The following is a 144,179-nucleotide window of genomic DNA, read 5'->3' as shown; positions in this document are numbered from 1 at the left end:
AGAAGCAGCCCTACCATAAACCTAAGGACATCATAGCCTCAGACCCAACCGATACTCAGCCTGCCTTATGATTTTCCTGTTCTGGACGTCCAGATGACTGGTCTAGTCCTTTGCACATATCTTCCAGTGACCCTCAAGCCTGGAAACAAAATGAGCAAGCTTAGCTGTGCAGCCCTTCTCCATCTCTTCCAGCTCCGAGAGCTGCCCAAGTCCTTAATCAAACTCAGGTAAACTGGGTCATAGTCAGAACCTTGCTCCAGTATCCCAATAGAACTTCTGCTTGCCCTGTCCTTCTTACATCTTTTGAGATTAATGTTATGTTCATTATGACTTGCTGGCATTGTGAGAGTGGCTTCTTGATTTCGCAGAGACATACTTTTGGAGAATGCCCCATTTTATGGAGTAGATCCAGCATATTGTAGTTACCTTTCTGATATACATTTTCAGCTGTTGAGGCAACTGGAATGTCACAGTCAATACAAACAGTCTGTATACTTGAATGCCAAGCCTTTATTGGGTTAGAGGGAAAGTACTGCACATCGATGAGAAATAACAGACCTCAAACCAAAGTCCAACCCAAGCTGGAAGTAGTGCTTATGTTATAAATAGACTGGAGATAAGAACATGAAAATTCAAAGGCTTGAGATCACAGTTAATGAACTGAGCTCTTGGCCACATACTCTTCCATTATTTTTCTTTCTTTTTTTTCTTTTTCTTTTTTTTTTTTTGCTGTATGTGGGAGCATTCTAACCCATTTTTCAGATAGCCTCCATCTCAAAATGCTTTTCTTAAGTAAAGTAATATGACATCAAGTTAAAGACTACCAGCATGCAGACAGGTGACTCATTTAGGTAGGAGTTTAGATGCATATATAACCAGAATCTTCCTTATAGGAGTGCCACATCCAGAAGGCTCCAGTTATTACTTTAGAATCAAACAGAAAACATCTTCATCCATCTATCCATTTTCTAAACAACTTATCCTAGTGAAGACTGCAGAGGTAGCAAGCTGAGCAGGATTACCAGTATTCATTATCTACAACAAGAGTCTCCTGCAAATCCTGTGGGATTCTCAGGCATTGCCACATGAGTTGAGATGTGTAATCTCCTTGATATGCCCTTGTTCTTCCCTGGGGTAGCATGAATACTAAGTCACCTGAAAAACTCTTACTTTAATGGTCACTCTTTGTTCACCTTCTCCCCTGTGATCATGAGCTTTGGAACAAGTGACAAAATTAAGGTTCCTTCCCAAGGTAACTTGTATCATTATTCATGACAAATGAGGAAGCCAGCAAAATGGGTGAATCACAGAATAGTGCCACTGGTTCTCTAAACGAAGACAAGTCAGTTGAGATAGTTTGGGCACTTAATGAGAAAGCCCAGTGAGTCAGTATTCACTCTACCTGCATAGTCAGGCACAACGCCTGCAGCACTGCCACTACTGCATCTATTGACTGGTACCTGATTGAACCTTCACTCATTAATAAGACTTCAGCATACATAAACTTCTGCACCTGAGGTAGCTGCTTCCTCTGCCACCCCCAAGTATGGAGAGAGAAATGCAGTCTTTTTTGAGAGGGAGTGTGACCTCTAATTTGGATGTGTTGATGTCCATCTCAGCTGTTTCACACTTGGTGAACTGTTCCACTGAATGATGGAGATCACAGCCACTTGAAGCTAAGAGGAAGGCATCATCTTCAAACAAAAATATATCCTCACTTCAGACTCTCTGATCAATCAGTTAAGCAAAGGTCTGCCAACATGTGTCATATGGAAACATTGCAGCCAGTCATCTGCCAGGACAGTAGCCTGAAGAACCTGCCCACAGATTGAAAAGTAGATATCAGCTGTATCATATTCCATTTGTTCTTTATTACAGTACAGTCCTGAATATATTTTATTTTAATTGCAGTTGTACAACACATTTGTTATTCTTCCCTGCTTTATGTCCAAATAACAGTTGAAAATAGGCATTAGCCCAGAAACATTTAAAATAATGTAAACAGATTAAAATTCATCACTGACAAATTATTGTAAATGCATGAAGTGTATCATTTATCATAAATAGCTGCAGTTTTCGACACATTGAGCTCACCTACTTATCAAATGTGTAGTTGTTAGCAGGTTGCTTCCTTGACATGCTTTCAGTTAGTTTCTCCTTCTTTTCCTCACATATAAGTATCCCATCCTGAGGAAAGCCTCCAACTCAGGAACATCTACTTACTTTTCATCACTCATTATCATGCTGAAATGACTGTTCATTTTTCTGGACTTACACCCATGTTACATTTACTGCTATTTTTTGGCATGGTGTTTAGATTACTTTGGATTTGTCAGTCTCACATTTTACCACTCTCCAGAGATCTTGCCATTTAATACACCCTCTTACCTAAATTACTAGAAGAGTGTGATCTGTAAACTTGAGAGTGTTCAACGTTCAGTGTATTGTAAATGTTAAATCAAAGCCTTAAGTCAGGCCTCCAGTGAATTTGCCACCATAGAACTTTGTCTCATAAACAGATTTATCAACCCAGTTATCCAATTAATTCCTGTAAGTAGCAAAAGAGTGAAATAATCTAATATGTAATTGTAAGGAATTCTAGATTTTACCCACCCTTTGAATAAAAAAAAAACTGACCTTTATTACTGAAGATGCAGTTGGCAACTTTACTGTATTGCTCTTCTATTATTTATAGTGTGATTTGAAAATCCTACACTATAAACCAGTGTCATTATTCAGAAATTTATGCTGTGCAATTATTAATCTATATTCCATGGAGTATAATTTCAGGGCCTTTAATCTATCCTTATATTTAATCCCTCAAAGGCCATATATTTACCTTATAAATAAAATTGATGTGCTCTGAAGCCTTTTAAATTTGCATAAACTAGACTTTAGGAATATTCTAGCAACCCCACTATAATAAATATTTGGTCTAATAGGGGCAGTGTATAAGGGAATTGTCGCTTTACCATTCCTCCTACTAATTCTGCTCAAGGTGTCCTTCTAATACTGTAACATCCATGTAAAACACCAGTAACATTATTACTGAAATTTATTTTTCATTTGTTACACCCAGATCCTTAATAGATGATTCATTTGGAATAATCTCCTGATTGATTACATAATGTTAACCACGATTAGTTTCCCAACCTGTGTCGCACTTCATTTCTTAGAATTAAATACTACTCCATTGTAGAGTGACTACCCATTATACTATGATTATAGTCAAAGGAGTATTTGGAAAGGGAGTTGTCTACACCAAGATGTTCCACCACCACAGTATTATTCTTATATGAGTCAAAATTGTCTGTGTATTCTTCTTTAAATTGGTGCACATATTAAAAAATGCTTTGTAGTTGTCCCTCGTGTATTCAGCTAATCTTCTTTTCTTAACTTGTCTTCTGTTTTCTAACAATTTTTTTAAAGATCTGAGATGCTTTTTTAAGTTTTTGTTTCTGTTCATGTGATAAAAACTTCCTGGCCATTCACCAAAGGTGCATTTTCTTATTATAAATAATACCTCCAGAGGAAATGAGACCACCATGGTGGCGAAGGATACTTTTTGTAATTATTACTAGCTGTCCTAATTTCAAGTGGAATAGACCTGGTTACTCAAGAAGCCATAAAGTCATGAACAGTCTTCCATTTGTCATAGATATTTTCCTACTCATTGCCTCTTTTCCATTTTCATTTTATGATCTCACTTTCCATTAGATTATAGTTACTCCTACAGAACTTCCTCAGTTGCATGCTATGCTGTTGTGGGACTTGTTCTAAACTCAGATTAAGTTTTATATTCAAGACCACTGGCAACTGAGTCACATATACTGAGGACAGTTGAACATTCAGCAACTAAATCTGAGGATTTTGAAAATACTATATTCTGTGTATTCATTCCCTAAGTACAAAGTTGACAATTTGACTGTAACCAACAAGAGCATTTCTCCAACAAACTATCATAGATGCTCCCCAATACCTCCATAGTACTCAATTTACTACATGAAGTATTGATGCTTGCAGCAATAAATCAATCAATAAATAAATAGCTATTTTCAAGACAGCTGCAGATCTCACTTACAATGTTTTCATTATTGAGACTGTTGGTATTTTGGTGATTTGTAAAAGGCAGGAACCATCCATATAAGAATCTTTTTCCTAGCTGTATATTAACAGCAACTAGTTCACTGCCAAATTCAGAATGTACAGCAGTAGAAGTAACCTCTTCTTTAATGTATACTGAAGTATTCCCACCTATCTTGTTATGTCTATGTTTATGGTATCTCTTACAGCCATGGAGTTCAATAGGCAAATTTATGCTGTTATCCAGAGCCAGATATGTTTCATTTAGCACCCAGTGACAGTCTTCTAATTCCTGCCCACCTTCTTAGCTCTTCAAGTGAAAAGAAAAAAAAAAAAAAAGAGTTAATCTTGGCTGACTGTTGGAAGCTAATCGTCCATCTGCTTCCTTACAATGAAATCCACACCATCTCAACTCATAAAAAAAAAGAAAGAAAAAAAGGACTTCAGCTGGGCTGACTGTAGGAAGCCAGCTGATACACTGGCTCTCTGTGCCAGCATTTCAATACTGCTGCAGGAACTCTTGATTTCACCCTTTAGCACTTTATTGTCTCTTCTTTCCACCCTCCCTACACTACTCCTGTTATATCATGTGTCAGTAAGACAGATAACATCATGGCTATCACTTCTCCAGAGTTTCAAATCATAGATCTTATTTTTTATACTGCTGATGCAGAGTAGTTGGCAATTTACTTTCCTCATGGGACTGTATGATCTGCTTAAACTGATCTTGTTACTTCTAAAAATCCTTAACATACATTAGCTACATCCTGACTTTATAATCAGTATCTGCAACGACAGATAAGGTTTATGAGTGTTTATGTAGGCAGAAAAGAATGGGGTAGTAAGGTGGCAATAACATTCATGCCACAGAAAATGTAGCATGACAACTATCACCCATCCTGTTTGTGTTCATGGAATTGCACATGTGACATACATCTTACAACAGTCCAGCTAACTCACAGTGCTGAGACATGCACACAAAAGAGTACACATTATACAATGGCATAATTAAAACATATAGGTTCATAGGTTGGTACTAGGCTATTGGCCCTAGGGCCTATACAAGCCTAGTCATAACAATTCCCTGGATATTTCTTTCCACAATATTTACTTCCCTGGACCCCTGTTTCTTTCTGAAATATTACCACTGAGTAACAACAGCACACAATGGTAAGATGCTACATATTTGTCTATGGGGGAACATTCCAGTTTGGCAACTTGGTCTGCCTTTTTGCTCATACAGCCCCACCCCCCACAGGACCATAGGTAAAATACATAATCCCCTCCCAGCCACGGTGTACTGTTTATAACATACAATTGTTCAGTGAGGAATAGTGATAGGGCAAAGACTCTACCTTCTAATGACTTGCAACAAAATTCCTGATTTGACAACTGGGATATGGATAGGATGTTTATATGTTACATGTGCAAGGTTTTAGTAACAGGCCTCCTAACAGATTCATCTACTATGCTTCTATGGCAGATGTTATTTTTTCAAATTGTATACTTGGTCTTTAAAGATTCCAAGTCACATAATGCAGCTTACACATGTGAAGAGGGATTCTTCCTGAATCCTGTGGGGGTATGTATTTAAGCATATAATGTTTCATTTTACTGAAAACCTTTCTGTGATGTTGTAGCCACCAATAATGTCAGTTGGTGAATTGTTTTATACATGTATTACATGTTTACAAAGACCTGGAATTCATGAGATACAACTATGCTGAATGTGATAGTATTCATTATTGACTCCAGATGTTTGAAAAATTGCAGCATGTGAAAGTCACTAAATGGAGATTACTGACTCACACTGAGACAGCAGTGATGTGTCACTTACACCATATTCAAATACTCCATATTCATATAGCTTATTGATAAGAAAGGCTTACCAGTCCACCCCATAATAATGTCAGCTGCCTGATGGATGCTGTTCTAACTTACACGTCACTAGATAAATGCTATGTGAATTTCATTTGTGCATCCTTTGCAGTTGCTAATCTTGAATACAATATATGAATTATTTTCTGCATATCAGTACCTGTTAGCATCTCTTGTGTTAATATCATGATATGGCTGATATAATGCATTGCTAAATTATTTGCACATCACATGCAATAACACAGTGTTCCTGTACTCAAACCTAAAACAGTGAAAAAAAACTAGTAACAAATTATTTATATGGAATAATTCTTGCCTTATATTCTCCTTTTATATTTATAGTTCAAATATTTCCACAGTCAGAACATTGCTATGCACCCATATAAAAACATTTGGGAAAACCATGGTGGGAACAGTGAAGAAGCCATAAATAATTCTTACTCATCATTAGATCTCTAAGTATGGATTGCAGGCTGTTTGAGATCTTATAGAAGTACTTCATGCATAATCATTTTTCTTTCAACTTAGTTAAGAATAATGCTTTTGAATACAGACTTTCATTGCTACTGATTTGTGCATGACTCTTTTAGATGTAAGTTACGATTTCAAAATTTCTGAATAGCTTTGTCTTTCACTGTCAAGTTATTGTCTTATTATTTCTCTCCTGGCTTTTCCATTTCACTAACTATGCCTGCACAGCAATAGTATTTTTTAAATTTGAGAGTTGTTTATTATAAAGAACAAATTCTGTTATTAAACTTGTTCCATATTTGTAAAATCTGTCAGTTTACAAACAATGAATTCTAGATAATGTTATCCAACGTATAATGAGCATTTGTAGAGGACTGTCGTTTTTATATATTTAAAAATGCTTCCTACTCAAGCAATAATTGAATAAGGGTCTAATCATTTATGGTGAAGTTCCAGAGATACTCCCTGTGATTCAAAGACATTGTGCCCATGACTCTGACAAGGCCCCTATTTACCTGTTGTGCACAACACAGCTCTAAAGCCATTAATTAATAACAAAGGGTCAAAGCTCTATACAAACAGGAGCTCATAATTGAGGACTGTAGTCAGAAAATAATGGCAGACATTTGAATTTCAGACTTCATATCATTCTGAAAATTCATGCTAATGCAAGACCCTTTGTTCTACCAACTTTCCTAGTTTATAAGAACAATATTTAAAAAGTGTCCCTATTTTTGGCCCTTTGTCCCCCATTATTTGTGGCTTTGTCCAGATTTCATGCTTTAAGAGGTTGAGAGGTATGTTCCCCCTTCTTGTTTCACACTTTTCTATACTGTTCTATATTCCCATTTCCACACATTAATCTGGTCAAAAAATATATTTAAGTACTGTGGTGATCCTTTTAATAGTAATACCTTCCATACCTGGATTGCTATTTCTGTGTGCACCTGAATGAGCTGAGCCGCAGTGATGTGTGCACTCTTGCTTAAAAATAACTGACATACTTACTGCACCAGAAACCACAATTTTATGAAAAACAGGCTAAAAATATGAGGCAAAAATCTGGACATTCTGTGAAAATAAGGACAGTTGAGAAGTATCAGGGGAAGCACATACGGGACACCGGTAAGGAAAAATAGGACAGGGCAGAGAAAATATAGAGTAAATCTGGGGAGATATGGGTGCCCGTTTTATATATTCCCAAGAAATGTACCTCTCAACCTTTGACCTCAACAAAGTGTGACATAGCCATACAATATTATAATAATAGGCAAATATGGGATATCAGGGGCAATAGAGACATGCAAGGAGCAAGTATATGACAGCAGGATAGAGTGAAAACTGAAAAGCAATATGCAGTTTCACATGAGTTCAAATTTGAATTGAATTATGGGTTATCAGGGACAAGTTTGAATAGGTGAGAGGTGTGTCAAGAAGGATAGGTGGAGAAGGAATTTAGGAGCTGTAATAGAATGGAAAGAGGTTTAGGGCATTGAGCAGGGACAAATGAACTGAAGACAAGCAATACTGACAGGGAGGTGCTGACACACAGAGGAAAGGTAAGTACTGCGAACAATGGACAAACAGAAGGATGACAATGATGACAGGGGGGAATGGACAACAAATAAGGAACAAATACATGGAAAAGGGAGAACACCATGATGTGGTAGGGGTGGATTGCACAGTTGACCTCCCTGCTCTCCTGCATCCCAGTGGGAGCCTATACTAGACCCTGAGTACCCTCACTACTGGACTCTACTTGGATGGAGCAGTCAGTAGTGGGTAGGGACATGACCCAGTGAGCCACAGGAGGAAGCTTTCAAATTAGCTGATGAAGGGATCAAGACATCAGTTTAACCACATCCACCACTACTTTTGCCTGCTGCCTTTGGATGACATACTGGTCACCCTCACTGCCTCTGGCACTGGTGCGAACAACAGGTCCCACATCTATTGCAGGACTAGATGTCTCTTTTGCCATAGGCATCTGTGCTGGAGAGGTGACCTGGACAACTAGCCCTCTGGCGTGTGTGTGAAGATCATGCTGGTGCCTCACTGAGGAGCTGCATATCAGCAGCCACAAATCTATATTTTGCTGCCTATAATTGTAAATTAAATGTTGAAAAATCACATAAGAAACCAACTAAAAGTATGCAACAGACAGGATAGCAACAAAGAATATGGGGGGGGGGGGAGCAGACATACAATGAAAAACTGCATCCCTTAGGTGTTATCCTTTTCTTCCCTAATGGCTAGTGTAATACAAACAACAACCCCCTTCCTCCCTCTGCCAATATTAACCTGAAATAGCATCTGTGGTTCATAGGTTCATAGGTAAGTACTAGGCTATCGGCCCAAGGGCCTATGTAAGCCTAGCCAACAAGGCTCCCTGGCTTACGCCACCCAAGAAAGTTATTTTCCTGTGCCACTATCAAGCAGAGACACAGAAGTGATCCCCGGGGTGTATTTCCTATTTTCCATCCACTCATCAAAATTTTTCTTGGAGTGCTAATGAAGAACTTTGCTTGACATAGATGGATAGCCTGTTCCAGAGTATGGGAAGTCTCTGGGACAGGAATCTATCCCACTAGCATGTCCTGTTTATTGTGGTGACAAGGTTTAGGTCCCTAGAGCACGTAGCTCAGAGGGATTGGGATTTCTTTAGGTGTAGCATGTCCAACAGCTCTGGGTTTGACATAGCTTTATATGTTAGGCAGAGATTACCTCAGAGTAGATGATATGCTACGGAGTAAAGCTGGAGATTTTTGAGACGGTCAGTATAGGGCATTTGTTTGAGGCCAATAATCCCCTTTGTGAGGTACTTCTGTGGCCTTTCCAGCTGCTGCAGATGTCTTTGTGAGGTACATTCCAAAAGGGGCATTGTACTCTATAATGGGTCTAATGAGTGTCGAGTAGAGGGGAACAATGACCTCTTTTTTCCTGGATGAGAACCCTTTTATGATGAGGTGTGCCATGTAGTACGACTTCCTGACTACTGTGGTGATGTGACTATCAAAGGAGAGACTACCGTCCACCTGGGTCCCAAGGTCTCTTATCACACATTCGGTGTTAAGTAGATTGCTGCCTATATGGTAGTTCATGGGTACAGAGTTTTTACCAAAGGGGATGACACTGCACTTTTTGGCATTGAGCTTGAGGCCATGGCTCTGACACCAGGCATCTGTCTCAGCGAGACCCTTCTGTAGGATGTCCACATCATTTGGGGACTTGACTATGGCTCCTAGTTTGCAGTCATCTGGGAACTTCATTAGCCAGAGACCTTCTGTGCTAGCCTGTACTTCAGAGAAGTAGATACCAAACAGGAGAGGTCCCAGGACTGAACCTTGTGGTACTCCACTTGTCACTGGTTTGAGGTCAGATTTGGAGTCTGCAACTTTTACGGTGTGGGTTCTGTCAGTGAGCCATTTGGCAACCCATCTTGTGACGTAGGGATTTTTACCTAGTTTAGTGAGTTTAGCTATAATTCCAGAATAGGGGATGGTGTTGAAAGCCTTGGCGAGGTCAAGATAGGCTGTGTGAACCACCTTACCCTCATCTGCAGCTTTAGTAACTGCCTCAAAGAAGTTGATCAGGTTCAGGAGGCATGATCTGCCTTTCACAAATCCGAACTGGGTGGTATCCAGAGTTTGGAGGTTACCAATGTCTTTGTTTATGAGTTCCATGATGATACGTTCCATGGCCTTGCAGACCAGGGTCTGCAGTCCAGTGGTGGGAATAGAACACACATATACTGGCATCAGCAACATGAAAGGCAACACCTTAATGTTCCGAGATACTTGACAGCACAAATGCAGTCAAACAACCACCAATCTTCAAGCACCCATATAAACTGCTTAATGCAGTGGCCTATGAATGCTGCAGCTCTTAGGGTATACATGTTAATCCTTGCATTTGTACAACAGCAACTACAATTAAGCAGAACAGGTGATGTTCTTTTATATGTAATACTTGCTAGCTGGCAGGTATGTGCTGTGAAAGGGATCTCTATACCTCTGTGGCAGACATGCATATAAAGGTATACTGAATGGAAGGACAGAGGTCCCAGTCATCCAGCTGTAAGGTAGTGCACTGTGTGCAAATGGTAAAAGGCAAGGTTGTGCATCACAGTGATTACGATCAGTATCTATCATAACTGGATCTGCATAGCCAATCACAGACAGATATTGTGGTTACAGACAACAGCTATAACCATACTACATAGACAGTCTGCAACATGCTTACTTATTAAGAGGTGTGAGGATACTCAGACCAGTGCTGTACCAAATAGCTGTACTCATCTTGGCACCTAGAAAGGTATGTCAACCTCCTCTGTACAGCTGTGTATTCTCTGCTATGTGAGCTCTTTACACCACTCATGATAGTATAGATGTATATTTGAGAAGAAGTATATATAGTACATTTGTTGAGCTCTGGCGGTAACATTGGCTTCTCATCAGCAAAAGAGGTCATGGTGTCTGCACTATAGAACACTATAATTATGTTGGTGCTGGTTGCCAGTTTGAGGAATGCCAATAATGTCACAAACTGTCTGGAAGATACAGTGCTAGGCATCATCCTTATATTCTGGACCATTAAAGCCCTCCACCAGTAAATGCTCTTGATTGCTGCAATTTCAGAAATACAGGAAAATCTCACATTCCTGTGCTGCATTAGTAGGGGGCCCTGTAAGGTATAGTAGCCTCACTAGACATAGTTTAGGACTGTTCATAGCAGAGAAGCATGACTGGCATGTAGTGGCCATACCTGTGGTCCATTTCAAGACTTGGTGCTCAATGCAGAGCAACCCATTATCACGGCAGTGGCAGGGTATTTTATGGATGGTACCAATACAGAGTACTGTAACAATGGACATGTACTTTCCCTTTGCCATTATCTCTACCACACATGAACAATGCCCCCCACAGGTGTTCAAGCATGTGTACAAGGCTATGTCAGGCATTGCATGATGTGTTCATGGATGCAATGTATTGAAAGAGTGATTCAGAGACATTAATGACAGAAGAATGCCAAAAAATCTGAAAAGTAAGATGTATAAAATGGTGAGGAGGATGGTGCTTCTGTATGGCACAGAAACAAGGACAGTGACAACAGAGCAGTTGAGGAAGCGTAAGGCCCTGATTACATAGAAGGTCAAATAGAACAGATTGCTGTAGTTCAGTCATGTACAGGAAATTGGAAGGTGATTTTGTGAAGCTAATTTGGGAAAGGCAGGAAGAAGGCAAATGGAAAGGAAAGCATGCAGTGAAGAGATGAACGGATTGCATGAGAGAAGACCTGAAATAGTCAGACATGACGGTCAAAGAAGGTAGCAGAGTGGCACTGACTTGGTAGATGTGAGAATAGTTAATATGACATCCCAACACCATGTAGGAAAATTGAGAAAAGAGAGTTAATTATCATCTAGTGAAATAATTATTAGGCTAGTATAAAAAAGAACAACTTGGATATTTAAGGAAGACCATGAGAGGAAGAAGTGATGGGAGCTAGACAGGTTGATAAACTGTAAGTTTACCCTAATTTAATATTTCCAACTACTGGCATACTGCAGGGATGATTTGTTTCTCACTGGCTGTTTTAGGATTTATTTTATCTATTGTTATTTATTTTATTCATTTGTTTCTGTTTACTTGGGTAAAGCACCTAGCCTGGGTCGCATACATACTAAAAAAAGTGAAGTATGATTACAAGTATATGTAAATAATTATAACATAGATGAAAAAATAGACATATTTACAAAAAGGTTTTAAAAAAAGAAGGATCAGAAGTATACAATGCACTATACAGGTGTTTTAGGAGAGGTAAATGTGGTACAGCCAAAAGAACATTCATAGTATATACAAATATGGAGGGAAATTTCAGCAATGAAGACAGTAGAAAATGTAGAATACTATGAGCTACAATAGGAGAACTAATAACAGGAACAGTAGATATCTATATCTATTAATATATATCTATATCTAATTAATATATATATATATATATATATATGTATATATATATATATATGTGTGTGTGTGTGTGTATGTACACACACACACACACACACACACACACACACACACACAAATAAATAAATAAATATATATATATATATATATATATATATATATATATATATATATATATCACACAAAGGGAGATGGTGGGTGGAGGAGCAGTGAGTAAGAGTTTATGTTGGAGAGTTTAGTAGATTAAGCAGCCAAGGTTTTCTTGGATGAATGTAATAGTGCAACCATATTAGTTGGATGACATGGCCAGAATTCTGACTTGTGCACTTATAGTGCTCAGTAAGGTGTTTCTTGAACTGAGTTCTGAACTGTTTGCAGTCTCAGATTTCAGTAAGATTGGGCACAATGACTGACAGAATTTAGGGGCAAGAACAGAGAAGTTGTGGTTTATGAAATGAAGTTTAGTGGATGTAGTTTTGAAAGTAGGACCATTAGTAGTTTGGCTTCTTATGTTGTAGTATGGATTGGTAGTATGGGTTGGATTTAGTTAGTCTCATAGTTAGTGTCACATTCGGGGATGGTAGTGTGTCCTGGTGTAGGAGTTTGAAGCGAAGGAATCCAAGAAGGAGATCAGCTCTGCCTTGAATGGGTAGCCAATTTGCCTTTTCCAAGGTGTTGCAATGTTGTTAATGCTAGAGGGAGATGATGTTAAAATAGCAGATTTTATTAGAAAGAAATTGTATGGTGGCAGTGTTTTTGTAAGGCAATGGCAAATAAGGGCAGGTTGTATTCTAGTTTTTCAAGCAAGATGTCTTTACCTAGGGTTGCTAAGGCTGCTCTAGCAGATTGTGACAGGAAATAAGATATCTTTTTGGCCCAGAATAGGAGGTAGTTGACTTTGGATCTGACTTTCTAAATGTGGTGTTGGAAGATGAGGAACTGGTCAAGCCAAATGCCAAAGTTTCTAAATAATGTGGTGAATCCATAAGTATTTATTTTTGAAAATTAATAATTATAACAAAAACACATCATAGTGGTTTTTGAGTTAAAAATTCTCAACTCTTTCTGATTTTGCCTCATATTTTGCCCTGTCCCTGAAAACATTTGATTTTCTGGTATATCACAGGAGATTACTGGTGGACAGTAATGCTAGTCATTAGACTTTAATGCTTCTTATTCTTTTGAAAACGCATGTTGATGCAAAATATGTTGTTCTATTAACTTTCTAAGTGAATTAAAGTGATATTTAAAAATTGTGCCTTATTTTGGGCTTTTGCCCCACTTTATTTTTTGCTTTGTACCAGATTCTTGACAAGGAAGTTGAGAGTTAATACAATCATTTCCAGATTACAACAACGGTATCTGACAAATACACAGTGGTCGCCACTATTATTAATTCAAAATACACATCACCTGAAGTGGCAGCCACTTCCTATTTATAACACAACTTTACACAAAATATTAAACAGTCATTATTATACTGATTGATAATAAATCACACATTCTGGTTCAAAATGACAAGGGGATATTGAATTATTTCAGTATATAATATTTGATTGAATATCTGCAACAGAGATGCATAATGTAGCAGGCAAAATCATACTTTTCAATCTTTGAGCTCACAAATTTTGGACAAAGCCAAAAATAATAGGGGGAGTGCACATGCCCAAAATAGAGAAAATTGTTCTTATCTTCTTCTTCTCTTTCGGCTGTTCCCGTTAGGGGTTGCCACAGCGTATCATCTGTTTCCATTTTTTCTTGTCCTCTGCATCTGGGTCTGTCACACCAACCACCTGCATATCCTCTCTCACCACATCCATAAACCTTATCTTAGGCCTTCCTCTTTTCCTCTTACCTGGCAGCTCCATCCTTAGCATCCTTTTCCCAACATACCCAGCATCCCTCCTCAGCACATGTCCAAACCAATGCAACCTCGCCTCTATGACTTTGTCTCCAAATCGTCAAATCTGAGCTGACCCTCTAATATACTGATTACTAATCCTGTCGATCCTTGTCACACCCAGTGCAAATCTTAACATCTTTAACTCTGCCACTTCCAGCTCTGACTCCTGCCTTTTTGTCAATGCCACCGTCTCCAACCCATACAACATAGCTGGTCTCACTACCCTCTTGTAGACCTTCCCTTTCACTCTTACTGGTACCCGTCTGCCACAAATCACTCCTGACACTCTTCTTCACCCATTCCACCCTGCCTGTACTCTCTTCTTCACCTCTCTTCCACATTCACCATTACTCTGAACTGTTGCTCCCAAGTACTTAAACTCATCCACCTTCCTCAATTCTACTCCCTGCATCCTCACCATTCCTCTATCCTCCCTCTCATTCACACACATATATTCTGTCTTAGTCCTGCTGACTTTCATTCCTCTCCTCTCTAGAGCATATCTCCACCTCTCCAGGGTCTCCTAAACCTGGTCCGTACTCTCACTACAATTCACAATGTCATCTGCAAACATCATAGTCCTTGGGCCTCCTGTCTGATCTCGTCTGTCAACCTGTCCATCACCATTGCAAATAAGAAAGGGCTGAGAGCTGATCATTGACGTAATCCCACCTCCACCTTAAATGCATCTGTCACTCCCACTGCAGACCTCACCACTGTCCCACTATCCTCGTACATATTCTCTACCACACTTACATACTGCTCTGCCACTCCCAACTTCCTCATACAATACCACAACTCCTCTCTAGGCACCCTATCATATGCTTTCTCCAAGTTCACAAAAACACAATGCAACTCCTTCTGACCTTCTCTATATTTCTCCATCAACACTCTCAGAGCAAATATCATATCTGTAGTGCTCTTTCCTGGCATGAAACCATACTGCTCACTAATCATCACCTCCCTTCTTAAATAAGGAGAAAGTAACAGTCAGCTGCCTGTCAGGCACCAGGATCCGCCACATGATGCATGTACTCTGGTCCCTCAACAACACGTACAAATATGACTCTGTCATTGTACATGTGGGTGTGAATGACCTGAGATGTACCTCCCTGGACTACATGAAAAGAGACATGGAGGAGCTCTCGGATTATGTAGCCCAGGCGGGTATGGCCCTAGCCCTGAGAAGCATCTTACCATCACCCAGAATGATACCACAGTGCAAGCAAAAAATGACTGATTTCTACAATGGCTATGTTTCTGGTGTCATTCTAAGGGGATCCAGTATCTGTCTGCCTAGGATGCTTTGCCAGAGATGGCCTGCATCTGTCACCCCTGGGGTTCTGGATACTGACCAAGGCTCTTACCACCCCTATAGTGCCTTTTTTAGGTGGTGTTCCAAAGACCAAATTACCACTGTAACAGCTACAAATAAATGCAATTTGAGGGTCATGCTGCTCAATGCTAGATGTCTAAATCTCAAAATGCACTCACTCGAAGTACTCCTTAAAATGGAGAACATCGACATTTGTGCTGTAACAGAGACCTGGTTCAAGGCAGCAGAAAGCACCCCTGCACTACCAGGCTACAACTCATTCCACACCTTTCGGCCCCAGAACGTGGACCGAAGTGCCAAAGGTGGTGGTGTTTCCATGTTCATAACCATATTCATAAAGGATGCGCACACCTCCAGAATGGTAGCCCAACATAATGCATCTGAGATACTTCAGGTGCAGCTAACATTGGGTAAGACAGTGATTCAGGTCATAGCCTGCTATAGGTCCCCAACCATGTCCCAAGATTCACACTCCACATTCCTAAGCACCCTGGAGAATATTAGGGTCCAACCTAACACTCTCATACTGGGCGACTTCAACTACCCCTCCATTAACTGGGAAAACTACTCATGTACCAATACACTTGCCCAATGCTTGCTGGAATTCATTAATTCCAATGCCCTGGACCAACTCTTTCTTACCCCCACTAGAGATAACAACATCCTTCACCTCGTCATTACTAACACGGGCAACCATTGCTCTACACCAATAGTCAGCTCCTCCCTGGTTAGATCCGATCATAATCTAATCACCTTGGAAATCCACATTCCACTCCCCCCCCAAACAAAGGTAACCACCATGAAAAACTTCTCCAAAGCTAACTTTGGGCTCCTAAAAACAGAGGTGGCCAACTTCACGGCACCCATGCAAATGGAGAATAGTTGCATGACCGTCATATCATACACCAATGCACTGTACAAACACGCACACAAATGCATGGATCTCGCCATACCCAATAGAACTAAGATGCTCTCCTCAAGAAAAAGGAAGCCAATGTGGTGGTCCCCTGCCATAAACAAACACTACAAGAGAAGGAGGAAATTGATGCAGAATAAGGTAAAGTCCCAAGACTGGAAAAACTCCCTTATCAGCCTCAGCAAAAGGTTGAGATCCCTCATCAAATGCTCTAAAGCTAGCTATGAAAACAGAATTGCAGCAGATAGTAAAGACAACCACAAGGCCTTCTATAGTTATGTAAAGAATTTCCATGGCAATACCCAGAGTTGCTCTGAGCTACTGCACAATGGTATCTCCTATACCGAGCAAATAGATATTGCAAATATACTGGCAAACAGATTCAGTGCTAACTTTACCCCCCCCCCCCCAGACCAATCACAATACCAGTGGATTGCCAGGCACCCAGTATTACTGCTGCACAGGTTAAAATGGCACTGTCCAAGGCCAGGGCTTCTATGGGACCTGACAGTATCCCCTGGCTGTGTTCTACATGAACTACAGAGTGAACTGGCACCTCGCCTGTGTGCCTTGTTCAATCACAGCCTCACCTCAGGCTTTGTCCCTATCGAATGGTGTACTGCTACAGTCATCCCTCTCCACAAAGGAGGACCGACTACAATCCCTGGGAACTATCGCCCCATTAGCCTGATGAGTCTGATATGCAAAGCTATGGAATGCATCATCATGGAACTCATAAACAAGGATATAAGGAATCTCCAAACTCTGGATCCTACACAGTTTGTTTTTGTGAAGGGTTGATCATGCCTGCTCAACTTGATTGACTTCTTTGAGTCAGTCACCAGAGCTGCGGATGAAGGTAAGGTTTTTCATACAGCCTACCTTGATCTGGCCAAGGCCTTTGATACCATTCCCCACTCAGGAATCATAGAAAAACTTACTAAGCTAGGCATCAACCCCTATATCACAAGGTGGGTTAGAAACTGGCTCACAGATAGAACCCACAGTGTGAAAGTAGCTGACTCCAAGTCAGGCTGCCATCTAGTTATGAGTGGAGTCCCACAGGGTTCAGTCCTGGCTCCTCTCCTGTTTGGTATCTACTTGGCTGAAGTCCAGGCCAACACGAAGGGACTCTGGCTGACAAAGTTCACAGCTAATTGCAAGTTGGGAGCTATTATTAACTTCCCAAGTGATGCTGACATCCTACAGAAAGGCCTCAATGAGACCAATGACTGGTGTCAGAACAATGGCCTTAAGCTCAATGGCAAAAAATGTGTCTTCATCCCCTTTGGGAAAACCCGGTTCCCTTGAATTACCACATTGATGGTAGTCCACTGAACACAGAAGGCGTTATAAGAGATCTGGGAACACAGGTTGACAGCAACCTCTCTTTTGATCACCACATTGCCACTGTGGTCAGAAAGTCCTTCTATGTGGCACATCTCATTAGTAAGGGTTTTGCATCCAGGAAGAAAGAGGTCATTGTCTCCCTCTACTCTTTCCTCATTAGGCCAATCATCGAGTACAATGCCCCATTTGGCATGTACCTCACTAGACACCTGCAACAACTGGATAGGCCCCAAATGTATCTCACAAAGAGGATCCTAGGCCTTAAACATTTGTCCTATATGGACAGACTCAAAAAATTCAACTATTCTTTGTCTCATATCGCCTACTTAAAGGCAATCTCTGCTTGACTTACAAAGCCATGTCTGACCCAGCTGTTAGAAATGCTACATCTAAAGAAATCCCAATCCCTCCGCACCACACGCTCCAGAGACCTCAGCCTAATTTCCACAATCAACAGAACATGCTGGAGGGACAGGTTCATAACCCAGAGACTGCCCATGCTATGGAATAGACTTTCCATACATGTCAAGCAGAGCACCTCACTGGCCCTCTTCAAGAGAAATCTTGATGAGTGGATGGGAAATAGAAAATTCACTCCGGGGTTCATTCCAGTGGCTCTACACGACAGAGGCACTAGGAACTAAGGTTGGGTGGCACGATGCCAGATTAATCCTATGGGCTAGGCTTGTAAAGGCTCTAGGGCCATTAGCCTAGTACACACATATGAACCTAGCTTTTACTACTCTTTCCCATAACTTCAAGCTGTGACTGATCAGTTTTATCCCTCTGTAGTTACTACAGTAAGCTTAGAAATTGGCTAGAATAGCATGATTTGTGTTAGCATACATTTTTCTGAAGTCTGAAGCTCATATTTCTGTCATAATTTAGTAACTTCAATCCTAAATGATTTGCCAGAAAACCACAAATTTTATGAGGAACACACCAAAAACAAGAAAAAAATATCTAGGCATCTGTGCAATTCTGGAGAGTTGAGAGGTACAGACAAGATGCTATGACAAAGAGATAAAGCTTTCAAAATTAGTAACCGTGTCAGTAAACAATGGAACTGAGCCAGTGTTGAACAGATTCATCAGGGAAACAGAGTGATTTGAAGGAAGAAACAAGAGATATATTAAATATGAAACAATTGAGAAGATAAAACAGACAAATACGCCAAATCCTACTACCATCACTCCTACTTGCCCTTATTTCCCTGTCTTACACAACATCCATACAAACAAATATCCCCCTAGACAATACCACCTTCCACACAACACATACAATAAGAACCAACCACCCCGATATACATTTCAAAGTTTGTCCAGCTCTATTTAACAATAGAATCATCCTACACACTCCAAAGTCTTACCCATTACAAACCATCAATAAGAAAGCAGCCTATGTATCCCTCTCTAGCCTAACCTATGCCATCAAACACCTTTTCAAACTCACCAAAATACTCCTTATCGCTGGTGATATACACCCAAACCCAGGACCCTCTTTCTCTGATCTCCCCAAAAGATCTCCAACTGATCTACTAATAATTAATATTAACATGAGAAGTATTTCCAACAAACTCCAAGAACTGCATGCTTTTATTACACATTACTCTCCTGATATTCTAACTATTACTGAGTCGTGGCTGAAACCATATGTCTCTTGTGAAGAAATTTTACCACCAGGCTATAACATCATAAGGCTAGATAGAACAAATAGGAAAGGCGGTGAAGTAGCAATACTTGGCAAAAATTAAATAAACTTAAAACCATTCCATACCCCTCTACCTACATTTCCTTGTGCCAAAATCATAGCCTTTACCTACCATTAAACAAAGATAAAACAATAAACATTCTGTGCCGCTATATTCCTTCAGGAAATAACTCACCAGTCGTAGAGGAAATCCTTCACTGGCTTAATCTGAATTCCCCTCAAGAAACAATCTTATTAGGTGACCTTAATACTGCCTGGCTAGCCTGCAGCTCCAGTAACCCCACTAGCCACATAAACCTCTATGGTTTCACCCAGTTAATTCAGGACCCCACCAGAATTTATAAAACAAAAAGAAAAACAAACCATCATTGATTGGATACTAGTGAATAACCCGAAACACCATTACCAGACTGGTTGTCTACCAGGTACACTCAGTGACCATCTTCCCACTTTTCTCCTAAGGAAACGTACAGCTAGTCAAAATTCATTACTTATAGACAAATCAGAGATGATCATAACTGTACCACAGACAAGCTAAATAGTATTCTAAAGCAATGTAACTGGCAGCCTCTAAAAACCCTCCACCTCGATCAGGCAGTAGACTGTTTTAATAACATATTTATCTCAGTTTTAAACTCCATTGCACCAGAGAGAAAGATCAAAACTAAAACTAACTATGCTCCTTGGTTAACCAAGGACACAAGAACCCTATTAAAAGCCAGAGACAAGGCCTGGAAGAAATGGAAACAAGAAAACACCTGTCAAACTAAACAAAACTACAGCCAACTTAGGAACCTAGCCAAAAAAACATGCTAAACTAGACAAACAAAATTACTTCTTTGATCTCCAAAATAAACATCCAAATAACCCCCCAAAGTTCTGGCAGAGTATCAACTCCCTATTAAAACCAGGCAAAATCACTACCCCCACCCCTACCACTCCCAAATCTAACAATAACGATATAGAGTCCCAATTTAACTGTCATTTCATAAACTCAGTCCAAACTCTGTCCAACCAAATACTCAGCACTACCAACTCATCAGTCACAACTGCAGGAAATCCTCCCTGCAGTGCTACTAATCTTCCATCTTTCTCTCTCTCACCTGCCCCCACATCTAAAATCAAACAACTCCTCCTCACCCTAAAACCTACTACTCTTGCAGCAGACAGAATACTAGCAAAATTCCTAAAAATCACAGCTGACTCCCTATACTACCCAGTCTCAATCCTAATAAACAGGTCCATTCAGGAAGCCTATATACCTCTACTATGGAAAACATCATACATTATACCTCTGCATAAAGGTGGAAAATCCTATGACTTTTCCAACAACCAGCCTATAGCTATTCTCTCCCCCTTATCCAAGCTTTTGGAGAAATGCATACATTTCCAAGTCATGCAATACTTGAATACAAACAATCTCCTCACATTCACCCAACACAGATTCCAGTCTCACCATAGTACAACCTCTGCCCTTCTCTCCTTCATCAATCTAGTTAATGATCACAGAAACAACAGCTATGTATCTGCTATCTTTTTGGACCTGTCAAAGGCATTTGACATGGTCTCACATCCTAAACTATTGGATGCTCTCCACTCACTATCTTTTATGTCTCCTGCTATTTCTTGGTTCAAAAGTTACTTATCAGACAGAAAACAATCTGTACAATGGCTAGATCACCTATCCCCCCCTCTCCCAAACTCCATAGGGGAACCACAAGGCTCACTATTAGGCCCACTTCTCTTCTCTATTTTTACAAACAATTTATACACTGCCTCCAAATAAGCCTCAATAATACAGTATGCAGATGACTCTACACTCATCTGTGCAGTCCCATCTGTCAACACTTTGCAAGAGCAAGCCGAAGAATCATTCTCCGCCATTGAAACTTGGATCACTGACATCCAACTCATCATAAACCCCAACAAAACAAAACTTTTCTTTTATACCCCTATTAAACAAAGAATACTCCCACTAATTTCTCTATCCTATCTAAAAATGGAACTACCATTTCCCCATCCACCCACACAAAGCTCCTAGGAATAGAAATAGACAATAACCTAACCTTTGATCTACACATAGCTCAAACTATCCAGAAAGCTCATAAAAAAATGAGAACCCTTTACAGACACAAGGACTTCCTCACAGACAAAGCAAGACTCACTCTAGCTCAAACTCATCTCTTATCAACACTCACCTACGCTGTCCCAGTCCTGACACAAATTAAAAAAATCACATCTGGACAAGCTAGAGTCATGCTATAATAAAATAGCCAAATTTGCCAACAACTCCCCTTTCAGACACATCACAAGCACTAAAACAATTACAATGGATTGAATTCCCACACCTACTATCTTATCTACAACTCTCTTATGCCTTCAACATCATAAACTACCCAGACAGAACTCCAGCCCTAAAACAGCTACTAACCTCCTACTCTTCCAGTCGCCCTCTCCGCTCATCAAACAAACCTCTCCTCTGTATCACATCTGCAAACAACACTGCAGGCAAAGCCCATTTCTCCCACATCATAGCTATAAAATGGAACAACCTCCCCACTAACATATTTTCTGCTACAAAGACTACTAAAACCACATCTCAGGAAAAGCTGGATCTGTCCATGCATCACTTGAAAAATAGTATACCTTCTCTCCTCCTCCACAATACTCTATTATCTCCACTTGTTCTTACCTACTTCCAATTAAGCCACACTGGCTTACTATCTCTTTCAGTGTATACTCATTAAGGAAATGTAAACTGCACTTCACAATATATAAAATAGCAAATGTAGTCACTACTATTCTATTTTTTGTAAGACTTTGTCCACAGATATCGTAAATAATGTTATATCAGGTTAATTCCTGCGTGAATTACTGCAATTGATTCTTGCACATGTCTGCCTGTAAATATTATGTCTGTGTTTCCCACTTTTGTATTTTGTATATTTTCACATTTTATGTACACTTTCACATTGTATTAACTTGTCTCTTCTTGTTATTATGGAGCTTTTCTCCCCGGGCATCCACTGAAAATGGACCCAGTCCAGTTGGATCTTTCCCGGTTAACAAATGTAAAATAAAATAATAAATAAATAAATTCTATGAAGACTGATAGTGTCTGTCAAATATTAGAATTAGTAGGCAACAAGCATTTTAATTAATGTTACACAGGCGTTGACAGTTGATAATATTCTATAAAATGAAAAAAATACCATGGACAAGGTTTATAAACTAATCGAGCAGCATGTAAGGTGAAACTGCATGACAACAGATAGCATGCCGGGCAAGAATGACTCAGGCAGAATGAGGTAGAAACTAGTAATATTATGATAATAAGATCGATGATGTATGCAAATATGGGCAAAAAGCATGGAGGAGTGAGTCAAAAATGTATAAAGACTGTGACATGAGCCACAACTGTAAATCAGAGGGTGTGTTGTGACTTTAAGAAGCATTTCAAAGTGAGGGCATGTGCGTATAAATAGAGAGCACGTGCAGGCAGCAGTGCCATTTTGAGTGACCAGCCAGAGTGTTAACATGTATGAGTGCAGTAATCAGTCTGTTTATAAGTTTACTTAAGTTTACGTTACTAAACTCAGTCCTGATGTGTTTGTATGTAATAAAGCTGCTGGAACTGAACCCACAACTGTTTGTCTGTTTTATCTTGACCAGGCGAATGACATGGTGTTAGAAGTGGCATGTCTGAATGACATGGTGTTAGAAGTGGCATACCTGAATGACATGGTGTTGGAACCAGGATGTCTGAGCAACAAGAAGTCAGAAGTTGAGCCATGAGGTGCACAGTTAGAAACAGAGGTATATATTGGAATGACTCGTCCCAACCCGCTCAAATGATTGAAAAAGATCAGAAATGAATTTCAGGTAGTTAAAACTTGCATAAATGATTTATTTCATAAAGAAAATGATACAAAGCACTCACAAAGCACAAAACACATTATTGATTAAACAAAATGTTCAAAACCACCATATTTGCTGAAGTTATTCAAAATACTTATGAGAACATTCAGAATTACTTCTGATTTGCATAATGAGCATATTAAAAGTAAAACGAACACAAGAAAAGTATAACAAACATGGCAGAAGTTAAGCATAACGAGTACAATAAAAGGTCAAAATGAGCATGGAAAAGCTAAGCGACTACATTTTTTTAGTAAACGATCACATTTTTTGATATGAGCTACTATTTTGCATTGATTAAAGCTATTCAAAGTATAACAAGACTTGTTCGAAGTATCTCAGAATGTGTAAAGTGTTTGCAGTGTGTGCTTTATTACAGTACAATTATTTTGAAGAGTTTACTGTGTGCAAAGTAGTTATTTAACAAAATATAGTTATTTTAAGAGGTTTCTTGTGTTGTGTACAGTTAATTCACAAAGTGCAGTCATTTCAAAGTGTTTCTTACAATGATAAGAGTGTTTCACAAAATACAATGATTTCAAAGTGTTCTTGTGCCATGGAGACTTGTTTCACAAAGTGCAGTTATTTCAGTGAGTCAAAAATATTGTGGTATTGAGCATAATTACAAGTTTCTGGCATAAATTTTTGACATATATGTGTGTATGCTCGCACATAATTCCAAGGATCTTTATTGCTGTGTGTTGGCAAGGCAGAGGCATTTTGCAGACCCAGTTGACTTGTGGTTGATCAAATAATGTAGAGAATTGGATAGTATTTGAGCAGGAATACGACATTTTCATGCAAGCAGCTTTTTCTGATAAAGATGCATGTATGAGGGTATTTATTCTGCTTAATCTAGCAGGGCCAGAAGCCATTGAAAGAGACTGATCATTTGTGTATGCACTAAGTATATGCAGGAGAAGGGGAAAGCCATCGTATTGTTGTACAAGCTGAATCAAGGGAGGACCCTGAGTGCTTGAAACATAAATTTAGAGAAATGTGTAACCCCCAGACAAGTGTTATTTTGGAGAGGCACTTATTTTACACAAGAGATCAAAAGCCAGGAGAAACTTTTGCAGCTTACAATACTAACTTAAGAAACAAAGCCAAAATGTGCAGATCTGATGATTTGAAAGATAAGTTGATAAAGGACAGGCTTCTGTATGGGGTTAATAATGCTGCAGTGAGAAAGATTTTGCTTCGAGACAGTGATTTGACATTCAGCAAAGCCATAAAGATTTGACAAATACACGAGCTTACAGAAAGGCACACAAACATGATTGCAAGTGATGAGTATGGTTTCAGCAGCCTCTAGAGCAAACGTAGATAGCATGCAGCATGTGGCTAACAGAAACAGGCCTAAGCACATGGCAGCTGCAGCCCCTGTGGAATTTCCAGGGAAAGCCCATACCTTTCCAGCAAGTTCTAAGACTAGCTCAGTAAAATGGACATGCTCAGTACAGCACAAGGATGAGTCAGCAAAACCCAAGTCAAGTCTCATTGTTAACTGTCATAATTATGGTGCTAGTCATGAGTCCAAAAGAGAAAAGTGCTTAGCATTTGGTCAACAATGCCACAAGTGTAAAAAATGGAATCACTTTCAAAAGCTTTGTAAAGCAAGCAAGCCTCATTCATTTGTTAAGAAAGGTAACTCAAAAAAGCAAGTTGATCATATAGAAAGCTGGAACTGTACTTTCGATGTAGGTGGTGTATCAGTGGTTGGTGGAAAGGTTAATGCACTAGATTAGTTGGCAAAAAACAAAGTGTTTTGTACTGTTCTGCTTAATGGTAAACCCACAGAACTCAAAGTGGACACTGGTTCAAAGTGCAATGTTATGTCAGCAGAAACATTTGCTAGAGTAAGAGCTGGTGAATAACTTAATTTGGCCAATTGTGCGAAGCTTGTTGCTTATGGAGGTGAAGAGATTCAAACTGAAGGCTCAGTAGTGTTTCATGCTATTCAGCTGGAAACAGTTACAGCTTGCAATTGTATGTTGTCAAAAGACCTGTACAGTCATTATTAGGTCTCAGACACAGTTTAAAAATGAAATTTCTTTCTTTTACCAAAGGTGTCCATCATGTAAGCACACCTCCTAGTTCCAGTTTCACCGATGCTATTTTCACAAAGTAGGCTGATATTTTTGAAGACAAGCTAGGTAAACTTCCAGTTGTGTACTCCATGAAATTAGACCCAGAGGTCAGGCTAGTGGTCAGACTAGCAAGAAGAGTTCTGATAGCTATGCAGGACAGAGTCAAAGTCCAGTTAGATAAAATGGTGCAGCAAGGTGTGCGTTGTCCATTTACAGAACCAATTGAATGGGTGTCTTCCATGGTAGTTGCTCATAAGAAAAGCCCAGATGAAATCAGAATATGTATTGACCCAAGGGACTTAAAGCATTAAAGAGACCCCACCATCCTGTGTATGCAGTGCAGGAAGTTGCTACCCTCATGCCAAATGCTACTGACTGTTTTTTCTGCATTACATGCAAAGAGTTCATTTTGGCAATTAATGCTTTATCACAAATCTTCACTGCTGACTACATTCAGTATGCCATTTGGTAGATACAGATTTCTCATAATGCCTTTTGGAATAAATTCTGCCAGTGAAGTCTTTAAGGGTGCAATGGAGCAAATTTTTTCAGGCTATCTATGTGCTATAATAGTAGATGATTTACTAGTTGGAGGCAATGGTGAAGCAGAGCATGACAGAAACCTCAGGAAAGTTCTGGAAAGAACACGTGAAGTGAATCTAAAGCTCAGTCCTTTGAAATGTAAATTCAGGCTACCAGAAGTTACATATGTCAGTCATTTATTTACCAGTTCAGGCTTACAACTAGATCCTTCCAAACAAACAGCCATTCTTGAGATGTCAGCTCCAGACAATTTCTAAGTCTTACAGCGTTTTCTTGGTATGGTTAACTATTTGGGCAAGTTTATACCAGACTTCAGTGAATTATCAGCTCCATTAAGACAGCTGACATGCAAAAATGTTACCTGGTCATGGTTGGAACAACACGAGAGAACAGTTGATGACCTAAAAGGGAAAATTGCCAGTGCGCCTATGTTAAGATACTATGATGTCCACAAACCAGTAATTCTTTCCTATGATGCTTCAAAGTTTGGTTTTGGTACAGTTATTCTTCAAGAGGATAGACCAGTAGCCTGTGTGTCTAGAACTCTTACCCAAACTGAGATGCAGTATACTCAAACTGAGAAGGAACTTTTGGCAATTGTGTTTGTGTGTTCGAAGTTCCATGGTTATATTTATGGCCGAGCTATCCAGACTGAAGCTGATCATCAATCTCTAGTCACTATTTTAAAGAAGCCTATGCATACAGCTCCAGCAAGACTACAAAGAATGATCCTCTGATTACAAAAGTACAACTTCAAAATGGTCTATACAAAAGGCAAACTTCTTTATCTGGCAAATACCTTATCCAGATCACCCAGAAATACCACAGAAAAGCTTGATGCAGAGAATTTTGACTTTGATGTCATGGAAGTCAGCAATTTTCCTACCACAAGACTTGATGAGCTAAGAGATCATACAAAGACTGATCCAGTTTTGCAAAAGCTCAACCACTTCATCAATGTTGGATGGCCGTCAAAGCAATCTTGTGTACCAACAGAAGTGCAGCCTTATTTTCCTTACAGAGATGAGATGTTTATGGAACATGGTATAATTTTCAAAGGTCCTAAAGTTGTCATTCCTACTTCCTTACAACATGAGTGCATCCAGATTTTGCATTGTGGCCACTCAGGTTTCGAAGCTACCAAAAGAAGGGTGAGTTAGTATTTTGTCCTTCTCTGTTAAAAGATATTGATAAACTACTTCCTTCTTGTTCAGTATGCAATAGTACTAAACCGCATTTGCAAAAAGAGTAATTTCAGCTAAAACTAGATTCCTGAACTACCTTGGTCAACAGCAGCCACTGACATATTCGAATGGAATCGTCAACATTACTTAGTGTTGGTGGACTCATTCAAATTGGTTTGAGATTGATCTGCTACTCATCCTAATGTCCAGTTCTGTCATTGCTAAGTTGAAACATCATTTCTCAGTCCATGGTAGTCCACACAAAATTATTTCTGACAATGGTGCCCAGTTTACCAGTCAGCTGTTTCAGAAATTTGCAAAAGAGTGGGACTTTATCCATGTTACCAGTAGTCCTGAGTAACAGCAGTCAAACGGCCTAGCTGAATGTGCAGTACAAAGCAATTACTAGGGAGGTCAAAGCGTGACAATACTGATGTTTTCTTGAATTTGCTTAATCTCAGAAATATATCCCATGACAATTTACTTGGCTCACCTGCTCAGAGACTTCTGTCTAGGCAACCAAGAACAACCTTACTTATCAGTTCCAGTTTGTTGGTGTCTAATGCTAAAAACACCAGAGCAATTATAGCCCAACTATTCAAAAAGCATTCATTTTAGAAGTCCTACTATGATAAAATGAGCAGATTTCTTTGTCCATTGAAAGAAGGAGAGATAGTGAGGATGCAAACAGCGAAAGGTTTTGATCGAATTGGTCAAGTGAGAGGTATACGTGCTGAGCCAAGATCTTACTTAGTAGAATCTGAGGGTATAGGATACAGAAGAAATTGCAGGCATCTTCTTCCAGTGTCCAAATTGATATCACAGCATCGTACCTGTGATACAGACTCTAGATCTCAGAACAATCCAGACGATGTTCTTTTTGAAGGACATTTCTCAGCACCTATTACTGTTCCTGATGATGTCCCAGATGTCCCTGAAGTTCAACATTCATTAAAGACAGTCCCTGTTGCTAAACCCAGTCCTAATTTTTATGTCACATGATCAAGTCATATTTCCAGACCTAGTGTAAAATACACAGCAACCTGGTCATGATTGCTTCACTTGTAATTAGTTCTGTATAACTGCATGTCAAAAGATTGTTTCTGTATAACTGCATGTCAAGTTTACTTAAGTTTAAGTTACTAAACCTCAATGCTAATGTGTTTGTATGTAATAAAGCTGTTGGAACTGAACCCACAACTGTTTGTTTTATCCTGACCGGACGAGCGACAACAACCACCAGAGTAACTGTACACTGTAAATCATTGTGAACAGATATGTGGACTGCCACTATGACATTGGTAGAAGGTTACAGTTTTGAAGCTGTCCACTCAGTCAGTAGTCACAAAGTTGTACATTATCACCCTGTGTGCCATAGAAGATCTGACCACATTTAACATTCCATCATGTTCACAACACAGAAATAGTGGACTGCTACTGTTTGGAGAAAGACACCATACAGGAGCTGGTACACATGCCACCCTCACATGTAGGCTTACAGGATGCATGCAATATCTGCTTCAACAGACACCAAGGTATGAGTAACATTGATATTCTTTGTTACAGAGACACTCTGGCAGCCAGCAGGGTACCAGTTGGGTGTATCCCAGGCATCTGCCTCATGGATACCATGCCATTTTCTCAATGCCATGCTACAGCACTTGGAGGAGCATATGTGGTTTCCACATACTGCAGAGGAGAGAAACAAAACCAAGTGGGTGTTTTATGACAGGTGTATGACATGTCTGCAAAATAACATTACAATGAACCACGAATCATTGACTGGAAAAGATCGATCTTCAAAAGACTGAATAACAAAACAAAACAAAAAAAATAATAAAAAGAAATCTGTTTTTGCAGGAAGGGAAGCTCCCTGAACTCTCACACTCCCTGACATATATACCAACTCTGAGATTGCTCTATAGTGGAAAGGGAAAATTCCTCAATCCACACTGTACCAGAGTCTCTTTCATGAAAAGCAGATACTGTTTGATCAGATAAATTTTCCATACTTCAATGAAATGCTTCTTTGATGTAATGTTGGCAACCAGTTTTATGACATAACCTGTTTCCTTGAAGTTCCATTTACTGCACCCATATCGCCATCAAGGCCCCCATCCATCAGCTGTCAGGAGGTCTGCAAAGCACAGGGCATAATATACAGGGCATCTGTGCAACATGCGGACAATGCCCATGATTCCCACATTTGGCACACATGCAACTTCTGTGCAGAATTATTTCCCTTAGGGTCAGTCATTTTATGGTGATGCAGGACAAATATAATTTTGCCTAGGATATTTTATCTAGTCATCTCTGTTCTAAAGTATGCACTCAGTGCATATAATCTCATCTACATAACATGTAACGTGACTTCTTTTACTAGTGACAATGTTCTTTTTTTATCTTGTTATCTCTGTCCCAATATTTGCACTCTGTATGTACAAGTTCACACTGTATGAACTGAAGTCAGGGCCAGTGTTAGCATTTTTGGGCCCCCAGCAAGTTTCAAGTTGGGGGTCCTAATCAGGAGAATATAAAAAGTGTGACCATATTGCCATTACGCCCCCTTCTCCATCAAGCTCATGCAGCACCATTTAACAACCACTGTATAGTGTTACTACATTCAGACCATTAAAAAGACTTAAAATGCCAAGGTACATATTGACAGGCATTGTACCACAGCAAGGTAGCCACTGACAATGGTGAACACACACTGACTGGGGCGGCACAGTGGTGCAGGGGTTAACATTGTCGCCTCGCAGCAAGAGATTCTCCGGTTTGATTCTTGGCCGGGATGCCTTCTGTGTGGAGTTTGCATGGGTTTCCTCTGGGTACTTCAGTTTCCTCCCATGTTCCAAAGACATGCTTCTGGAACTTTTCTCTCTGGGCCTCTGCTGAAAATAGGCTCTGTCCTAGTCAGACTTTCCTGGTCAACAAATGTTAGATAAATAAAATAAATAAATCAATAAAATTTAGTACCAATGTTACATTACGACAAGCCCCTGTACCACAGCAAGGTAGCCACTTACAGATGTGCTCACACACACACACACACACACACACACACACACACACACACACTGACTGACATTTAGTAGCAATGTTGTTACATTATGACAAGCCTTTGTACTACATCAAGGTAGCCAGTCCCACAGAAGTGCACAAAAGCACCCATGTTGACTCCCACAGACAGGACATAGACACACAAGACAAAGACATCACTACAGCAAGACTGAAGAGAGACACCCACACAGACTCCCTCACACAGGACAGAGGCACAAGAGAGACAGTTACACAGACTTTCACACACAGGACATAGACATCCACACATGACTGAAGACTGCACAACAGTAAGACTGAACATTAAGAATTTAAAAATACTGGGCTTATGAACTAACAGTGATGCTAGAATAAAGTTTTGCAGTAGCATGCATTGTTTGACCCCATGTTTTTTGATGACCAGACCAAAAGTAACAAACATCTGGACATTGTACAACAGTCTCACAGCCCCTACCAACCTCCTAAACTCTCAGCATAATTCTAAAGCTGAAAATAACCACAGAACAAAGGTGTAACATCAAGGATAGTTACAAACATTGCTATGATAAACTTAGAAAAATATTAGAATCACAGAGTTTGCATTAGCATTCATTTAAATAATCAGTACATTCTACAGAACTCTCATAGTTCCCCCAAAGTCTCAGCACAATTCTAGAGGAGGTAAAACAAAATAAAAAAAAAAAAACAAGACAAGGGCGTAACATTAGGGATTTAAAACACTATGCGTATGAGCTAATAAAGATGGTAGAATAACAGATTTTTTCAATAGCATGCATTGCATGAATCCAAATTTTTTGATGAGCAACAAGACAAAAAATACAGGTCAAACATCTAAACATTGTGCAACATTTTCACAGCCCCTTCCCCTCTCCTAACCTCTCAACTTAACAATTCCAGACAAAGCCAAAAAAAACTGCAGAACAGAGGCGTAACATCAGGAATACTTTAAAACTTTGCTATGATCAACTTTGATAGTAGAAAAGGGTTTGCATTGGCAAGCATTAAGACATCAATGCATTTCTGCAGAATTCTTACAGCTCCTACCCCCCAGTGTCTCAGCACAATAAATCTGGATGAAGTAAAATCAAAATAAAAACACATAGGCGAACATTAAAAAACAATGTGTTCCTGAGCAAACAAAGATGCTGGAATAACAAATTTTGCACTAAAATGCATTGTGTAATCCCACATGTTTTAATGAAAAGAGGCAAATACCCGGCAAACATCTGAACATTGTGCAACATTCTCACGCCCATAATCCCCCTCCCAGCCTCTCAGCGCAATAGTTCTAGACAGAGGAAAAAAATATCATAGAACAAAGGTGTAGCATCAGATATAGTTGCAAACATTGCCGGTATACACAACACAATACTAGCCAAACAGAGTTTGCATTTGTATACATTAAAACAAGTATACTTTCTGCAGCATTCTAATAGCCACTATCCCCCACTACCAATATTTCAGCACAATTGTACAAAAAACAAAAATGCATTAATGTATATTCTTATGCAAGACTAGCTAAAAAATACATCAAATTTGGACATTAATTACAGACAAGCCTCCCTTCGTCAGTCTCTTAGCAGAAGAATTCTGGACAAACAAAATAAAACTGTTACAACCACAGCCTCTCACCCCCCCCCCCCCCGAAATCATCTTAGCACAAGAACTCTGCACAAAAAAGTAAATGAATCCTCCCCTAGGTTTCCTCACCCCCTGTGCAAAAACTAAATTTAAAAATAAACCCAGCAACTTACTTTTTCTGCAGTTGATAGAAGGCTGCTACTAATCCTCTGCTTACTTCTCCTACATACAGACGAGACCAGTTCACCCCTTTTAAATTGCCCTTAAAAGGAGAGTTTTTCAGATCTTTGAGGAATTGCCGTTACAAGAAAGGGCAGCTAAAAATACAGCTCCTTTGCTGGTCCCACTATCATTCCAGGAAAACATGAATCCTCCATCTGTCCTCATGCCATACCTCTCAACCTCTTAGCGTGAAAAATCTGGACAAAGTTAAAAATAATGGGGGTACATAGGCTTAAAATAGGGACACTTTTTAAATATTGCTCATATAAACTTGCTAGAATAGCAAGCATTGCTTTAGCATACATTTTCTGAAGGATATGAAGTTTGAAACTTAAATGTCTGCCATTATTTAGTGACTTCAATACTCACTGATTTGTAAGAAAATCACAAATTTTGTGAAAACAAACCAAAAATATGAAGCAAAAATCTGGACATTCTGCAAAAATCTATTCAGTTGAGAGGTATGCCTCACACCGATAATCCACAGAACTGACCCAATGGATCACCAATTACAGCAAAGCCAATCAGGAAACTAGAACTTGCTTTCTTGACAGATGCAGCCAATCAGATCCCTTGCTTCACTGAAGGGGACCCGAATTAGTGCACCTTACAGGCAAGATTTTCAGAAGGAAAAAAAATGTAATTGCACGACGACTCTATGCAGCTGTGAGAATGTCCAGGAGGCACCCGAGCAAGGAGCAGAAGAGACAGAGAAATCCACGGCTGCTTCTTGTGGGGGCCTTCATACATGGGGAGATAACTGGGGACTCCCCATGGCTGCAGGTTTGGTGGGTGCCTAACGCCGGCTATGATTGAAGTTGCAAATTTTTTACTTTGTTAATATGTTGTTCTTCTGTATCAGGTTTTGTAATGACTTTGTTATTTAACAGTAGCCATATTATGTCAATGAGGAGCTTTTCTCCTGGGCCTCCACTAAAAATGGGATAGTATCCCAGCTGGACTTTCCTGGCAAGCAAATGTAAAATAAAATACAAATATGCTGCCCTGCCATATCTAATGACACTCATATGAAACACACAGAACTTGACAGAGATTGCATGCAACTTCATGCTGCCACAGACTTACACCATCATCGAATATGTGTTTGAAGTGAAGCAGGCCTGTTTTCACTGCATAGGCTCCTCTGATGGTGTGCTGGAGTATGGTCTGAAAATCTGTAGCAAGAAATTAATCATGTGTATGGTGTTGCAGAATATGTTGGTACAGAGATAGATACATAAGGGTATTGCCACCAGAGGGCAGGATTTTCCAGAGCTAAAAGTAGAGAAAGGGACTGATGACTTCATGCATGACCTGGCTGTAGAAAATGATCATGTGAGGTGGAGGTGGGTGCTATACGCCATGGCACTGGCTTGGAGGCAGTGTCTGATTCACAGGTATGGGCCAGATTAGACATAACATAGGGTAACGGTGATGCATGTAATACCAGAAACAGGCTATGCTATGCTATACTATGTCTAGACTAGCCACACTGTGTAGCAGGTATAAGCTACCCTAGTAACAGGGCTCTGAAGGCTGGCATAGTTGTCATCATATGCAGGGGGAGGGCCATAGTGACAGGTTTGGCAATGGGCTGGAAGACCTAATGATGTGAGTGTGTTTGGATGTCATGGCTGTGTCTACACTGAAATGCCTCATTCATATATATGTAAACATTGTTATATATTGAAAAATATATAACTATTGTGTCTAGTTAAGTTATATTTCAATATGAACTATCTGTTTTGTAACTTCTGATGCATATAGCTAGGCAATATTAAATTAACAAACTCTATTTAGTATATTATACCATACAAACAGTGTATGAGGCTGTGAAGACTCTATTAATATACTAAAATTGTTTATCTGAGTGGAGTTTGTCTCCCCATACCTCCCCTTAAAAAATACTTTGCTCAGTCACTCTTTCCCAGTCAACAAAATCAATCAATCAATAAATAAATAGATAGACAGATGTACAAGCAAACAATAAAATTTAATGTGGTGTAGAAGAACTGAAGGATGGAAGTATGGCCATCAGCATAACTACAGAGATATGGCTTGTAAACAGGCACTGACCATTAGGTAGATTTAAGATTAGTCTGTGCAAAGCCGGAGCTTGTATTGGTTAAGGAACGTTGCTTTGTTTTCATTTATTTATTTTATTTAACATTTGTTGACTGGGAAAGTCCTACTAGGACAGAGTCTGTTTTCAGTGGAAGTCCAGGCTAAAAAGCTCCAGACACATGCCTTTGGAATGTGGGAGGAAACAAGCGTACCTGGGGGAAACCCACTCGAATGCAGGGAGAACATGCAGACTTCGTACAGAAGGCACTCCAGCCGGGAATCGAACCTCTTGCTGTGAGGTGACAATATTAACCCCTGCACCACTGCATCCCCCAATATTTAATAGCTATATTTATTATATTTTCTATCAGTATTCCCGAAGGGAATTCAAGCACAACTGATGATACAGAGAATGAAATCATAGGTAAGTTTTTAAGGATAAAAATATTTATGTGCAACTTAATTCCTAGCTTAAGAATACAACTTTTTTTTTTATGCTCAACTTCTGAGAGTCGTTGTTGGCTACAATCACCTGCATTAGAAGCTGAAGTTAAGTACAAACTTGAAGTTTTAAAAGTACTGTATTTCATTTTTTCTTTGATCTAATTGTGTGTTTCACTGAATATACTGTGATGTGTGTCTCTCTGCTATAAGAGGGGGTGGTGGTCTTCTCACTTCTTTGTTATCTGATATTTAACTGTTAGTGTAGAGGGCTTCCTCTGTACTTTAAGTGCTAGCCACAAAGTTTGAGAATTCATTTTATGCTCAACTTCTGAGAGACTTGGTTGGCTACAATTGCCTGCATTAGAAGCTGAAGTTAAGTACAAACTTGCAGTTTTAAAAGTACTGTATTTAATTTTTTTCTGTTACCTAATTGTGTGTTTCACTGAATATAGTGTGCTGTGTGCCTCTTTGCAGTTAGTTCCCCACCCACTGTCCCTGTTCTTGTTTTGGTGGCTCTGGAATTGACCGCCCCTCCTATAAGTCTGTATTTGAACACTCATCTTGAGTCCATCAAATTTGCCCAATTAACCGAGTACAGTGAGATCATATTCTGAGTCTAGTGTTCACTCTACTTAATACACAGAGAAGATTTGAGAAGGCCAACCCACTTGGGTTCTTCCTTCCTCCCTCCTTGCACTTTACTAACAAAAAAAATTGCACTTTATTCATCTGCTTTTACTGTATTTGTGTTTCCTCCTACTTTATTTTGCTTTTGCCTCTTCTTAAACATACTCAGTTTTATTTATTCTGCTGCATTTATTACTGCTTGGTAGAAGCCTGATTAAATTGTAACTGTTATTCTAAGTCTTTTGGTTTAAGCACTTGGGCTTCATACCAGTTGTTTTACATTAAGAAGGTTTGTGGTCTGCACTGTTGTGGCAGGACAGGTAGCTTACATCCTTCTAAGCTGGGAATTGCTGATTGAAGGCTCAGTGTCTGCTATTCTAAAAGTGTATTAGTTCCAGTTTAAGCACTTGGGCTTCAGGCCAGTTATTCTACATTAAGAAGGTTTGTGATCTGCACTCTTGTGGGAGGAGAGGCTGGATTCTGCCTTTCTAAGCTGGGAATTTCTGGTCACAGTCTTATTGTGCCTGCTTATTTGAAATGTTTCTTTCTGACATTGGTGCACCTTGTTGCTGTAGCATAGACCAGATTCAGGCTAGCTGAATCTAGCTTTGTTTGTATAACTTGAGCCCTGATCCAGGCCATTTTTTTATGTAGAAGGTTCCCCTGCACCCTAGTAGCAGGATTGTGCTGTTAGAACTTGTCTGATTGAAGACTGCTGGAACAGGGGTCAGTTTTAAGCTTTTTTCTGGTTAATTGGGTAACTTGTTTAAATCAGTTTGTTTCTTTTTCTATTATTTTACATATGTATATATATATATATATATATATATATATATATATATTGCACTTTATTCATCTGTTTTACTCTTTTTGTGTTTCTTCCTACTTTATTACTAGGGGCATTGATTACTACTCTGATCTGAGAAATATAACAATACGTATTATTTTCTCTGCATTTAAAGTGTTTTTTGATTGTATCTGCTTTATTTTCTGAAAAAATATATATATATATATATATATATATATATATATATATATATATATATATATATATACTTGTTTCCCACCTTTCTAAGCTAGTATAGTCCAGTTTTCAGGTTATTGCTGAATTCAGGGCTGTGTTACAAATCTCTGTGTTTGCCCATACCTTACTTGAATAGAAGGAAGTTTCTCTGTTCACCTGTGAGAGAGGGGAGCTTTGAGCAGCCTATCTGTCCCTGGAGGAGTCGTTTCAGCCCAGAAATTAGTAGCTTATTGGCTATTTTGGGCTACTTTCTATCTCTTTCATTGCCCTGCTATAAAAAACGCATTTGCAAGCCGGGCAACACTAGTTAGCTAGGGTATAACTATTCCCAGCTCCACAAAGTCTCTTCTTCAATTTTCCCCTTGGAACTAGACAAACTTTCAACTTAAGCACTCAAGCCATTCATTTCTCAGCCTGGCACTTGCTCAAAGCTCATAGCAAGCACTTATAAACCCTAGCACTAGACCCCCCTATACTGTACAGAAGGACAAGGCTGTCTATTCGACCTTACCAGCCATTCAGTAAAAAAGTTCACTGTACCTATCCAGGCATGTCCAAAGGGCAGTTTCAGGTGTATTCTCCAGTCCAACTGGTGAATCTGGGCATTTTGAAGCAATGTTACAACTGCCTCCTGTACACAGACAACCCTCCCTTCCTACCACCAAACACTAATACATGCGAGAGATGCAATTATATAGCCTAAATGGAGGCTAAGCTCTCTCAACCCAAGACTGGATCAGACAGTCAAGAGGAGAAGGGAAATACTTGCATCACACCACCAGTCTCACATAGATCCATTAAACCAGCACTAGCAAAAAACACACATAAATACACGAAAACATACTCCAAGGCTCTAAATAAAAATCTGAAAAAGCAACAGAGACCTCCAAAGCAGACATCCAAGCAACCTCCACCCCGCAGCACAAACCATGAAACACATAGTTCACAAAACCAGTGTCCCATGCAATCACAGCCCTTAAAGCAAAATAGCATACCCAACATACTAGTAATAGCTGACTCTATAGTCAGGTGCAATGACGTCCCACTCACTAGGCTGAATAAGGAGAAGGTTACTGTTAGCTGCCTGTCGGGTGACAGGATCTGCCACATAACACAAGCACTCAGGTCACTCCAGAACAAGTACAAATACAACCCTGTCATTGTCCATGTTGGTGTGAATGACCTGAGCCGTACCTCCCTGGACTACATGAAAAGAGACATGGAAGAGCTCTCTGATCACGTAGCCCCGACCGGTATGACCCTGACCCTGAGCAGCATCCTACCCTCACCAAGAATGATACCACGGTATAAAGAAAAAATTATCAAATTCAACAATTGGCTAAGTTTCTGGTGTCATTCAAAGGGGGATCCAGTGACTGTCCACCTGGGATGACATGCTCAACAAGCAATGCTGCTATGCTAGAGATGGCTTGCACCTGTCACCCTTAGGGTTTCAAATACTGGCCAAGGCTCTTGCCACCCCTCCCATAGTGCTTTTTTTAGGCAAGGCTCAAAAGACAAACCTACCACTGTAAATAACACAAGTAACAAAAAACTGAGGGTAATGCTACTCAATGCCAAAAGTCTAAACCTCAAAATGCATGCACTCGAGGCACTCCTCAGTATGGAGAAAATTGATATATGTGCAGCAACAGAAATCTGGTTTAAGGCTGCAGAGAGCACCCCAGCACTACCAGGCTACAACTCATACCATACATTAAGGCCACATAACCCGGACTGAAATACAAAAGGCAGGGGTGTATCCATATTCATCAAGGATACCCACACCTCCAGGTTAGTGCCACAGCACGAAGCTTCAGAGATCATCCACGTGCAACTAACAACAGGCAAAACTGCAATTCGAATTGTAGCTTGCTACAGATCACCCACCATGTCCCAGGATCCCCATTCCACATTTCTGGAAACACTAGGAAACATAAAGGTCCTACCACACACCCTAATATTGGGTGATTTCAATTACCCAGACATTGACTGGGAGAACTACTCAAGTACTAACTCCCTTGCCCAACATTTCCTAGAATTTATAAACTCAAGCACTCTGGATCAACTGGTCAACACTCCCAACAGAGGTGACATATTGGACCTGGTCCTCACCAATATGGGCGACCGGTGTTCCACACCAGCGGCCAACCCCTCGCTGGTTAGATCTGACCATAAACAAATCATTGGGATATCCATATTCTGCCCCAGCCCCCCCCCCCCGGACAAGGAAACCACCGTGAAAAACTTTTCGAAAGCAAACTTCATGCTACTTAAGACCGAGGTAGAAAGTTTCAAAGCCCCCATGCTAAAGGAAAATGCTGTCCAAGCTGCAAAATCCTTTACTAATGCATTCTATGGGCACCTACAAGAATGCATGGATCATGCTATCCCAAGCAAAACCAAGACTCACTCCTCCAATAAAAGGAAACCAGTCTGGTGGACCCCTGCCATAAACAAGCTATTACAATAGAAGGAGGAAACTAGTACAGAAAAGAGTAAAATCCCAAGAAGGGAAGACATCCTTGATCAGTATTGGCAAGAAACTACGATTCCTCATAAAATCATCCAAGGCGAGCTTCGAAAGAAAAATTGCCAAGGACTCCAAAATAACCACAAGGCATTTTATTTAGCTATGTCAAGAATCTATATGGCAATGCTCAGATCTGCTCAGAGTTAGTGTAGAATGGCACAAAATACACTGAACCGACCAATATCGCCAATATCCTGGCAGACAGGTTCAGTGCAAACTTCACCCCCCTCTCACCCCAAAAGGGACATACACCATATCAGAAGAATGTAGAGCCCCTGAAATCACAGTCAGTTTAAAACAGCCCTCTCCAAAGCCAAAAACACAGCATCAATGGGACCGGATGGTGTCCCAGGCTGCGTTCTACACGAGCTCAAAGACAAACTAACCCCTCACCTAAACACACTGTTCAAACTCAGCCTCTCCACAGGCTACATACCCATAGAGTGGCTTTATTCCTCTCCATAAAAGTGGAGCCACAACAGACCCCGGGAACTATCACCCTATAAGCCTGACTAGCTTGGTCTGCAAGGCTATGGAGCGCATCATTATGGAACTCATTAACAGGCACATTGGGAACCTCCAAACACTGGACACTACCCAGTTTGGCTTTGTTAAGGACAGATCATGCCTTCTAAACCTGGTGGACTTCTTTGAGACAGTTACCAAGGCTATAGACAAGGGAAAGGTGGTACACACAGCCTACCTAGACCTTGCAAAGGCCTTCAACACCATTCCCCATTCTGATATTATAGACAAGCTCACCATCCTGAACATAACCCCTACGTCACATGATGGGTTGCCAACTGGCTCACAGACAGAACCCACATGGTGAGAGTTGCAAGAGCTAGGTCCAACTCTAAACCAGTTACAAGTGGCATTCCCCAGGCCTCAGTCCTAGGACCCCTCCTGTTTGGTATATACTTCTCAGAGGTACAGGCAAGCACAGGAGGACTATGGCTGACCAAGTTCACAGACGACTGCAAACTAGGGGCTGTAATTGACTCTTTGGCTGACACAGACTTCCTCCAAAAGGGTCTCACTGAGACGGATACCTAGTGTCAAAATCATGGCTTCAAGCTAAATGCCAAAAAGTGCTTAGTCATCCCCTTTGGAAAAAACAAAGTACCCACAAACTACCCCATAGGTGGTAGTCCCCTAACTACAGAAAACTTAATAAGGGATCTGGGGACCCAAGTAGATAGTAATCTCTCCTTTGATAATCACATTGCCAAAGTGATTAGAAAATCCTTCTATGTGGCCCACCTAATCACAAAAGGGTTCGCATCCAGATCAAAAGAGGTCATTGGGATGTACCTTACATGACACCTGCAACAGCTGGAAAGACCACAGAAGTACCTCACCAAGGGGATCACTGACCTTAAGCAGATGCCCTATGCAGCACGACTGAAGAAACTCCAGCTGTACTCGGTTGCATACCGCCTACTCAGAAGTGATCTCTGCCTGACATACAAGGCCATGTCCAACCCAGAATTAATGGACATGCTCCACCTAAAGAAAACCTTATCCCCTCGAGCCACATTCTCTAGGGATCTAAACCTCACCACAACAATAAATAGGACTTGCTGGAGGGATAAATTCCTGTCCCAGAGACTTCCCATGCTTTGGAGCAAGATTCCAATCTACATTAGGCAGAGCTCCACGCCAACACCCCTCAAGAGAAACCTTGATGAGTGGACGAGAAACAGAAAGCTTACCCCGGGGCTCACTTCAGTGGCTCTGCTGGACAGAGGCACAGGGAACTAATCTAAGGGGGTGACGAAAGCCAACACAATCTGACTAGGCTTATAAATTCCTTCAGGCAGATAGCCTAGTACCTACCTATGAACCTATGAACCTAAATGCTCTATGATCTTCATCATCCTGTTTTTTTAATCTGACATACTGCTGTAACTGTGCTCATATGGGATTTTAGTGATTTAATTAAGGCCTGAAAATAAAATATGTTACTTGGTTTTAGTCCTCCATGATCTCATCGCATCGTTTTATTCAGTGGATTACAGACTCTCCCAGATCTCCTCTGGCTTCATAGGACCTATTTTTGAGTGTTTGCCTTTTTCCTCCAGCCATTACTAGACAGTTATGTCATATATAAATACTTCTTATTTCCTCTGGACTTTAGTGTTCCACAGGGTTTTGTCTGAGTTTTGCTCTTTTCACTTTCTTCTTGCTGCCCTTTGGTGATCTCCTCATGAGAAGAAGCCTGCAGTATCACTGATACACTGATAATATATCACTCTACCTCACCTTTCATAAGGACTGTCTGTTATCCATGGATTCAGCTGCAGAACACTTACTTAAGCCACCACTGGATGATTATTAATTGGCATAAATTTAGTACCTCCAAGATGGCTGCCATGTCTGCTCTTTTCACTTTTAGTGATTCAAACCTTCAGGCTTTAAATTATTCTGTCTTTTGTGCAATAGTTGGAGAGGTATGGAAATCCCTGAATTGTGAGTAACAAGCTTTTCATAAAAAGGGAAAGAGAGAAAAAAGCTTTTACTTCAATTCTGCTTAAGTATTTAAGTTGTAATTATAGTGACCTGTGTGGTGATACTTCTTTGTACTTTTCTGCTTTTTTTCCGTGTTCTAGATGAAAAGGTTATCTGTTTGCATTTTTAGTTTGTTCTTGGACTTTAGTCTTGTAGCTTAAGTTGCAGTTGTGGGAAGGCTGTGTTTCTGCACTTCTGTCTGTGTCAAGCTGTTTGTGTTTTAAACACTGCAGACCTTAGTCTTGTGGTTTCATTCACATTTGTGGCAGAACTGTGAACTTCTGCCATATTTGAGTCTTCTTTAGTCATTTACTACTGCATTTTTCCATAAACAGCACTACTGGTAAATTTCTGCATAGTGTGGTGCCATAAACTGTAGTACAATTACAGCAGTGCTCCAGGATTTGTGCTTCACTGTTTTTACAGTTGTTGATATTCCAGTTTGCTCCTACAGTTTTATATTCTACTCATCATTTACACGTTTAAAGTTGCATTTCAGCACCTTTCTGTTCCCCTGTTCTTTGTGTCTGCCTCACTCCACATTGAGATATTAAGCCAAAGTTTCTGCAAAAGCTGCAATATAGGCGTTATTTGATTGCATCCCTCTCTTGCTAGCTTGCTTTTTCCTTGAGTTTCCCAACACACCCTCCCTTTTGCTGTTGTGGTTTTATAAGAATGTGTCTCTGTCCTCCCCTTATGGTAATCTGATTTCTAAAATTCATTACTCTCCTCTTTCTTTGCTATTGTCTTTTGCATAAGCTACTTAAGTACTCCTCTCACCCATTGTTTCCCATAGATCCATGATACTGAGTGCTTACCCAGCAAGCCACTATTGCTCTTGAGCAAACCAGCTTTACTATGTATTGACTCCTGCTCATTTTCCTAGAACTTAGCAAAGCTTTGTGTGTGTCCCAGCCTGTATTCCAGAAGTATCTTGTTTATATCCACTGCAATCTAGGCAAAGCTAAATACTTTGTATTGTTAAATAGCACTTGCATAAGTTGTCTTTAGTGATTGCTACTGTTTCCTTCTTTTATTTCTGCATTTCACTGTATTTTTATAAAACAAAAATGCTCTTCTTATCACTGTTACTGCTGTAAGGCTGTTTTGAAATCACCTTTGGCAAGGAATTTTCAGCTAGTTGTTTAATTAGTTTCTCGTCGGATTGTACTTGCAAGTCTCATCTACTGTGTTTTTAAATAAGGACTGGTTTTTTTCGTCTTGTGGCAGGAGATGTTTGCTTGGACTATATGAGTTGGGAAACATACAAAAGGGCTCATAGTATAGTCATTTAATTGGCCAAAGGGATTGTTAGTTATTTTTCTGGCTTTTTTCTGTGCTGCTATAAATTTGGCATATTTGCACTGAGTTCCTCACTTCACAGTTATGGTTAGCAGTGCCCTGTTCAGTAGCAAACACCTAGAAAGTAAATTTTTTTCTATAGGACAATAACCATATAATGCAGTAAATATAGATCAAATACCTTGTGCTGACAAGCTTAGAGCAGCTACTTGGACATTGAGTGGGAATATCTACAGATTTAGTAGAATTCAGTATTGTGTAAACATTAAAGATAGTAGAATTTTGTACTGTTTGTCATAATCTGCCCAATAAAGTACCCTTATTTGTATGCACCAACAAAGCACCCTTAATAGCTTTCTAACCGCAATACACCACTCCCTTATAGCTCACCAGTTAAAGGGCTGGGCAGTACAGATATGCAATTTCCTAACTTCTACTGTAGCCAGCTTGGTAAATTTGGGCATCTTGAGACAATGTAGCAATTGTGCCTTGTTTACTGACAACCAATTATCCCTTAAAGAAACAAATATAGTATGCGAAAGGTGTACTTACACAATGACAATGGAGGCTAAACTCATATAGGCAGAGATCTGGTTTTTGAAATCACAAACACAACACCCACCTCACAAAGACAACTGTACACACATAGACTAACATATGCTGAGGCACTTAAAAACATTCTTCCAAAACAGCAAAGATTGCCTAGACTGCCAGTTGGCAAAGTTATGTCTCAGCAAGCCAAAGGCACTCAGAAAAACAACACCTAACACCACACATTTAGTCACAATCAATGAAGCCCCCAAACCCTAAGCCCCTAAGGCAAGCAAATGCACTTCCCAGTACTCTCTTCATAAAGGACTCCATTATAAGACATATTGATCACCACAGAAAAAATGCTGTACCAGCTATAGGTAACCTTCCATATCCTAAGAAGGTTACAATGCATACTTGGACCTACTGGAGACACCATCTAGCCTAAAAGCCTACTCATGGGAGACTTTAATTATCCTTTTCTAGACTGGGAATCCTACACAAACTCAAATCTACAGACAAAAAGATTCCTGGACTTTGTTCATAGGTTCATAGGTGTGTAGTAAGCTAATGGCCCTGGGGCCTTTACAAGCCTATCTATCGAATTACCCTGGCATCATGCCATCTGACCTTAGTTCCCAGTGCCTCTGTCGAGTAGAGCCACTGGAGTTATCCCCAGGGTGAATTTTCTATTTCCCATCCACTCATCAATATTCCTCTTGAAGAGGGTCAGCGAGGTGCTCTGCTTGACATGTATGGGAAGTCTGTTCCATAGCATGGGCAGTCTCTGGGTTATGAACCTGTCTCTCCAGTATGTTCTGTTGATTGTGGTAATGAGTTTGAGGTCTTTGGCGTGTGTGGTGTGGAGGGATTGGGATTTCTTTAGATGTAGCATTTCTAACAGAGCTGGGTCAGACATGGCTTTGTAAGTCAAGCAGAGATCGCCTCTAAGTAAGCCATATGGGACAGAGAATAGTTTGAGTTTTTCAGTCTGTCCATATAGAACAAGTGTTAAAGGCCTAGGATCCTCTTTGTGAGGTACTTTTGTGGTGTCTCCAGTTTTTGCAGGTGTCTAGTGAGGTACATGCCAAATGGAGCATTGTACTCGATGACTGGCCTATAAAGGGAAGAGTCGAAAGAGACAATGACCTCTTTCTTCCTGGATGCAAAACCCTTAGTAATGAGATGTGCCACATAGAATGACTTTCTGACCACAGTGGCAATGTGGTGATCAAAAGAGAGGTTGCTGTCAACCTGTGTTCCCAGATCTCTTATAACACCTTCTGTGTTCAGTGGACTACCATCGATGTGGTAATTCATAGGAACTGGGTTTTTCCCAAAGGGGATGCCGACATATTTTTTGGCATTGAGCTAAGGCCATGGTTCTAACACCAGTCACTGATCTCAGTGAGGCCATTCTGTAGGATGTCAACATCACTTGGGGAGATGATAATAGCTCCCAACTTGCAATCGTCTGCATACTTTGTCAGCCAGAGTCCCTTTGTGTTGGCCTGGACATCAGAGAAGTACAAACCAAAGAGGAGAGGACCCAGGACCGAACCCTGTGGGACTCCACTCATAACTAGTCAGCAGTCTGACTTGGAGTCAGCTACTTTCACACTGTGGGTTCTATCTGTGAGACAGTTTGCAACCCACCTAGTGATATAGGGGCTGATGCCTAGCTTAGTGAGTTTTTCTATGATTCCTGAGTGGGGAATGGTATCAAAGGCTTTGGCCAGATCAAGGTAGGCTGTATGAACCACCTTGCCTTCATCCACATCTCTGGTGACTGACTCAAAGAAGTCGACCAAGTTGAGCAGGCATGATCTACCCTTCACAAAACCAAACTGTGTAGGATCCAGAGTTTAGAGATTCCCTATATCCTTGGTTATTAGGTCCATGATGATGCATTCCATAGCTTTGCATATCAGACTCGTCGGGCTAATGGGGCGATAGTTCCCAGGTTCTGTAGTCGCTCCTCCTTTGTGGAGAGGGATGACTGTAGCAGTACGCCATTTGGTAGGGACAAAGCCTGAGGTGAGGCTATGATTAGTAATAAGGTTGATACTGTAGCAACTGGAAAAAATAATGATAGACTCAGAAATAAACCGCTCCAGCTTCAAGCAAAAACTTTATTAAAGCAAAGCTTTCGAGTAACAACCCTTTCTCAATGCTAATACCATTACACAGAATAATCACCATTTAAATAAGAGCAGACAAGTATCACATGACCACAGCCAGCATATCACATGACACCTCTCAACCTCTTAATGCAAAAAATCTGGACAAAGCTTGACAAAATGGGGGTACAAATAGGGACATATTTTAAATATTGCTCTTATAAACTTAGAAAGTTGCTAGAGTAACAGAATTTGTTTTAATATACATTTTCTGAAGGATATGAAGTCTGAAACTCAAATGTATGTCATTATTTAGTGATTTAAATCCTGGATCATCCCAGTGATTTACCAGGAAAAAAGAGGAACAGGCCAAAAATATGAGGCAAAAATCTGGACATTCTGTGAAAATCTGTACAGTTGAGAGGTATTCACTGCATAATTTTTTTTTAAATACATTAAATATTTTGCTATTGTATTCTTACTAAAACAGGTTTAATGCTTACAGTATTGTTAAAACCAAGTTCAAACTCTGCATATAATCTAATAATCTATTCATACTCTTTATTTTCAAGAAAATTGTTTAAATCACCCCCCTGGTTCCTTTTACTACTATGTATATTACCCTAAACTTAAAACAATGGTCCTCACCCTTGTTCATGATATGTCTACTTAGAGCATTCTTGTAATTTCTCCTTATATCCGACATGCTCAATATTTCGCTCCCTCAGCCTTCTGGTGGTTTTCCCCCACATAAAATGAAAAACATTTTACACAAGTGGCAAGGTACACCACATAGCTGGTATTACAACTGTCTGTGAGGGAAAAAGTATATTGCCTGTTGGTCACAGGATGTGTGAACACATTATTATTACCTGTTAAAATATCATTACAACAACTACAATTCATACACTTAAAAGTGCCTTGCTTCATAACTGTTTGCTGCTTGGCATATACTTTACAATCTTTATAACATAGCCTTCTTTTTAAGTTTCTAGTGTTCCTATAAGAAAAATAAGGCTTTTTATTCAGAATTGTCTGCAGCTCAGTTATAGCCAACAAAATAATTCAATTCTTTATATAATTTTTTTAAGATCACCTGTCCTTACATTAAAAGTAGTTGCATACCAAGCTAGGCACTTTTAAGTTTATGAATTGTAGGTGTTATAATGGTATTTTAACAGGTAATAATAATGTGTTCAAACATCCTGTGACCAACAGGCAATACACTTTTTCCCCTCACAGCCAGTTGTAATACCAGCTATGTGGTGTACCTCACCACTTGTGTAAAATGTTTTTCATTTTAACTGGGGAAAACCACCAGACGGCTGAGGGAGCGAATTATTGAGCATAAGTCGGATATAAGAAGGATAAATGACAAGAATGCTCTAAGTAGACATCTCATGAACAAGGGTGAGGACCATTGTTTTAAGTTTAGGTCATAGACATAGTAGTGAAAGGAACCGGGGGGTGATTTAAACAATTTTCTTGAAAATAAAGAATATGAATGGATTATTAGATTATGCACAGAGTTTGAACCAGAACTTAATACTGTAAGTATTAAACCTGTTTTAGTAAGAATACAACAGCAAAATATTTAATGTATTTTTAAAAAAAAAATTTATGCAGCTTCATGTGATAGGCTGGCTGTGGTCATGTGATACTGGTTTGCTCTTATTTAAATGGTGATTATTCTGTGTAATGGTATTAGAATTGAGAAAGGGTTATTACCCGAAAGCTTTGCTTTAATAAAGTTTTTGCTTGATGTTGGAGCGGTTTATTTGTGAGGTTGTGATTGAACAGGGCACACAGGTGAGGTGCCAATTCACTCTGTAGTTCATGTAGAAATTAGCCAGGGATATTGTCAGGTCCCATAAAAGCTGTATTCTTGGCTTTGGACACTGGTGTTTTAACCTGTGCAGCAGTAATACTGCGTGCCTGGCAATCTACTGATATTTTGATTGGTCCTTTGGGGGGAAGAGAGGGGTAAAGTTGGCACTGAATCTGTCAGACAGTATATTGGCAATATCTGTTGGCTCGGTATGGGATGCACCATTGTGCAGTAGCTCAGAGCAAATCTGGGTATTGCAGTGGAGATTCTTTACATAACTATAGAAGGCCTTGTGGTTGTCTTTACTATCTGCTTCAATTCTGTTTTCATAGCTAGCTTTAGAGAATTTGATGAGCGATCTCAACTTTTTGTTGAGACTGATAAGGGAGTTTTTCCAGTCTTGGGACTTCACCTTATTCCACATCAGTTTCCTCATTCTGTTGTAGAGATTGTTTATGGCAGGGGATCACCAGATCAGCTTCCTTATTTTGGAGGAGAGCGTCTTGGTTCTATTGGGTATGGCGAGATCCATGTATTTGCGTACGTGTTCATACAGTGCATTGGTGTATAATTCAGCAGTAATGCAATTATTGTTCATTTGCATGGGTGCCATGAAGTTAGACACCTCTGTTTTTAGGAGCCCAAAGTTAGCTTTGGAGAAGTTTTCCATGGTGGTTACCTTTGCGGGGGGTGGGAGTGATGTGGATTTCCAAGGTGATTAGTTTGTGGTCGGATGTAACCAGGGAGGAATTGACTATTGGTGTAGAGCAATGGTTACCCATGTTAGTAATGACCAGGTCGAGGATGTTGCTACCTCTAGTGGGGGTAAGAACGAGCTGGTCCAGGGCATTGGAATTAATGAATTCCAGGAGTTTAATGTAAACATGCTTGGCCAAATAGTGAATATGTTCACTACAGGCTCCAACATACTGGACCTCATACTCACAAATATGACAGAAGGTTGCACCCCACCCCATGTCCCATCTCCCTTGTAAGGTTAAACCATAAATCTGTCTCCTTTGAAATTAAAATAAACTCTGTAACCCCAGTAGAACCAGTAAAAGGAACTATTCCAAGGCATACCACCTTTTATTAAGTGATGGTTTGTGAAACTTCATTGCCCCTCCAAACCCCGAGAACACAGCAGCCTACACTAAATTGCTATCAGAAACTCTGTATAACCATGTCAATGGCTGCTTAGAGGCTGCTGTGCCTACAAGAAGTAAGCCCAGAACTAGCCCCGGAAACAAACCACCCTGGTGGCATCTCATATTAAACTGGATATACCACAAAAGGTAAAATAAAATGGTAAAAATCAGGAAGGGTAATTCCCTGTCATCAAAATAAATAGGCAACTGAGAGGTCTAATTAGGTCAAACATAGCAATGTTTGAGTGTAACATTATCTCTCAGGTGAAGGATAACCTTAAGGCCTTCTTTAGCTATGTCAAAAACCTCATCACAGCAATGGGATGAACTGGTGGCTAATGGTGCCACATTTGACAAGTACATACCTCTCAAGCTCTTATCGCAAGAAATCTGTATAAAGCCTGACATAATGGCAGACAAAAGCCTAAAAATATGACCAGATTTTAAATGCTAATCTTATAATCTTAGAAAGTTGATATAATAACAGGATTTGTCTTAGCATGCATTTTTCTGAAGAATATGAAGTCTGAAACTAAAATGTATGTTATCATTTAGCGACGTCAATCCTCAGACCATCCCAGTGATTTGCCAGAAAACCACATGTTTTATGAGAAACAGACAAATAATATGAGGAAAAATCATTACATTCTGTGAAAATCTGGACAGTTGAGAGGTAGCCTGAGTGTGACAATAAAGCGGACCTGGTAGTGGACGAATTTAGTTCCAACTTTACCCTTCTCTCACCCTCAAACATAACCCCTCCAACTATAACTAAGGTGCTTGTACTGGCTGACCTTGCTAAAGTGAAGAACACAGACTCAATAGGGCCAGATGACGTCCCAGGATGCTTCCTGAGCAGTCTAAAATATGTCTTATCAGGACCCCTGGAGTCACTATTTAACTAGTGTGTTAAAACAGGCTTTGTGCCACAAGATCATGGAATCTACAGACCCATTTGTCTGACTAGTCTTATTTGCAAAACTATGGAAAGAATTATCATGGAAATCATCAACAAGGATATAGGAGACCTCGAGACATTAAATCCATGCCAGTTTGGCTTTGTCAAAGGAAGGTCATTCTTACTGAACCTGATGGACTTGTTTGAAAAGGTCACTAAGGCAATGGATGAGGAGAAAGTGGTGAATACACTCTACCTAGATCTAGCTAAAGCATTTGATACAATACCCTACTCAAGCATTGTCAATAAACTTGTGGAACTAGACATAAACCCCTTTATAACACAATGGATACCTATCTGGGTCATGGATAGGACCCAAGAAGTTGGGATCGGTGAGACCACCTTCACAAAGAAGCTGGTCACTAAAGGAGTCCCTCAGGGCTCTGCACTGGGCACGGTCCTCTTTGGCATTTACTTCTCAGACGTCAAAGTCAAAGTCAAAGGCCTCTGGCTGGCCAAATTCATTTATGATTGCAAATCTTGAGCAGTCGTTGAATCCCCCCAAGATGAAAACACCCTTCTGGAAGGTCTAACAAAGACAGTTGCTTGGTGCCTCAGCCATGGCTTAAATCTCAATACCAAGAAATGCATTATAGTACCTTTTGGAAAGTTGGCAACCCTGGGTAACTATGTCATCAATAGACTTTGACCAACATGTGTCCAATGTTGTTTTTGTTGTTGTTTCTTTCGGCTTTTCCTGGTTAGGGGTCACCACAGCGGAACTCCAGTCCGCTAATGATTGGCAGTAGATTTTTACATGCCGAGTTGCCAGCTCTGACACACAACATTCAATGAAGGCATGCCCATTCACGCATGTCACCACACAGAAGACGCTCTAGCTGAGAATCGAACAGGGCAACGTCTTACTGTGAGGCGATAACGCTACTGCAGCATCACCACCGCAGTAACATGTGTCCAAGGTATTAAAAAAATTATTCTATGTCACTCAACTTATAAGTATGGGCATAGCATCTAGAACAAAAGAGGTCATCATACAGCTGTACGCTGTCCTCATCAGACTCATCATAGAGTTTAGTGACCTCTTTGGTATGTACCTGACCAGACACATGCAGCAAATGGAATGTCCACAAAGGTTCCATTTAAAAAGAATACAGGGAGAAAACACAATATCCTATTCTGATCACTTAAAAGCCCTGCCTCTTTACTAGGTAGCCTACAGATTTCTGAGAGGTGATCTTCACCTGGTGTACAAGACATCCCTGGACCCTGTTTTGGTGAACCTTTTGCACATCTGCAAAACAAACAGCATTAGAACTACTAAAGCAAAAGACCTAAGTTTTGCTTGCGACATAAATAGGACATGTTGTACAGACAGATATGTTTCTCAAAGAATTCTCATTCTCTGGAACAGGCTCCCAATCCACATGAAGCAGAGTTCCTCCCTAACTTTATTTAAGTGTAACTTGGACCGATGGATGGGTAATCGGAAATTCACTCTGGTCTGGCAACAATGTCCTTGATGTTCAGAGGCAGTCAGTAAATAACCCCCTATATAAATCAAATTTGTGGGTCACATTTGAGTTGCATGGCTAGGCTTATAAAGGCCCTAGTGGTTGTTAGTCTAGCATACACCTATAAAACTGAGATCATACTATAGATAATTTGAGGGGGACCCATGCATGGAATAACGCATTTAGGAGCTGCCTCTGTCCATCCATAGATCCAAGTTGCACATGAATATGGACAGATGATCTTTGTTTTATGAGTGGAATCTGTTCCAGGTCAGTGGTATCCTCTGCGAGATATGCCTACCCCTCCAAAGCATTCTGTTGATGTTGCAGAAGAGGTTCATATCCCTAGACTGAGTATTTCTGATGCCATTTGACTTGCTGATATGCAGTAACTCCATTAATACTGGGTCGGAGGATGTCATGTATGTCAGACACAGGTCACCTCTTAACAGTTTGTACAATACCAAGTATAGTGGCAGGGCTTTGAGTCAGGCCATATAAGACATATTGTTTAGGCCTTTTATCCTTTTAGTAAGGCATCTCCATGGTGTACCAATTTTTGCATGTGCCTGGACAAATACATGCCAAATGGGGCATTATACTCAATGACAGGACTAATGAGGGCAGAGTAAAGGGGAACAATAACATCTCTAGATCTAGACACAATCCCTTTTTTAATAAGCTGTGCACTATAGAAGGACTTTCTTATGTCAATAGACACATGTTGGCTGAATGTTAGGTCATTGTCCACATAAGTTCCCAAATCCAGAACAGCTGGGTCAACTCTTAAGGGTTTATTGTCAATGTGGTAGTTCCTTGGGGCAGATGACTTCCCAAAGGAAAAGATAATGTACTTTTTGGCATTTAAGTTCAGTCCTGATTTTGGCATCAATTATTTATTTGGGTCAAACCTTCCTGCAGGATGGCTAACTGATTTGGGGATTTAATGACTGCTCCTAGCTTGCAGTCATCCTCAAACTTAGACAGCCAGAGCCTTTTGGTATTTGCTTTTATTTCAGGAAGTAGATGTCAAACAGGAGAGGTCCTAGCCAGAACCTGGGGGATTCCACTCGTGACTGTTTTTTTTTTTGTGAAGGTAACTTCCCCTATTTTGATTTCATTTATCCTATTTGTGAGCAAGCTGGCAGTCCTGCAGGTGACAAAGTGGTTTATTCTCAGTTTATTTAGCTTTTCTATTATACATGAGTGGGGGATTGTATCAAAAGCTTTGGCTAGATTGAGGTGTGTGGTTTATTCTGGTTTGCCTTCATCTATTGTTTTGGTGACATTTTCAAAAAATCTACCAGGATGAGTAAGCATGACCTGCCCTTGCTAAATCCAAACTAAGATGGGTCCAGTGTTTGGTTACCTATGTCATTATTGATTAGTTCCATAATAAATCTTTTCATGGCTTTGCAAATTAGATTGGTATGACTTATGGGTCTGTAATTTCCTGGATCTGTGAAGGTCGTCCTTTGTGCAGGAAACTGATTGTAGCTGTTCTCCCTTCACTTGGTACAAAATCTGTATGGAGACTGAAGCTGAACAGTATTGTAAGGTGGGTGGCTAATCATGCTTCATGCTACCTGAGATGCATCCAAGGATATTGTCAGAACCCATCTAGAAGGATTTTTAGCTTTTGATAGCACTTTTAGAACTTGGCCTTGTGTGATAGCTGGAGTCGAGCCAGTTTTAGGTATATCTTCAGGGCTAGACAGAGAGGAGAGAGAAGTACAGTTAAAGATGAAGTTATTGGTCAATAGATTTGCTATTATCTTCAAGCTCTGTGCAGGTGACATCATACAATCGGTTCAGCAAATAGCTGCACTGTAGTTTTGAGATTATGAACATAACTAAAAAAGGCTTTGTGATTGTCATTGACTTGGTAGGTATTTTAGCCGCAAACTTGGCTTTGGTGAATTTTTTTAATCTTAGGAATTGTTTGTTTATTTCAATGAAGAGGCTCTATCATTCTGTGTGTTACTCTACTTACTTTTGGTCAAAAATTATCTTCCTTTTGTGGTAAAGTTGTTGATGTTATGGCTCAACCACACGGTTTGTTTCTGGGGTTTGTCCTGTGCTTGTTCTTACAGGGTTTAGCTGCAGCTATTCAGCTGTTAACATGCTGGTATAGTGTGGTGGTGTACATCTTTGTGTATTTAGTGGCGTTAACTGGGTTTGGAGGGATTTTGAAGTTTGCCAATGTATAATTTAGGAGTAGGTAGTTTGTCTTAGAGAAATGTCTAAAAGTACCTTAGGTAGAAGGGATCTCTGGTTTCAGTTTTATTTTGAAAGGATATGGCTTTATTGTCAGACCTAACAAGTAATAAAAATGGTGCAAGATGCCCCCATATTAATAATCGCAAAATTCAAGATGTTGTTCTCCCTTGTGGATACTCTGACTAATTGTTCCAGGGCATTTATGTTGACAAGGCCAATGAATCTCTGTGTTTGTGCACTAGTGGTGGTGTATGCTTTGCAATCCATAGTTGGATAATTTAGGTGCAAAAATAGAAACAATTTTTAAATATTGTTGTTACAAACTTAGAAAGTTGATATAATAACAAGTTTTGCATTAGCATGAATTTTCTGAAGGGTATGAAGTCTGAAACTCAAATGTCTGTCATTATTTTCTAACTCCAGTCTTTAATGATTTTACAGTAATTTGCCAGAAAAACAAAATTTTATGAAAAACGGATCAGAAATATGAAGCAAAAATGTGGACATTCTGAGAAAATCTGTACAGTTGAGAGGTATGAATTACAAACACAAACATGCACATGTACTCACGCGCGTGTACGCGCGCGCACACACACACACACACACACACACACACACACACACACACACACACATGAATGTACGCACACACATACAGACCCACACACACAATACACATACACATGAATGTGCACATGCACACAGGCATACACACACACACACACACACACACACACACACACAAACACGCACAGAGGCATACACACAGACGTACACACACATGCATGCACACATACACACACATGAACACACATGCACAAACACACATGCATACACACACGCACACACACACACACACACACACACACACACACACACACACACACACACACACACACACACACACACCCCAACACTGCAACCAGCTAGGGTTTCATTTGAAAACTGAGGTGATCACAAATAGATCAGTGATAACTCCATTATTGTAATAATGATCTATGGTGACAGCACAGGGCGAAACATGGGGATAGACTGTAGGTTCATGGTAGAATGGGAACAGGGAGCACAGAGCGAAACATGGGGATAGACTGTAGGTTCATGGTCAAATGGAAACAGGGAGCAAAGAAAAACTGGGCTGCAAAAAAGAAAAGGGCTAAGCTGAAGTGCTGAGTAGGCATGATAAGAGCTAATCGGTAGTTTAAATAAGAAGGAACATGAAAGACTGTGAAGGAAAAAAGCAAAGGTATCAGATAAAGCTTAGTTTACCCTTAACAAAAAAGAAGCAGAATCAAATACTGCTTAAAAGTGTAAAATGGCTAGTAGGAAGGCAACACAGAATGGAAGTAGCTCATGGGAGACTAGAATAAACAAGTAATTGAGCTGGGGAGGGCAATGAAGATAGTGATGGGTATTTTGGGTCACCAGAAAGAAGCTAGCCAATACCCATTTGTTTATGAATGTACATCAGCAGTTTTCAGGGTAATACTTTCAGTATTTCCGCCAAAGTAATAAGCTAGGCAGAAGCTGCTGAACAAAGATAACAACATTTTATGTTTGGCACAGGGTTGCAGGAATTCCTGTCACTAACTTTCAAAGTACATACACCTACGCAGACAAGGCTGGTGTAAGGAAATCACTGATCATTCAGTATTGCAGTTCCTGTGTTTTTCCTGCAAGAGCAAATGAGAGGCAAAAAGACTAAATGATCAGAGTAGAATGCAATAAGTAGCCATGCATAGCAGAATGACTGCTAGAAGGTTCACTTTAAACGAAATTATAACTTAAGCATTCCTCAGCCTTTTACATTCTGCAAAAACACTGTATTACTCAGGACATGTGTACTAATAGGTTCATAGGTTCATAGGTTCATAGGTTCATACTAGGCTATCTGCCCGAGGGCATTTACAAGCCTAGCCCATAGTTTTGTGGCTTACGCCACCCCTTTAGTATGGGGAACTATACCCATTATTTTGCTGTGCCTCTGTTGAGCAGTGACACTGAGGTAATCCCTGGGGTATATCTGCGATCTCCCATCCATTGGTCAAGATTTCTCTTGAACAAGGCCAGCGAGGTGCTCTGCCTCACATATACCGGGATTTTATTCCACAGCATAGGGAGTCTTTGGGTGATGAATCTATCCCTCCAGCACGTCCTATTAATAGCCGTGTCGAGGTTTAAGTCTCCCGCCCTTGTGGCTCTGATGGATCTAGATTTTTTGAGGTGAAGCATATTCATCAAATCTGGGTTTGACATGGCCTTGTATGTTAGGCAAAGGTCACCTCTGAGCAAGCGGTGCGACTGAATAGAGCTGGAGTTCTTTCAGTCGGGCAGCATAGGACAGATGTTTGAGACCCTTTATCCTTTTGGTGAGGAACTTTGTGGCCTCTCCAGCTGCTGCAAGTGTCGGGTCAGATACATTCCGAATGGGGCATTGTACTCAATCATTGGTCTGATGAGTGATGAGTATAGGAAACTATGACCTCCCTTGATCTAGATGAGAATCCCTTCATGATAAGGTGGGCAATGTAGAAGGTCTTCCTAACTACTTTAGCTACATGGGTGTCGAATGACAGACTACTATCAACCTGGGTCCCCAGGTCCCTGATAACTTCTTCTGTACTCAGTGGATTGCCACCTATTTGGTAGCTAGGGGTAACCTTGTTTTTCCCGAAGGGTATGACTATGCATTTTTTGGCATTTAACTTTAGGCCATGGCTCTGGCACCAGTTATCCGTTTCTGTGAGACCCTTCTGAAGGATATCTGTGTCAGATGTGTTTTCTACTATGGTGCCCAGTTTGCAGTCATCTGCAAACTTTGTCAGCCATAACCCTCCTGTGTTTGCTTGTACTTCGGAAAAGTAGATGCCAAACAAGAGTGGGCCCAGGACTGAGCCCTGTGGTACACCACTTGTGACAGGCTTTGAGTCTGACATGGCGCCAGCAACTCTGACCCTGTGGGTTCTGTCACTCAGCCAGTTTGCAACCCATCTTGTGATGTATGGGTTAACATTTAAGCTGATGAGTTTTCAATGATACCCGAGTGGGGTATTGTATCAAAGGCCTTCGCCAGATCGAGGTAGGCTGTATGGACTGCCTTTCCCTCATCAATGGCTTTGGTGACTGTTTGAAAAAGTCAACCAAGTTTAGAAGGCATGATCTTCCTTTGACAAAGCCAAACTGGGATGGATCCAAAGTCTGCAAATTCCCTATGTCTTTATTTATGAGGTCCATTATGATCCTCTCCATGGCTTTGCAGATAAGGCTTGTCAAGCTAATGGGCGGTAATTTCCAGGGTCGGTGGAGGCACCGCCTTTGTGAAGTGGGACCACAGTTGCAGTGCGCCACTCCTGGGTGCGTATCCAGAGGTAAGACTATGATTAAACAGCTGTCCTAGCTGTGGGTTTAATTCCTCGTTGAGTTCATGGAGCACACAGCCGGGGACACCATCAGGTCCCATGGATGCTGTGTTTTGCTTTGGAGAGAGCAGTTCTCACTTGGGCATTGGAGATGTTTGGGGGCTGCAATCGCTTGGTATAGATATCTCTCCTTTTGGGGAGGGGAGAAGTTTGCACTGAACCTGTCAGCCAGTATGTTGGCAATGTCTGTAGGATCAGTAATCTTCACATCATTTTGAACTAGTTCTGAGCATATCTGGGAGTTTCCTCCCAGGTTTCTAACATAGCTAAAGAAGGCCTTATGATTGTCTTTTGAGTCTTTAGCTATTTTTCTCTCAAAATTTGCTTTGGATGATTTTATGAGAGCTCTTAGTTTTTACTTATAGTGATCAAGGGTGTCTTACCTTTTAAGGATTTTGCTCTATCTTGTAGTAGCTTCCTCCTTTTGTTGTAGAGTTTGTTTATGGCTGGGGTCCACCAGAGTGGACGCTTGCCTTTGGTACAAAGAGTCTTTGTTTTGCTTGGGATTGCCTTATCCATGCAGTCCTGCAGGTGCTGGTAGAAGGCATTTGTAAGTGATTCAGCGGCTTGAGTACTGTTTTCCGTCGGCTCGGGGCCTTAAAGGAGACCACACTAGTCTTTAGAAGTGTGAAGTCGGCTTTGAGAAGTTCTTTACTGTGGTCTTTTTATTTCAGGTGGGGTGGGATGAGGACCTCCAGCGAGATTAGTTTGTGATCTGATCTCACCAGTGAGGGGTATACTTCCGGTGTTGAACATTGTGCTCCCATGTTCGTGATGATGAGATCAAGTATGTTTTCTCCTCTTGTGGGGATGGTGACTAGTTATTCCATGGCATTTGAGTTTATGAATTCCAGGAACTTTTGGGCTAGGGTGTTTGGGCTTGAGTAGTGTTCCCAGTCTATATTAGGGTAATTGAAGTCACCTAGTATGATGGTGTTTGGTGATACATTTATCCCTCTAGTGTTTTCAGGAAGGCCATGTGAGGTTCCTGAGTTTGTGAGGGTGGCCTGTAACATGCTACAATTTGCAGAGCAGTCTTGCCTATGGTTAATTGCACCTGGATGGTCTCCGATGCATCGTGCGTTGCCACCAGTCTTGAGGTGTGGGTGTCTTTGATGAATATGGATACCCCCTCCTTTCTTGGTATTGTCCGGATTTTGGGGCGGAACGCATGATAAGAGGTAAAACCTGATAGTGCTGGGGTGCTCTCAGGAGCCTTGAACCAGGTTTCTGTCACTGCACAGACATCGATGTTCTCCATACTGAGAAGGGCCTCGAGTGCGTGCATTTTGAGATTTAGACTTCTGGCATTGAGCAGCATTACCCTTAGTTTTTTTCCTTTTTTGTGTTCTAGGGTGGTAGGTTTAGAATTTGAGCCTTGCCTAAAAAAGGCACTATGGGGGTGGCAAGAGCCTTTGCCAATATCCGGAATCCCAGGGGTGACAGGTGCAAGCCGTCCCTTGCGAAGCAGCGTGGCTTGTCCAGCATGTAATAAGCATAACATAGATCTTCTCTTGCAAATATTATAGTTTTGTGCACACATTTTCAGGTTTCAGAAGACTAAAGTTGAAACAGACACATGAAGAACAAATATCGTCAGAATGCATCTCGCAATAATACTTTGTAAGCTGATTTATTTTCTAGCATAACCTGTTTTATTTTATAGCAAAAGCACATTTTTAATTGTTTACCTTTTGCTATTCTTTAAATATCTGTGTTAACAGGATAAACCCTATATGTTTCTTAATCTTTTTACCAGAGTCAAAAAAGGCATCTAGTATGGATTAGCCCTACTCACATCGAGAAAAGCTTTCTAAGTTAACTTAACTGCCCAAAGGCCATTTAGGTTTTGGCAAAAGCTCATCTGTCCAAATCCTCCATACCTTTCTTATTTATTTATCCTCAAAGTAAGTTATATTAACCATGAAAAATGAAAAACTTTCAAGTTAAAATTACTTTAGACTCACTGCCTCCAGTTAAGACATCTGGTGGTGTAGCTTATGGCAAAATATAGTCATACCCACCCAGAGTGGTATTTATGTTACTCAAGCTAGAAGAAATCTGACTCTGACATTGAAGGTAGAACCGTATTCAGCTGTTAAAGGGAGGCTGGGAGCCTCATCCTTGTTTTCTGCACAGCATCATGGTAGATTCTATAGAGAAAGAGTTAGCTGTAAGAAGTTCTAGGTCCATTAAGTCTGATGACATAGCTGACCCTCATATAGTTTGTTAGTGGTATGAATGATTAAGATTCCCTTTAGTAGTGACTTGATAACTTCACTGTACAGATCTACCTCATTGAAAATGCAGGAAATTTAAATCTTGATTTTCAAACTTCAGTGAGATTTTGCACATTGCTATAATATATATAATTCACTTTAAATACTGGCCAAAAAAACACTTTGCAGAGTTCTCTAGTTGTGACAAAGGTCAGCATTGTCATGAGTAGAACAATCATTTCCCATTCTCTGAGCCTTACTTGCTGGCACTAATTATAAGTAAACTGAATAACGGTAGCACTCCAAGAGATAATACTTATAAACAGTGTACTGATTTTTGGGCAAAGTTTTACTACAACTAACCACCTCTGATGAGTTTTGTAACTTAAGACATTGACGGAACATGACAGTTGTAACATCAATTAGTTATGCTTTGGCACAATTAAGGCCTGTCTCAATGAACTTAATACATGGTGCACTACTGCGTGGCTTTTAAATCACTATTATTGTAAAATTAATTAGCAGCTGAAAGTTCAGTGGAGCTACTGACCTTCCAGAGGGAAGCTCTCCATGACTTAAGTTTATGTTTACAAGTCACGGCAGCCAGTATAGCTGAACTACATTTTCCATTCTTTCCCTTTGAAATGAGGGTTGGGATGTTCACCTCCTTAACTCCCCATCTCAGTTAGTGCTAAAGGGAGGAAGGGTTAAGGGCCACCAACCCTCTTAGAATTATATTCCTACTGTTGACTGTCCTAAACCATGAGTACTTTCTTGTAGAAGTCACACACCTGCCTTGGCAATAAGATTCTTAATGCATTTTAATTGAAAGTAGCTATATTAGAACAATGCTTATTTTTGATTTAACTGACATGCTTCAGTCTGTATTGTACCTTTGAGGAATTATTTTTTTCAAGAAAATAAACTTAACAAGTGTGGCCATTTTAGGAAAACTTCCTATTCTAATGTAGTTAACTTTATCCCAGAGTTATTTTTTCTGTGTAGTATCTACTAGATGCTTAGTATCAAGAAACCCTTCAGTACATTTCACATTTTAGTTATATTTCCACTTGTTTCCATACAAAGTGAAGACTGAGATATACTGCAATACTGCATAAACTAACTAATTCATACCCTCATTTTTAGCCAGTGAAGCATTGTCTTTATTCATTTAACTATACAAGAAAGCACAATGCCAAAGTATGCTGCAGCTGTCAAATGGTCTAGTAGTTCTTTCAAGTGACAACTGTCAATCACTAATGAATGAACAGGGCTGACAAATTTGACATCTAATAACAGTGTGCAGGAGAGGGGGCCTGGAATTTTTTTGCGGACCATAGCTCTGCACACTTACTGTAGATTTCCCTTTTCAATTCCTTTTAATTGAAGAAAATTTAAATGGAGCATGTAATTCTTTCAAAAGCTTAAACAAAGTATATATCATTGTAATTCAGTTAAACAAGTATTCACTCTGCTTTCATAGACAATCTGAAAATTCAGTTGCTCACAACACTATCACTGTAACTAAAACCAGGGGAAACCTCATTTAAGATGTCTAGGCTTTGTCATGCTACAGTGACCCAAACTCTGTTCTGTGAGGATGGCAGGAACTGAAAACAATATCCAATATGGCAGTCCCCATGTTAGCCATTTTGGAGTATAAGGAATTAAAATATAGCAAAAAGTTTTTAAAGTGATTCTGATGTGTTACTAGTGCTTAAAATATGAAAATATGATGAATAATATATCTATATATCTATATCTATCTATCTGTCTATCTGTATATATGTATAAAACACTAGAGTGATAAATGCTTGAAAACCATTGCTTTGAAGCCAAGGGCTCAAGTATCTCGTAGCTCATATAGGCTGCTGTTTACACTCAAACTCAAATAAGAGTTCAGGCAAGCAGCCATGGGGTGGGAGAGGAATGGTGATTTTAGAGTTACAGAGTGAGAGGGGAGTTTTAGGTTTAGCAGAGCAGGAGAGAAGTTTTAGAGTTAGCAAGTGACTGGGGAATTTAGGTTTATGGAAAGCTGTTGGAGTTTTAGGTTTAGGAAGTGATTAGGGACATTGTGCTTAGGGAGGGGCCTTAGATGTTTAGGGTAAGGGAGTGAGGACTTGGGCTGGGAACTGGGTGGGGGAGTTTTAGAGTTAGAGTTTAGGATTTGGTAGGGCTATGTAATTTTATAGTGTTAGAAGACTTATGAAAAAATGGGAGCTCACGCTAGTGGGCATTCAAGTACTTGCTTTTACGAGAAGTGGCAGTGAGCTAATGTGTCATGAACTATTAGCATGTGAGCACCTGTAATAAACCCATTTTCTTTCCATCATTCATTACTTCAGTTTACTCTGGAATAATTCAACATGCTATACTAGTTTAGAAATATAGTCATTACTAAAAACATTTGAATTTTGAAAGCTATAATAGATCCACCTCACTTAATGGTCATTAAACAGAACTATTTCAGTTTAATTAAAGGTGAGGGAGACAGTGTAGGTAATATTATGAGATGGTTAGCATTATGATTTAATTTTTTATATTGCAAGAAACCATTATAATAAATTGACTGCATATGTTGACTGGCGTTAGAAGTTGAATCTGCGATTGCATTTTACTGCATCTGAGGTAGTTATCTTGCTTGACATGTTCGGCTTAGTCTGAGAGAGGAAGTAATTTATTTGATTTTCAGCATCCTTAACATTGTTATCTTTCTGATCTCCCATTGATATTTCAGTGCTAATTGCCATGTAGTGCTGTATATCAAATAATGAAATAGCAGTTACATCTGTTTCTATTTGCTCCCTAAAGTGCACTATACTTTTAATCACTAAAAGCTTAAAAAAAAACAAGTGTTAACATCATGGTTGTATAATGGTTAATGGATGCCTATCCAGTAATAATACTAATTGCAATATTATTAAAGCATATAGAGACAAAGTATCATGTAGAGTCTATCTGTTATGATAATTGCTTCAGGCCTGAACCATTTGCATCTTCAACAAGATCACAATAGCCTTCTCCCTCAATATAAGCCATTTAATCTGAGCTACAAAAATAAACTGAATATTTCTGATGAAATATTCAGTACTCATGTGGAAAGCTGTGGAAACAACTTTATCTAATCATACAGCGATTTAATTTTCAAACCAGACTGATAGGGTTTAGAGAACAATATAAAAATTAAAACTATTCATCAAATCTTAAGGGGAAACAGAAGTCTATATGAACAGAACAAGAAGGAAATAAACCATCCTTCTGAATTCTTGAACCATTCAAGGATTATACAGAGCATTTCTACAATGGCTTACTACCTCATCATTATGTACCATTTTAGTAAAAAAAGAGAGCCTTCAGAAACAGCATCTTTTTGTTGATTACTGCGATGCATTTCAACCAGGAAGCACAAAAGAAGTATACTTGCTCTTTAACATCTATGGAGAAACTAACTTGAAGTCTGTGCTGATTTATCCTGCTTCTGTTAATATTTCCCTTCTTAGAAAGCTTAAAGGATTTGCTAATACTTTTAAAAAATTTACTGGCTTGGAATATCTATGTGCAACACCTCAGAGCAAGGTTTTCAGTTCACTCTATCAGTGATAAAAGTAAAAGTTCACTGATGTCCCTGCAACAAAATGGACATAGAAAAATGTATTCAAGAAATTCTTATTGTGACAAGAATGCCTGTTAATTATCTAGGTGACATCCTTGTATTAAAGGGACACTGTTTTATTTAAAAATAAAATTCTGTAATGTGTACCTTCTTGTTATGTTAGACTTTTGCTGTTCATAAAATAGTCGTAAGTCCCTGCAGCTTGTGGCTTGAATAATTCACCCTGATTTCATTGAATGCTAAACTTAAGCAACTGTATCTTTTTAATTTGGGTGAACAGAGCATGTTTGCAACTTACATTATTAAGGTAAGTCTTAGAGGCACTAAATGATTGTTATCCCAGGCACAGCCTATCAATTTTCTCATGTGCTGCAGCTTGAGAATACAATATTCATTATGTAAAAGTTCAGAATTCATGCTGATGGACTGGAGGGTCACGCAATCGTTAGGAATTGTTTCATTAATGTAGATTTGTATAAATACTGAGATTGCCAAAAATGTATGACACCGTATTGCCCTGCAACCCCTTATTCTTTTCTCATTAGCAGTTAGGAGTCCCTGTTGAAATTCATTACTTTTAATAATTACCATTAGTAAACAGAAGGCAAGGTAAAAAATTGGCTAGCTAAAATGTATGGAGTTCAGAAATTATTTTAATAAATGCCTAAGGTGGATGAGGAAAACGTAACTGTGGTACTTTTGAAGGCTATAATGCCTAGCCTCTACAGTGAGAACCTTTCTTTCTTTTGGGTTTGGGGAGATTAGTGAGCATCAGATGTTACAACCTAAATTAGTCATTAAATAGCTATATACTCATATGAGAGGTATTTTTAATACCAAAATATAATACACCATAGAATAGGTCTTCATTTTTATTTTTTTTGATCGGCTCAGAAGATTCAATGACCATATTTGAATTTAGATGGAAGCAGTTGATAGCAAGAACGTACCACCATTGATTTATCTCTTATTACTTTATGGCAGTTGGTAGTATGTTTAGCTGGGGATGACATTAATTGCACTTATAAAGGAGTGACAACTACAGACTAATAGATGTTTAGATAGCAAGCTAGTATTTCATTTCTACTTTTTCATTTCCTTGATACAGCAAACTTTATGCTGTCAAATGCTCTTTTTCTTACAGTAAGAATAGACTAGCCTCTGAAGTATTACTTTCTGTCAGATTTGTCTTGGAAGATATAACAACTTCCTGTATATGTATTTCTATTCTACAGATATAAAGAATTGTCTGTTTAGTATAGCATTCATATCCACATTTATATTTATTCTACAGCTATAAAGAATAATCTATTTAATATAATAAACAAATGTATAATTACATGTGTAACTCAGCAGTACTGTTAGGCTTAAAAATACAATAAAAATTATCAGTCTGTTTTACACTTCTACAAAATATCTTTGAGCAGTGACATCCACCCAAACCCTGCTAGCAGCAAAAAGCATCCCGTAAATGTTTCAATATTATATCATTAAATATACTCAGTTTAGGTAACAAAGTCTGAGAATTCCATACCAGGATATCCCACTATTCCCCTGATTTACTTGGCATCACACAAACCGGGTTTAAACCCCACATAAAAGACTCTGAAATACTGCAATCAGTCTACAATATTATCAGAGCCAATTGTCCTTTAAAAAAGTTGATGGACTTTCCTTTCCATATCCCAAGTCATATGAAATTACCCCATTTGTTCACACCATCCTTAAATTCAATAATGCTGCATTATTCATTTCATTTAATTTCTTAAACTTCACAACTACAAACAACTATGTGTCATTGGCCTCTACATCCCCTAGGTAACAATATAAATATACTATAAAACATACTTTACCAGATAACCAATATAGTCCCCCAAAAAAATTCCTAATAAATGATGTAATATTGACTGGCAGATTTCCCCCCAGTTTCCTAGCTCTAGTATAAATCTTTTTGTGTTTACCTTACACATGCTACAATAAAATGCTTAGTAGCATCACCACTATTGATTGTATTATTATCTCTGACCCCATGAAATATATCTCCTCAGTAACCCTCCCTGACACCCGTAGAGATCATCTTCCAGTCCATACCCACTAAATCATAACTCATCAGCCCAAGCAACATATATACAAACTTACCCATAATCTGTCTCAATTCAACACACAAACTTTCATAACAATGCTTAAGTACATTAACTGCTCTTTCCTAAAACACCTTTCTCTAGAAGGTGCTGCTCTCACCATTAATGAAATCTTCTTGGACATACTCTGCCCCCAGTAAAAAATGAGAGAGAAACTACATATCAAAACTATGACTTGCAAATAAAACACCCCATATTCAACACAAATTCAGGGAGTTTAGAAACCAAACAAAAAACAATACTATGCCAAGCTGCAAAACCAACATCAACACAACCCAAAACTATTCTGGTCCACTGTTAAAAAAAATATGTCACCCTGTAATAAATCCAACCCAAATCCACTAGCCAGTAAGTCAGATTTTGAAATAGCATCTGAGTTCAATACATATCGTATTAACAGCATAATTGATCTTACTATCCTCTTACCTCTGCTACTCCATCACTCTCACCACAAAAACAATAACCTTCCACATCTACCCCACTGCCTACTTTGCTAATCAATACCCCCCAACATGTCTTAACACTTCTCACCCATGTAATTTCAACCTGCAAACTGTATCTACATGCTGCATTAAGAAATTTCTTCTTAAAGTGAAACCATGCTCCATATCAGTTGATAACCTACTGTCCGAATACCTAAAAATAGCTGCTGATGCTGTCATTAACCCAGTTTCAATACTCATTAACAGGTTAATTTCTGCATCCTATGTTCTTGCCATATGGAAAAAAGCTTACACCACCTCTCTCCATAAAGAAGGTAACTCCTGAGATATTTCTAACTTCTGGACTATATCCATTTTCTCCCCACTTTGCAAAGTATTAGAAAAATGCATACATACACAACTTATCAAACAGCTCATTCAAAATCAACTTCTTAGTCCCACTCAACATGACTTCTGTTTTACCCATAGCATAACCACTCCTCTACTCTCCTTCATGGATTCTATCAAAAAAGCCAGAGACAGGGGCAAACTCACCTCTGCAGTATTCCTTGATCTATTGAAAGCCTTTGACATTTTCTCACAGCAAACTTCTACAACAGGAGGCCTATCTGAAGCTACTCTGCAATGATTCAACATTTACTTAACAAGAAGACAGCAATCAGCTGTTGTCGTGTCTTTCGGCTTTTCCCGGTTAGGGGTCGCCACAGTGGAACTCCGGTCCGCTAATGATTGGCAGTAGATTTTTATGTGCCGAGTTGGCAGCTCTGAAGCGCAACCTTCAATGAAGGTATGCCCATTCAAGCATGTCTCCACACAGAAGACGCTCTAGCTGAGAATCGAACAGGACAACGTTTTACTGTGAGGTGACAATGCAACTGCAGCACCACCACCGCAGTAAGAAGACAGAAATCAGTAAAGTGGCTTAATACCCCTTCTTGCTTCCTGCCTGTCAACATAGTTGTACCCCAAGGTTCCATTTTGCTATTCATCATTTTCATTAATAATCTCCACACCTCATCAAAACAGGGCTCCTTTCTACAATATGTAGATGATGCCATCCTTATATGTTCTTCTAACAATCTCACCAACCTTCAGCAAATAAGTGAAGAAGCCTTTAATTCCACTGAGAGTTGGCTCAGAAATGTACAACTCCTACTCAACTCCTCAAAACAAAAATTACTGTTATTTTTCCCTAAAAATTACAACCAAAATAAGCCCAATTTCACAATCACCTCTCCGGATAATATTAAAATCATAATAGTCTCCCACATAAAATTGCTCGGCCTAACCATTGATGATAACCTTAAATTTGACCTTTGTATCATTAATGCTATAAAAAAGTCACATCAAAAACTTGGCATGCTGCACAGAAGCAAGCACTATCTCATCAATTCTAACAAGGGCACCCTAACCACTACTTACTTACTTCCAACTCTTTCCTATGATACATCCATAGGCACTAACTTTCAAACTACCATAAAAACTCAACTAGAAAAGTGCTACAATAAAGTTGCATGATTTGCTGCTAACAAACCCCATTCTTCCCATCACTGTTTTGCTCTCAAAAAGCCTAGCTGGCTAGAATTACCTCACCATCTTCTCCACATCCAATTACTCACAATCTAAAACCAAACCAACCAGCTGACTGTCCTGCTCTCACCTCTGTACTTTCAAGCTACCTTTCCAATTGTTTTCTGTGCTCTAATAAAAATCTCCTATCCATCTATAAACCACTGTATCTACTCTTACAGTGTGGCAAAACCATGGAATCCAGTCCTACTAACCATTAGGTCCTCACCTAATATTCTAACCTTTAAGTCCTCACTAAAAACTTTCTTTCAAAATGCATAGTTTGCTCCCCCTTTGCCCTAGGTTAATACCTCACTTTTTAATCCAACAATCTTTTCCTTCCCCTCTACTCCTTCCTCCTATTTATCCTCCATCTTGGCCTGCACTACCAACAACATTCAGCTTAATCTCTTCTCTGTTTAACTTATACTGATTATTTACCCTTTCCTCTTACCCTACTCCACTCTTCTTATCTCTCTTTTACCCTTCCTTTACTAAAACATACCTAGCATTCTTAACCTCGCACTAATTTTTCTTCTCACTACTGCTTACTTAATTAATTTTTGATTATATAAAAATGCATGTATTTTATTTTATAAAAATGACTGTACTTTCCTTATGTACATTGAAGCCTTTCTCCCTGGGCCTCTGCTGAAAAGGGATTTTTATCCACTCAGACATTCTTGGTTAACAAATGTCAATAAAAAGTAACTAAATAAAGTTGTTTTTTGTATTAAAAAATGGACAGACCAATCAGTGAGCCCATTGTAAATGCAGCATACACCAACAGAAATATGTCCACGCATACATACATCTTCAGAATTTTACAGGACATCATTGTTCCTCATAACTTCACTTGCTAACCTGTCAGAGAAGTCTCATACATTCTTTGATTCAGAAAGTGCATGCTGATGCAAAACCTCTCATAACATTAACTTTTAAAGTGAATTATATTAATACTTTAAAACTGTACCTAATTCTCATCCTTTCCTCTTATTTTTCGCTTTGTTGAAAAGTCAAGCGATGCAGCTGAAATGTGCACCAAAAAAATAAATAAATAATAATAATACTTTCCAAACAAGCATAACATACAAAGCTATGTCAAACCCAGAGCTGTTGGACATGCTCCACATAAAGAAATCCCAATCCCCCTGAGCTACACGCTCTAGGGACCTAAACCTTGTCACCACAATAAACAGAACATGCTGGAGGGATAGATTCCTGTCCCAGAGACTTCCCATACTCTGGAACAAACTACCTATCTATATCAAACAAAGCTCCTCATTAGCACTCTTCAAGAAAAATCTTGATGATTGGATGGGAGATAGGAAATTCACCCCGGGGATCACTTCTGTGGCTTTGCTTGACAGGGGCACAGGAAAATAATTTTTTTTGGTGGCAAAAGCTAGGGTACCGTTTGGCTAGGCTTATATAGGCCCTAGGGCCAATAGCCTAGTACCTACCTATGAACCTATGTGCATACTGATTGGATAGACCAGTCATCATGCTCATTGAAAAATTGAATATTCTTTTCTTTTAACTTGGTTTCTCCATGCCAGTAAACTAAATTTGCTATTAAAAAAATCTGACTTTAGTAAACTGCTCTATGGAGCAAAATAATACAATATATTTAAAAAGCATCAATATTGCTCATACGAACAACTGTAAGGCATACCTCAAAAACATTCTTCTCATTATTTAGTGACTTCATTCTGCAAAGATTTTCCAGAAAGTTATAGTTTTATTAATAAAAATATGAGGAAAATATTTGCACTATCTGCAAAAAATTAGACACAGAAGAGACAGCAGCAAACTAATAAAAAAGACACATATAACCATTCACATCTATAGCAGAGCATGCTGAGCACATGTCTTGGAGCCCCAGACTACCAGAGGCAGGTGGAAGAACACTTAAATCCTTATGCATAATGGCATTATTTAGAAAAGGTAAGTCCTTTTTCTTATATAATGTCATTCTATAGTAGCACTAATCCATTCTTGTGTCTGGGTAACACAGGATTTACCTGCAGTGAGCTTTGTTTAATCACTCTTGCTTTGTTGTTATGATCAAACTACTTCAAACATGGTTAAATCTTGTATTACCTACTCCCAGTCCTGGACTATTTCTAAACCATCCATTGCACAGTGCTGTCTATTTCTTGATATCTTTAACAGCCTTGTCACAAGGAATTGATGACTTCCTGGAATGATATGCTAACTTCATAATACAATATCATTCTTTTGTGTTCTCCCAAGAAGAAGCATGCAGCAATTTTGATCTTTGAATCTTTGAACACTAAAGAGTGGATTGTCCTTATTAATTTAGGTTATTAGATAAAATATGAAAATGACCCTGCTAAATTGTGGGATTTATTTGCATCAATTTCATAAATTTCCCAAGTCATATATGATGTATATATTTATAGAACACACACACACACACACACACACACACACACACACACACACACACACACACACACACACACACACACACAGCATTGAACTGAGTTGGGTTGCTTAGTTAAATGCTTTATTTAAAGCAACAAGACTTCTGATTTGTTACTTTTGTCATATGAGAAGGAAGATTTTTAATTTATGCCTAGATACACTATATGCGTTTTTCTTTACTTTAGACATGTTCTTGGGAGATAAATTTAAACTTCTTTGACTCAAACACAAGGTAATAGGATACCTTTTTTTGGGATTTGATGTATCTGTATGTAGGAAGGTTTCATTCAAATGGAAGATCTCACCCAAACTTTACTCTTAATTTAACATCCATGCTACTTTTATTAACAACTAATATCAATATTTGCTCTGTTGTTTAACCTAAGTGAAAACTACATTTGGAAAAAAATATTGCTAGTTATTTTGAAGATGGTGTCTGTTCACTGGATATAATGACAAGAATTGTCAGAAGATTTTTGCACATTTGCCATAAGCTTAATTTCACTTATTCTTTATGAAAATATTCTCTGAAAGTATAACCAGACTCTTTAGTCCAATTAACTATTATTAATTATTCATATATCTTATATTCTCCAGACTGCCTGTGTCTCCACAAAACACATTCAGGCTCAGAGCAGCACAAATAAGTTACCTAAGCTGGTTTTTCAGAAGTGTGTACTTCTTTTTACCACAGTGATAAAAGAAGATGGGGAGCACATTACCTCAAAAATATGTTCATGGCACAAGAAATCACAATTTGAAACTGTGGCAAAATTTTGATTATTATTAGTCCATTAAATCCACTGAAGTTTATTAATTCCTATTTGTGCCTTTTCCTTTGGTACTGCCATCTCAAATATTAACTCACACAAGCCTAAAATGCCTTTTTTATATACTTCCAATTCGTAACCATATATCTCCTTATGACATCCAGAACTTTTTTGGGTCTGGTTTCTTTGACTAAGTGATGTACCAGCTAATAACAGGCAGTATTTAAAGGGCAAGGAGTTATTAATAAAATGATACTATAGCAATAACCCACACCTGGGTGTGGGTAATGCTGGATTTACCCACGGTTGGTGTGGTTCGGTCATGAGGGCGAAGCCCGAGTGGCCAAACAAAGCCAATCATGGGTAAATCCAGCATTACCCACACCCAGAAGTAGGTTATTGCTATTATAGAATGACATTATTTAAGAAAAAAATAATTAATTTTCTTAAATAATGGCATTGTATAATGCCTCCTTGCTGCCCTTCCACAGCTGTCTGGTATTCTGTGGCAGTTCTGATGTACTGCGCATGCTTATGCCTACGCAGTACATCAGAGCTGTGGGCAAAAGCAACGGCGAAAGCAAGATCTCTGTTGCTTTTTACAAACTGTTTTGCTATGTTAAATGGGTTTAACATAGCGAGACAGCTTTAAAAAAAAGCCGTTGCTTTTTTTAAAGCTGTCTCGCTATGTTAAACCCATTTAACATAGCGAAACAGTTTGTAAAAAGAAACTGATTCGCTATGTTAAATGGGTTTAACATAGCAATACAGCTTTGCAAAAAGCAACAGAGAAAGCAAGATCTCTGTTGCTTTTTACAAACTGCCTCGCTATGTTAAACTTGTTTAACATAGCGAAACAGCATTAAAAAAAGCAACGGAGAATCTCTGTTGCTTTTTTTAATGCTGTCTCGCTATGTTAAACGAGTTTAACATAGAGAGACAGTGTGAAGCAATGGGGATCTTGCATTCTCCGTTGCTGTAAAAAAAAAGAGAGTTATAGTAATGGAAAAAGTCCGGGCGACCGGACCTTTTTCCATTACTATAACTCTGATTTACAACGTGCATGCTGACCAATCAGCGTGCACGTTTTTTGAATATTAATGGAGGGTTGTTGTATAATAAGGCTGTTAGTCTAGGATGTCCTACAGTGGAGAAAGTTGTTTGCCAGTTGATATTCATACTTTCATATTTATGTTGATATTTTCATAACTGAGAGACCTACATTTTATTAAGGTGTATGGTGTGAAACATCAGTGTGAAAGACAGGACAATTCACTGAAAATGATGGTTTATATCACATTATATTAGAAATATTGCTCATATGAAAATAAGCAATGAGCAATATTTCCATATGTACTTAATACTTCAAAAACCAAGTGACGTACAACCTGTTGAATGACATTAGGTGAAACCTGTCTTTAATATTGGCACTGTAAATTGCATATCTTGAGAGATACCAGTATTATTTGTATTGCTAATTATAAAGCTAAACATAGGTTTTCATATGCCTGCGAGTAGCTCAATAAGCATGAGCTTATAGGGGAATTTCTTGTCATATGAAAGCTTATGTCTGGTTAACAAAAAATGTTCTAACAATATCTATGTATGTTTTATAGTTTTCAAGATTTGAAAATTTGTGGAATTTTTAAAAAATATATAATTTGGGGTTTGTGTGCATTATAATATATTACAGCATTTATGGAAAAGACTATGAATACACCGACTATTATTACTATAAAGAATATTTCTTACTGATGCATTGCTATGTGTACAGTTTAATAGCTTTTATTCACAACATATTTACATTTGTTTATCTAATACTTATTAAGTTTACGTTTCAGAAAATGCTCTGAAATGCAAGATGTGTGTGGACTGCAAGAAATGTGACATTCCACACCACATAGGTGTTAATGAGTTAAATACTGTGTTTTGACTTTTATACATTCTCTGAAGACCTGTTGCTCATTTTAGTGGACTGGAAAATGTTGTCTTACCATAATGAATATTCCATCAAAACAGTCCGTAAAAACTTTCTTGGTATAGATCAGCATATTGCAGAATGACTGTATGAATGCAATTTGTTAGGGAAAAAAAATCAAATCAACAGTTTCACATGAAGTTAATATTCTGTTTTGTAGATGTAAAGTTCTCTCTTCACAAGCAAATTCCTCATGCAGAAAGCTTCACTCTTTCACATTGAATAACTCCAAGGTTTCTGTACCTCATGGTAAGGGACCTTCATCCCACCTCACTTACGCAAACACACACACACACGCACACACACACACACACACACACACACACACACACACACACACACACACACACACACACACACACACACTCACACTAATCTCATATGAAGCCACAGAACTCTGGCTAGTTGTGCTCTGTAATCATGCAAAGCCATGACTTAGAAACTTTCTTCGGTAGCAACATGCACTGGCTGTTTTCGTAAACTGCTGACGTGGTGACATACTGTACAAGATGTAAATTACACTGGAAGAGACTTTATGCAGCAAGTTAGCATATTCACACTCATGTGTATACATACACAGATCCACAGACACCCACACATGCATATCTATCTATCCACACACGTACAAGTACACATATACATACATACATACATACATACACACTCACGTTTGTATTAGAAATGACAAAATTTTGTATTAGAAATGACAAAATTCTCATCTCTCTAGATCACTGCAGCTTGTAAAATACCATATACCTTGCCTAAATCACATCCCAATCATTCTTTTTTAACATTTAACTAAATTAACCTAAAAGCTGATCTTTCATGGTAATGGCAACTTTTGTCAGAATTATTACTTGAAGAACCATTTAAAACATATAGTGAATACAATATTACAAGACACCTACCCTACCATTTCTTTTCCCAAACTGGAAAAAGAGATGTAAAAAAACATTTTGTGAGGATCCCTAAGGGACTGTTTTTCAAATAAGAGATGAAACACTGAAACCTTTGGATTCTGTGAAGAATGATGCATTTTTACAAAGACACATGATCAGAAGAATAAATTCTGTAGCACTAAAATCAGAAAAATAACTACAAGGAATCTTAAATAATCACATACATCTTAAGTTAAGGGGTTCAAGCAAACATATTTTGAAGTGAAACCTAAAACCACATGGGTAACATTTAAAAACTTGAGCTTTACAGCAAGGGGTGCTTGATGTAGGAAAATGTAAACATGCCACTTATAATTTATAAAAAACACTGTTGTCTGCTGGTTGCATACACAATTCGCAGAAAACAGGGCATGTTAAAGCTAAACCATGAATATAAATGAGTGTCTGACAGGAAGAATAAGCATCTTACTTTGGGTAAACTTGATGAATTGGTAACACACTGAGGTTGTTGAAGTGGTTGTTTTTTGATGCACTGGTAACATGGTAAGGTTGTTGAAATGGTTGCTTTTGATGCACTGGTAACACAGTGAGGTTGTTGAAATGGTTGCTTTTGATGCACTGGTAACACACTGAGGTTGTTGAATTGGTTGCTTTTGATGCATTGGTAACACAATGAGGTTGTTGAAATGGTTGTTTTTAATGCACTGGTAACACGCTGAGGTTGTTGAAGTGGTTGCTATTGATACACTGGTAGCACACTGAGGTTGTTGAAATGGTTGCTTTTGATGCACTGGTAACACACTGAGATTGTTGAAATGGTTGGTTTGATGCACTGGTAACACACTGAGGTTGTTGATGTGGTTGCTTTTGATGCATTGGGTAACACACTGAGGTTGTTGAAATGGTTGCTTTTGATGCACTGGTAACACACTGAGGTTGTTGAAATGGTTGATTTTAATGCATTGGGTAACACAATGAGGTTGTTGAGATGGTTGCTTTTGATGCACTGGTAACATAGTGAGTTTGTTGAAATGGATGCTTTTGATGCACTGGTAACACACTGAGGTTATTGAAGTGGTTGGTTTTGATGCATTGGGTAACACACTGAGGTTGTTGAAATGGTTGTTTTAATGCACTGGTAACACACTGAGGCTATTTAAGTGGTTGCTTTTGATGCATTGGGTAACACATTGAGATGTTGAAATGGTTGTTTTTAATGCACTGGTAACACACTGAGATTGTTGAAATGGTTGGTTTGATGCACTGGTAACCCACTGAGGTTGTTAAAGTGGTTGCTTTTGATGCACTGGTAACACGGTAAGGTTGATGAAACAGTTGCTTTTAATGCATTGGTAACACAGTGATGTTGTTGAAATGATTGCTTCTGATGCACTGGTAACACACTGAGGTTGTTGAAGTGGTTGCTTTTGATGCACTGGTAACATGGTAAGGTTGATGAAACAGTTGCTTTTGATGCATTCGTAACACATTGATGTTGAAATTGTTGCTTTTGATGCACTGGTAACACACTGAGGATGTTGAAATGGCTGCTATTGCACTTGTAACACACCGAGTTGTTGAAGTGGTTGCTTTTGATGCACTGGTAAGACACTGAGGATGTTAAAGTGGTTGCTTTTGATGCATTGGTAAGACAGTGAGGTTGTTGAGATGGTTGCTTTTTATGCACTGGTAACTCACTGATGTTGAAGTGGTTGCTTTTGATGCATTGGTAACACACTGAGGTTGTTGAAGTGGTTGCTTTTGATGCATTGGTAACACACTGAGGTTGTTAAAGTGGTTGCTTTTGTTGCATTGGTAAGACAGTGAGGTTGCTGCAGTGGTTGCTTTTGATGCACTGGTAACACACTGAGGTTGTTAAAGTGGTTGCTTTTGATGCACTGGTAACACACTGAGGTTGTTGAGATGGCTGCTTTTGATGCACTGGCAACACACTGAGGTTGTTGAACTGGTTGCTTTTGATGCACTGGTAACACACTGAGGTTGTTGAGATAGTTGCTTTTGATGCATTGGGTAACAGACTGAGGTTGTTGAATTTGTTGCTTTTGATGCACTGATAATGCACTGAGGTTGTTGAAATGGTTCCTTTTGATGCACTGGTAACACAGTGAGGTTGATAAAGTGGTTGCTTTTAATGCACTGGTAACACAGTGAGGTTGTTGAAGTGGTTGCTTTTGATGCACTGGTAACACACTGAGGTTGTTGAAGTGGTTGTTTTTGATGCACTGGTAACCCACTGAGGTTGTTGAAAGAGTTACTTTTGATGCATTGGTAACACAATGAGGTTTTTGAAACAGATGCTTTTGATGCACTGGTAATACATTGAGGTTGTTGAAGTGGTTGCTTGTGATGCACTGGTAACACACTGGTTGCTGAGATGGTTGATTTTGATGCACTGGTAACACATTGAGGTTGTTGAGATGGCTGTTTTTAATGCACTGGTAACCCACTAAGGTTGTTGAAGCAGTTGATTTTGATGCACTGGTAACACGTCAAGGTTGTTGAAGCAGTTGCTTTTGATATATTGGTAACACACTGATGTTGTTGAAGTGGTTGCTTTTCATGCACTGGTAACACAGTGAGGCTGTTGAAGCAGTTGCTTTTGATGCACTGGTAACACATCAAGGTTGTGGAAGCAGTTGCTTTTGATATATTGGTAGCACACTGATGTTGTTGAAGTGGTTGCTTTTCATGCACTGATAACACACTGAGGCTGTTGAAGCAGTTGCTTTTGATGCACTGGTAACACATCAAGGTTGTTGAAGCAGTTGCTACTGATGCATTGGTAACACACTGAGGTTGTTGATGTGGTTGCTTTTGATGCACTGGTAACAGACTGAGGTTGTTGAAGTGGTTGCTTTTGATAAACTGGTAACACACTGAGGTTGTTGAAATGGTTGCTTTTGATGTACTGGTAACACAGTGAGGTTGTTGAAATGGTTGTTTTTAATGCACTGGTAACACAGTGAGGATGTTGAAGTGGTTGCTTTTGATGCACTGGTAACACAATGAGGTTATTTAAGTGGTTGCTTTTGATGTACTGGGAACACACTGAGCTTGTTGAAGTGGTTGCGTTTGATGCATTGATAACACACTGAGGTTGTTGAAGTGGTTGCTTTTGATGCATTGGTAACACAGTGAGGTTGTTGAAATGGTTGCTTTTGATGCATTGGGTAACACACTGATGTTGTTGAAGTGGTTGTTTTTGATGCACTGTTAAAACATTGAGGTTGTTGAGATGGCTGCTTTTGATGCATCACTGAGGGTGTTGAAATTGCTGCTTTTGATGCATTGGTAACACAATGAGGTTGTTGAAGTGGTTGCTTTTAATGCACTGGTAACACAGTGAGGTTGTTGAAGTGGTTGCTTTTGATGCATTGGTAACACAATGAGGTTGTTGACATGGTTGCTTTTTATGCACTGGTAACACACAAGTGGTTGCTTTTGATGCACTGGTAACACAGTGTGGTTGTTGAAGTGGTTGCTTTTGATGCATTGGTAACACAATGAGGTTGTTGACATGGTTGCTTTTTATGCACTGGTAACACACAAGTGGTTGCTTTTGATGCATTGGTAACACACTGAGATTGTTGAAGAGGTTGCTTTTGGTGCATTGGTAACACACTGAGATTGTTGAAGTGGTTGCTTTTTATGCATTGGTAACACACTGAGGTTGTTGAAGTGGTTTCTTTTGATGCATTGGTAACACACTGAGGTTGTTGAAGAGGTTGCTTTCGATGCTTTGGTAACAAAATGAGGTTGTTGAAGTGGTTGCTTTTTATGCATTGGTAACACACTGAGGCTATTGAAGTGGCTGCTTTTGATGCATTGGTAACACAGTGAGATTGTTGATGTGGTTGCTTTTGATGCATTGGTAACACACTGAGGTTGTTGAAGTGGTTTCTTTTGATGTATTGGTGACACACTGAGGTTGTTGAAGAGGTTGCTTTTGATGCATTGGTAACACACTGAGATTGTTGAAGAGGTTGCTTTTGATGCCTTGATAAAAATGAGGTTGTTGAAATGGTTGCTTTTGATGCATTGATAACACACTGAGGTTGTTGAAGTGGTTGCTTTTGATGCATTGGGTAACACAATGAAGTTGTTGAGATTGTTGCTTTTTATGCACTGGTAACACACTGAGGTTGTTGAAGTGGTTGCTTTTGATGCATTGGTAATGCACTGAGGTTGTTGAAGATGTTTATTTTGATGCATTGGTAACACACTGAGGTTGTTGAAGAGGTTGCTTTTGATGCACTGGTAAAACACTGAGGTTGTTGAAGTGGTTGCTTTTGATGCATTGGTAACACAATGAGGATGGTGAAGTGTGTTAGTTTTGATGCATTGGGTAACACACTGAGATTGTTGAAGTGGTTGCTTTTGATGCACTGGTAACACACTAAGGTTGTTGAAGGGGTTGTTTTTAATGCAATGGTAACACACTGACGTAGTTGAAAGAGTTACTTTTGATGCATTGGTAACACACTGAGGTTGTTGAAGTCGTTTCTTTTGATGTATTGGTAACACACTGAAGTTGTTGAAGAGGTTGCTTTTGATGCATTGGTAACACAATGAGGTTGTTGAAGTGGTTGCTTTTCATGCATTGGGTAACACACTGAGGTTGTTGAAATGGTTGTTTTTAATGCACTGGTAACACACTGAGGTTGCTGAAGTGGTTGATTTTGATGATCAGTTAACAGACTGAGTTTTTTGAGATGGTTGCTTTTGATGCATTGGCTAACACACTGAGATTGTTGAAGTGGTTGCTTTTGATGCACTGGTAACACACTGAGATTGTTGAAGGGGCTGTTTTTGATGCAATGGTAACCCAATGAGGTAGTTGAAGGAGTTACTTTTGATGCATTGGTAAGACACCGAGGTTGTTGAAGTCATTGCTTTTGATGCACTGGTAACACACTGAGGTTGTTGAAATGGTTGCTTTTTATGCACTGGTAACATAGTGAGGTTGTTGAAATGGTTGTTTTTAATGCACTGATATCACAGTGAGATTGTTGAAGTGGTTGCTTTTGATGCACTGGTAACACGGTGAGGTTGTTGAAGCAGTTGCTTTTGATGCACTGGTCACACACTGAGGTAGTTGAAGTGGTTGCTTTTGATGCACTGGTAACACACTGAGGTTGTTGAAGTGGTTGCTTTTGATGCATTGGTAACACACTGAGGTTGTTGAAGTGGTTGCTTTTGATGCACTGGTAACACACTGAGGTTGTTGAAGTGGTTGCTTTTGATGCACTGGTAACACACTGAGGTTGTTGAAGTGGTTGCTTTTGATGCACTGGTAACACACTGAGGATGTTGAAATGGCTACTTTTGATGCACTGGAACACACTGAGGTTGTTGAAATGGCTACTTCTGATGCACTGGTAACACACTGAGGATGTTGAAATGGTTGCTTTTGATGCACTGGTAATACAATGAGGTTGTCAAAGTGGTCGCTTTTGATGCACTGTTAACACAGTGTGGTTGTTGAAGTGATTGCTTTTGATGCACTGGTAACACACTGAAGTTGTTGAAATGGTTGTTTTTAATGCACTGGTAACACACTGAGGTTGTTGAAGTGGTTGCTTTTGATGCACTGGTAACACACTGAGGTTGTTGAAATGGTTGCTTTTGATGCACTGGTAACATAGTGAGGTTGTTGAAGCAGTTGCTTTTGATGCACTGGTAACACACTGAGGTTGTTGAGATGGTTGCTTTTGATGCACTGGTAACACACTGAGGTTGTTGAGATGGTTGCTTTTGATGCACTGGTAACACGGTGAGGTTGTTGAAGCAGTTGCTTTTGATGCACTGGTCACACACTGAGGTTGTTGAACTGGTTGCTTTTGATGCACTGGTAACACACTGAGGTTGTTGAAGCAGTTGCTTTTGATGCACTGGTAACGCACTGAGGTTGTTGAAGTGGTTGTTTTTGATGCACTGGTAACACACTGAGGATGTTGAAGTGGTTGCTTTTGATACACTGGTAACACACTGAGGTTGTTGAAATGGTTGCTTTTTATGCACTGGTAACATAGTGAGGTTGTTGAAATGGTTGTTTTTAATGCACCGGTAACACAATGAGGTTGTTGAAATGGTTGCTTTTGATGCACTGTTAACACAATGAGGTTATTGAAGTGATTGCTTTTGATGCACTGGTAACACACTGAGGTTGTTGAACTGGTTGCATTTGATGCACTGGTAACACACTGAGGTTGTTGAAGTGGTTGCTTTTGATGCATTGGTAACACAGTGAAGTTGTTGAAGTGGTTGATTTTGATGCATTGGGTAACACACTGATGTTGTTGAAGCGGTTGCTTTTGATGCACTGGTAACACGGTGAGGTTGTTGAAGCAGTTGCTTTTGATGCACTGGTAACACACTGAGGTTGCTGAAGTGGTTGCTTTTGATGCATTGGTAACACAATGAGGTTGTTAAAGTGGTTGCTTTTGATGCACTGGTAACACAGTGAGGTTGTTGAAGTGGTTGCTTTTGATGCATTGGTAACACAATGAGGTTGTTGACATGGTTGCTTTTTATGCAGTGGTAACACACTGAGGTTGTTGAAATGGTTGTTTTTAATGCACTGGTGACCCACTGAGGTTGTTAAAGTGGTTGCTTTTGATGCATTGGTAACCGAATGAGGTTGTTGAAGTGGTTGCTTTTGATGCATTGGATAACACATTGAGGTTGTTGAAATGCTTGTTTTTAATGCACTGGTAACACACTGAGGTTGTTGAACTGGTTGCTTTTGATGCACTGGTAACACACTGAGGTTGTTGAAGTGGTTGCTTTTGATGCATTGGTAACACACTGAGGTTGTTGAAGTGGTTGCTTTTGATGCATTGGTAACACACTGAGGTTGTTGAAGTGGTTGCTTTTGATGCATTGGTAACACACTGAGGTTGTTGAAATGGTTGCTTTTGATGCATTGATAACACACTGAGGTTGTTGAAGTGGTTGCTTTTGATGCATTGGGTAACACACTGAGGTTGTTGAAGTGGTTGCTTTTGATGCACTGGTAACACACTGAGGTTGTTGAAGTGGTTGCTTTTGATGCATTGGTAACACACTGAGGTTGTTGAAGTGGTTGCTTTTGATGCATTGGTAACACACTGAGGTTGTTGAAGTGGTTGTTTTTGATGCACTAGTAACACACTGAGGTTGTTGAAGAGGTTGCTTTTGATGCATTGGTAACACACTGATGTTGTTATAGTTGTTGCTTTTGATGCATTGGTAACACACTGAGGATGTTGAAGTTGTTTCTTTTGATGTATTGGTAACACACTGAGGTTGTTGAAGAGGTTGCTTTTGATGCATTGGTAACACAATGAGGATGTTGAAGTGGTTGCTTTTCATGCATTGGGTAACACAATGAGGTTGTTGAAATGGTTGCTTTTGATGCACTGTTAACACAATGAGGTTATTGAAGTGATTGCTTTTGATGCACTGGTAACACACTGAGGTTGTTGAACTGGTTGCATTTGATGCACTGGTAACACAGTGAGGTTGTTAAAATGGTTGCTTTTGATGCACTGGTAACACACTGAGGTTGCTGAAGGGGTTGTTTTTGATGCACTGGTAACACATTGAGGTTGATGAAGTGTTGCTTTTGATGCATTGGTAACACACTGAGGTTGTTGAAGTTGTTGCTTTTGATGCACTGGTAACACACTGAGGATGTTGAAGTAGTTGCTTTTGATGCACTGGTAACACAATGAGGTTGTTGAAATGGTTGCTTTTGATGCACTGGTAACACACTGAGGTTGTTGAAGTGGTTGCTTTTGATGCACTGGTAACACACTGAGGTTGTTGAAGTGGTTGCTTTTGATGCACTGGTAACACACTGAGGTTGTTGAAGTGGTTGATTTTGATGCACTGGTAATACACTGAGGTTGTTGAAGTGGTTGCTTTTGATGCACTGGTAACACACTGAGGTTGTTGAAGTGGTTGCTTTAGATGCACTGGTAACATACTTAGGTTGTTAAAGTGGTTGCTTTCGATGCACTGGTAATACACTATGGTTGTTGAACTGGTTGCTTTTGATGCACTAATAAGACACTGAGGTTGTTGTAGTGGTTGGTTTTGATGCATTGGTAACACAGTGAGGTTGTTGAAATGGCTGCTTTTGATGCACTGGTAACACACTGAGGTTGTTGAAGTTGTTGCTTTTGATGCACTGGTAACACACTGAGGATGTTGAAGTGGTTGCTTTTGATGCACTGGTAACACACTGAGATTGTTGAAATCATTGCTTTTGATGCATTGGTAACAGAATGAGGTTGTTGAAGTGGTTGCTTTTGATGCACTGGTAACGCAGTGAGGTTGTTGAAATGATTGCTTTTGATGCACTGGTAACACACTGAGGTTGTTGAAGTGGTTGTTTTTGATGCACTAGTAACACACTGAGGTTGTTGAAGTGGTTGCTTTTGATGCATTGGTAACACACTGAGGTTGTTGAAGTGGTTGCTTTTGATGCACTGGTAACACACTGAGGTTGTTGAAGTGGTTGCTTTTGATGCACTGGTAACACACTGAGGTTGTTGAAGTGGTTGCTTTTGATGCACTGGTAACACAGTGAGGTTGTTAAAATGGTTGCTTTTGATGCACTGGTAACACACTGAGGTTGTTGAAGTGGTTGTTTTTGATGCACTGGTAACACACTGAGGTTGTTGAAGTGGTTGCTTTTGATGCACTGGTAACACAATGAGGTTGTTGAAATGGTTGCTTTTCATGCACTGTTAACACAATGAGGTAATTGAAGTGATTGCTTTTGATGCACTGGTAACAAACTGAGGTTGTTGAACTGGTTGCATTTGATGCATTGGTAACACATTGAGGTTGTTGAAGTTGTTGCTTTTGATGCACTGGTAGCACACTGAGGATGTTGAAGTGGTTGCTTTTGATGCACTGGTAACACACTGAGGTTGTTGAAGTGGTTGATTTTGATGCACTGGTAACACACTGAGGTTGTTGAAGTGGTTGCTTTTGATGCATTGGTAACACACTGAGGTTGTTAAAGTGGTTGCTTTTGATGCACTGGTAACACACTGAGGTTGTTGAAATGGTTGCTTTTGATGCACTAGTAACACACTGAGGTTGTTGAAGTGGTTGCTTTTGATGCACTGGTAACATACTAAGGTTGTTGAGATGGTTGCTTTTGATGCACTGTTAACACAATGAGGTAATTGAAGTGGTTGCTTTTGATGCACTAGTAACACACTGAGGTTGTTGAAGTGGTTGCTTTTGATGCATTGGTAACACAGTGAAGTTGTTGAAGTGGTTGATTTTGATGCACTGGTAACACAATGAGGATGTTGAAATGGTTGCTTTTGATGCACTGGTAACACATTGAGGTTGTTGAAGTGGTTGTTTTTGATGCACTGGTAACACACTGAGGTTGTTGAAGTGGTTGCTTTTGATGCACTGGTAACACACTGAGGATGTTGAAGTGGTTGCTTTTGATGCACTGGTAACTCACTGAGGTTGTTGAAGTGGTTGCTTTTGATGCACTGGTAACACAATGAGGTTGTTGAAATGGTTGCTTTTGATGCACTGGTAACACACTGAGGTTGTTGAAGTGGTTGTTTTTGATGCACTGGTAACACACTGAGGTTGTTGAGGTGGTTGCTTTTGATGCACTGGTAACACACTGAGATTGTTGAAAGAGTTACTTTTGATGCATTGGTAACACACTGAGGTTGTTGAATTGGTTGCTTTTAATTCACTGGTAACACAGTGAGGTTGTTGAAATGGTTGCTTTTGATGCACTGGTAACACACTGAGGTTGTTGAAGTGGTTGTTTTTGATGCACTAGTAACACACTGAGGTTGTTGAAGAGGTTGCTTTTGATGCATTGGTAACACACTGAGGTTGTTGAACTGGCTGCTTTTGATGCAATGGTAACACATTGAGGTTGTTGAAGTGGTTGCTTTTGATGCACTGGTAACACAGTGAGGTTGTTAAAATGGTTGCTTTTGATGCACTGGTAACACACTGAGGTTGTTGAAGGGGTTGTTTTTGATGCACTGGTAACACATTGAGGTTGTTGAAGTGTTGCTTTTGATGCATTGGTAACACACTGAGGATGTTGAAGTGGTTGCTTTTAATTCACTGGTAACACAGTGAGGTTGTTGAAATGGCTGCTTTTGATGCACTGGTAACACAGTGAGGTTGTTAAAATGTTTGCTTTTGATGCACTGGTAACACACCGAGGTTGTTGAAGTGGTTGTTTTTGATGCACTGGTAACACACTGAGGATGTTGAAGTGTTGCTTTTGATGTACTGGTAACACTGAGGTTGTTGAAATGGCTGCTTTTGATGCACTGGTAACACACTGAGGTTGTTGAAGTGGTTGTTTTTGATGCACTGGTAACACACTGAGGTTGTTGAAGTGGTTGTTTTTGATGCACTAGTAACACACTGAGGTTGTTGAAGTGATTGCTTTTGATGCATTGGTAACACACTGAGGTTGTTAAAGTTGTTGCTTTTGATGCACTGGTAACACACTGAGGATGTTGAAGTGGTTGCTTTTAATTCACTAGTAGCACAGTGAGGTTGTTGAAATGGCTGCTTTTGATGCACTGGTAACACAGTGAGGTTGTTAAAATGGTTGCTTTTGATGCACTGGTAACACACTGAGGTTGTTGAAGGGGTTGTTTTTGATGCACTGGTAACACATTGAGGATGTTGACGTGGTTGTTTTTGATGCACTGGTAAACCACTGAGGTTGTTGAAAGAGTTACTTTTGATGCACTGGTAACACACTGAGGTTGTTGAAATGGTTGCTTTTGATGCACTGGTAATACATTAAGGTTGTTAAAGCAGTTGCTTTTGATGCACTGGTAATGCACTGAGGTTGCTGAAATGGTTGCTTTTGATGCATTGCTAACACACTGAGATTTGTGAAATTGTTGCTTTTGATGCACTGGTTACACAGTGAGGTTGATAAATGGCTGCTTTTGATGCATTGGGTAACACACTGATGTTGTTGAAGTGGTTGGTTTTGATGCACTGATAACACAGTGAGGTTGCTGAAATGGTTGCTTTTGATGCATTGGTAAAACATTGATGTCGAAATGGTTGCCTGTGATGCACTGGTAACACACTAAGGTTGCTGGGATGGTTGCTTTTGATGCAGTGGTAACACAGTGCGGTTCTTGTAATGGTTGCTTTTGATGCACTGGTAACACAGTGAGGTTGTTGAAATGGTTGCTTTTGATGCATTGGTAACACAGGTATGTTGCTGGAGTGAATGTTTTAATGCACTGGTAACCCACTGAGGTTTTTGAAATGGTTGCGTTTGATGCATTGGTAACACACTGAGATTGTTGAAGTGGTTGCTTTTGATGCATTGGTAACACACTGAGGTTGTTGAAGTGGTTGCTTTTGATGCATTGGTAACACACTGAGATTGCTGAAGTGGTTGCTTTTGATGCATTGGTAACACACTGAGGTTGTTGAAGTGGTTTCTTTGGATGTATTGGTGACACACTGAGGTTGTTGAAGAGGTTGCTTTTGATGCATTGGTAACAAAGTGAAGTTGTTGAAGAGGTTGCTTTCGATGCCTTTGTAACACACTGAGTTGTTGAAGTGGTTGCTTTTGATGCATTGGTAACGCACTGAGGTTGTTGAAGACATTTCTTTTGATGCATTGGTAACGCACTGAGGTTGTTGAAGACGTTTCTTTTGATGCACTGGTAAAACATTGAGGTTGTTGAAGTGGTTGCTTTTGATGCATTGGTAACACAATGAGGTTGTTGAAAGAGTTACTTTTGATGCATTGGTAACACACTGAGGTTTTTGAAATGGATACTTTTGATGCCCTGGTAATACATTGAGGTTGTTGAAGTGGTTGCTTGTGATGCACTGGTAACACACTGTGGTTGTTGAGATGGTTTATTTTGATGCACTGGTAACACATTGAGGTTGTTGAGATGGCTGTTTTTAATGCACTGGTAACCCAATGAGGTTGTTGAAGCAGTTGATTTTGATGCACTGGTAACACATCAAGGTTGTTGAAGCAGTTGCTTTTGATATATTGGTAACACACTGATGTTGTTGAAGTGGTTGCTTTTCATGCACTGGTAACACAGTGAGGCTGTTGAAGCAGTTGCTTTTGATGCACTGGTAACACACTGAGGCTGGTGAAGGGGTTGCTTTTGATAAATTGGTAACACACTGAGGTTGCTGAAATGGTTGCTTTTGATGCACTGGTAACACAGTGAGGTTGTTGAAATTGTTGTTTTTAATGCACTGGTAACACACTGATGTTGTTGAAGTGGTTGCTTTTGATGCATGGGTAACACACTCAGGTTGTTGAAGTGGTTGCTTTTGATACACTGGTAACACAGTGAGGTTGTTGAAGCCATTGCTTTTGATGCACTGGTAACACAATGAGGTTATTGAAGTGGTTGCTTTTAATGTACTGGGAACCCACTGAGGTTGTTTAAATGGTTGCATTTGATGCATTGGTAACACACTGAGGTTGTTGAAGTGGTTGCTTTTGATGCATTGGTAACACAGTGAGGTTGTTGAAATGGTTGCTTTTGATGCATTGGGTAACACACTGATGTTGTTGAAGTGGTTGTTTTTGATGCACTGGTAACACACTGAGGTTGTTAAAGTGGTTGTTTTTGATGCACTGGTAAAACATTGAGGTTGTTGAAATGGCTGCTTTTGATGCATCACTGAGGGTGTTGAAATTGCTGCTTTTGATGCATTGGTAACACAATGAGGTTGTTGAAGTGGTTGCTTTTGATGCACTGGTAATACAGTGAGGTTGTAGAAGTGGTTGGTTTTGATGCATTGGCAACACACTGAGTTTTTGAAGAGGTTGCTTTTGATGCATTGGTAACAAAATGAGGTTGTTGAACTGGTTGCTTTTAATGCATTGGTAACACACTGAGGTTGTTAAAGTCGTTCCTTTTGATGCATTGGTAACACACTGAGATTGTTGAAGTGGTTGCTTTTAATGCATTGGTAACACACTGAGGTTGTTGAAGTGGTTTCTTTGGATGTATTGGTGACACACTGAGGTTGTTGAAGAGGTTGCTTTCGATGCATTGGTAACAAAATGAAGTTGTTGAAGTGGTTGCTTTTGATGCATTGGGTAACACAATGAAGTTGTTGAGATTGTTGTTTTTTATGCACTGGTAACACACTGAGGTTGTTGAAGAGGTTGCTTTTTTGCACTGGTAAAACACTGAGGTTGTTGAAGTGGTTGCTTTTGATGCAATGGTAACATAATGAGGCTGGTGAAGTGTGTTACTTTTGATGCATTGGGTAACACACTGAGATTGTTGAAATGGTTGCTTTTGATGCACTGGTAACACACTGAGGTTGTTGAATGGGTTGTTTGTGATGCAATGGTAACACACTGATGTAGTTGAAAGAGTTACTTTTGATGCATTGGTAACACACTGAGGTTGTTGAAGTCGTTTCTTTTGATGTATTGGTAACACACTGAGGTTGTTGAAGAGGTTGCTTTTGATGCATTGGTAACACACTGAGGTTGTTGAAGTGGTTGCTTTTCATGCATTGGGTAACACACTGAGGTTGCTGAAGTGGTTGCTTTTGATGATCAGTTAGACTGAGGTTCTTGAGATGGTTGCTTTTGATTCATTGGCTAACACACTGAGATTGTTGAAATGGTTGCTTTTGATACACTGGTAACACACTGAGGTTGTTGAAGGTTGCTGTTTTTGATGCAATGGTAACCCACTGAGTTAGTTGAAAGAGTTACTTTTGATGCATTGGTAACACACTGAGGTTGTTGAAATGGTTGTTTTTAATGCACTGGTATCACAGTGAGGTTGTTGAAGTGGTTGCTTTTGATGCACTGGTAGCACACTGAGGTTGTTGAAATGGTTGCTTTTGATGCACTGGTAACACAGTGAGGATGTTGAAGCAATTGCTTTTGATGCACTGGTCACACACTGAAGTTGTTGAAGTGGTTGCTTTTGATACATTGGTAACACAATGAAGTTGTTGAAGTGGTTGATTTTGATGCACTGCTAGCACACTGAGGATGTTAAATTGGTTGCTTTTGATGCACGGGTAACTCACTGAGGATGTTGCAGTGGTTGCTTTTGATGCACTGGTAACACACTGAGGATGTTGAAGTGGTTGGTTCTGATACACTGGGAACTCACTGAGGTTGTTGAAGTGGTTGCTTTTGATGCACTGGTAACACAATGAGGTTGTTGAAATGGTTGCTTTTGATGCACTGGTAACACAGTGAGGTTATTGAAGTGGTTGTTTTTGATGCACTGGTAACAAACTGAGGCTGTTGAACTGGTTGCATTTGATGCATTGGTAACATGGTAAGGTTGATGAAACAGTTGCTTTTGATGTCTTCGAAACACATTGATGTTGAAATTTTTCCTTTTGATGCACTGGTACCACATTGAGGTTGTTGAAGTATTTGGTGTTTGATGCACTGGTAGTACACTGAGGATGTTGAAGTAGTTGCTCTTGATGCACTGGTAACTCACTGAGATTGTTGAGATGGTTGCTTTTGATGCATTGGTAACACACTGAGGTTATTGACGTGGTTCCTTTTGATGCACTGGTGACACACTGAGGTTGTTGAAGTGGTTGCTTTTGATGCACTGGTAACACACTGAGGATGTTGAAGTGTTGCTTTTGATGTACTGGTAACACTGAGGTTGTTGAAATGGCTGCTTTTGATGCACTGGTAACACACTGAGGTTGTTGAAGTGGTTGTTTTTGATGCACTGGTAAAACACTGAGGTTGTTGAAGTGGTTGTTTTTGATGCACTGGTACACTGAGGTTGTTGAAGTGGTTGTTTTTGATGCACTGGTACACTGAGGTTGTTGAAGTGGTTGCTTTTAATTCACTGGTAACACAGTGATGTTGAAATGGCTGCTTTTGATGCACTGGTAACACAGTGAGGTTGTTAAAATGGTTGCTTTTGATGCACTGGTAACACACTGAAGTTGTTGAAATGGTTGCTTTTGATGCACTGGTAATACATTGAGGTTGTTGAAGCGTTTGCTTTTGATGCACTGGTAATGCACTGAGGTTACTGAAATGGTTGCTTTTGATACATTGGTAATACACTGAGATTTTTTAAATGGTTTCTTTTGATGCCCTGGTTACACACTGATGTTGTTGAAGTGGTTGCTTTTGATGTACTGGTAACACAGTGAGGTTGCTGAAATGGCTGCTTTTGATGCATTGATAACACATTGATTCTGAAATGGTTGCCTGTGGTGCACTGGTAACACACTAAGGTTGCTGGGATGGTTGCCTTTGATGCAGTGGTAACACAGTGCAGTTCTTGAAATGGTTGCTTTTGATGCACTGGTAACACAGTGAGGTTGTTGAAATGGTTGCTTTGATGCATTGATAACACATGTATGTTGTTGGAATGAATGTTTTAATGCACTGATAACCCACTGAGGTTTTTGAAATGGTTGTGTTTGATGCATTGGTAACACACTGAGGTTGTTAAAATGATTGATTTTGATGCATTGGTAACATACTGAGGTTGTTGAAATGGTTGCTTTTGATGCACTAATAAGACACTGAGGATGTTGTAGTGGTTGCTTTTGATTCACTGGTAACACACTGAGGTTGTTGAGATGGTTGCTTTTGATGCATGGGTAACACATTGATGTTGTAGTGGCTGCTTTTGATGCACTGGCAAAACAGTGAGGTTGTTGAAGTTATTGCTTTTGATGCACTGGTAACTAAGGTTGTTGAGATGGTTGATTTTGATGCACTGGTAACACATTGAGGTTGTTGAAGTGGTTGCTTTTGATGCACTGGTTTTACACTGAGGATGTTGAATTGGTTGCTTTTTATGCACTGGTAACACACTGAGGTTGTTGACGTGGTTGTTTTGATGCACTGGTAACTCACTGAGGATGTTGAAGTGGTTGCTTTTGATGCACTGGTAACACAATGAGGTTGCTGAATTGGTTGCTTTTGATGCACTGGTAACACAGTGAGGTTGTTGAAATGGTTGCATTTGATGCACTGGTAACACACTGAGGTTATTGAAGTGGTTGCTTTTAATGCACTGGTAACACACTGAAGTTGTTGAAGTGGTTACTTTTGATGAAGTGGTACCACACTGAGTTTGTTGAAGTGATTGGTTTGGATGCATTGATAACACACTGAGGTTGTTGAAGTGGTTGCTTTGGATGCACTGGTAACTCACTGAAGTTGTTGAAATGGTTGCTTTTGATGCACTGGTAATATATTGAGGGGTTTGAAGTGGTTGCTTTTGATGCATTGGTAACACAATGAGGTTGTTGAAGTGGTTGCTTTTGATGCATGGTAACACATTGAGGTTGTTGAAGTGGTTGCTTTTGATGCATTGGTAACACACTGAAGTTGAAGTGGTTGCTTTTAATGCACTGGTAACTCACTAAGGTTGTTGAAGTGGTTGCTTTTGATGCACTGGTAGCACACTGAGGATGTTGAAGTGGTTGCTTCTGATGCACTGGGAACTCACTGAGGTTGTTGAAGTGGTTGCTTTTGATGGATTTGTTAACACAATGAGGTTGTTGAAATCATTGCTTTTGAAGCACTGGTAACACAGTGAGGTTATTGAAGTGGTTGCTTTTGATGTACTGGTAACACACTGAGGCTGTTGAAGTGGTTGCTTTTGATGCATTGGTAACACAGTGAGGTTGTTGAAATGGTTGCTTTGATGCATTGGGTAACACACTGATGTTGAAGTGGTGTTTTATGATGCACTGGTAACACACTGAAGTTGTTGAAGTGGTTGTTTTTGATGCACTGATAAATCACTGAGGTTGTTGAGATGGCTGCTTTTTATGCATCACTGAGGTTGTTGAAATGGTTGCTTTTGATGCATTGTTAACACAATGAGGTTGTTGAAGTGGTTGCTTTTGATGCACTGGTGACACAGTGAGGTTGTTGAAATGATTGCTGCTGATGCATTGGTAACACAATGAGGTTGTTGAAATGATTGCTTTTGATGCACTGTTAACACACTGAGAATGTTGAAGTGGTTGCTTTTGATGCACTGGTAATACACTGAGGTTTTTGAAATGGTTGCTTTTGATGCATTGGTAACATACTGAGGTTGTTGAAGTGGTAGCTTTTGATGCTGTGGTAACACAATGAGGTTGTTGAGATGGTTGCTTTTTATGCACTGGTAACATACTGATGTTGCTGAAGTTGTTGCTTTTGATGCATCTGTAACATACTGATGTTCATAGGTTCATAGGTTCATACTAGGCTATCTGCCCTAGGGCATTTATAAGCCTAGCCAGAGTGTGCTTGGCTTTCGCAAACCATTTTAAATTAATTTTGCTGTGCCCTTTTTCGAGGTTAGTATACTGTGCCTCTGTCTAACAGTGACACAGAAGTGATACCTGGGGTAAACCTATGATCTCCCATCCACTCATCAAGATTCCTCTTGAAGAGAGTCAATGAGGGCTCTGCCTAACCTGGACTGGGATTTTATTCCAGAGTGAAGGGAGCCTCTGGGTTATGAATCTGTCCCTCCAGCATGTCCTATTTATTTCAGTGCTGAGGTTCAAGTCTCTCGATCGTATAGCTCAATGGGATTTGGATTTTCTGAGGTGCAGCATGTCCATTAATTCTAGGTTGGACATGGCTTTATACGTCAGGCACAGATCACCTCTGAGCAGGCGGTATGCCACTGAGTAGAGCTGGAGTTTCTTTAACCGGGCAGCATATGGCATCTGTTTGAGCTCTTTGATCCTCTTGGTGAGGTATGTTTGGGGTCTTTCCAGTTGTTGCAGGTGTCTGGTAAGGTACATCCCAAAAGGGGCATTGTACTCAATTATGGGCCTGATGAGGGATGAGTAAAGAGGCACGATGACCTCCCCTGATCTAGATGTGAATCCCTTCATGATTAGGTGGGCTATATAAAATGTTTTTCTAACCACTTTGGCCACGTGGTTGTCAAATGAGAGATTGATATCAACTTGGGTCCCCAGGTCCCTAATTACTTCTTCTGTACTTAATGGATTACCACCTATGTGGTAATTTGTGGGCACTTTATTTTTGCCAAAGGGGATGACTATACACTTTCTGGCATTTAGCTTGAGGCCATGGCTCTGGCACCAGTTGTCTGTTTCTATGAGGCCCTTTTGTAGGATGCTTGTGTCGGCTGGAGAGTTGATTATGGCGCCCAGTTTGCAGTCATCTGTGAACTTGGTCAGCCACAGTCCTTCCATGTTGGCGTGTACCTCCGAGAAATATATACCGAACAAGAGAGGTCCCAGGACTGAGCCTTGTGGGATGCCACTTGTAACTGGTTTAGAGTTTGACATGGGTCCAGCAATTCTAACCATGTAGGTTCTGTCCTTGAGCCAGTTTGCAACCCATCTAGTGACATAGGGGTTTATATTTAAGCTGGTGAGCTTATCTATAATGCCCGAGTGGGGTATTGTATCGAAGGCTTTTGCAAGGTCCAGGTAGGCTGTGTAGACCACCTTCCCCTCGTCAATGGCCTTGGTGACTGTTTCAAAGAAATCAACCAGGTTTAAGAGGCAGGATCTGCCCTTAACAAAGCCAAACTGGGTAGGATCCAGTGTCTGTAGGTACCCAATATCTTTATTTATGAGGTCCATGATGATCCTTTCCATAGCTTTGCAGACCAAGCTAGTCAGGCTTATGGGGCGATAGTTTCCAGGATCCGTTGAGACACCACCTTTGTGGAGAGGGACCAGTGTTGCCGTGTGCCACTCTTTGGGTACATATCCTGCGGTAAGGCTGAGATTGAACAGAAGTTTTATGTTTGGGTTTAGTGTTGTTGAAGTGGTTTCTTCTGATGCATTGGTAACACACTGAGGTTGTTGAAGTGGTTGCTTTTGATGCATTGGTAATGCAATGAGGTTGTTGAAGTGGCTGCTTTTGATGCATTGGGTACACACTGAGGTAGTTGAAATTGTATTTTTAATGCACTGGTAACACATTGAGGTTGTTGAAGTGGTTTCTTTTGATGCGCAGATAACACAGTGATGTTGTTGAAATGATTGCTTTTGATGCACTGGTAATACACTGAGGTTGTTGAAGTGGTTGCTTTTGATGCACTGGTAACACACTGAGGTTGTTGAAATGGTTTATTTTGATGCATTGGTAACACACTGAGGTTGTTGAAGTGGTTGATTTTGATGCACTGGTAACACACTGAGGTTATTGAAGTGGTTGCTTTTGATGCATTGGTAACACACTGAAGTTGCTGAAGTCAATGTTTTTGATGCTTTGGTAACACACTGATATTGAAGTAGTTGCTTTTGATGCACTGGTAATGCAGTGAGGTTGTTGAAGTTGCTGCTTTTTATGCATTGGGTAACACACTGATGTTGAAATGATTGCTTTTGATGCATTGGGTAACACACTGAGGTTGTCGAAGTGGTTGCTTTTGATGCACTGGTAACACAGTGAGGTTGTTGAAATTGTTGTTTTTGATGCACTGGTAACACACTGAAGTTGTTGAGATGGTTGCTTTTGATGCACTGGTAACACACTGAGGTTGTTGAAGTGGTTGCTTTTGATGCACTGGTAACACAGTGAGGTTGTTGAAATGGTTGTTTTTCATGCACTGGTAACTCACTGAGGTTGTTTAAGTTGTTGCTTTTGATGCAGTGGTAACACAATGAGGTTGCTGAAGTGGTTGCTTTTGATGCACTGGTAACAGACTGAGGTTGTTGAGATGGTTGCTTTTGTTGCACTGGTAACACACTGAGGTTGTTGAAGTGGTTGCTTTTGTTGCACTGGTAACACAGTGAGGTTGTTGAAGTGGTTGATGTTAATGCACTGGTAACACACTGAGGTTGTTGAAGTGTTTGTTTTTGATGCAATGGTAACACACTGAGGTTGTTGAAGTGGTTACTTTTGATGCATTGGTAACACACTGAGGTTGTTGACATGGTTGCTTTTGATGCACTGATTACACAGTGTGGTTGTTGAAATGGTTGCTTTTGATGTACTGGTAACACAATGAGGTTGTTGAAGTGGTTGCTTTTGATGCATTGTGTAACTCACTGAGATTGTTGAAATGGTTGCTTTTGATGCACTGCTAACACATTGTGGTTGCTGAAGTGGTTGATTTTGATGCACTGGTAACCCACTGAGGTTGTATAAGTGGTTGCATTTAATGCACTGGTAACACGGTAAGGTTGATGAAACAGTTGAATTTGATACACTGGTAACACACTGAGGTTATTGAAGTGTTTGCTTTTGATGCATTGGTAACACCCTGATGTTGCTGAAGTCATTGCTTTTGATGCATTGGGTTACACACTGATGTTGTTGAAGTTGTTGTTTGTGATGCACTGGTAATACATTGAGGTTGTTGAGATGGCTGCTTTTGATGCATCACTGAAGTTGTTGAAATGGTTGCTTTTGATGCATTGGTAACAGAATGAGGTTGTTGAAATGGTTGCTTTTGATGCACTGGTGACACACTGAGGTTGTTGAAATGGTTTCTTTTGTTGCATTAGTAACACAGTGAGGTTGTTGAAATGATTGCTTTTGATGCACTGGTAACACACTGAGGTTGTTGAAGTGGTTGCTTTTCATGCACTGGTAACACACTGAGGTTGTTGAAATGGTTTCTTTTGATGCATTGGTAACACACTGAGGTTGTTGAAGTGGTTGATTTTGATGCACTGGTAACACACTGAGGTTATTGAAGTGGTTGCTTTTGATGCATTGGTAACACATTGAGGTTGCTGAAGTCAATCCTTTTGATGCTTTGGTAACACACTGACATTGAAGTAGTTGCTTTTGCTGCACTGGTAATGCACTGAGGTTGTTGAAGTTGCTGCTTTTTATGCATTGGGTAACACACTGATATTGAGAAGGTTGATTTTGGTGCATTGGTAACACACTGATGTTGAAATGATTGCTTTTGATGCATTGGGTAACACACTGAGGTTGTTGAAGTAGTTTCTCTTGATGCATTTGTAACACACTGATGTTGAAATGATTGCTTTTGATGCACTGGTAACACAGTAAGGTTATTGAAGTGGTTGTTTTTGATGCACTGGTAACAAACTGAGGCTGTTGAACTGGTTGCATTTGATGCATTGGTAACATGGTAAGGTTGATGAAACAGTTGCTTTTGATGTCTTCGAAACACATTGATGTTGAAATTGTTCCTTTTGATGCACTGGTACCACACTGAGGTTGTTGAAGTGTTTGGTGTTTGATGCACTGGTAGTACACTGAGGATGTTGAAGTGGTTGCTCTTGATGCACTGGTAACTCACTGAGATTGTTGAGATGGTTGCTTTTGATGCATTGGTAACACACTGAGGTTATTGACGTGGTTCCTTTTGATGCACTGGTGACACACTGAGGTTGTTGAAGTGGTTGCTTTTGATGCACTGGTAACACACTGAGGATGTTGAAGTGTTGCTTTTGATGTACTGGTAACACTGAGGTTGTTGAAATGGCTGCTTTTGATGCACTGGTAACACACTGAGGTTGTTGAAGTGGTTGTTTTTGACGCAATGGTAAAACACTGAGGTTGTTGAAGTGGTTGTTTTTGATGCACTGGTACAATGAGGTTGTTGAAGTGGTTGCTTTTGATGCATTGGTAACACACTGAGGATGTTGAAGTGTTGCTTTTGATGTACTGGTAACACTGAGGTTGTTGAAATGGCTGCTTTTGATGCACTGGTAACACACTGAGGTTGTTGATGTGGTTGCTTTTGATGCACTGGTAACACACTGAGGATGTTGAAGTGTTGCATTTGATGTACTGGTAACACTGAGGTTGTTGAAATGGCTGCTTTTGATGCACTGGTAACACACTGAGGTTGTTGAAGTGGTTGTTTTTGATGCACTGGTAAAACACTGAGGTTGTTGAAGTGGTTGTTTTTGATGCACTGGTACACTGAGGTTGTTGAAGTGGTTGTTTTTGATGCACTGGTACACTGAGGTTGTTGAAGTGGTTGCTTTTAATTCACTGTTAACACAGTGATGTTGGAATGGCTGCTTTTGATGCACTGGTAACACAGTGAGGTTGTTAAAGTGGTTCCTTTTGATGCACTGGTAACACATTGAAGTTGTTGAAATGGTTGCTTTTGATGCACTGGTAATGCACTGAGGCTACTGAAATGGTTGCTTTTGATACATTGGTAATACACTGAGATTTTTTAAATGGTTTCTTTTGTGCCCTGGTTACACACTGATGTTGTTGAAGTGGTCGCTTTTGATGTACTGGTAACAAAGTGAGGTTGCTGAAATGGTTGCTTTTGATGCATTGATAACACATTGATGCTGAAATTGTTTCCTGTGATGCACTGGTAACACACTAAGGTTGCTGGGATGGTTGCCTTTGATGCAGTGGTAACACAGTGCAGTTCTTGAAATGGTTGCTTTTGATGCACTGGTAACACAGTGAGGTTGTTGAAATGGTTGCTTTTGATGCATTGATAACACATGTATGTTGTTGGAATGAATGTTTTAATGCACTGATAACCCACTGAGGTTTTTGAAATGGTTGTGTTTGATGCATTGGTAACACACTGAGGTTGTTAAAATGATTGATTTTGATGCATTGGTAACATACTGAGGTTGTTGAAATGGTTGCTTTTGATGCATGGGTAACACACTGAGGTTGTTGAAGTGGCTGCTTTTGATGCACTGGCAAAACAGTGAGGTTGTTAAAGTTATTGCTTTTGATGCACTGGTAACTAAGGTTGTTGAGATGGTTGATTTTGATGCACTGGTAACACATTGAGGTTGTTGAAGTGATTGCTTTTGATGCACTGGTTTTACACTGAGGATGTTGAATTGGTTGCTTTTTATGCACTGGTAACACAGTGAGGTTGTTGAAATGGCTGTTTTGATGCACTGGTAACTCACTGAGGTTGTTGAAGTTGTTGCTTTTGATGCAGTGGTAAGACAATGAGGTTGCTGAAGTGGTTGCTTTTGATGCACTGGTATCAGACTGAGGTTGTTGAGATGGTTGCTTGTGTTGCACTGGTAACACACTGAGGTTGTTGAAGTGGTTGCTTTTGTTGCACTGGTAACACAGTGAGGTTGTTGAAGTGGTTGATGTTAATGCACTGGTAACACACTGAGGTTGTTGAAGTGTTTGTTTTTGATGCATTGGTAACATACTGAGGTTGTTGAAGTGGTTACTTTTGATGCATTGGTAACACACTGAGGGGTTTGACGTGGTTGCTTTTGATGCACTGATTACACAGTGTGGTTGTTGAAATGGTTGCTTTTGATGTACTGGTAACACACTGAGGTTGTTGAAGTGGTTGCTTTTGATGCATTGGGTAACAACACACTGATGTTGAGATGGTTGTTTTTTGATGCATTGGTAACACACTGATGGTGAAATGATTGCTTTTGATGCATTGTGTAACACACTGAGATTGTTGAAGTGGTTGCTTTTGATGCACTGCTAACACATTGAGGTTGCTGAAGTGGTTGATTTTGATGCACTGGTAACCCACTGAGGTTGTATAAGTGGTTGCATTTAATGCACTGGTAACATGGTAAGGTTGATGAAACAGTTGCATTTGATACACTGGTAACACACTGAGGTTATTGAAGTGTTTGCTTTTGATGCACTGGTAACACACTGAGGTTGCTGAAATGGTTTCTTTTGTTGCATTGGTAACACACTGAGGTTGTTGAAGTGGTTGATTTTAATGCACTGGTAACACACTGAGGTTATTGAAGTGGTTGCTTTGATGCATTGGTAACACCCTGATGTTGCTGAAGTCATTGCTTTTGATGCATTGGGTTACACACTAATGTTGTTGAAGTTGTTTTTTTTTGATGCACTGGTAATACATTGAGGTTGTTGAGATGGCTGCTTTTGATGCATCACTGAAGTTATTGAAATGGTTGCTTTTGATGCATTAGTAACAGAATGAGGTTGTTGAAGTGGTTGCTTTTGATGCACTGGTAACACACTGAGGTTATTGAAGTGTTTGCTTTTGATGCACTGGTGACACACTGAGGTTGTTGAAATTGTTTCTTTTGTTGCATTAGTAACACAGTGAGGTTGTTGAAATGATTGCTTTTGATGCACTGGTAACACACTGAGGTTGATGAAGTGGTTGCTTTTCATGCACTGGTAACACACTGAGGTTGTTGAAATGGTTTCTTTTGATGCATTGGTAACACATTGAGGTTGTTGAAGTGGTTGATTTTGATGCACTGGTAACACACTGAGGTTGTTGAAGTTGCTACTTTTTATGCATTGGGTAACACACTGATATTGAGATGGTTGATTTTGGTGCATTGGTATCACACTGATGTTGAAATGATTGCTTCTGATGCATTGGGTAACACACTGAGGTTGTTGAAGTAGTTTCTCTTGATGCATTTGTAACACATGATGTTGAAATGATTGCTTTTGATGCACTGGTAACACAGTAAGGTTATTGAAGTGGTTGTTTTTGATGCACTGATAACAAACTGAGGCTGTTGAACTGGTTGCATTTGATGCATTGGTAACATGGTAAGGTTGATGAAACAGTTGCTTTTGATGTCTTCGAAACACATTGATGTTGAAATTGTTCCTTTTGATGCACTGATACCACATTGAGGTTGTTGAAGTGTTTGGTGTTTGATGCACTGGTAGTACACTGAGGATGTTGAAGTGGTTGCTCTTGATGCACTGGTAACTCACTGAGATTGTTGAGATGGTTGCTTTTGATGCATTGGTAACACACTGAGGTTATTGATGTGGTTCCTTTTGATGCACTGGTGACACACTGAGGTTGTTGAAGTGGTTGCTTTTGATGCACTGGTAACACACTGAGGATGTTGAAGGGCTGCTTTTGATGTACTGGTAACACTGAGGTTGTTGAAATGGCTGCTTTTGATGCACTGGTAACACACTGAGGTTGTTGAAGTGGTTGTTTTTGACGCACTGGTAAAGCACTGAGGTTGTTGAAATGGCTGCTTTTGATGCACTGGCTACACACTGAGGTTGTTGAAGTGGTGGCTTTTGATGCACTGGTAACACACTGAGGATGTTGAAGTGTTGCTTTTGATGTACTGGTAACACTGAGGTTGTTGAAATGGCTGCTTTTGATGCACTGGTAACACAGTGAGGTTGTTGAAGTGGTTGCTTTTGATGCAATGGTAAAACACTGAGGTTGTTGAAGTGGTTGCTTTTGATGCACTGGTAACACACTGAGGATGTTGAAGTGTTGCTTTTGATGCACTGGTAACACACTGAGGATGTTGAAGTGTTGCTTTTGATGTACTGGTAACACTGAGGTTGTTGAAATGGCTGCTTTTGATGCACTGGTAACACAGTGAGGTTGTTAAAATGTTTGCTTTTGATGCACTGGTAACACACTGAGGTTGTTGAAGTGGTTGTTTTTGATGCACTGGTAAAACACTGAGGTTGTTGAAGTGGTTGTTTTTGATGCACTGGTACACTGAGGTTGTTGAAGTGGTTGTTTTTGATGCACTGGTACACTGAGGTTGTTGAAGTGGTTGCTTTTAATTCACTGTTAACACAGTGATGTTGAAATGGCTGCTTTTGATGCACTGGTAACACAGTGAGGTTGTTAAAGTGATTCCTTTTGATGCACTGGTAACACACTGAAGTTGTTGAAATGGTTGCTTTTGATGCACTGGTGATACATTGAGGTTGTTGAAGCGTTTGCTTTTTATGCACTGGTAATGCACTGAGGTTACTGAAATGGTTGCTTTTGATACATTGGTAATACACTGAGATTTTTTAAATGGTTTCTTTTGATGCCCTAGTTACACACTGATGTTGTTGAAGTGGTCGCTTTTGATGTACTGGTAACACAGTGAGGTTGCTGAAATGGGTGCTTTTGATGCATTGATAACACATTGATGCTGAAATCGTTGCCTGTGATGCACTGGTAACACACTAAGGTTGCTGGGATGGTTGCCTTTGATGCAGTGGTAACACAGTGCAGTTCTTGAAATGGTTGCTTTTGATGCACTGGTAACACAGTGAGGTTGTTGAAATGGTTGCTTTTGATGCATTGATAACACATGTATGTTGTTGGAATGAATGTTTTAATGCACTGATAACCCACTGAGGTTTTTGCAATGGTTGTGTTTGATGCATTGGTAACACACTGAGGTTGTTAAAATGATTGATTTTGATGCATTGGTAACATACTGAGGTTGTTGAAATGGTTGCTTTTGATGCACTAATAAGACACTAAGGATGTTGTAGTGGTTGCTTTTGATTCACTGGTAACACACTGAGGTTGTTGAGATGGTTGCTTTTGATGCATGGGTAACACACTGAGGTTGTTGAAGTGGCTGCTTTTGATGCACTGGCAAAACAGTGAGGTTGTTGAAGTTATTGCTTTTGATGCACTGGTAACTAAGGTTGTTGAGATGGTTGATTTTGATGCACTGGTAACACATTGAGGTTGTTGAAATGGTTGCTTTTGATGCACTGGTAACACAGTGAGGTTGTTAAAGTGGTTCCTTTTGATGCACTGGTAACACATTGAAGTTGTTGAAATGGTTGCTTTTGATGCACTGGTGATACATTGAGGTTGCTGAAGCGTTTGCTTTTGATGCACTGGTAATGCACTGAGGTTACTGAAATGGTTGCTTTTGATACATTGGTAATACACTGAGATTTTTTAAATGGTTTCTTTTGATGCCCTAGTTACACACTGATGTTGTTGAAGTGGTCGCTTTTGATGTACTGGTAACACAGTGAGGTTGCTGAAATGGGTGCTTTTGATGCATTGATAACACATTGATGCTGAAATCGTTTCCTGTGATGCACTGGTAACACACTAAGGTTGCTGGGATGGTTGCCTTTGATGCAGTGGTAACACAGTGCAGTTCTTGAAATGGTTGCTTTTGATGCACAGGTAACACAGTGAGGTTGTTGAAATGGTTGCTTTTGATGCATTGATAACAAATGTATGTTGTTGGAATGAATGTTTTAATGCACTGATAACCCACTGAGGTTTTTGCAATGGTTGTGTTTGATGCATTGGTAACACACTGAGGTTGTTAAAAACATTGATTTTGATGCATTGGTAACATACTGAGGTTGTTGAAATGGTTGCTTTTGATGCACTAATAAGACACTGAGGATGTTGTAGTGGTTGCTTTTGATTCACTGGTAACACACTGAGGTTGTTGAGATGGTTGCTTTTGATGCATGGGTAACACACTGAGGTTGTTGAAGTGGCTGCTTTTGATGTACTGGTAACACAGTGAGGTTGCTGAAATGGTTGCTTTTGATGCATTGATAACACATTGATTCTGAAATGGTTGCCTGTGATGCACTGGTAACACACTAAGGTTGCTGGGATGGTTGCCTTTGATGCAGTGGTAACACAGTACAGTTCTTGAAATGGTTGCTTTTGATGCACTGGTAACACAGTGAGGTTGTTGAAATGGTTGCTTTTGATGCATTGATAACACATGTATGTTGTTGGAATGAATGTTTTAATGCACTGATAACCCACTGAGGTTTTTGCAATGGTTGTGTTTGATGCATTGGTAACACACTGAGGTTGTTAAAATGATTGATTTTGATGCATTGGTAACATACTGAGGTTGTTGAAATGGTTGCTTTTGATGCACTAATAAGACACTGAGGATGTTGTAGTGGTTGCTTTTGATTCACTGGTAACACACTGAGGTTGTTGAGATGGTTGCTTTTGATGCATGGGTAACACACTGAGGTTGTTGAAGTGGCTGCTTTTGATGCACTGGCAAAACAGTGAGGTTGTTGAAGTTATTGCTTTTGATGCACTGGTAACTAAGGTTGTTGAGATGGTTGATTTTGATGCACTGGTAACACATTGAGATTGTTGAAGTGGTTGCTTTTGATGCACTGGTTTTACACTGAGGATGTTGAATTTGTTGCTTTTTATGCACTGGTAACACACTGAGGTTGTTGACGTGGTTGTTTTGATGCACTGGTAACTCACTGAGGATGTTGAAGTGGTTGCTTTTGATGCACTGGTAACACAATGAGGTTGCTGAAGTGGTTGCTTTTGATGCACTGGTAACACAATGAGGTTGCTGAATTGGTTGCTTTTGATGCACTGGTAACACAGTGAGGTTGTTGAAATGGTTGCATTTGATGCACTGGTAACAAACTGAGGTTATTGAAGTGGTTGCTTTGGATGCACTGGTAATATATAGAGGGGTTAGAAGTGGTTGCTTTTGATGCATTGGTAACACACTGAGGTTGTTGAAATGGTTGCTTTTGATGCATGGTAACACACTGAGGTTGTTGAAGTGGTTGCTTTTGATGCATTGGTAACACACTGAAGTTGAAGTGGTTGCTTTTGATGCACTGGTAGCACACTGAGGATGTTGAAGTGGTTGCTTCTGATGCACTGGGAACTCACTGAGGTTGTTGAAGTGGTTGCTTTTGATGGATTTGTTAACACAATGAGGTTGTTGAAATCATTGCTTTTGAAGCCCAGGTAACACAGTGAGGTTATTGAACTGGTTGCTTTTGATGTACTGGTAACACACTGAGGCTGTTGAAGTGGTTGATTTTGATGCATTGGTAACACAGTGAGGTTGTTGAAATGGTTGCTTTGATGCATTGGGTAACACACTGATGTTGAAGTGGTGTTTTATGATGCACTGGTAACACACTGAAGTTGTTGAAGTGGTTGTTTTTGATGCACTGATAAATCACTGAGGTTGTTGAGATGGCTGCTTTTTATGCATCACTGAGGTTGTTGAAATGGTTGCTTTTGATGCATTGTTAACACAATGAGGTTGTTGAAGTGGTTGCTTTTGATGCACTGGTGACACAGTGAGGTTGTTGAAATGATTGCTGCTGATGCATTGGTAACACAATGAGGTTGTTGAAATGATTGCTTTTGATGCACTGTTAACACACTGAGAATGTTGAAGTGGTTGCTTTTGATGCACTGGTAATACACAGGTTTTTAAAATAGTTGCTTCTGATGCATTGGTAACATACTGAGGTTGTTGAAGTGGTAGCTTTTGATTGCTGTGGTAACACAATGAGGTTGTTGAGATGGTTGCTTTTTATGCACTGGTAACATACTGATGTTGCTGAAGTAGTTGCTTTTGATGCATTTGTAACACACTGATGTTCATAGGTTCATACTAGGCTATCTGCCCTAGGGCATTTATAAGCCTAGCCAGAGTGTGTTTGGCTTTCGCCAACCATTTTAAATTAATTTTGCTGTGCCCTTTTTCGAGGTTAGTATACTGTGCCTCTGTCTAACAGTGACACAGAAGTGATACTTGGGGTAAACCTATGATCTCCCATCCACTCATCAAGATTCCTCTTGAAGAGAGTCAATGAGGGCTCTGCCTAACCTGGACTGGGATTTTATTCCAGAGTGAAGGGAGCCTCTGGGTTATGAATCTGTCCCTCCAGCATGTCCTATTTATTTCAGTGCTGAGGTTCAAGTCTCTCGAGCGCATAGCTCAATGGGATTTGGATTTTCTGAGGTGCAGCATGTCCATTAATTCTAGATTGGACATGGCTTTATACATCAGGCACAGATCACCTCTGAGCAGGTGGTATGCCACTGAGTAGAGCTGGAGTTTCTTTAACCGGGCAGCATATGGCATCTGTTTGAGCTCTTTGATCCTCTTGGTGAGGTATGTTTGGGGTCTTTCCAGTTGTTGCAGGTGTCTGGTAAGGTACATCCCAAAAGGGGCATTGTACTCAATTATGGGCCTGATGAGGGATGAGTAAAGAGGCACGATGACCTCCCCTGATCTAGATGTGAATCCCTTCATATTAGGTGGCCTATATAAAATGTTTTTCTAACCACTTTGGCCATGTGGTTGTCAAATGAGAGATTGCTATCAACTTGGGTCCCCAGGTCCCTAATTACTTCTTCCGTACTTAATGGATTACCACCTATGTGGTAATTTGTGGGCACTTTGTTTTTGCCAAAGGGGATGACTATACACTTTCTGGCATTTAGCTTGAGGCCATGGCTCTGGCACCAGTTGTCTGTTTCTATGAGGCCCTTTTGTAGGATGCTTGTGTTGGCTGGAGAGTTGATTATGGCGCCCAGTTTGCAGTCATCTGTGAACTTGGTCAGCCACAGTCCTTCCATGTTGGCGTGTACCTCCGAGAAATATATACCGAACAAGAGAGGTCCCAGGACTGAGCCTTGTGGGATGCCACTTGTAACTGGTTTGGAGTTTGACATGGGTCCAGTAATTCTAACCATGTAAGTTCTGTCCTTGAGCCAGTTTGCAACCCATCTAGTGACATAGGGGTTTATATTTAAGCTGGTAAGCTTATCTATAATGCCCGAGTGGGGTATTGTATCGAAGGCTTTTGCGAGGTCCAGGTAGGCTGTGTGGACCACCTTCCCCTCGTCAATGGCCTTGGTGACTGTTTCAAAGAAATCAACCAGGTTTAAGAGGCAGGATCTGCCCTTAACAAAGCTGAACTGGGTAGGATCCAGTGGCTGTAGGTACCCAATATCTTTATTTATGAGGTCCATGATGATCCTTTCCATAGCTTTGCAGACCAAGCTAGTCAGGCTTATGGGGCGATAGTTTCCAGGATCCGTTGAGGCACCACCTTTGTGGAGAGGGACCAGTGTTGCCGTGCGCCACTCTTTGGGTACATATCCTGTAGTAAGACTGAGATTGAACAGTAGTTTTATGTTTGGGTTTAGTGTTGTTGAAGTGGTTTTTTTGATGCATTGGTAACACACTGAGGTTGTTGAAGTGGTTGCTTTTGATGCATTGCTAATGCAATGAGGTTGTTGAAGTGGTTGCTTTTGATGCATTGGGTACACACTGAGGTAGTTGAAATTGTATTTTTAATGCACTGGTAACACATTGAGGTTGTTGAAGTGGTTTCTTTTGATGCACTGGTAACACAGTGAGGTTGTTGAAATGATTGCTTTTGATGCACTGGTAATACACTGAGGTTGTTGAAGTGGTTGCTTTTGATGCACTGGTAACACACTGAAGTTGCTGAAGTCAATGTTTTTGATGCTTTGGTAACACACTGATATTGAAGTAGTTGCTTTTGATGCACTGGTAACACAGTAAGGTTGTTGAAGTTGCTGCTTTTTATGCATTGGGTAACACACTGATGTTGAAATGATTGCTTTTGATGCATTGGGTAACACACTGAGGTTGTTGAAGTGGTTGCTTTTGATGCACTGGTAACACAGTGAGGTTGTTGAAATGGTTGTTTTTGATGCACTGGTAACACACTGAAGTTGTTGAGATGGTTGCTTTTGATGCACTGGTAACACACTGAGGTTGTTGAAGTGGTTGCTTTTGATGCACTGGTAACACAGTGAGGTTGTTGAAATGGTTGTTTTTGATGCACTGGTAACTCACTGAGGTTGTTTAAGTTGTTGCTTTTGATGCAGTGGTAACACAATGAGGTTGCTGAAGTGGTTGCTTTTGATGCACTGGTAACAGTCTGAGGTTGTTGAGATGGTTGCTTTTGTTGCACTGGTAACACACTGAGGTTGTTGAAGTGGTTGATTTTGTTGCACTGGTAACACAGTGAGGTTGTTGAAGTGGTTACTTTTGATGCATTGGTAACACACTGAGGTTGTTGAAATGATTGCTTTGGATGCACTGATTACACAGTGTGTTTGTTGAAATGGTTGCTTTTGATGTACTGGTAACACACTGAGGTTGTTGAAGTGGTTGCTTTTGATGCATTGGTAACACACTGAGGTTGTTGAAGTGGTTACTTTTGATGCATTGGTAACACACTGAGGTTGTTGATGTGGTTGCTTTGGATGCACTGATTACACAGTGTGGTTGTTGAAATGGTTGCTTTTGATGTACTGGTAACACACTGAGGTTGTTGAAGTGGTTGCTTTTGATGCATTGGGTAACAACACACTGATGTTGAGATGGTTGATTTTGATGCATTGGTAACACACTGATGGTGAAATGATTGTTTTTGATGCATTGTGTAACACACTGAGATTGTTGAAGTGGTTGATTTTGATGCACTGGTAACCCACTGAGGTTGTATAAGTGGTTGCATTTAATGCACTGGTAACACGGTAAGGTTGATGAAACAGTTGCATTTGATGCACTGGTAACACACTGAGGTTGCTGAAATGGTTTCTTTTGTTGCATTGGTAACACACTGAGGTTGTTGAAGTGGTTGATTCTAATGCACTGGTAACACACTGAGGTTATTGAAGGGTTTGCTTTTGATGCACTGGTAACACACTGAGGTTGTTGAAATGGTTTCTTTTGTTGCATTAGTAACACACTGAGGTTGTTGAAGTGATTGATATTAATGCACTGGTAACACACTGAGGTTATTGAAGTGGTTGCTTTGATGCATTGGTAACATCCTGATGTTGCTGAAGTCATTGCTTTTGATGCATTGGGTTACACACTGATGTTGTTGAAGTTGTTGTTTTTGATGCACTGGTAATACATTGAGGTTGTTGAGATGGCTGCTTTTGATGCATCACTGAAGTTGTTGAAATGGCTGCTTTTGATGCACTGGTAACACACTGAGGTTATTGAAGTGTTTCCTTTTGATGCACTGGTAACACACTGAGGTTGTTGAAATGGTTGATTTTGATGCACTGGTAACACAATGAGGTTGTTGAAGTGGTTTCTTTTGATGCGCAGGTGACACAGTGAGGTTGTTGAAATGGTTTCTTTTGATGCATTGGTAACACACTGAGGTTGTTGAAATGATTGCTTTTGTTGCATTGGTAACACACTGAGGTTGTTGAAGTGGTTGATTTTGATGCACTGGTAACACACTGAGGTTATTGAAGTGGTTGCTTTTGATGCATTGGTAACACACTGAAGTTGCTGAAGTCAATGTTTTTGATGCTTTGGTAACACACGGACATTGAAGTAGTTGCTTTTGATGCACTGGTAACACACTGAAGTTGTTGAAGTTGCTGCTTTTTATGCATTGGGCAACACACTGATATTGAGATGGTTGATTTTGGTGAATTGGTAACACAATGAGGTTGTTGAAGTGATTTCTTTTGATGCACTGGTAACACAGTGAGGTTGTTGAAGTGGTTGATTTTGATGCACTGGTAACACACTGAGGTTATTGAAGTGGTTGCTTTTGATGCACTGGTAACACATTGAGGTTGCTGAAGTCAATCCTTTTGATGCTTTGGTAACACACTGACATTGAAGTAGTTGCTTTTGATGCACTGGTAACGCACTGAGGTTGTTGAAGTTGCTGCTTTTTATGCATTGGGTAACACACTGATATTGAGATGGTTGATTTTGATGCATTGGTAACCCACTGATGTTCAAATGATTGCTTTTGATGCATTGGGTAACACACTGAGGTTGTTGAAGTAATTTCTTTTGATGCATTTGTAACACGTTGATGTTGAAATGGTTGCTTTTGATGTACTGGTAACACACTGAAGTTGTTGAGATGGTTGCTTTTGATGCACTGGTAACACACTGAGGTTGTTGAAGTGGTTGCTTTTGATGCACTGGTAATACAGTGAGGTTGTTGAAATGGTTGTTTTTGATGCACTGGTAACACAGTGAGGTTGTTGAGATGGTTGCTTTTGTTGCACTGGTAACACACTGAGGTTGTTGAAGTGGTTGCTTTTGTTGCACTGGTAACACAGTGAGGTTGTTGAAATGGTTGATCTTAATGCAATGGTAACACACTGAGGTTGTTGAAGTGTTTGTTTTTGATGCATTGGTAACACAGTGAAGTTGTTGAAATGGATGTTTTTAATGCACACTGGTAACACACTGAGGTTGTTGAAGTGGTTACTTTTGATGCATTGGTAACACACTGAGGTTGTTGACGTGGTTGCTTTTGATGCACTGATTACACAGTGTGGTTGTTTAAATGGTTGCTTTTGATGCATTGGGTAACAACACACTGATGTTGAGATGGTTGATTTTGATGCATTGATAACACACTGATGGTGAAATGATTGCTTTTGATGCATTGTGTAACACACTGAGATTGTTGAAGTGGTTGCTTTTGATGCATTGGTAACACACTGAGGTTGTTGAAGTGGTTGCTTTTGATGCATTGGTAACACACTGAGGTTGTTGACGTGGTTGCTTTTGATGCACTGATTACACAGTGTGGTTGTTGAAGTGGTTGCTTTTGATGTACTGGTAACACACTGTGGTTGTTGAAGTGGTTGCTTTTGATGCATTGGGTAACAACACACTGATGTTGAGATGGTTGATTTTGATGCAGTGGTAACACACTGATGGTGAAATGATTGCTTTTGATGCATTGTGTAACACACTGAGATTGTTGAAGTGGTTGCTTTTGATGTACTGGTAACCCACTGAGGTTGTTGAAGTGGTTGCTTTTGATGCATTGTGTAACACACTGAGATTGTTGAAATGGTTGCTTTTGATGCACTGCTAACACATTGAGGTTGCTGAAGTGGTTGATTTTGATGCACTGGTAACCCACTGATATTGTATAAGTGGTTGCATTTAATGCACTGGTAACATGGTAAGGTTGATGAAACAGTTGCATTTGATACACTGGTAACACACTGAGGTTATTGAAGTGTTTGCTTTTGATGCACTGGTAACACACTGAGGTTGCTGAAATGGTTTCTTTTGTTGCATTGGTAACACACTGAGGTTGTTGAAGTGGTTGATTTTAATGCACTGGTAACACACTGAGGTTATTGAAGGGTTTGCTTTTGATGCACTGGTAACACACTGAGGTTGTTGAAATGGTTTCTTAGGTTGTTGAAGTGATTGATATTAATGCACTGGTAACACACTGAGGTTATTGAAGTGGTTGCTTTGATGCATTGGTAACACCCTGATGTTGCTGAAGTCATTGCTTTTGATGCATTGGGTTACACACTGATGTTGTTGAAGTTGTTGTTTTTGATGCACTGGTAATACATTGAGGTTGTTGAGATGGCTGCTTTTGATGCATCACTGAAGTTATTGAAATGGTTGCTTTTGATGCATTGGTAACAGAATGAGGTTGTTGAAGTGGTTGCTTTTGATGCACTGGTAACACACTGAGGTTATTGAAGTGTTTGCTTTTGATGCACTGGTAACACACTGAGGTTGTTGAAATGGTTTCTTTTGTTGCATTAGTAACACAGTGACGTTGTTGAAATGACTGCTTTTGATGCACTGGTAACACACTGAGGTTATTGAAGTGGTTGCTTTTGATGCATTGGTAACACACTGAGGTTGCTGAAGTCAATCCTTTTGATGCTTTGGTAACACACTGACATTGAAGTAGTTGTTTTTGATGCACTGGTAACGCACTGAGGTTGTGGAAGTTGCTGCTTTTTATGCATTGGGTAACACACTAATATTGAGATGGTTGATTTTGGTGCATTGGGTAACACACTGAGGTTGTTGAAGTAGTTGCTTTTGATGCACTGGTAACACACTAAAGTTGTTGAGATGGTTGCTTTTGATGCACTGGTAACTCACTGAGGTTGTTGAAGTTGTTGCTTTTGATGCAGTGGTAACACAATGATGTTGCTGAAGTGGTTGCTTTTGATGCACTGGTAACAGACTGAGGTTGTTGAGATAGTTGCTTTTGTTGCACTGGTAACACACTGAGGTTGTTGAAGTGGTTGCTTTTGTTGCACTGGTAACACAGTGAGGTTGTTGAAATTGTTGATGTTAATGCACTGGTAACACACGGAGGTTGTTGAAGTGTTTGTTTTTGATGCGTTGGTAACACAGTGAGGTTGTTGAAATGGTTGTTTTTAATGCACACTGGTAACACACTGAGGTTGTTGAAGTGGTTGTTTTTGATACATTGGTATCACACTGAGGTTGTTGTAGTGGTTGATTTTGATTGCCTGGTTACACACTGAGGTTGTTGAAGTGGTTGTTTTTGATGTATTGGTAACACACTGAGGTTGCTGAAATGGTTACTTTTGATGCATTGGTAACACACTGAGGTTGTTGATGTGGTTGCTTTTGATGCACTGGTTACACAGTGTGGTTGTTGAAATGGTTGCTTTTGATGTACTGGTAACACACTGAGGTTGTTGAAGTGGTTGCTTTTGATGCATTGGGTAACAACACACTGATGTTGTTGAGATGGTTGATTTTGATGCATTGGTAACACACTGATGGTGAAATGATAGCTTTTGATGCATTGTGTAACACACTGAGATTGTTGAAGTGGTTGCTTTTGATGCATTGGTAACACACTGAGGTTGTTGACATGGTTGCTTTTGATGCACTGATTACACAGTGTGGTTGTTGAAATGGTTGCTTTTGATGTACTGGTAACACACTGTGGTTGTTGAAGTGGTTGCTTTTGATGCATTGATAACACATGTATGTTGTTGGAATGAATGTTTTAATGCACTGATAACCCACTGAGGTTTTTGCAGTGGTTGTGTTTGATGCATTGGTAACACACTGAGGTTGTTGATGTGGTTGCTTTTGATGCACTGGTTACACAGTGTGGTTGTTGAAATGGTTGCTTTTGATGTACTGGTAACACACTGTGGTTGTTGAAGTGGTTGCTTTTGATGCATTGGGTAACAACACACTGATGTTGAGATGGTTGATTTTGATGCATTGGTAACACACTGATGGTGAAATTATTGCTTTTGATGCATTGTGTAACACACTGAGATTGTTGAAGTGGTTGATTGTGATGCACTGGTAACCCACTGAGGTTGTATAAGTGGTTGCGCTTAATGCACTGGTAACACGGTAAGGTTGATGAAACAGTTGCTTTTGATGCACTGGTAACACACTGAGGTTATTGAAGTGTTTGCTTATGATGCACTGGTAACACACTGAGGTTGCTGAAATGGTTTCTTTTGTTGCATTGATAACACACTGAGGTTGTTGAAGTGGTTGATTTTAATGCACTGGTAACACACTAAGGTTATTGAGGTGTTTGCTTTTGATGCACTGGTAACATACTGAGGTTGTTGAAATGGTTTCTTTTGTTGCATTGGTAACACACAGAAGTTGTTGAGATGGTTGCTTTTGATGCAGTGGTAACACACTGATGTTGCAATGGTTGCTTTTGATGCATTGTGTAACACACTGAGATTGTTGAAATGGTTGCTTTTGATACACTGGTAACGCACTGAGGTTATTGAAGTGTTTGCTTTTGATGCACTGGTAACACACTGAGGTTGCTGAAATGGTTTCTTTTGTTGCATTGATAACACACTGAGGTTGTTGAAATGGTTGATTTTAATGCACTGGTAACACACTAAGGTTATTGAGGTGTTTGCTTTTGATGCACTGGTAACACACTGAGGTTGTTGAAATGGTTTATTTTGTTGCATTGGTAACACACAGAAGTTGTTGAGATGGTTGCTTTTGATGCAGTGGTAACACACTGATGTTGCAATGGTTGCTTTTGATGCATTGTGTAACACACTGAGATTGTTGAAATGGTTGCTTTTGATACACTGGTAACGCACTGAGGTTGTTGATGTGGTTGCTTTTGTTGCACTGGTAACCCACTGAGGTTGTTGAAGTGGTTGCTTTTGATGCACTGGTAACACACTGGCATTGTTGAAATGATTGCTTTTGATGCATTGGTAACACACTGATGTTGAAATGATTGCTTTTGATACATTGGATAACGCACTGAGGTTGTTGAAGAAGTTGTTTTTAATGCACTGGTAACACAGTGAGGTTGTTGAAATGGCTGCTTTTGATGCACTGGTAACACACTGATCTTGTTAAAGTGGTTGATTTTGATGCACTGGTAACACAATGAGGTTGTTGAAGTGGTTGCTTTTGATGCACTCGTAACACGGTAAGGTTGATGAAACAGTTGCTTTTGATGCATTGGTAACACACATCTTGTTGAAGTGGTTGATTTTGATGCACTGGTAACACACTGAGGTAGTTGAAGTGGTTGATTTTGATGCATTGGGTAACACACTGAGGTTGTTGAAATGGTTGCTTTTGATGGATTTGTAATACTTTGATGTTGAAGTGGTTGCTTTTGATGCACTGGTAATACAATGAGGTTGTCAAAGTGGTTGCTTTTGATGCACTGATAACACACTGAAGTTGTTGAAATGGTTGTTTTTAATGCACTGGTAACACACTGAGGTTATTGAAATGGTTGCTTTTGATGCCCTGGTAACACACTGAAGTTGTTGAAATAGTTGTTATTAATGCACTGGTAACACACTGAGGTTGTTGAAGTGGTTGCTTTTGATGCACTGGTAACACACTGAGGTTGTTGAGATGGTTGCTTTTGATGCACTGTTAACAAAGTGAGGTTGTTGAGATGGTTGCTTTTGATGCACTAACAAAGTGAGGTTGTTGAAGTGATTGCTTTTGATTCACTAGTAACACACTCGGTTGTTGAAGTGCTGCTTTTGATGCCCTGGTAACACACTGAGTTTGTTGAAATAGTTGTTTTTAATGCACTGGTAACACACTCAGGTTGTTGAAGTTGTTGTTTTTGATTCACTGGTAATACACTGAGGTTGTTGAAATAGCTGCTTTTGATGCATTGGTAACACACTGATGTTGTTGAAGTGGTTGTTTCATGCAGCTACAATGAATAATGTGAAGTGCAGACTAAGTTTCATTGTGGAAATTATTATACGTTCTCTGGCCATATGTCAAACTTTCTTGAAGATCACGTCCTCAGTCTGAGAGCAGAGAAATGTTATTTTGCTAACAGAGATGTCTTATTCAATAAAGCTAGATTGTATTATGCCATCTTGTGACTTAGCATGGTATGACTGAAGCTCTGATAGGAATCCTCTTTAAGAATTATTTGAATTGGTTAATAGTAAGCTGGACAGCTTGCTGAAAAATATTCTACATTAGAACTGATAATATAAGATGTCCAAAAATTAGTTTATAAATGTCAAATGTATTCACATACTCAGCTACTTAGGTTCCCACACACCATCATCTATTCAGATCTCATTATATGAACCTTGGGTTAGATTCTGAAAGGGCTTATGAACTGTGGCCTTGATTGACATAGGATGTAAGTAATCTATACTACTGTGAAGGGTATTTATGTATAACAATAATACAGAGACAGACTATACAGACTAAGTTCTCTGCTCTACACATTATATTATGTTCATTATCATAGACCATGGTTACAGATGGATATGAATGATGTTAATGAAGGGGAGATGAGAGCACACAGGTACTTACTTGATTCAGTGACAGAAGAAACCTTGAACAGAGTATATTATGAAATCATACAGGGGTAGTTAGTTACACAGAGCAAAACAATTATGTATATATATATATATATATATATGTTCATAGATTAGTACTAAGCTAACTGCCCTTGTGAGCCATTTTAAGCCTAGCCAGTTATCCCTTCTGAGGCTCAAACCCTGCACCTTGTGTTTGTAAGGTAAACACCTTAACCATTAGGCCACCCTCCCACTCAAGTGTGTGTGTGTGTGTGTGTGTGTGTGTGTGTGTGTGTGTGTGTGTGTGTGTGTGTGTGTGTGTGTGTGTGTGTGTGTGTGTGTGTGTGTGTGTGTGTGTGTGTGTGTGTGTGTGTGTGTGTGTGTGTCTTTACTTCAGTAGACCAAATGTTCACTTACCCGACTTTCAGATAGCTGAGACAAAAAGGCCAACAACTGCAAATCACTGACATCCTGGAACACTGACTTCCCACTCCACGTAAGTAACCACTTAGCCATCCTGAAAAACATAGTAAAACCTAAGGAAAGTAAACCCACCCATGTGGGGGGCTCCCCCCATGTTGGAGGGCTGTGCCCCCACACCCCCTAACTAAATATACCAACTCCAAGATCGCACTACTGCTGGGGTAAGGGGCAAAGTTCAACAGAGTGGCCAAGCAGTTATTTACCTGGAGTGGGAAGCCGGTCTTCTGGGATCTTGGTGTTCTACAGTTGTCTGCCTTTTCATCTCAGCTATCTGAAAGTCGGGTAAGTGAACTTTTTGTCTACTGAAGTACATCTGTACACGCACACGTGTGTATATATATATATATATATATATATATATATATATATATATATATATATATATATATACATATACATACACACACACACACACACACACACACACACACACACACACACACACACACACACACAGAAAGACGTTCACGTACACATATAACATTGCTGGAATTGCTGGTGGGCGAGGTTATTTATAAGGTTATGTAAGAGAAGAATGGGACCAGTCTTTATTACATTTCATTACAGAAGAAATACCACTTCTTTACCATGTTGAGGAGTACTATTATTTTTAATCCATCACCATGCAGCCACTGCTCCCTTATTACTTAATACATATTCTTAGGCTGTTCTTCAGGAAGAAAATGATTTCTAAGAGAAGTTGCTTCCTTCCCAAGAGATTCTCAACTCTCAGTTTCAACTTTGGTTTTCACTTTACGAAGGCACTGGGTACATTTTTTTTCCAGAACGTTCTAGGTCAAACATGCAATAAATGCTTCCCTTACAAAGGAGCTGAAGAAACTTCTAGAATGTAGGGATAGAGTCTGCACAAAATAGAAATATTCTGCTTCATTGGAGAGCAAGGATGTTTTTATTTTACTCTGGGCTTCTATACGATTGATAAGATTCCTTTTCTCCCCACAGACAGGTTAGATTTCTAGGCTGTTCTAGGGAGTTCTTGTGTAAATTGATAGCTTTGTGACAGGATCAAGGATGCCGACAGCCCTTTCTGTGGACATACCAATATAAAGCTCTTAAATATGGTGCAGGAATAAAAAAAGAATTCTTCCTAAGTAACTCTTCTTAGAAATCCCCAGTCAGCCACCCACAGCAAGAATACTAATAATCTTTAGTTATACTACAAGGCATCAAGTGGCTATCCTTCTGGTTAAATTACCAGATCGTGGTACACCATGGGTAGAATTGTTGTGATCATAATTATTAAACTTATCTTTTTCATTTGATCTACCTTGTCATATAGATCTTCAGCCTCTCCTTACCTTGGAAATGTGTTCCACCTACCTGGAATTATGCCATTTTTCTACCACCACCAAAGGTTCAGTGACCCATAAACTCAGCACAGTTTAGGCGTGTCTCACTCCTTCAGATGTGAAATTAAGATGCCAAATGGTGCTGGAATGCTCCCAGGAGAGCTCATATGAAATGTTGTTGTGTCTTTCAGCTTTTCCCAGTTAAGGGGTCGCCACAGTGGAACTCCGGTCCGCTAATGATTGGCAGTCGATTTTTACGTGCCGAGTTGCCAGCCCTGATGCACAACCTTCAACGAAGGTGCACCCATTCATGCATGTCTCCACACAGAAGACGTTTTAGCTGAGAATCGAATAGGACAACATCTTACTGTGAGGCGACAGTGCTACCGCAGTACCACCACCGCATATGAAATGTGATCTTGAGAAACAGCCTGATGACCTCCATACAAACCAACTTCTAATTTGATCAGTGTGAGATGAAGCTAGAGTTCGGAGCACATTAGCACTGATAACTGACAGGTACAGTTTTAAATCAATCTGTAGCATTTTATATAATTCACTAAGACATATGGATACTGGAAAAAGACAAGTGCTACATTTTGCCGTCCTGTAGGTAAAGTATGCCCTGTCCACATGATACATTTTTTGCTGTCTTTTTGGCAGTGCACTCAGTTTTCTTAATAGAAAATGAAACTATTATTGACTGGGTGCTTGCTAACTCTTCTGAAGCTATTGGAAATGTTTCTGTGCGTTCCCTGTCTCTCAGTGACCTCTATCCTGTTCTGTTTCCCAATCTTCTGACAGAAGATGCAGTCCATAGTTACATCATTCCTCTCACTTCTTTTCTTCTGCAGCTAACTATGTTGCTATGTTATGGATGTTCTACAGCTGCTGAAAGTTCAGTAACTCGCAGCCAGGGACTCGAATGGCTGTATCCTCATCTGATCAGCTGCTCATGCCTTAACTCAAATGTGAGTTCTGAGATGCAGCTGCTGCACCGTCTGGTCACATCCTAGGAGATGAACAGAAGCAAGTGGTTGTCAATGACCAGGTAAGTGGGGAAGGGGAGCTGGGAGGCTGCAGTTAGGTTTGCAGGGTGGATGGGGAGTGTAGAGCAGAGTTTCAGGTTAAGGAGGGGGATAGGGATTTTATATTTAGGGAGTGATCATGGATGGGAGGCAGAAGGTGATTTTACATTTAGGCAACAATCTGGAGTTTAGGTTTAGAGAGGGGAAAGGGGATTTTAGGCTTCAGAAGTGATAGGGACTTTAGGGTTAGGGAGGAGGACAGGGGTTTTAGATTTGGGTATTATGAACAAGAGAGGAAGGGAATTTTAGGTTTAGGTTTAGGCAGCAATCTGGAATGGGAGGGGGAAGGGTACTTCAGGTTTAAGAAGCAATAGGGTTAGTGAAGGAAATGGGATCTTTAGGGTTAGGATCAGGGTTCTAGTAGGTATAATTAATGCTATAGGAGATGAGGTACTAGGAGTTAGCTGTGAAAATGAACAATTGGCAGCGAGTATGTGTCTCATAAATAAGTGTGTCTTGGGCACATATAGCATAACCCTAAATTATAGTTCTTATTTATTCAAAACTGTCATAGAATCATTTGGGAACTCCTGTCCAGAAGCTTTTAAGTTCAATTTGTTGCTAGTTATGGGTAAATCTACTAGTCCTTTAAATATCAGTATGACATTCATTTTTCTTACCTTCATTGGTAACATATTCCATAATTTGGCTAGCCTATAATGAAAACAATCTGATTTATGCTTTGCATTATGTTTATTATATTAAACTAAGTAATCATTATTTCTTAATATTGCTAAACAATATTTTTGTTTCCTTCCCAAACATAATTTGACCTTTATATTATTAAATAAAATTGTTTTATGCAGAATTAAATTATCTTTCAATAATCTTTTATGAGACAGAAAAAAAGATAAGTATTTTCAACTCTGGGCGTCGTGCTGGCAACTTGGCACCATAAAAAAAAAAACATCTACTGCCAATCACTAGCGGACCGGAGTTCTGCTGTGGCGACCCCTAACTGGGAAAAACAAAAAGACAAACAACAACAACAAAACAGTCCAGGGTTTATTTTTGGTGTAATTTCTTTGTATGGCATTCAATTTATTAATATCTTTCAAGATGAGATGGAGAACGTTAAGGTATATTCTGCCATTGGTTCTCTTACAGAAATTTCATCAGACTCTGCATATGTTTTTATTCATGTTACTAAAACAGAGTTTTGTTTTCTATATTAAATCTCATCCCATAAATGAATGTGCAGATTAAGAAATAATATATTTCTGATGCAGATTGTCTACAAAATTGCTATTTTGTCTACCTTGTAGTCATTAGCAAATTTCTTAATCTGCATTTTGTCAAACTTCTTTATCCATACTTTGTAGTGCTGCCATAAAAACATTCATAAGATTCATCACACATTATTACAGAGAAACATCTATATGATAAAACTCTTTGCCCTATCATACAGAATCTGCTTGGATTAAATTTCAAGAGTTTACCATGAAGGACAACATCAAAAGCCTTGGGTGCATGCAATTAATGTCCATTTACTGGTAATCTAGGGTCCAGGGACTCAACAATATAGGAATATTAAAGTTGAGAGGCAGCATTATCTGTTTACAAAGCCGTGTTGGTTAACATCATATTATAGGAAGTTGTTTATTGATAAAATGCTTGCCAGAGCTATTTCAGAAACCTTCCCAATATGTATTGTAGGGCTAATATGTCTTTACTTTTCAGCTTTAAATTGCCCCCAACTTTGGAGTTCATAGGTTCATAGGTAGGTACTAGGCTATTGGCCTAGGGCCTATATATGCCTAGCCAAATGGTACCCTGGCTTTTGCCACCCAAGAAAATTATTTTCCTGTGCCCCTGTCAAGCAGAGCCACAGAAGTGATCCCCGGGGTGAATTTCCTATCTCCCATCCAATCATCAAGATTTTTCTTGAAGAGTGCTAATGAGCAGATATGTTTGATATAGATAGGTAGTTTGTTCCAGAGTATGGGAAGTCTCTGAGACAGGAATCTATCCCTCCAGCATGTTCTGTTTATTGTGGTGACAAGGTTTAGGTCCCTAAAGTGTGTAGCTCGGAGGGATTGGGATTTCTTTACGTGGAGCATGTCCAACAGCTCTGGGTTTGACATAGCTTTGTATGTTAGGCAGAGATCGCCTCTGAGTAGGCGATATGCAACAGAGTAAAGCTGGGGTTTTTTGAGACAGTCTGCGTAGGGCATCTGTTTGAGGCCGGTAATCCTCTTTGTTTTCCAGTTGTTGTAGATGTCTTGTGAGGTACATACCAAAAGGGGCATTGTACTCTATAATGGGTCTAATGAGTGATGAGTAGAGGGGAACAATGACCTCTTTTTTCCTGGATGAGAAACCTTTTGTGATGAGGTGTGCCACATAGAAGGATTTCCTGACTACTGTGGCAATGTGATTATCAAAGGAGAGACTACTGTCCACCTGTGTCCCAAGGTCTCTTATCACACTTTCGGTGTTAAGTAGACTACCGCCTATGTGGTAGTTATTGGGTACAGAGTTTTTACCAAAAGGGATGACAATGCACTTTTTGGCATTGAGCTTGAGGCCATGGCTTTGACACCAGGCATCTGTCTCAGTGAGGCCCTTTTGTAGGATATCCACATCATTAGGAGATTTGATTATGGCTCCTAGTTTGCAGTCATCTGCAAACTTTGTTAGCCAAAGACCTTCTGTGTTAGCCTGTACTTCAGAGAAGTAGATACCAAACAGGAGAGGACCTAGGACTGAACCCTGTGGTACTCCACTTGTCACTGGTCTGACGTTGGATTTAGAGTCTGCTACTTTCACAGTGTGGGTTCGGTCAGTGAGCCAGTTGGCAACCCATCCTGTGACATAGGGATTTATACCTAGTTTATTGAGTTTGTCTATAATTCCAGAGTGGGGGATGGTGTTGAAAGCCTTGGCGAGATCTAGATAGGCTGTGTGTATCACCTTACCCTCATCTACAGCTTTGGTGACCGCTTCAAAGAAGTCTATCGGGTTTAGGAGACATGATCTGCCTTTTACAAACCAGAACTGGGTAGGGTCCAGAGTTTGGACATTACCAATGTCATTGTTTATAAGTTCCATGATGATATGCTCCATAGCCTTACAGACCAGGCTCGTCAGGCTAATGGGGCGGTAGTTCCCGGGGGTCCGTGGTGGCTTCCCCTTTGTGGAGTGGGATAACCATTGCTGTGTGCCATTCAGTGGGCATAAAGCCTGAGGTGAGGCTATGATTGAACATGGTACTTAGGTGGGGTGCCAGTTCATTCTGTAGTTCATGTAGAACACAGCCTGGGATGTTGTCAGGTCCCATGGATGCTGTGTTCTTGGCTTTGGAGAGTGTGTTTTTTACCTGTGTAGCCGTGATTACAGGTACTTTGCATTCTTCCAGTGTAGAGATGGGCCCTTTAGGGGATGAGAGAGGGGTAAAATTAGCACTGAACCTATCTGCCAGGATGTTGGCAATAACAGTTGGTTCTGTATATTTAGTGCCATTGTGCTGTAACACAGAGCAGATCTGAGTGTTGCCATTGAGATTCTTGACATAGCTATAGAATGCTTTGTGGTTGTCTTTAGAATCAGTGGTGATTTTGTTTTTGTAACTAGCTTTGGAGGATTTTATGAGGGATCTCAGCTTCTTACTGAGGCTGACCACGGAGTTCCTCCAATCATGGGATTTTACTTTTTTTTTCAACAGTTTCTTTCTTCTGTTGTAGAGTTTGTTTATAGCAGGGGACCACCAGATTGGCTTCCTTTTTTGGAGGATAGCATCTTGGTTCTGTTAGGGATTGCACAATCCATGCACTCATTTAAGTGCTTATAAAGTGCAATTGTATAGGATTCAGCAGTCGTATCTCTATTGTCCATAAGCATGGGTGTTGTGAAGTTTGCCACTTCTGTCTGAAGAAGTGTGAAATTGGCTTTGGAGACATTTTTTACGGTGGTTTCCCTAATGGGAGGTGGGGCTGGGATGTGGATATCTAGGGTGATTTGCTTGTGGTTGGATCTGACCAATGAGGAATTGACCTCTGATGTGGAACACCAGTTGCCCATGTTGGTAATGACCAGGTCTAGGATATTGCTGCCCCTGGTAGGGGTGTGGATAAGTTGATCTAAGGCATTGGAATTTATGAATTCCAGAAAATGTTGAGCACAAGAGTTGGTACATGAGTAGTTTTCCCAGTTAATAGTGGGGTAGTTGAAATCACCCATTATTAGGGTGTTAGGTTGTACCCTAATATTTTCCAGTGTATCAAGAAATGAGGAGTGGGAATCCTGGGGCATGGTGGGGGATCTCTAGCAAGCTACAATTTGCATTGCGATCTTGCCATAGTTAGTTGCACTTGGATAATCTCAGATGCATTATGCTGAGTAACTAGCCTGGAGGTGTTGATATCCTTAATGAATATGGACATTCGCCTTTAGTGCTTCGGTCCAAATTAGGTGGCCGAAAGGTGTGGTATAAATTATAGCCTGGTAATGCATGGGTGCTCTCTGGAGCCTTGAACCAGGTCTCTGTCACTGTACAGATGTCGATGTTCCCCATTTTAAGGAGTGTCTTGAGTGAGTGCATTTTGAGGTTTAGACTTCTAGCATTGAGTAGCATTACCCTCAAATTTTGCTTGCTTGTAACTGTTACGGCGGTGAATTTGTTGTTTGAATCTTGCCTAAAAAAGGCACTATAGGGGTGGCAAGAGCCTTAGTCAGTATCCGGAATCCCAAGGGTGACAGGTGCAGGCCATCTCTGGCAAAGCATTGTGGTTTGTCGATCATGTCATCCCAGGCAGACAGATACTGGATCCCCTTAGAATGACACCAGAAGCTTAGCCAATTGTTGAAGTCAATCATTTTGTCCTTGTACTGTGGTATCATTCTGGGTGATAGCAGGATGCTACTTAGGGCTAGGGTCATACCTGCCTGGGCTACAAGATCAGAAAGCTCTTCCATGTCTCTTTTCATGTAGTCCAGGGAGGTACATCTCAGGTCATTCACACCAACATGGACAAAAACTGAATCATATTTGTACTTGCTGTGGAGTGACCTGAGTGCATGCATTATCTGGCGGATCCTGGCACCTGACAAGCAGCTGATAGTAACCTTCTCCTTGTTTAGCCAGGTGAGTGGAACATCAGTGTGCCTGACTATAGAGTCACCTATGACTACAGTGTTAGGTATGTTGTTATGCGTTATGGACTGTGGTTGAGTGGCAGACTGAGTTCGTGGGCTATGTGTCATTTGGGTTGTGTTGGGGGGGTGGAGGTTGCTTGCGTTTCTGCTTTGGAGGTCCCTGTTGCTTGGGTAGATTTTTTTTGAGAGCCTCCACAAATGTAGGTGTGTGTTTTGTGTTTCTATGTGTGTGTTTTGGTGGTGTAGGTTTTGAGGGCCTATGTGATGAGTGTGGTGTGGTGCAAGCGTTTACCTTCTCCTCTTGACTGTCTAGTCCAGTCTTGGGTGAAGAGAGCTTTGCTTCCAGTTTGGTTATATAAGTGCATCTCTCACCGGTTGTAGTGTTGGGTGGTAGGAGGAGAGTGTTGTCTATGTACATGAGACAATTGCTGCATTGCCCCAAGATGAAGGTTGGGAGGGTGGCCTAATGGTTAAAGTGTTTGCCTTACAAACACAAGGTGCAGGGTTTGAGTCTTCAGGAAGATAATTAATTGGCTTTTGATGAAAATGCAAGGGGGCAGTTAGCTTAGTACTAACCTATGAACCTATGCCCATATTCATCAGGTAGGCAGGAGAAAACACCGGGAGCTGACCCTTAGACATGCCTGGATAGGTGCTTATTTATTAAGTGCTAAAACTGTTTTCCTCTAGACAAGTGAGGAAAGTTGAGTGCTGTAGTAATTTGTAGTTTATTTAGTGCTTACAATTAGTTCTGAACAAGTGCTGAGCGCAAAGAAACAGATTTCAGAGCTGAAACTAGAAAACTGGCTAGTTCTAAGAAACAAAATCAAGCTAGAAGGCTTCCCTCCAACACAGAAAGGCTTGGGGGCTCAGCAGTGGTGGCTGGTGACTTCAAATCAAAGGGGGGCTGCAGGAGACAGCTGGATGGGTGGGGCCAATGGGAAGGGGTGTGGCCAACTAGAAAGGGGGAGAGCATGCTCAAAACCACAAAAACTAAATATACCAAACCGTCATTATGAGAGTCCAATCAAGACAAAATGAAGTGTAGAAGAATAAAAATATTTCAATGCATTGGCTGCATGACAGCTTAATATCTAGATGGAAACAAAAAAGGTTGTGAGGCAAGAAAAAAAAATTTTACTTTTTAAATACCTTAATGTAATAAATTAAATACATTAATGTAATGCCAGTCAAAATCAAGTATAAGAAAAGCAAACAATACATTAATGGAATGCCAGTCAAAATCAAGTATAAGAAAAACAGGCAGCGCTCAACTCAAACCACTTCTTGCACTGCAGTTCTAATTATAATTTATATTATTATTTATTTAAGAAAGTACCAAGTAGTGAAAAGAAAGTAGAAATGAAAATCTCGAAAAAAAAAAAAAAAAAAAAAAAAAAAAAAAAAAACCTGTACCTGACATACTATCTACTTGTTTCATGGGAAAACATGATCAAAGTAAAAAATGAAAAGAAATAAGCTCAAGAAGATACATTGCTTAAAAGGATTACTGTACAGGTTGGACCACGATATTTGGCATTTTGTTTACGGGTAAAGCCTGCAGAATGACTGAAGTCTCCAAGTGTAATGAGACTCTTAAAATAATGTAATCCTGTCCTTTATTACAAATACTGTCATATGCATTTCAATACCCAGGCTTATACATTATCTAGTTAAGTATTAAGTACATATCAACAGAAAGACTTTTCAATGTTGGCAATTCTTTTTAAGTATATGCTTATTAAAGCTTACTTGCATCTCTTAATCTCAGCCAAGCTTACCTGATGATCATTAAAGTATTGCTACTTAAACACAGAGCAACAGGTACTTTGAGTAATAAGCATAAATCAACAGTACAAAAATATGACAAAAACAGACCATTCTGTAAAATCAAGGACAGATGAAAAACCACTCTAGTACTTGTGTCTACCTTGGATGGGGAGGGATACTACTCTTCACATTTACATAACTACTCCTTGCCTTGCTTGACACATCAGAGTCACTACATGGGGGGTGGGGGTGCAACAAGTATGTCACAGTTTGAAATGTCTCTGGCTGACTTGTGATGGCCCTGACACATTTGCCATACCTCTCAACCTCAGAGCAGCCATACAAAGAAATGGGACAAAGGCCCAAAAATAGACAATTTTAAAATATTGCTCTTATAAACTTAGAAAGATAATAGAAGTCTTGCATTATGGTATTTTTTTTGAATGGTATGCTGGAATGAACTCAAATGTCTGTCATTATTTTCTAACTTCAGTGTGTTTTAATTCACTAATTTTTGCCAAAAAAACACAATTTTATGAAAAATGGACCAAAAATGTGGATGTAAAAATATAAAATAGCAACACAATACAGCTGGGAACCTGTCAAAGAAGGGACACTTTAATATTAGTACTGCTAACATGAGCAGCTGACAAAATAAAATAATCTACATGCATTTCTGAAATAAAAGTTATTTCTTAATTATAAACCCTCCATGTTTTCAACATTTTGAGCCAAAATCAGGGACATTTGAGAGGTTTGGCTATGCCTAATTCTATAAAGCAATTTATTTGCATGTACCTCTCAACCTGTAATGCAATAAATCTGGACAAGGCCAAATATATTGGGGGAACATATAAACAGTACTAAAAATTGCTCTTTTATAAACTGAGACAGTTGATAGAACAAGTCTTACTTTAGCATGCATTTTTCTGAAGGTTATGAAGTCTGAAACTCAGTGTGTCATTATTGGTGAGGACTTAATTCCTAAATGATTTGCCAAAAAAACATACATTTTATGAGGAACAAACCAAAATAAGAAGCAAAAATCTATTCATTCTTTGAAAATCTGGACAGTTGGGAGGTATAGTTCAGCTGCTGCTGCCTAAGATTGCCACCCTTCCCAGCCATTACTTGGCTATTTTCCTCATTACATAAACACTAACATGTGCACTAATGTTTGGATTTTGATTGACTTATGATGATTTTTGATTTGTTATGTTGCATTTTACAACTGCAAACACACACTCCATAAAAACAAATAAACAATTAAAACTTTAAAACCTTGAAACCTTGACATCAACATGAAACCCACCATTCAAAAAAAGAAAATACATTTTGGCGGGTCTAAAAAGAGATATTGGCTGTTTTCAAATCATAGGCCCCCTTGCATATCATTTAACATACATGTGCTCTTTGATACACCTTCCTATTGCTTTTGACATTTTTTCCAGTACAATGAAAAAAAAAGCATGGACCAGTGACAAAACTGCCCAATCAGAGCATTTCCATCATAAAAGTCTACTCAGACTTCTACAGTTGTAATTTATATTTCATGGTTTCTTTATATTTTTCATCGTGTCTAAGTACTAGGGAATAAATCTGCTAAATTACATAAATAAATTGCTAGCAATATTGCAATATTAGATGGTTTTCATCGAAAAATAAATAACAGGATGATAAGGAATGATGCCTAAATTAATTAAAAAATATTAGTAACTTTCAGTGGCAGCCCCTATGGAGTAGAACCAACAACCAACAACCTTCACAACCAAAGCAAGTACATTGTAATGCAAGCAATTAGCAATACAATCTGACTTAACATAACTTCCACTAAACTCACCTACGGCTCTTGTAAAATCTACTCAACTCTCAACTGCATCTGCTCTGCAGCACAAGAAACAAGAAATCTAGACAAATTTATTTGGGGTGGGTCAATCAAGCAAAACCAGGGATACATTAAACATTGCTTGCTTGTATAATCTTGCTGCTAGAATAAAATGATGTGTTACCACCATACATTTCACTGCCAAGGGTCCCTGCAAAAAGAAGTCAGAACCACTATCACCAAATCATCACCTGCTTTAGAAAAAAAAAGCTGTGTGTTACCACAATACATTTTACTGCCAAGGTCCTGCCAAAAACACTCAGAGCAACATACCACTATGCAAAATCAGCTGAAAGAGAAGGAAAACTGGAAAAATGGCTATAGTTCTCATTAGTTCAGTTCTCACCATAACTAAAAAAGCCTCTTAGCACAAAAACACCTGGACAAACCCAGTAATGAGAATACTTCCCTCAATTCAGTTCAGTAATTCAGCCAAAGAGCTAGCTGTCAAGCACAAAAAAACTGACAAAAGCCAATAACAGTAATGCATAGTCCCAAAAGCCAGGACAAATTTCAATTAGTCATCTTATAAACTTAGAAAATTGCTAGAATAAAAGTTGTGTACTAATATATTATAAAACTAAATGTTACTTCATTACTATGTAATGAATGAAGAAATATGAGTCTTCTTCAATAATGCTCTGTCAATTTACTTCTGACACAACAAAACAATTTCATCAGAGAGAGGGAGAGATACTGTAGACACATGTCTTTGTAAAAATGGCAGGACACCAGAGCAAATCCACACAAAACCAAGGGATAAGAGAAGACTCACACAGGAAGCAGCCCAGCCCAGAATCAAACCAGAGAAAACCTATAGCTGTGAGGCAACAATACTACTACTGCACCATCAAATATGTAAGAAATTAAACATTCAGAAACCTAGGTCTATAAATTCAAATGCCTGTCAATTTTATTTAACATTTGTTAATCAGGACAGTCTGACTTGGAACAGAAAAACAATTTTCAGCAGAGACCCAGGAAGAAAGACATGTCTTTTGTAAACACAGGAGGACACAAAAGCAAACCCACACGCACACAAACACAGATAGAGACCCACAAAGAAAGAGACCCCCCCAGAAATTAAACCTGAGAACCCTGTGCTGCTGAGGGCAACAATACCACTGCCCATCAAAAACCAAGCATTGCAACATTTACAAACCACAGACATTATGAGGAACAGATCAGATCAATATGACACAAAACATCTGCATTTTTTTATAAATGGTGTCCCACTCTGTATTTGTTTTTTTTTAGCCACAATGAGTCGAGTCTGATTTTGTGTAAATCACAGATGTGCAATTTGACATAGTATAATCGAATTATTGTGTGTGCATTTATTAAACACCTTCAAACTAAAACCCACAGCTGACTCCAGATTATCTGCTATGGCTTTCTCTCATAATGACTGAATTCTATCAGCTGAGTTGTAGGCAAAAAAGAGAGGGATAAAACTTGATTTCTCATGCTAAAATCATATAGTACATTGATGTGAACATTTTTATGTTAGCTATATTAGTTCATTATCTCCCATCATTAAAGTCTGTGTTGTTGTTGTGGTGCCCTTTTCACCTGAGTTCCTTCTCAACTTCTCATCTTTCTTGAGTTTTTTTTTTTTCTTAATTTGACCTACTTAAGTCTTCTAGTTCTTTATGAGATCATATATATAAACAGTGCTTCCTAGTTATTAGGCTAAAGCTTGCTTTTTTTTCCAAAATATAGCAAATGTTGTACCCAGCAATTCATTTTGGAGATTTCGCATAGACTCACAACAGGCATTTCATCTAGAAACCTTATAAGAGAACCAGTAGCTGTGAGACAGCAATGCTAGCACCTTCACTGTTCTTCTCTTCTTCTTCTTCTTCTTCTTTCTCTACTCTACTTTTCTTCTGTTCTTCAGCAAAATAAAAAAAAAAAATCAATGGCAAATTAATAATAATCATCGGCATCAGCGTTCCTTCCTTGTGTGACCCAACTCACGATCGATCGAAATCCCACCAACTGGCTTACTGTTTGATTATCGCTCTTTAAAAAAACCGGCCCGCGGGCGTTTTAAAAAAGCTTACAAGATACTCCAGTCGCGCGGACTGAGACAAACTATCACAAAGAAAGTTTTAATTAAAGTAAAAAAAAAAAAAAAAATAATACTGTGCTACACAAGGCCATTTTCTTTTTTAGCTGAGGGGGCTGCAGTCCGGCAGTCCAATGCCACGAGCCGCCCCTGGGGCTCAGAAGCTTACAAACAGTCCCGGATACAGCAAATCTGTATCTGGACTAGACAACTTATAGGAAAGGCAGGAAACAAGCTTAGAATTTTTTTTTTGTAAAGTAGAAAGGGGAAAGGAGGAGCAGAAGATAACTGGGTTGGCCTTCTCAAATGTTCTCCCTGGAATAGGTAGAATGAGGTAATGACGCTAGACTGGGAGGAGTGTCCCAGATCAAATTTACAGTAGGAGTGGGCAACTGCAAAGCCACAAAGTATAAAAACAAGATACCAAGAGAGAGGCAGGGTGGGAAACAAAAATCAGAACAAACAAAGCCAACCAGATGCTTAACAATTGTAAAAAATTCTACACACAGTATTGGCAAAAGTGAAACTGTCTTGCATATTCTAGGAATGCATCTTTTATGCAGTAGCTTCTGAAAAATGCTTATTTTCCTTAGTCTTTTTCATTATCTGAAATAAAGGCTGTTCAGAAATTAATGGACTAACAATATTCACTGTCATACAATCTGTACGGAGTCTACTGTTTGCTTGTTGAATATTTTTTACTTGGCCAAACTTTATAATTGTGATACCTAAATCTATCAGTTCCATATTGGATGACATGAAACCCTTTATTACTGTTATATATTGAGGGTCTTTGTATTATTACTAACATTTGTGGTCAGTGACTTTTCATAATTACTCACAGATCTTTTCATTTCCTTAGAATATATATTTTGGTGATCAGCATAACCCACCCAGTTTTACTCAGTTGAAGATTTATGAAAAATGTACCAACTTTTTATTTTTTTATGATAGAGTTGATAATTTTGTATTCTACTAACCTGCACATGAGGACTTTCAGAAAATTAAATGTTGTTTCAGAGAGATGCGTTGTTAATAACAGTGTAGTGCATGGAATAACAAGAGGCTACAAATATGGGGGAAAACAAGCTTGTTAAGTACCTTTCTGACATCATGCTTAAGTGCTCTTAAAATCAGGTCTCACATTAGGGACCAACAGTGGACAATGCTGGCAAGTGAAGAACCCTGCTGGAAGGTAAAACAACTTTAAGGGCTGTTAGAGTCAACAAAGTACCTAACAGCTTTTAAAGCCATTCATTCATTCTTCTGAAGGACACTTTCTTTCTATGTGATGCCTGTTTGGTAGTGTAAAGTGTTTACTGGCTTTGCGCTCCCACAAATTTTTTCTGTAAATGCTAGAATATGGACCAGGTAAAGCTTCATGCAGTAATTATGATTGAGTTCACCAGTCACAACTCTTATTTTGTGTTCTATGGATGCCAAGATTCACCTATTGAACTTCATTCTTGAGGTATATTGCTCAGTATTTATGCCTCAAACACATAATAAGATGGTTATGATCAGAGGTCAAATTATAATCCTTTATATTTGTTATGGTGGAGAAAGTACTTGAAGTAGCTTCTGCTGATGGCATTAATAACAATAACTTCAGAATTCCTTATTAAATGGATTACTGTTTTGTAGATGTTCCCCCCACAGAAATCATTGCATCTTTTACTGGTATTCAGACAGAATAGAACTGGGCCATATTGTGTTCAGAATTAGCCAAGGGGGTTGTTTACTTTTACCTTATATCTAAACTGTCAGTCAGGAAGATGTTGCCCAGTCTTTTGTTTTCCCAGACAGAACTTTTAACAATATGTGATACTTTAATGAAAAAGTATTGTACCCTGGTAACCATTCTTTATATATTCTGCTCTTGACATCCTTGTTAAAATTCTGATCTTATACAAAATCTGTTCTCATTTAGGAAGTACAGAATGAAATGAATGTCAAAGGAATGAACTCAACTAACAAAGCAAATAACAGAATGAAGTGCGGGTCCGGTGTAAAGAAATAGGTAACCCATACTAGCTTTTAATCCCCAGTGGTCTCAGGAATGAGCACAAAAAGCAAATCAAAAGGCTCAAACAAACTACTTTGAGTCTAAACAAGCGAGTTTCATTATTCATCCTAATTTCTGGCATCATATTTGCATTCTTTTTGGTCATAGCAATGGCAGAAAGTTGATCTATTAGCTCCATGTTAGTAATCACCTCATAAATGTTTCTCTGCTGTAGCTGCTAAACATCTATCTATCTGTCCTTCCTAAACCGATTTATTAATTTCAGTCTTTTGTATAGCAACTTACTGTATGTTAACCATTCATGTTGATTAATAAACTAGAGTTGCCAGAGTTGGATCATGGTTAAATGGGGCCCTAGGCAGGCTAATGGATTGAAGCCCCCCACACACACACACAGCAGCACACTTCCCCTGCAATCATTGCAGCATCCTATTACTTGGCTATTTCTCCCCAGTTATAATAAACACTGTTCAAACCTGTCATTGTGCACACTATGTTCTTCTTTAGTTCTACAACAATTACAAATATTTGGATTTAATTAAAACTTGTATTTCAAATTTTATAGCACAAATACTGATAGCTATTTGCAAAACAAAACCATTCAGTCACACAATGAAAACAGACTTAGCATGAATAGTAAACTTTTCTGCCCTTGAAACTCACGTACAAAGAAAATGCATCTAGCCAGTGATGGATTCAATTTACCTTTGGGCTGTTTTCGTACCATAGGCCCCTTCCACACAGTTTTGGAATTGTGCATACATGCATATTTTCTTTGATTTGTAGGTTCATAGATTAGTACTAGGCTAACTTGCCCCTGTGACCCATTTTAAGCCTAACCAGTTACCCCATTTAAGAATCAAACCCTGCACCTTATGTTTATAAAGTAAACATCTTAAGCATTATACAAAACTCACCATCAGAGGTGATTGTATTAAATTATAGTCCCTGTATAATACAGCACCACTTTGAGTTTATTTTAAATTTGTAGTTATTGAACATTTTCCAGTAAGCAATGGAACAAAACATATGAACCAGTAGTGACAAAACTGCCCATTTCAGAACATTTCATCCATAAAAGTTCTATCATTACAATCCACCAATATCAGTAAATATGCACAATCTCTGGAGAAATAAAAGTTATCTGAATAATTTGACATTAAAGAGATCTAAACTAATGAAGAGGTTGCTGCTGGAAAACAACTTTATATTTTAGTGTTTCATCTACAAATTCAGTGCCTACTGCCCTTGAATAATAAATTGCTTATGGTAACATTAAAAATGGTAAGCTAGTACTATTACAATAGGGAATGGATGGCAAACTGACAACAGGTTCATAGTTACTAGGCATCTCATCCACAAGAGGACACACTCAGAACTGCACTCTAGGCTGTAGCTCCATCTGTGTGGAGCTTGCATGCCCTACCTGTATTTATATGGGTTTTATTCAGATGTGCTAGAATCCTCCAAATCCCCAAAACCCTGCCGTAGGTGAATTGATGTTCTTAAAAACATTGCCTGTATAAAGCATGCTGTGTGTGTTTGTGTGCGTGTGTGTGCATGTGTGCGTGTGTGTGTGTGTGTGTGTGTGTGTGTGTGTGTGTGTGTGCATGTGTGTGTGTGTGTGTGTGTGTGTGTGTGTGTGTGTGTGTGTGTGTATATGTGTGTGTGAAAAAAAATAATATTGCTGGATACATAAATAAATCTCCTGGGCAGTGAAAAGAAATAAGGCATAGAATGCATCCAAGAACATCCAGACACTCAGAGCTTCTGGTGACTATTATTTCTGGCTGCATACGTGGCTTAGTAGAGTCATGCTGTAACCCCACTTAGTCTAAAACTGACCACACTCAGAGGTGGGCACTGAGATTGCTGTAGTTAGTGTGGGGGCAAGGGATACTGTGGTCATTATTTCTTTAATGTTACAGTCAGAGTTCAGAGATGTGCACAGAGGTTCTCTACAGCTTGTGTTTTGGCTGGAGACAGAGTGGTCATTATTTTTGAAACAGTCTTCATAATCACATCTTAGAGGTGTGCATAGGCCACTATAGCTTGCCTAGGGCCAGTGTACTTTGTAGGAACAACAAGATGAAAATAGTTACTGTGAGTATTATTTTCTCACTTTCTTCATGATTTAAATCATATTTATATATATAGGTGGCTATAAAATGAGTGTAGGGGAAAGGAGGCATGGCACATATGTACAGGTGACAGCAACAGGTTGAAATATGTTGTGCTCTGTTTTTCTTACACTTTCATCTTAGTTTGTTTTCAAAGGGGTGCACAGAAGACGTCTGTCTTTTGGGCTAGGGCTGAGGCAGTGTTGTGTAGATGTATGACAGCATTAATTTGAAATAAATGACTATGGCCATTTGTCCTTTCACTTCCGTCCCAATTTAACTGTAACCATTTGGAATTCCGGCACCTACTAGATTGAGTCTCGAAATATGGAGATTGAATGGCTGAAAAAATGACTTACATACACTGAGTCCAAGATGACCATTTCTAAGAATATTACCTAATCTCAGAAGTATGGTGATCTCAGAGTTAATATATATATATATATATATATATATATATATATGTGTTTGTTTGTGTCTTTCGGCTTTTCCCGGTTAGGGGTCGCCACAGTGGAACTCCTGTCCACTAATGATTGGCAGTAGAGTTTTACGTGCTGGCTTGCCGGGCCTAATGTACAACCTTCAATGAAGGAATGCCCGTTCACGCATGTCGCCACACAGAAGACGCTCTAACTGAGAATCGAACGGGCAACATCTAACTGTTAGGCGGCAACGCTACCACAGCACCACCACCGCAGTATATATGTATATATATATATATATATATATATATATATATATATATATATATATATATATATATATATATATATGTATATATATATATATATATATATATATATATATATATATATATATATATATATATATATATTCAGGGGGTGTGGTGGGGTTGCCTGTAACATTACAGGGTGCAGTGGGGCTTGCCCCCTGCAAAAAAGAAGTTTAAAGAAAAACAATGTTTGAGATTTGCTCTTCTGCTGTAGTTTTGGCCTTTTTTTGGCTTGCTGGCACTCAATATTTCCAGTGCAAACATTTCAGTAGGGATCCCAAACTTAACATCAAAAGGGTGCACACAAATTGAATATCTTTTGGGGGGAGGGTAGAGAAAAATGTAGTCACATTTTCTTTACAGTTTATGAATAGCTACTACTCAGTTTATGGGTGATTGCTGTGCCATCATCCTTGTACAACCTTGGAAATAATTTATTTCTTCCTTGAAAGATAAAAAAGTTAGTTACTTTCCTAAGCCATGACTTTTGTCCAAGCCATCATTGGACCAAAGGTTATGGAAAAATATCTAACATTCACCTGATGCATTTAAAACCTCATAACGTCTGGTGACCTTGTGGCACCCAGACCCCCAGCTTAATTAAATTCTTTCCTGTGTAGTTATTACAGCATACTGTTGACCAATTAGAATGTATTGAAAGGATGTAGAAAAAACCTGATAAGTAAGAAAAAGCTTGGTTAAGCTAAAGTATTTTGGATAGTATGAGTCATCAAGAATTGGAGGAAATGGGAGCACTAGGATGCATTCCCGAGTGACAGGAGATAGCAGGGGTACGGAATGCAATGGAACACTTGCCTCATACCCTCTAAGGCTATCCCTGCAGTCACTGTGTGTGACATTTAAAAACTGTTGCTTCTGGGCATGGTTTGCTAAAAGGGGTGTGGCCAGCCTTTGGCAAGGTGTGTTTTTGTTCTCCAGGAGTTGTGACTTTTGTCAGACAATGGAAGGATGAAAAGGTGGCATCCCTATAATAAACACCCATCCTGGTTCTGATACATATTATCTACAATAAGATGAATAGTTTTAACTGTGCTCTTCTGGTTGTTAAAGATACCATCTGCTGTAACATGGATCATCATAAGTTAACTGTGGCTGTCCTGTCTGTGATAGATACTATCTAGTGTAGCATAGCTTTAGCTCTCCTGGTTGTGATACATGCCACCTGCCATAACACAGACAGCGGTATGATATCTGTGTACTGCTAGATATGATAGATACCACCTACCATACCATGGACAGTGTAATTTAAATATGTTCTTCTGGCTGTGATAGATAATATCTACCCTAACATGGACAATGGTGACTTAGCTGTGGCTCTCCTAACTGTGATATACATCAACTACCATAACATGGCTAGTGGTATGCTAGCTGTGGCTCTCCTGGTTGTGATATACAACAACTACATAACATGGCTAGTGGTACGCTAGCTGTGGCTCTCTTGGTTGTGATATACATTAACTACCATAACATGGCTAGCGGTATGCTAGCTGTGGCTCTGCTGTTTGTGATATACATCAGCTACCATAACATGGCTAGTGGTACGCTAGCTGTGGCTCTCCTGGTTGTGATACATACCATCTACTACAACAAGATAAGTTAACTGTGCTCTCCTGGTTGTGATGCATACCAGCTATACTAACATGGACAGTGGTAGATTTTATGTTCTAGTTCTGTGATGTGTACCATCTTCAATAACATAGACAGAACTAAGTTAACTATGCTGCCCTGGTTGTTGGAGATAACATTTTCCCTAACATGGGTAATGGTGACTTACTGTGACTTGCTGACTGTGATAAATAACAGCTACCATAAAAAGGCAGGTGGTAAGTTAAATGTGGCCCTTGTAGCTGTGATACACACCATCGACCATAGCATGGTTACTGATAAGTTAAACGGGACTGTCTTTGTTGACCTTCAAATGGCCTTCAACACAACAATGTATTAAAACACAAGCTTCATTAGGAATCTGTGGGGAATGTATCCTGTTGCTCTTCAATTGTTCTTTGCCTCTTACTTATGACTATGTCACTAAAACTTAATGACATACTGTGTCTTTCTCCATCAGCCTTAATCCAGGCAGAAGTGCTTTGAGGCTCCATCCCTGTGACACTTTTATTTGTGTATTTATTAATATTCTTCACAGGAACATTCAATATTTGCCCTGTGTTTTCTATACAAATAAGTTACGGTTTAGTGCCAGGGATTAAGGCTAGACCTCATAACAAGCTTTATCCTGTAAAGTTAGGTTTGATTCCCTAGGTCTTCCTTTTGCTACTTTGTTACTCTGAAAAGGTCACTTTACCAAAGCAGCATTCCTGGCATTCCTGGGTTACCCTTTAAAATAGATGTTTGGGTCTATTGTGTTTACCTATTTGCCAAATAAATGATATGGTCAGTCTTTAAAATGACGTAGATCCATATGTTATCACAGTCTTATTGGCCATGGCACAACCTCTGTCAAACAATGGTTCCAATCCAACCATGGCACAACCTCTGTCAAACAATGGTTCCAATCCAAGAAGTTAACCATTAACTTTAATCAGATAAACCTCTGTCTTCCTTGATAAATTTATAACATATGGAATCTAATCAAACATGCTTTTCTTCCAAATACCTAGGATTTCACTTTGACCCTTCTGCTTCATTTAGCCATCTTTTCTTCATAGCTATAAACATTTTTTAAGCATAACTGAACATTAGACCACTCTTCTTGTTGCCAGGCAGTACTGACTCTCATATAGAGTTGATTTTCCTTACTACCAATAATCAAGCTAACCTTTGGAAGGCTAATGGTGACTTCATCTAAGTAAAGTCTTAAACAGAATTATTATGTTTATAAAAGTATGAAGGTTAGCAGTCTGAAACCTTTATCCTACAAAGTTTTGCATTATGATGCAAAACCAATTTCAGCTAAAAATCGGACAGAATTATGTCACTGTTAAACTATAATTCTGTTGTATTCTTCTTTCATTTATAGGTCCATAGATTTATAGGTAAGTACTAGACCAGGTGTCCTTTAGGGCTATTTTAAGCCTAGCCACTTGCAGTTTTGGTGCTTGAATTAACTTAAACCATTTGGTGCTAGATTAACCTTACCCGTCCCATGGTTGATAATTATATATTGTCCCAGTGAGAATAACTGCAATCAATATTACAGATAATTTGAGGGAACTCATGCATGGGATAAAGCATTTAACAACTGCATCTGTCCATTAGTAGTACAAGGAGCAGTCTTTGGGTAAAATTTCTATTACCCATCCATAAGTCCAAGTTGCACTTGAATATGGACAGGGAGGAGCTTTATTTAACAAGGATGGGGAGTCTGTTCCAGAGCAGTGGTATCGTCTATGAGATCTACCTGTCCTTCCAAACTGTTCTGTTGATGTTGCAGAAGAGGTTTACATCTCTACACTGAGTATTTCTGTATTTAGTTTGTGTGATGAACTCTTTACTAGAAGGACCCAGTCATAGTTGAAAAATGTCCATAAATATCAGATCACTTACTTGATCAAAAATATTTAATGAATGGTTATGGGTTATTGTATGATTTGGAAAGTCATAATATATTTTGATCAGATGAATTACAACATTTACAGCCAGGCAGAAAATATGTGTATTTCTTCACCTTGATCACTTAACTACATATTTGCTGTTCATAATCCTCCTTTAAAATGTATATGATCTGCACAATTTATTTACATATTGCCTGAAAGGAAAGAGAAAGATAATTGCTGGAAAGAGGAATTAATCTGGTGAAGTGATGCAGTCAAATTTAAAGCCTACTTACTTAAATTATTATTTTTAAAGGCAAGAATAGCACCTAGAAAATGTGTACATATTTGTCATTCTCGTTTTCTTTGCAGATAAGCCTGACTCACTCTGTCTGTTATCACTCATTCTCAGAAATGCCAAATGAAGATTAAATGTAAACAGGAGGAATGGGTCTGGGTTGGAGTGCAGACAACAGCTGCATGAATGTCATTTTAGCAGTGAAAACAATAAGGAACCAAAAGAATCCTTCGAGAGAAATGAGCTGTTTTATTATTAATTGGAACATGATTCTCTGTATTTTTTTAAAAGTCTACCGTTTTCCTTCAATGAAAAGAATTATTTCCACCTTGAATCACAGATGTAGTACATTATGCATAAAAGTCTAGACCCGGTATAGCCATATTAATGTAGGAAAACAACTCTTACTGGTGGCCCTGAAGAATAGACCTAACAGAATGATATATACATTGTCAATGACCGAAATGTAAACATATGCAACCTTGTATAAGGAAAGGAAGGACAGAACAGAGGTATGCAAATTAGAAGTATCTTAAATGCATTAACAGCATACAGGAGAGTGGAGCTGAGCATTTATAAAAGAATAAGGAATGCAAACTGAAAAAAACATATCAGCAGCTGCCATATAAATCAAAATGTTTATTTTTGTCTCATTCCTCCTTGAATTCCACTACAATGTTTGAATGCAATGACTTATGTGGAAAGTTGTCTTCCTGAAGAAATACTTCAATGGCATCAGTGGGGTCACACTTCCTGTCTGTTGAAGCTAGACTTGCAACCCATTTCAGGAGTGTTTTGTCACACTTTCAGGCACAGAGTGCATGCACTGTTTGTTGTTCTCACTTGTAGAGATTTCACTCCACATAAAAGATGATATTACAAGAGCTTAAGACAATTGTACATCTAAGCTATTAAATTAACTTTCTCAGGGTCTCTGGTATTATGAAATACAGAACACATTTGTGATATATTTCATACTTTTTTAGTCTAGAAACATGCAAACAAAATATTTTAGTGCAGCTGTTAAGAATACATTTTGTAGAGTTCAGTAAACTACAATGATTTTATTAATATTCACCTACAGATAATTTCCATCACTACGTCATAAATGTTTCATATTTAATTTATCATGCAGTGAACTTGGAACATATCATATGTAATGTACAGTTGGCCTGCAGACATGTTACTTATTACACCATATTTAAGAGGTCTTAAAATAGACCAATACTAAAACATGGTCTTTACTACCAGATTCAGAAAGTCATGTTCATTTTTTATTTCAGTCCTGTCTGCTAATGAAACTGGTACATAATTATTCACCAAATCTCACCATCCACATGGAAATATAGCTGCTGCCCATCTCTCAGTCTGACAGGTGTAAGATCATAATTTCCTGCATATTTAAATAATCCAGTAAACATACATATGTACCAGTTTTGTGTGTGTGTGTGTGTGTGTGTGTGTGTGTGTGTGTGTGTGTGTGTGTGTGTGTGTGTGTGTGTGTCTGTGTCTGTGTGTGCATATTCATGTGATATATACATTTTTGGATGGAATTCATAGACAAATGCTGCACACCTATGCAGTGCTCATTTTTGAGAAGTTTACTGTGCAATGGGTTAAACAGCTAATCAGTTATATATTAGACATCGAAGAGCACAGTCATTCTGAGCAAAGGACTACATAATTAACACAAAGCATAGTGCTTATGGGAGAAGTAGGGTGAGACTGCTCTATGACTGGAGCAGCAGTACAATAGGCTGTATGATTGACATGCTGTTTGTCACCACGAAGGTAGACTAGCACTTCCAAGCTAATGTGTATATGCCAGGACAGTAATCACCAGGTAGACCAGTCTAGATGTGCACAGCAAAGTGCCATCTCTGTTCGTAATATAAATCAGGAGGAAATGGGATAGATAGAAAAGATGGAAAATGGAGAACAAGCAGAGGGAAATACGCAAGGCAAACCATAATCCATAAAATATGGCATGGGGGGGGGTGAATATTTTTTCCAGGGAAAATTTCCTTTTTGTAATATATAGAAAATAATGGTAGATTAGTATGGTTATGAGGGACAACTGTAGATTGCATAAAGAGAGAAGGACAGATAGCAAGGGCAGACAGATAAACAGAAAACACAGACTCAGACATGTGAGATTGATGTACTAAAGTTTGAGAGTGCAGTGGACAAACGTAGGCGATACAGAGTGTAATGATCTCAGGTATTGCCAGCCATGACAGAAGAAGTAGGGCAGTAGATATGTAACATATGCTAAGACAGCTAGCTGGAATTTAATAAAGAATTATATGTTAGTTGTATATCAAACTAATTTGGACAGATGCTTGTGTTAAAAATGTATTTGTAAAGTTGCTTGTGTTAAAATGTAGCAACGGTGTGCCCTGTTGGAAAGAAATTAAATGCAGATGTATTATTGCAACTGAATTAAATGAATATGTTTTAACAAAGGATACTAGAAGAGAAGAGCTTAATCACAATCCAGATGCAGCAAACATTGTAAAATAGCTGAAATTAAATTAAGCCATAAAGATTGTATCTTACAGTTCTGGGTGCAGCCAGAAACAAAATGTCTTTGAGAAACCTGGCTTAGTAGCTCTGTAAGAGGAGCAGAAGTGTTAAAATGGTTTTATGTCTTCTAGTAGCTGCACCAGATCTGAGCAATGCTCTTATGTGTGTATTACTGACATGTTGGTGCTAAATCCTGGCAGCTTCTAGTGTTGTTGATAGTGTGGGAACCAGAAGTTAGATGACTAGGTGTATGTGATTTAATTCTGTAATTTGAAATAATATTTAGATATTAAAGAGAGAACTCTGTCAGTCAGACTGAGCAGTCTGTACTTGGAACCTGAAAAAAGAGGAAGACCACTCACCCACTTCATCTTGCCTTGTGCTAGTAAGTGACCAGGGACTAGTACTCTTTAAATTAGTCAAGAAAATATGAGAATAGTTAAGCATTGTTTTTCTGTAACCATGTGAATCTTTCCAGCTGTGTTATTTTCTACTAGTTCCTGTTATTGAATCTCTGATGTTTACTGTAAAGAGATATTTGGTATTTTCTTTTTCTTTTATTATTTATTATTCAATATATTTAAATTTTTCATTGTGTCTGGTCATTTTAGAAAACAATTAAGCTTTGAGAATATTTGCATATATTTATTTGGTGGCTGCTCCTGAAAGCCTGGCTATTTGGTCAACATTGCCATTTGTATTAATATTGACTCCACTCAGCATAATTGAATACCCTTTAAAGAGCCTTATAGTAACTGACTGGTTGCAGTGAATCTACCTTGTAGTTTGGGAAAAGTTGCTAAAGCGAGTAATCTGTGCCAGCCTTTCCCAAGTGTGTGTGTGTGCATGAAAATTAAATCTCAAAAAGTGTGTGTGTCAGGTACTTGGAGCAGGGACACAAAACATTGGTTTCACAGAGAGAGTGCTGAACGCAGCTGTGTCAGTGGAAATCCTTATTGGGGACCTGGGGAGAGACAGATATAGAGAAATCCAGACCCCGGGCACTCTGTGTTCCCTGTGTGCTCTTAAGGGAAATTGTGCTTGCTGTAGAGAGGTCTGCATCTGAAAATACTGAGTGTAACCATTTGTATTCCAAGTGAATATTCCTCTCCAGTTTCAGTGGTAAGGATTCAGGATCCTTGATTACTGGCCCAGAGTGGGGACATCACACAGAGGTTGGACTAATGGTGAGAAGGAGGTTTGGACAGCAAATGGGCATAAGGAAGGAAAAACATCACATTAACAGTGTATGATCTTGGCATAGGTGTATGCCAGTCCAGCCCAGACAACAACAAACCTATGCATCATTTGTATGAGTGGGCAATATTATGGGTCAGTTGCTCCCCTTTAGTGGCCTGATGGGTAGGATTTGCTGGGCATGCAACCGCACCAGCTATGCCAAAAATGCTCCACATTGTTAAAGTGGGATTCGGTTACTGTCACACCTCAGTGGCCAACATCTTCCACAAATGATGCCAGAAGGTCAGGGCAGACTCCTGTGGACCACTTTCAGAAGAAAAGCCATTGTTCTCTTATGTGAAGTGGCTACAAACTGTTATTCCCAGAAAAAAGACATCATTCACCTGCTGAGAAGTAGGCTTGGTAGCCACAAGTGATCAAGCACCATATGCAGTGCCATTACCTACTCCACACGAATTTGCTCTGCACAATGAGATAACTGCCTATGAATCCTGTGAATTGTGTATTTTCTTTTTTTTTTCTCTTCTATGTCACTAAGTGCTAAACTCAGCAGTAAAAATTATTTTGAGAGTTTTTACTAATCTTTAAACAGTCAGTTTTTCTTTTACTGAAAACCATTATACTAAATGTCATATCAAATTAGTTGTTTAGTTCTTCAACATATATTCCAGATACTTGGTACTTTTTAATTTGAGATTTTTTTTGTTTTATACACAAACTACACAACAAAACAGTCACCAAGCTGTGAACCTCCTGTTGGCAGAACAAAAGTATTGTTCAGTGGAATAGATCTGCTATAAAATGCATTTGAAGAAATATTTTGAGTGTATGCTGATGTGTTCACATTTGATATTTAACAATTAAAATACTACACATTCTTTTCAGAATAAAATGCATATGAGATTGTAAATTCTTTTTTTTTTTAAATTCTTTTTATTTTATTTCTTTTTCAACAACAAACATTACAAACAAATCCACATACAAACCAACACATCTCTATCTAATGAAGAAAACAAGTATATACAACTGTACAAAGCCCAAATTTCAATAACTGTTACAGATGCAATGGTGAAAGAGAAAATGTATGTTAAATAGACACATTAATACATAACATTTCAGGTTATTAAATGTGCAAAAAATGAACCCCAAAAGTTTTCAGAATAGCATTTATGATTCCCTTTATAAAAGAGGAATTTCTGCGCCTTTATATGTCTAAAAATCAATTATTTTTAACCTTCCCGGGATAGCATTGCTTGATTCTTCCAATGGAGAGAAATATAATATTTAATAAACATGAATATGGATATCAACACCTTGTGCTGTGATTTAGTAATATCATCTGGAGGTATATGTAGTAGCGCATATTGCCATGAGAGAGTTGATTTCTCATATCCCATCTTTCCCAGGATAACTCTTAGGGCGCACCACAGTCTGTACACACATTTACAACTCCAGAAGATATGGTAAATGTCGGCTACCTGTGCCTTACAAAATGTGCACGAAGATGATGAGTTAGGTTGAAATTTATTAATAATTGCTGGGGTTAAATATGCATTATTTACAATCATAAGTTATGATAGGCCAGTTTTTTGAAGGGGATATATTTAGTGCTTAACTTAAAAGATTCTTGCATAACTGCAGCGGATATACCCGGGTCCTTATCCACCCAGAACTTGGAAAATATTGGAGTGTTATTAGTTCTGACCAAGACCAAGAATTTGTATACATTGGAGATCATCTTTTTCTTAAGCAGAAGTAGTTTCAAAATAACTTTGGAGGTCTCAATGTCCTCCCTGGTTAACTCTGGAACCTCGATATAGGGCTAAACTAGATCCAAAATCTGTCTGAGTATTAAGGTGTATTTGTTGGATACATTAAACGTTTGTTTAATTTCAGAGATCTTCAGGTGTTTAACTATAAAAAAGTCCGCAATGCACTTGTCTTTAATAAGGGGAAAGTTGTTTAGATTTAACATGTTACCGCTCAACGTTAAATTCGGGTTTAAATGTATGGGTTGGAGAGAGGTGAAAGCATGAAAAAGCTTTAGAGACGTTAATAATTTATGAAGTGTCATAACATTCGATTTGAGACCATAAATGATTTTATGCTTGTCTAGACTATCCTTGTTCAGAAAAGGAAGGGCAGATGGGTTAATTTTAAGGGATCTAATGTAATTTATATATAGCTCTACCCATTTAGGGGACCAAACTTCAGAGTTGATTTTATAGTTCGCTATATTCAGAATTCTACTGCTCTGAATGATGTCATAGTATAATTTGAAGTCAGGTAGAGAGATACCTCCCAGATCCTTCGGGAATACGAGTTTAGAGTAGGATATTCTCACAGATTTTGGAGACCACACAAATTTCGATAAAGTTGAGTGCAGTTTATTGAAGAATTTCACAGGGATAATGGAGTTAGTAGTGTTAAAAATATAAAGGAACCTGGGCAGAATATTCATCTTAATTATAGTTGTCCACGCCAAAAAAGGGAGCTTAAGTTGTGACCATCTCTTTAGGTCCCTTTGCACCTCTGTCCACAGCTGAGAGATGTTTTCTTGGTAGGATATGGTTTGATCAATTGAAAAGGAAACCTCCAAGTAATGAAGATTTTCTTTAATTGGAATCTCTTCAACCGAATGGTTAAAGGGATAAGGTGAGGTAATATTTACCGGAAAAATTTGGGATTTCTCTGTTAACCTTATAATTGGCAAACTTAGAAAAGATATTAATGGAACTCATAATCTTTCCTAAATCAGAGTTCGGTAAAGAGAGGTAGATATTTAGATCATCAGCAAACGCCGAAAAAGGAGTATTAGTTCTAAAGAGCCTGGGGATAGAGTGATGAGTTTTCTGTTTAATAAGAAGAAACAGAGGTTCTATATAAAGATTGAATAGCAAAGGAGAGAGGGGGCATCCCTGTCTGGTCCCATTAACTATGAAGATTCTATCAGTAACCGCATTATTTATTTGAAGCATTGTATAAGCTTTATAATAAATAGTTTCAATAAGTTTCACAAATGAGGGAGGTATATTAAAAAAGGGTAAGATGGTTAGTAGGAAGTTCATACTCATCCTATCGAAGGCCTTTGAGGCATCTATTGCTAACGTATATAAAGGGTAATTAGAAAGAGAAGAGAGAGTTATTATAGCTTCTAGGGCTAATGTATGATCGGATGTCTGTCTATTTCCAATAAATCCCGATTGTTCTTTGGAGACTATGCTAGGTAGCATTAATTTGAGTCTATTGGCAAAAAGATGAACTAAAATCTTTAAGTCTGCATTAATAACGGAGATGGGTCTATAGTTCTCCGGTTTGGTAGAGTCCGTTTTACTTTTAGGGATAAGTATAGTCCTAGAAGCATTGAAATGTGGGTCTCTTATACCATGTTGGAGGATCTGGTTATAGGTTAAGTATAGCGCTTGTGACATCTTGTGGGGAGAGGACTTATAAAATTCTGCGGTAAATTCGTCAGGACCTGGAGCTTTATTTAGTTTTAAATTCTTGATCACTTCTAAGATTTCTTGTGAAGTGATTTTTCTGTCCAAAGGGTAGTATTGATCCTCACTTAATTTAGGAAAGGACAGCTCTTTAAGGGTATCTGCATGTTCAGCCGAGTTTACGGGATCATTCCGAGAGCTATATAGTTCGGAGTATATATTTTGAAAAATTTCTATAATATCCTGGATTTTATAACAGAGCTTGTCTTGCTAAGACAATTGAGAAATATAATGCAATGTCTTATTTTGGTTTATTAGTCTGGCTAAGAATCTGGAGGGACATTGCGCCCAATCAGAGTACTTGGCCAACATTTTAATTTCATGAACTGATAAGTTATCTGCCTGCAGAGATAGATACTCTTTTTGCAACCCCATTAAATGGGCTTCTATTTCCCTATCATACTTTGCTTGTAGTTTATTTTCCCAGACCGCTATCTTTTTGATCAGATCGGTTTCTCTTTTGTAGTATAATTTCTTAAAATATGAAGCTTTATTAATAAGAGTTCCCCTAATCACAGTTTTCATGGAGGCCCATAATATGTCAGTAGGTACCTCCTGCCTCTTAGCTGATTGAATAAACTGGTCTAATTTTTCCTCTATGATTTCAGCGATCCCTTCCCTTTGAAGAAGCGTAGGGTTAAGTCTCCACCACAATGGTCTATTTTTGTTGCTAACCCCTGGCTTACAGTCCAAGACAAGAGACAACTTGGAATGATCGGAAAGATTTCTGTTATCAGTATGCAATTCAATTTGGCAGCTAGCCAGGTCAAGGGAGAGGAGGAAGAAGTCAATTCTGGACCATCCCTTATGGCAATTGGAAAAGAAAGTATAATTTACCTTATTAGAGGGGGTTCTATGTGATAAGAATGGGTCAAACAAATTGAAGTCATCTTTAAGTTCGGCTATCACTGATACGGCATATTTATTATACCTTGTATTTGGGTTTGACCTATCAGTAAGAGGGTTTTGCACGGAGTTCCAATCTCCGCCTATAATATATAAATGATTGGGGAAAGAGGAAAGAATGTTATATATATTCATATAAAAATTTTGTTGGTAATAGCATGGGGAATAAATATTCAGCAACAAGATGGGCTTGTCAATTTGAACTAGCTTAAAAATAATTAGACACCATCTGCCCTCCTTATCCGAGTCATACTTAATAATGTCGCACGGAAACTTTTTCTTTACTATTATGGCAACACCTGCACTATTCGAGCTAGATCCAGAATCTATAATCCTTTTCACTCATGGTCTCCTTCTTTCCTGATCCCACTGGTGGCTGAGTAGATGTGTTTCCTGGACTAGTAAAATATCTGATTTTGATTTATACAGCAAGTGCATAAACAGTTTCCTCTTTTTCACCAGTTGTAATCCCTTAATATTCCATGAATCAATAAATACCATTTAACTACCTAATAGACGGGGGGAGAAATGGGAGTTACTGCTGTAAAAGGGGGAGATTTGAGATTTGAATATCAAAACGCATCCCTGAAACTTGGAGAATACTAGTAGGGAAATTCAGGCTATAAACATTATAATACAAGACACTTCCTGCCTAACAACCGAGCTTAACCCTCTCTCCTTAGGCCCAGAAGGAAGTGGGATTACTGGGGAGAGTAACAAACTATACTTATCAAAGGGGAAGGTCAACATGTACCCCCTCCCAAGGAAGAGAACTAGGCCCCCAATAAGCCCCCTAAACACCCTCAGATCCAGGTCGCCAATCCTCCCAATCCGGGTTAGGAACCTGAACCCAGCACTGCATGACTAAGATTGTGATGTGACTCAAACGGAGCAACTATCAGTCAGAAATAACATTCGGGTAATAACAGTGAATACTGTTAATAACTTCAGCTTCTATGTAATAGCATTATAACATTAACATTAACAATCTGCTAAAAAATGTTTGACAAAAATCCCGGAAGACAGATTTTATATATATACATCCATTGCTGCAGTCGACATATTCGTCAAAAGGAAAATCAAGATGACTTCATATACCATGCACCGAGACATATGTTTAAGCATTTACAATAAAATTTTCAGTTGTTATATATAAGAGCCATCTGTACAATATATGTCTAGCATATGTCTACCATATAATTCCTTGATAAAAATAAACTATGCATCATAGTTAGTTATGGTACCCCTGCAGGAATATAATAACCAAGAAAGTACACTACCAGGTGAAGAATAATACAATCAAGTAGGGTACCTGTAAGCCCCAAGCATTAGACTGCTTGATATACAAATCAGAAAACTTAAGTGAGCTGTAATTGACTGCCACTGGGTGTGTAGTGAAATTAGGGAATGCTATATAGGGCAGAATGCAGATACTTAAAACAACCAACAAAACAGGCACCCTAAACGGCCCCCCTCGTATAGCCATCTGAAGACCAGTTTAGTCACATAGATGATTAATTATGAGATTGTAAATTCTATTTTTTTATTTAGCTGCTTAGAATCTGTTTCCAAGCTGAACAGGACATTGTTTTCTTATTTGCAAATGAATTGCCTAAAATGTTGCAAAGAGGGAAATAGAAGAAACACTTTCATGTACATGTTCTCCTGCCCACTGATTCATCATAGTTGTTGACAACAGCTTCAGTACACACACACACACACACACACACACACACACACACACACACACACACACACACACACACACACACACACACACACACATATGTACTTCTACTCATACACTGCATGCACCCACAAATATGGGGACATCCATCACATGCTCTTTCCTATTTAAGACACAAATACATTGCTAAACAAATATTTTCTGCATGGCATTATATTGTACTTGTTTCATGGGAGACAAATAACTTTAATTTATCTAGTTTTCCATCTAGTAGAATTTAACATTTTGTCTTTCCTCCATCTAGCTCTTCCTCTCCCCCTTTGTATACCTGTCCCAGTCTTTCTTGACAGTGGATTCACTCTCAGTGAATCATTCCAGAAGCTCATTTTGTGGGTCTACCTTCCTCATAC

The sequence above is a fragment of the Protopterus annectens genome, chromosome 5.part0 (genome assembly GCF_019279795.1).
Source record: "Protopterus annectens isolate FY-2018-M chromosome 5.part0, PAN1.0, whole genome shotgun sequence".
NCBI lineage: Eukaryota > Metazoa > Chordata > Ceratodontiformes > Protopteridae > Protopterus > Protopterus annectens.
Note: the sequence above shows the minus strand (reverse complement) of the source record.